Genomic DNA, 144,179 nt, shown 5'->3' on the forward strand with positions numbered 1-144,179 from the left:
CGAAGTCGGATGCTTAACTGACTGAGCCACCCAGGCTCCTCTAAACTTGGTTATTATAAAATTGAAACTATATAAATAAGAGGTTCATACCTATTTATCCTCCAATAATAAATAGTTTAAATTTATACTAGTATGTGGTTACAATAGAAAATCTGATTATAATTTCTCCTCTAAATGACATTATTGTGTTGCTGGGAAACTAAGATTTAAATTCCTAAAATAATCTGTAAATATGGTAAAGATTGGAGTCTACCCGTATGATTCATCAGCTGATAATCCTAAGAAATTTAGAAAGAAAGTGATCAATGTAGTCTCCTGCATTGGATGGGAAAGTAAGACTGGCCAAGGTAGAAAAGGGTGTCCTTGTTGGGCAGTAAACTGGGATGAGGTAAAATCAAGGAGATGCACCCTGAAATAATAGAATTGGGATAATGACACATTTGAATATTAAACCTATCAATGTGAGCAAAAAGACTAAAGACTAATTAGATACAAAAATTAACCTCACATCTGACTTTTTGAAGCAGCTCAATTTACTTTAAGGATGAAGTCTAAAATGAGTTCCAGTTCTTAAAAAAACATTAAAGACCATATTAGTATAAACCTATAGAAAATATTTCTTATGGCTTAAAATTTCTATTTTTTTCCTTTTTTTTTATTGAGAGTATTATAACTATTCTAAAATTGGTTTTAAATATAATTCTGGAAAAATAGCCTTGTCATACCTGATCTTTAGATTGATTGATTGATTTATAAATCAAAGGAAAATGCTTTGAATACTTGTAAGGCAAGTATCCTATTGGAAATGATAGAAGTTGATTTACTTCAGCAGTAAATGAGCACCTTTTGAGATCCCTGGAGTCTATGTATAGTGGAAGCTACTCTAAATAATTTCTTTTAAAAAAATTATCTGGTTTAAATTATACTCTCTATTGACTCTGAAATAAATGCTGACTCATGCTTATAGGATATTCACCACTTGTAGCAAATGGTTAATCTATAATGCCATGAATCAGTTGTTTATTTCTGAAACAATGCAAAAATTATTTATTTTTATAATAAAATTATGATGAAAATTATGTAAAGTGATACAGTATGAGAGAATACACTAGTTATTTGAATGAAAAATAACTTATGTATAAATATTTGCTAAAATTAAGTCACTAAAAAATTATTCTCTACATTTTTTAAAGACCATAAAGTATCAAAGTATGCTAATATTTGTGAGGGTCAAGGGCAAGACTCCCCAAGATGGGCCACTTTGGCATGAGAATTACTATGAGTTAAAAGTAATCCAAACCCAGCAGATTCAGGAAAACTCTTTACCTCCCCCCTCAACTTCCTGCTTATAGCAGGAATAGAGCTATTAACAGAGATTGCTCTTTATCTAAGAAACTTTTCTGGATAACATGACAACTTTTGTTTTCCAAACATTTCCTTTTACCTTCCTCCTAATTGTCCTTCTCTCGTTTATATCCTCAAACCCTCCTTTCTTCTTAGCTCATATAAGCATTATGTTGCCTCACTGTCTTTGAAATTTCCATGTGGATTCCCCAGATGTATGCTATTAAATTTTATTTTCTCCTGTTTTCTTTCTCATGTCAATTTGATTTTTGGTCTGGCTAGAAGGACCTTAAAAAGCAGAGGAAATTCTTCCATTCCAACATATTGAAAATCATTCTCACGGTTTGTGGGTTCAAGCCTTGCTTTGGGCTCTGTGCTGACAGCTCAGAGTCTGGAGCCTACTTCAGATTGTCTCTTCTTCTCTGTCTGTCCCTCCACTGCTTGAACTCTGTCTCTCTCTCTCTCAAAATAAATAAACATTGAAAAATTTTAAAAAATTGATTATGGACTAAAATGTAAAAAAAATGGAACTATATGGGAACTAGAAGAAAATTATTGTGAAGTTTTCAGTGGGCGAAAATTTGGGGAAAAACACCATAAGCTAAGCCAAAACTAAACAGAAAACTGAGAAATAATATTTCTTTTTTTTTTTTCAACGTTTTTTTAATTTTTTTAATTTTTTTTATTTTTGGGACAGAGAGAGACAGAGCATGAACGGGGGAGGGGCAGAGAGAGAGGGAGACACAGAATCGGAAACAGGCTCCAGGCTCCGAGCCATCAGCCCAGAGCCCGACGCGGGGCTCGAACTCACGGACCGCGAGATCGTGACCTGGCTGAAGTCGGACGCTTAACCGACTGCGCCACCCAGGCGCCCCGAGAAATAATATTTCTAATACGACAGAGAGTTTATATCCCTATCTCAAGAGTTCTCAAATTTCAAGGAATAAAAATCAGCGTAATTGGTAAATGATATATGCTATAAAAAATTGACCAGTCCTGATAGCATATTTTTGTGGTTAACCTGATTCCCCTCAGCATTCTTTTAGAAGGTATTTTAATCATTCCCATATATACTTCTATTTGGCTTAATGAATATTGAAAAAATCCCTTTCATGGAACTGCTTACCTCATAAAAATGAAAAGACCATGCATAAAAAGAATTAATGCACACTTTGTATAAGTTGTAATGATTTGTCACTCTTAAAATCTGCTGCCCCTTTTAAGGACCCTTTGTTGGTGCTTATACATTCTTTTTAGTCCATTGAAGACTACATGTGCTTAAAATGATGGTGCTTTCCATATAAGGAGAGTTTTCAGGTGATACTAATTAATGGATTCTTATTTTTTTTCCTGGGTCTCTATTTTAAAACAAAGCAGCCTTTTAAAACATGCAGCTGCTAGATACTGCATCCTTGAGGGTACAACTTAACAATAGGTAACATTTACAAAATTTACAGAGCATAAGAATAGTTTCTTTTGCTATCATTTGAAGTTTTCTAATTTATTTTTTATTAAATCTTCAAAAAAAGCTAAAAATAAAAAAATGTGAATTTTGCAAATTAACTTGTACTAAAGACAGCTTTAAATTCTTTGTATAAGACAGTGGTGCATTAGCACAGACTTTGAAGTGAATTAAGCAGTCTTAAGCAAAACCATTAAACAAATATTTATAGAACAATCTTAATTAGGGAAAGTTGAAGAGCACTGTAAAAAATGTTGAATAAGTTTTCTTCATTGTGGTCCAATATGTTATTTTAAATAAACCATAAGTGGAAAAAAATCTTTTGGAAAATTGTCTTTTCTTTTTTTCGTTCCAATGGGAAAAAGCACTTTTAAGTAGTTACTTAACATGGCATAGTTGTGACAATTTATTTAAGTAAAAACATATGGAGTAATCAATTTTAGAATGTGTCTTAAGGCAATGTATTTCCTTACAGAGATATTTCACAAGAAACCTTATGTATATAATTTGATTTTGTGATAGGAATGTGGTGATATATTATTTCTCTTTATACTTCTGAATCTATATAATAACAATGAAATACACCCGGGGTTTATGTTGTATTCTGACAAACATAATTTATGTTAGAAAATATCCTTTTCATTTTTATGAATTATAAGCAGGAAATAATATTACCTAAAAATGCTCATTTTCTGTATTCAGTGCGTGCACACACATACACTCAGATAAAAATGTGGCCACTTGAACACATGAATTTAATTATCTATCTTTATTACTACAGTAAGCTATCTAACACTAAATTCCCATATGTCATGGATACTTACCCCAGAAGGAAAGTGTTGCTCTTTCTAATTTGTGGCATTTTTAATTTATCTGATTAACATTTGCCTCCTTTGAATTATAAACAAGTTTTAATAATAACCTTTTGATTAGTGAATGACTTTTCATAACTCTAAATGGGGATGAAAAGAAATGTAGATGTCAAGTACATTAGAATGTGACCTCTAGCTAATTAAATTAAATTAAATTATCTAACATTTTTCAGCAAATTTACCAAGAACTTTCATATACTTTATTTCTTATGATAGTTGCAGAAATTCTATTTTCACCTCCATTTTACAGATGGGAAAAATGAATTTCAGAAAGTAAATGAATCACTCAACATCATTACTCAACAGTGGTAACTTGGATTCATACTCAGTCCAGCTTCCATTTCTAGTTTCTATCTGTCGTCTGACTATAGTTATTCATTATAGTAAATATTTTATTATTGGAAAAATATAAGCCTAATAATTTGTAGATAGCCCTATAAACTTAACACCTCTCTGTCAAATTTATACATGGTGTTTGTTGATAAGAAATTTCACTATGTAAAAGCTATTACTGAATTTTTTTATTTAAAAAAATATTTAGTGTGTGTGTGTGTGAGAGAGAGAGAGGGGGAGAGAGAGAGAGAGAGAGAGGGAGAGAGAGAGAGAGAGAGATCAAGTGAGAAAGAGAAAAGGAGAGGTGCAGGGAGGGAGAGAGAGAGAATCCCAAGCATGCTTTGCACTGTCAGCACAGAGCCTGACACATGACTCAATTCTCTGTAAGATCATGACCTGAGCTGAAATTAGGAGTCAGGGGAGCCCTGAACCGACTGAGTCACCCAGGCGTCCCTGTTATGGAATTTTTAAACAGAATATACATTCAGTTTTCTTGTACCATGCATCATTTATACTGTTTCCTCCAGTGTAATTCTGAATGTCTATAACTGCTGATATGTGTGTATATAATTTACATATATCAATATATACTATATATAATTTATTTATGAAACCTTTGAATTAGGATTTATTTTATGCAAACAAGGCACTGTAGAAGACCAGTGAATATTTCAAAACCAGAGGATTTTTATCATTTATGTGAATGAATAAAGCAAAGGAATTACCAAGAGTCAGTAATTAACTAATGCAGCTAGAGTGGAAATCACTAATATATGAGTTCCAGAGATAATTTAACTAGTAGTACCTCTCCTACATCCAAATATCATATAAGCAAAATAAAAAATACAGTGCTGGCGTCATAATCCAAAAGTTCCATGCCCTATACCCGGGAGAAGATCAACACAGATTGAAATGACTAGGAATATAACAACCACATAGAGATATCCTGAGGTAGGTCAACACTTCTGGCAGTAGCAAAGTTACATAAAAAAGTTGCGTTTTCTATAGATAAATCATAAAATAAACCAGAGTACAAATCATAAAATAAATTCCTGGGTAAGTTTGAAGTCCCATATGAAGCGTATATAGTCAAAACAAAGTTTTTCGACATTGGAATGATTTCTTGTTAATGTATAATTTGCTTTTTGGAGCTAAAGGGAAGATTTTTGGTCAAAGTAGCAATGATTGGCAATAAGGAGGAGCCATATTCTTTGGCAAACTGCACCTAACTTGTGATTTCTCTTTATATGAGTTTTGTAGAAAAGTTGTTCTTGAAACATATATTAATACCTACCATTAAAATTCAAAATAAATCATAGCTAGAGAGTCACTTTATATAGTTATAAAAATTATTAGAATAAAAAGAAAGGTATTTAATTCATTATAGTTAACACTGATATTTTTATTTATTCAATTCTATTTTATTATTTCCATTTTTGATGTGAAGATTGCAAATATGAAAGTCAAATGGTATAGAAAACATGCAAAAAAACCCCACAACAACATCATCTCATGTATTCATTTTTTAAAAAATTTTTTTTTAACGTTTATTTATTTTTGAGACAGAGAGAGACAGAGCGTGAACAGGGGAGGGGCAGAGAGAGAGGGAGACAGAGAATCCGAAACAGGCTCCAGGCTCTGAGCTGTCAGCACAGAGCCCGACGCGGGGCTGGAATTCACAGACTGCGAGATCATGACCTGAGCCGAAGTCGGACACTTAACCGACTGAGCCACCCAGGCGCCCCATGCATTCATTTCTTAATCACAATCCCATCAACCCTCTATGAAAGCAATGATTTTTAAATGTCTATATCTGGATCTCTTGCATGGGGTGGGGGCTTTTTTGTTTGGTTGGTTTTACAATACTAAGCAATTGTTTTTGCTAGCATTTCTTGAAATATGAACATAACAATTTTTGTTGTTACTCCGTTCTATGATAGATGAAATTAAGAACACATAGAATTCATTTCATGTCAATTCTTTCTCTTTAATTTTTGGGTAAATATGCGATCACTTTAGTCACTTTTATAAATAATATTCAGAAAATAAGTTCTTATTTCACAAATTTGTGCTTTTATTGACTATTATTAGAAAATTTTCAAACATTCAAAAAAGCAAAGATCAGAGCATAACAACCACACATATGCATACTCATCATATAGTCTTAGCTAATTATTTTGTATATATATATGATATATATAATATACATATTTAATATATTTTTCTATATATGCTGTATTTATTTACATAATTTGGGCTGAATTATTTAATTTGTCTACATTGTATTTCACCTTTGTATGTTCCTGTATGTTTTCCTTAACACATTTTCCTATATAACCATAACAAGGCTCCTATTTAAAAATGGCTTCTTTTTTCATATTTGTTTTATTTTTTATTTATTTTTATTTTAAAACTTTAAAAAATTTTAATGTTTATTTTTGAGAGAGAGAGAGAGAGAGAGAGAGAGAGCAAGCATGAGTGGGGGAGGGGCAGAGAGAAGGGAGACAGAATCCGAAGCTGTCAGCACAGAGCCTGAGTGAGGCTTGAACCCACAGACTACAAGATCATGACCTGAACCATAGTCAGATGCTCAACCGACGGAGCTACCCAGGTGCCCTATTTTTAAAACTTTTTAAGTATAATTTATTGTCAATTTAGCTAATATACAGTGTATACAGCGTGCTCTTGGCTTTAGGAGTAGATTTCCATGATTCATCGCATACATATAATACCTGTTGCTCCTCCAAATGAGTGCCCTCCTCAATGCCCATCACACATTTTCCTTTCTCTCCCCAACCCCTATACACCTTCAGTTTGTTCTCTGTATCTAAGAGTCTCTTATGGCTTGCTTCCTCTCTGTTTGAAACTATTTGTTTCCCTTTCCCTTCCCCCAAATTCCACATATGAGTGAAAACATATGGTATCTGTCTTTCTCTGACTTATTACACTTAGCATAATACCCTCCAATTCCATCCACGTATTTATTTTTGAGAGAGAGAGAGAGAGAGAGAGAGAGAGAGAGAGAGAGAGAGACAGCAAGGGAGGGGCACAGAAAGGGAGATAGAGAATCCCAAGCAGGCTCTGTGCTGTCATAACAGAGCCCAACGTAGGGTCAAACTCAGAGAACTTGAGATCAAGACCTGAGCCAGAATCCGGAGTCAGAGTTTGATGCTTAATTGACTAAGCCACAAAGGCACTCCAAAGAAAATGACTTCTTATATAATACCTAGTTCATATTTAAATGTGTTCAATTGGCATCAGTTTTAGATATCTCTATTTTTTTTTTTAATTAAGAAAGAAAGAGAGTGAGCAGGGCAGGACAGAGAGATAAAAAGAATCTTAAGCAGACTCTGTGCTGAGCAGAGACACAGAGCCTGACACAGGGCTCAATCTCATGACCATGAGATAATGATCTGAACCAAAATCAGATCAGATGTTTAACTGACTTCACCGCCCAAGCACCCTGGCTTCTCTTTAAGTCCATTCTATAACATAAAAAAGTTACATTTTTTTTCCCACTTTTTCCATCTTTCTCTCTCCTGACATCCACCTTTTAATTTTTTTTTAATGTTTATTTATTTTTGAGACAGAGAGAGACAGAGCATGAACAGGGGAGGGGCAGAGAGAGAGGGAGACACAGAATCTGAAGCAGGCTACAGGCTCCAAGCTGTCAGCAAAGAGCCCGATGCGGTGCTCGAACTCACGGACTGTGAGATCATGACCTGAGCTGAAGTCAAATGCTTAACCGACTGAGCCACCCAGGTGCCCCATGATATCCACCTTTTATACTTAGGCTCACCATAATTTATTTTTTGTTTTTGTTTTCTCATTTTGCTTTGTCTATTATTTGCCTATAAAATTAAAGCAAAATTAGGGAAAAGTAACAGTAGAGTTGGGAAAGTTGAAGGCCTTTAGCCAATTCTTTTCTTTGGTCCATTGAGAAACAGAGTGCGAGATTCAGCATGAGCAAGTGTCTCCTGGGGTACCTGTGGAAAAGTGAAGGTGGTTGGATGGGCTTAAGGAAGAGTTGAATAGCCAAGCACTTAGAATTGAAGGCCTCAGATGGACTTACAAGGAACTCTCATGCTAGGTTGACTCTTCAAAATTTCCCTTCAGTGTGTAGGGGTGTTAGGCTTTTTATCTCCATTTGCATCAGTGGCACACTTGCTACGTTGTGGATGGGGTGTAAGCTTGGGCCTTGGCAGCTTCCTTAAGCTATGGGAGATTTCTGGGAAGCAACTCAATTGAGAACTTTCAGAAGCTCCTGTAAGTTTGGGGGAATGCTTCGGTCCTGAAGGGATGTCTGTGTGGCACATCACAGCATCCACTATGTCAGGAGCTGAGCTGAACTGGAAAGAGCTGAGCTGCCAGGTGTGGCCAAGTGCTGCCACACTGCCAGATGTCACAGTGGTCAAGCTAAAATGAAACTAATGGTCAAGCTTTTAATGCCTTACTTACTGCAATAACATAAGCAAGAGAGTAAAAAGGAGAATGTGTTGGTTCACCCAATATTCCATTTTTCCCCATAGCACAACACTGGGTGAGAGTCAGGTGGATCAGTGCAGTCACAGAGATTGTTTTCTGCCAAAGGAAACCGAAACCCAAGACTCCTCTGGTTTTGGTGGGATGGAAGACCAAGATAAGGGAAAAAGACTGAGAGTGGAGCAAAGTGTGTTTGAGCCCTCAGCTTTTGGCAGAGGCACCTGGGAAAGGCCTCTGCTGAATTCCTCTTCACCCCACCCTCACAAGAAAGCTCCCAAATGGAAGAACCAAGAATAGGAATGAAGATAGGAGCTATAGCCTGGGCAGGGAAGGGGATTTGAGTCCTTGATTATAACTTCCTCAGCGAAACCAATGCACTGGCTAAGTCCCAAGCTTGGTGGAGAGGGTGATTTCTTCCTAATGGCCTGCCAGGTGAAGTCTCTGTCGTTGCCTGGGGTCAAGCCTGAAAGATAACAAAGCTGAAGCAGCCGGGAGGGTAAGAGTCAGCACTAACAGAATGCATGACCATTGCAGTAAAGATACTGAAGGATACTGAAAATTTGGACAGAAAAATTTAAGTAAAACAATTAAAGACACTTCAGTACTTCAGCACACATATACAAACCACCCACACACTCACACCCCCACATAGTTAAACAGAAAAGAATCTGAAAGAATTCAGGCAACAAAACATTTCCCAAATACAGTTAGAGAGTAGATTTGTCATTTAAGACCTAAATTAGTGGTCTGGAAGACAAATGGGAAGAAATACCTTGAAGTATATGTTAGTAGTATAAAATGAGGGAAAAGAATATGCCACAATAAATATAAGATAATTTGATTTAATTTTTTTTTAATTTTTAATGTTTATTTATTTATTTTGAGACAGAGCTTGAGCAAGGGAGAGGCAGAGAAAGAGGGAAAAAAATAATGCCAATAATCTGCTCTGATAGCGTAGAGCCCAATATGGGGCTCCATATCATGAACCATGAGATCATAACCTGAGCTGAAATCAAGAGTCAGATGCTTAACCAACTGAGCCTCCCAGGTACCCCTATAACTAGATTAATTTTAAATATGAAAAGGACATAGGATATAAGCAATGAGTAAATAAATAAAAATAAACCTGAGTATTCAGACTGAAAGAGCTCACCAAAATTCAGGCAGTCTTGAGTGGAAACGCAACTCGTTTCAGGCATTTATTTTTATTTGGGAATTGAAACATGTGTCTTAATATACTGAGAATATGATTATAAGAAGACACTGTAATAAGTATGATTATATACTTATTATAAACAGGCTATCAAGTTATTAATAATATAGCAAGAGGTACAGGTGAGTTATATGGGTTAGGATGAGAAGGAGAAGTAAAAGAACCAATGGAATAAGATAGAAAAAATGGAACTGCCATCAATAATCATGGAATCCTTCGTATATAGAAATAACATCGGTCTTTATTGTCTATTCAATTGTTTCAAATTAACACTGGTTGATTTTATTTTTTTATTTTTATTTTTTTAAAAAATTTTTTTTTCCACGTTTTAATTTATTTTTGGGACAGAGAGAGACAGAGCATGAACGGGGGAGGGACAGAGAGAGAGGGAGGCACAGAATCGGAAACAGGCTCCAGGCTCTGAGCCATCAGCCCAGAGCCTGACGCGGGGCTCGAACTCACGGACCGTGAGATCGTGACCTGGCTGAAGTCGGACGCTTAACCGACTGCGCCACCCAGGCGCCCCAACACTGGTTGATTTTAAAACAAAATGGCTGTGGAATTATATCTTTGGAAAAGATATAAAAACATAGTAATCAAATGCTCACATTATGGAGCAACCTATCTATATTAAAATCTCAGATCCAGCACTTACTAAAGTATGTAACTTTAGACAAATTACATAAACTCTTTCCTTTGGTTTCCAAATTTGTAAAACATGACATGGGATCAGCTTCATAGGACTGTATTGAGATTCACTACATGAAAAGATCATAGAACAATAACTGGTAAATAGTAAGTTTTCAATAAATGAATATTGCTTTTATTATCATTGCTATTGTTTTTACATATCCAATGTCGTGATGCTTGTGTAGGAGAATGTTCACAGCATGAAAATCATCTTGTTTTGCTCTATCACAATTTGCTTCAAAATAGTGTCTTGACTTATTCGCAATGTAAGTTGTCCATTTTATTTTAGAGCTTATAATTTCCTTATTTTATAATTTTGAAAAAAAGAAGAAAATGTTTTCTACATCATGACAAACTATATCTTCCTTATTCAGTTATCATATGATATCTTTTTTATTCAGTTATATATCATAAAGATAAAGATAAAAGATTATATATAACAAAGACAATGATATTATGCCATGGACATAGCATCTGTGTCCAAATACTCCCCTTTTTCTTCTATCACAGTAGAAATGGTTCCAATTTTTTACTTTGGTCAAACATTTAATTGTACACTGGATGGCATATTCTCATACTCATATAGAGATATTAATCAATTATCCCTTTATTTTTGCATTGTCTAGTTTTCTTTCTCTATTATTTTCATGAGGTTGTGAATACGCTGTTGGTTTCATCATTAAACAAAATGTAAAACAAAACAAGACAAAACCTTTCCTTGACCTAGCTACCTTCACATTTCTTTATGTGTGAAAGAGCAGTCTGTATTTGCTAACTTCACTTCTTGTCTTGCCATTTCATGAAAACCAATTTCTAGCAAGCTTTTTCAAGACTACTCCAATTGAACAGCTCTAGCCAAAAACTTCCTCCCATCTCGGCATGCATTCCTACACAATGTGACTTTAGTGTTCCCAACATCGATGTCTTTCCCAGCTCCTTGAGTCTGGTTTGCTCCCCAAAGCATCTGCTTTTGGCTTTGGGGCTATGTGATGGAGGAAACCTAGAAAGACAATAAGCTGACTGTTGGTGGACAATGAAGGAGCTGTGGAGAAATTTACATATAAAAAATATAAAGTGAACAATGTATTTATAAATATAGAAATTATTACCTTTCACTGATCTTGCTGCTTCTTTCAACTTCAGTTTATCTTAAACTGTGGCCCTCAAGAAGCTGGAGAACAGCTGTGTCTATTCTAGTACTTTCTTGCCATGTTCCATTTCTCTAGGTGCAGATTTCAGGATCTTGCTTCTAGACAGCTCCTCCTCTCTGGCCAGTTGTGTTTTCTTTTCAGATGGACTAGGTGGGAGGTCTATGTTTGTATCTAGTCACCTCCTTTTCCAGAAGAGAAGCTGAGCTTCAAAAAACTACATACAACTCCTGTTTGCTCAGTATTTTCTTTGGAGGATTGCTACTAATGGCATCAGGGGCTGTGCAGTAAAATGAAAGGAGGACTTGGGTGAGGATATTAGTAATAGGCAATGGGACAGTTGAGTCAGTGGAGAAAGAACCAAGGAAAAGCAAATGAAGCTATGAGTACTATCTGAATAACCATAGCACATCAACACTACCAGTAATTTTATAAATTGTAGTGACATGCAATGTTAGTAATTGAAATCCTTAAACCTGATGACTAGCCTTCAAAGATAGCCAGAGATTTCTCAGTAAATGTAGAAAGGACAAGGAGAATCTTACATACCATGATAGTAAACTCTGTGGGGGCAGACATTTTATTTATCTCTGTTCCCAACACCAGTCGAACTTCTTGCATATACTAGACTCAATAAATATTTGTTTAATATGGATAAATACATGTTAAAAGTCATCAAACTTTATTTAAAAATAGGTAGGAAAGCAGGAATATTTTGACATATTTAGTAAATAATGTAGCTTGTCTAGAGTCTGGGTATTATAAAGATCAAGGCACCAAGCTTGAAAGGGAGTAAAACACTTGTTATTGTATTACTATCTTATCACTGCATAAAACAATCAGTATAAGACAGGCATAATGCCAGAGCCTTTTGGAGATATTTTTTCAAGATGTAGGGATGTCAGTTGTGTATAGAGAGTGCATATTTAGGGAACTGATAGGCTTTTTAGCATGTCTTAGTTCACCCCATACCATGTAGGAAATTTTATTTTGAGACTCTGAATATGACCACATTTTCCTTGTATAAATAATTTTAAGATAGTGTTTTGAGAAACATTTTACTTTAATTAGTAGTCTTACATGCATGCATGGGATTAAAATGGGAAATTTATTTTCTGGGATCCTTGCTAATCAATATTTGGGGTATATACAAATAGATTATTTGATTTAACCAACATGCCTACGCACATGTAATATAGTTTCCCATTCTTGTTAGGAACAAATTGCTTAGTAAACTCAGAAGTTGCCTTCGTAAGTAGCCACTGCATATTGATCAAAAGAAAGCTCCTTTTTCATGGTGGCATGCCAGCACACTGAGGAAGAAAGGAATTTTGGAACTGCATGCCCCAGCTGCACAAGGCATTAATAGCAGCAACAACAGACTAGGGTGGCAGGTGCACCTGACTAGAAATTGAGAAAGACATGCTGTGCTATTTGCAGAAAAAGGTTCAAGCCTCACCCTTGTGCATTGTGGAGACAAACTAGATCTGCTGCAAATTAATAGGCAAAGGCTAGAAATTGGATATAGTTCAGAAAAGGTTGGAGAGACAGTGAGTTCAAAAATCAAAGCAAAGAACAGGAAGTTCCTAGGAAGCTGAGCTGAATTTCTATAGGCTTTGAGGGAAGAAGTGGGTACTTGTCTCTTTCTATGTTAAATCTCCTGTACGAAAGTTTCAGCTGTCTAAAGATTATTAAATAGATATTAAGAAAGATGTATTTGCTTTTCTTATGTACTGAACATCTAACTCTAAATCTGGGTTGGGGGCATAGTTAAAAAGAGGTATATTTAATTTCTGAAATATTATAAATAGAATATATTTTTTAATTGTAAAGCATTTATTTTTACTTTTTAATATAATTTATTGTCAAATTGGTTTCCATACAATAGAATATTAGAGCTCTTGGTGAGGAAAGAAAGAAGAGGAGGGAAGGAAGGAAGGAATGAATAATTTTTTTTCTTTAGAAGCTTAGGCCAGCATATTCTTCTCTGCTGATGACAAATAATAATACTGCTTTGACTCCTAAATTCTCCAATTTTCAATCTCTTCAAGTAAAGCAATTATTTTTATATAAATATGTGTTTGTGTATGAGAGTGAGGGAAAAGGATTACTACTTTTGAAACAGCATCTACTTTTAAGAATCAAAATGAAAACTGAAAAGAACTTTACTTTTTAATATTTTATTTCAGTGTTTGAAATCAATACTATTACACAGGTTGAATTACAGATTTGTATTTGAGGATATTTTGCTAAGTTTTATTTGCATCGTGATAACTTTAAATTTATTAGAAACTCTTTTATGCACTGGAGTAGTTTAAGAAGCATATTGATTACCTATTCCTGGCAGTTAAAGATCTATAAAAGATTTGACTATAGAGTCATCTAAAATTAACACTCAATGTATGAAATATTATTAGAAAGCTTTTTAGATATTATGCATTTTTATGTATATTTAACATATATAATATGTGATATACATAATATGTAATATTTATTGGTCTATCCTTCTCCCCCTCCCTAGTTATTCTTTCCCTCTCTCCCCATGTCTTCTTAGAGAATCTAATACTGTCTTTTCAGAACCTGTGCTCTGTTGGTCAAACCATATACCTTGGAATTAAGAATACACACCTTAGTTTCTTTTACTGAAGACTGTTTTGGAGGCAGAGTGTGTAACAGTAAATGTTCAGAATCTATGCTTAAAATAGTATAACTTGAAGGTAAACCTGAGTCACTGAATTTATATCCTTTTAAAATAGAAATTTAGCGCTATCTTCATGGGCAAACAGCGTCAATTCTAGTCCCTTCTCATGTAAAGATAGGAGTGACAGATGAGAGGGAGAAATTTATTTTCTGTGGTTTGACTTGGGTGGTTGGTTGGTTGTTCTTTTAACATTCATTTTAAAGCTATAGTTTAGTTGTTTCCTCTTTTCATAATTTTCTTTATTAGGGGAAGTCTAACTTCAACTTTTGAGGTAAAGGAAAAAAAAATAGAAGAAACTTACATTACTCCTCAGAGCCATAAGCATAGTTCTTTACTCAAAAGCTTTCTGTTAGAAGAAGAAGTTGAGGACTATCTCCTCAAAGCCTTTAAACAACAACTAGGATTACAACCTGGTATCCAGCTAGAGGAAAAGAAGGCAGTGTAGGGGTCGAGAGCAAGCCACCCCAAGGTGGGGCACTTTGGAAAGATGATTATTCTGAGTGGAAGGCAGTGAAGATGCTACAGGGCTCAAGAGAAACTTCTGACCCTCCTTAACCACATAGAAGAATTTAGAAGAGATAACTATTATCTGAGTAGCCCATTTGTATGTCAAGGTGAGCATCTAACTGCCCAACAATTCTTCTTATGGCCCTGTGAGTACATTTTTTTTTCTTTTTCTTTCTTTCTTTCTTTCTTTCTTTCTTTCTTTCTTTCTTTCTTTCTTTCTTTCTTTCTTTCTTTCTTTCTTCTTTCTTTCAAGTTTATTTATTCTTGAGAGAGACAGAGAGAGATTGAGAGCACTAGTTGGGGAGGGGCAGAAAGAGGGAGACAGAGAATCCCCAGCAGGATCTGCCTTGTCAGCACAGAACCCCACACGGGGCTTGAACTCAGGAACCGTGAGATCATGATCTGATGCAAAATCATTACCTGAGCCGAAATCAAGAGTCAGATGCTTAACCAACTGATCCATCCAGGCACCCCAAGTGCATTCCTTTCCTCTGAAGTCCCAGACCCTTATCCCCCTGCTCCTTAGTTCAGAATGACATGTATACCTCATTTTGCCTAACTGCCTTTGGAATTCCCATGTCCGTGTGGATTCCCCATACCTATGCTATTAAAGTTGGTTTTCTCCTATTAATGTGTCTCATGTCAGTTTGATTCTTAGTCTAGCTACAAGAACATCACAGGGTACAAGACATTCTTGCTCCTGACAGCAGCAAGTTTGGTAGAATGTGTTCAGTGCCTGCTTTAGTGGCAACAGTTTAATTTCTGTCCCTAGAAGACTGGTGTCTGTTGTGTCTTTCTCCAGTCCCTATGAAGGTACTCAAGGAATTTACACTTTCATACACTAAACTGAGATGGATAACTCAGATTATTAAGCTGGGAGAATCCTTAGGGATTCCTTAAAGCATAGCCTTGTACAATGCCACACAGCTACTGATTACTGGGAAACCTTAAACAGAGAAAACCAGATGTGCGACAAACACACATGGAGTAGATAATTTAGAATTGGGGCAAGGAATTCTAGTTGATGATTAACTTCATTTTATCCAAAACTCTTTGAATTTGTTTAAATTTCTGTCTCATACCCACTACTGCTTGATTTAAACTGTATTTTACACAATGAATGCTAAAGAACATTTTATTTGAAATGAGCATGTTGAGTAAATTTCTCAGGGAATATGTCTGTGGTGATAATGAGTGCTTGAAATTAGTCTTTTCTACCCACCATTACCTGACAATAATAGAGTACCAGTAATAAAGTTATTCGTTTTATGTTTGTCACCTGCTATTGTCAAAGCAAACAACATTGACATAATGCTTAATACTTATCCTAATCACTGTTTACCTTAAGCTGTCAAACAAGATTCGCTCCATTTCAACGTCACTTTCTAGTATATTGTATTGTTTAATGTTCACATTTAAACATTTTATTTACTTTCTATACCCAAAGTCTCAGCTCTTTTGGTTTCAGTATATAAATTATAAATTTGAGTCTTGCCCTTGATTTTTTCTTCTCTCTCACTCTCCGTTCCCAATCACTGTTCTTAAATTTATCTATTTTGCTCTACCTGTTTAATACTACTGGAGATAATTCTAGGATAAATCGCTTTCAAGTCAAATTTCTATTAATGCCAGAGTCGTCTGATTCCTTTTTCGCGCTTTTAGTTTTGTATTTTTCAAGTCTAGCTATCACACCTACACAAGAGCGATGGATGAATTTTAAAAATCCATTCAAGTGCTTTTTGTTTAGTCATTTGTAATTCAAGACAGGATCGTTGACCTGCTATTTTATAGTTTTTGGAAGTATAATTCATTTATCAGGGGGCGGGGAAGATGGGTAATTCGACAAACAAATCGGATTTGATTAAAGCTGTTGACAATATGAAATTCCATTGCATCAAATTGGTCCATATCTTTCTCTTTTTGATTTGGTCTTCGAGATCTCTCCCCAACTTGTCCACCAGTGCCACTCCCAACATACACACAACCACCACCCTGTCCCAGGAAACACACGCACTAGAATTACTGATCTGCTTTATTTCCCTGAGCGCATCTTGTCATTTTTACCCATCATATGTCTGTTCTTGCTGTTCCCTTCTCAGTCTGTAATTCTTTCACTATCCCTCACCTGACTAATGCTTCTTGACTTTTAAGGTTCAGATAGATAGTCTCTGATCCAGAAAGCTTTCCTTAACCACTAGAGAGTATCTATCATTAAGAATGAGATTAAAAGTCTTTTTTCGGGGTGCCTGGGTGGCTCAGTCGGTGGAACATCTGACTTTGGCTCAGGTCATGATCTCACGGCTCGTGGGTTCAAGCTCTGCATTGGGCTCTGTGCTGACAGTTTGGAGCCTGGAGCCTTGTTCGAATTCTGTGCCTCCTTCTCTCTCTGCCCCAGTCCACTCGCATTCTGTCACTGTCTCTCTCAAAAATAAACATTTAAAAAAAATTAAGTATTTTTTCAGTGTTCAAATAATTGTTAGGGCATTCTCTATCACTGCATTCACCATATATTATGAGTACAGTCCTCATGTGTCATTCCCACTAACTGCAAGCGTTTTGAAGATACAGATCATTATTATTCATCTTGTCTTCCCTGGCATTGGCACTGTGATTGGCACATGGCACATGATTAGGATTGAATAAACTTTCCCAATTAATATGTATATAATACGTATTGTATATATATACATGTTGTGTATATATACATATATATTGTATATATATGATGTATATAATATGTTATATATTCGTGTATAATCATGTATATGATTTACATAATGAAACAAAATGTATAAATTTCTGCAGTATTACTTTATTCCTAACACCTGGTGATAGGAAGACATTCCATACATTTTGAAGGCACTTCTTGACAGATGTATTTCTTTTTCTAAAAATGTTGGTTGATTAATCATCATTGCTTATTTAACAGTTAAAATACAACATAGAATATTTTAAAGGATTAGGGACAAGGAGAATGATTTCTCAAGTAAATTAATATTGTCTTTGGAATTCTTTCAGACTTGAATGGGTTCCACTTGTCTCCCCACATCTATTTACTAATTTCTAATCAAATGCCTGATTTCTGATTTGTTAAATTCTTTTTGACAGGATTTCACTTCCATTCCTCCCTGGTCATACGTTTGTTTGTTCTCAAAAATTAATGCATCTTGCAGCTCACAATAAAGAGTTTCACTCTTGGCAAATTGAGGAGTTTTTGTAACTAACACTCTGATACGTGTATAAATAATCATGATTTTTATATTATCATGATTTTTTTTTTCTGGTGTTCCATGGCAAATCAAGCTTTTCTAATTATTTTCACATCCCAACATTATAAAATTCAAGCTTATTTACAGTTATGGATGTGATTTGTGTTTGCTTTTTAGTTCTTCCATATTAGTCTGTATTTTAATTTTTAGTTGCTCTATCTTTTGAAAGCAGTGATCGTTTTGTTAAGCCTTTAGTTTACTTTAGTAAACTAGTTTACTAAAAAAATCAGGTTATTTACTGAGTTTACTTTGAAAAATCAGGTTATTACACATTCTTCAGCTTTGTTGCTGTATTTTAATGGTGTATACTCATTCTTTCTTGAACAATTATTTATTTCATCACTTTTCATATCATAATTTATATGATATTAAACAAATTCTTTTAAATTTCCCATGTTTAAATGAGTTGGACATCTTTAGACTATTAGGAAAAGTAGTTAAGAGTATCCTCTTTTGGTTTCTTTGTTTTTTTTTTTTTTTTCACGTGTACAATGTAATGCTTTCCTTTCTTACTGTGTGTATTAGAAAATGATTGTGGGGTGCCTGGGTGGCTTAGTCAGTTAAACATCCAGCTCTTGGTTTCAGCTCAGATCATGATCTCGTGCTTTGTAGGTTTGAGCTCGGTATCGGGCTCCACACTGACTGATTGGATCCTGCTTGGGATTCTCTCTCTCCCTCTCTCTCTCTGCCCCTCCCCTGCTTGCTCTCTCTGACTCTTAAAATGAATAATCTTAAAACAAAGTAAAAGAAAAAAAAGAAAGAAAAGACAAGAAAATGATTGCCACAATAAGCCCAGTAAATAAGCATCACTATGCATAGTTACAAACTTTTTTTCTTATGATGAGAGCTTTCAATATCCACTCTCCCAGCAATATTCAAATACACACTATAGCATTATTAATTTTAATTACTATGCTGTACATCACATTCTCATAATTCATTTTATAACTGGAAATCTGTACACTTTGACCCTTTCCACCTGTCACCCCTCACCCACCTCCAGCAACCTCTATTCTCTATATTTATGAGCTTAGGTTTTTTTTTTCTTTGTCGTATTTTTTTTTAATTTCACATTTAAGTGAGATCATATGGTATTTTAAGTGTTTGTTTCAATTCCAGTTAGTTAACACACAGTGTAATATTAGTTTCAAGAGTACATTGTAGTGATTCAGCATTTCCATACAGCATCCTGTGCTTATCATAAGTGGCCTTACTTCCCATCGCCTAGTCTACCCATCTTCTCACCCATATCCCTCTGGTAGCCATCAGTTTGTTCTCTGTAGTTAAGAGTGTTTCTTGGTTTGCATCTGTCTGTTTTTCCCCCTTTGTTTGTTTTGTTTCTTAACCACATAAGCATGAAATCGAATGATATTTGTCTTTTCTCTAACTCATTTACTTCACTTAGCATAATACTCTCTAGCTTGTTCCATGTCATTGTAAATGGCAAGATTTCATCCTTTTTTAATGCTGCATAATATCCCATTGTGTATACATATACCTTCCTTTCTTTATCCATTCATCAGTGGATGGACACTTAGGCTGTTTCCATGATTGGGATAAAGTATATATTGCTGCTATAAACATCAAGGTGTATGTATCCCTTTGAATCAGTATTTTTGTATCCTTTGGATAAATACCCAGTAGTACAATTGCTGGATCATAGGGTAGCTCCACTTTTAACTTTTTGAGGAGCCTCCATACTGTTCTCTGGAGTCATACAATATCCACCTTCTGTCTCTGCTTTAAGTGTGGAGTGTTTTCTTGTTTTCTTTCTGTGCAGACTTTCCTCTCTCTGTCAGAAATCTCTGCCTTCCACCCAGTGTTCCAGTGTGATGGCTCTACAGGATTTGTGTTTCAAGATGGCACTCTCAGTGTTACATAATTTTGCTGGTAAAATACTTTATGAAATTGCCTTCCTGTGGATGTTACTGTCTAATATCAAAATATTTTTATTTTATTTATTTTTTTTTTTTTGATTCCCAGTGTCCCTGCCCTGTTTATTTTTCTGTTTATGTGCAATGCCTTCAGGGTCATGCATCCTGGTCTGCAAGAATTCACATACCGTGTATTTCTGATGTTCTCAGAAGCTTACACTGTCAAAATTATACTTTATTTTCCCACAAAGCGTCTTCTTTTTTTCAGTTTAGGCAGCACTTGAAGCTCATCAGGATTTTACTAAGTCTCCACTCAGAATTTGCTTTGCTTTTGGAGTGTGTGTGTGTGTTTTGCTTTGTTCTGCTTGTTTTGTTTTTGGTTCCCCAGAGTATAGAGTACATTAGTAATTTCCTTTTACTCTTTATCTTGGTTCCATTAAAAATGTCTATTTTATAATGCTACGGCATTGTGCTTAACACCACCTGTACTATCAAAGGAATTCAAGGATGACATATTTAATTAGAACTACATTCCTTACACACTTAATTTTATGCCTTTAAAATTGCAACACAAGTAGCATAATGTCCTTGCCTTGATATCAGAACAGATTTATATGCATTTAATATATCTATTTGTTCCTTAAGTGAAAAGTGATGCGACATAAACATCATTAATATCAATAAGTACAGACTACATATTTATCCTCTGGTTAAAAAATGCTTTATAGTTTCTAAAAATTGTGAGGTGCAAAGAAATAACTAATGTTGTATTTTATTAGGGTAAAGCATTATTTTACAAAGTATGTTCTGTGAAACATCTATTCAGTGAATACCAGTGAAAATTTAAAGTATTTCTTCACATTCAGAGACTAGACAAGGTGTCTTCTATCACTGATTACATTCGACATCGTATGCTGGAGATACTAACCAGCAGTAGAAGAATTGTAAAGAATGGAAAGAAAGAAAGAACATTGCTTTTTGCAGAAGACAAGACATATACAGAAAATTTAAAAATCCAGACAGACAATGTGAGCTAACAGATTTATTTAACAAGTGTATTGGACCCAAAACCAATATACATATATCAATAGTTTTCCATTATATTAGTTATAAAAATTAGACATGTAATAATATTAGTATGAAATTTTCATTTTTGAGATTAGTAAAAAAACTATAGTGTACCTAAGAAAATCTTTAAAGTAAAATGATAGTAGATTCATGGGGAAACCTATTACTTCTTACTTAAGAAAACAAAATTAAGCATGCAAAGATACATACCATATAAAAGAAAAATGAAGTGTCATAAAAAGATCATTCCTTTTTATATTGATTTATAAATATAATGTAATTCAAGTTGTATAAAAATTATTTTTTATATTAATTGTCAAGTTATTCTTGAATTAGCAAGTTAATCAATAATATTTAAGACAATTTTGAAAACAAATTAAGGAAGACTAATCTGCCATACCAGATATTAAGGTTTACAGAACTATAGAACATAAAACTGTTATACACATTGACCACAGTGTTGAAATTTACAGTGGCCTTGTGACCCTGGTTAACGACCATGGTTAAAGAAATTCCCCTACCATTTTGTGTACCATGAAATAGCTTACTGGAAAGAAACAGACTGCCCTATATATGACTTAGGTCAGACTCATAGATGTCCTCATTGTTAACTCCAACTGGCCAGATCCTGAACCTCCAAATTTCCATTTGGGGCAGTATAAATGATTAATTGAACTGTATTGGCCCCAATCAGTTCAGACTAAATATTTGGTATCAAACTTTGGTTAAGTTACTATTCCTCCTAGACTTTCAACCAACGTGAACCAGTAGATACCTTATTAACAGCTTCTTCTAACAATAGGCTGGATCGCGGTAAAAGATTTTCTAATCTACTATCTGATTATACCGCTTCATTCATCTCACTTCCCTACCACTTGTTCTAGAAAGTCTTGTTTTATGCCTCATTATAAAAGCAAAACCTTTTTCTGCCTAATCTTTGAGATGCTTACAGAGCTTAAACTCAAAGTGTTCACTCTATTACAATCATCCTTATTTGTCTATTCTATTAGCTCCTTCTCTGCTCTTGCAATAACTCTTTCAAATAGAATCTCTCCCTATCTACATCTGGAACTGTTTATTATTTAACACTGACCAATAGAACAAAAAGGCAACCCAAAGACAGACTCAAGAATTTATAGATTTTTTTTATTATAAGGAAGAAGGGATTACAAGTCAATGGAGAAAATAAAAATTACTTAATAAATTATGATGGGAAAATGGACTAGTTACATGGAAAAAGTAAAATAGAAGCCTAGCTCATTATACATACAAATTATTACCAGATGTGTTGTAAGATGTAAACATGAAATGGAAAATTGTGAAGTCATGAGAAGAAAATACTGAATACATTTATAGCCACAGTTAAAGAAAAATTGCTTTAGACAAGTTCCAAAAAGTACAAATTATATGATAAAGGTATATATCTGACTTCATTAGAATGCATTTTTTTTTCTGGGAGACGGGGAAAGATATATTAAAGAAATTTAAAAAGCAAGAACCAGTCTAGGACAAAACATTTGTAATGTATAAAGCGAGAACAGATGGCATATTCAGAACATATGGAAAATCTACTTATTCTAGTCCTCTTGCCTTCTCCAAAATTTTCTAAACAATCCAGTCTAAAAGTCATTCAATCGTGGGGTGTCTGGATGGCTCAGTCAGTTGATTGTCTGATTCTTGATTTCAGCTGGAGTAATGATCCCAGGGTCATGGGATTGACCCAGTTGGGTTGCCTACTGGGCATGGAGCCTGCTTGGAATTTTCTTTCTATTCCTCCGCCCCACAGCCCACTTGCACTCTTTCTCTCTTTAAAAAAATAATAGTAATAGTAATAATTAATAATAATAGGGGGACCTGGGTGACTCAGTTGGCTAAGCACCCAACTCTTGATTTTGGTCGGCTCAGGTCATGATCTCACAGTTTGTGAAATCAAGCCCCATGTCAGGCTCTGTGCTGACATTGTAGAGCCTGCTTGACATTCTCTCTCTCTCTCTCTCTCTCTCTGCCCCTGTCTCTAAATAAATAAACTTAAAAAGATAAAAAAGGAAATAAATTTAAAAAATAATTAAATATATATATGTATATATATATGTATGTGTGTATACATATATGTGTGTATATATATATATGTATACACACATACATATATGTATTTTAAAGGCATTCAGTACATAATTAAGGAGGACAGAACCTTGGTGACACAAGTAGAGCATTGGAGCCTGAGCACAAGATGGAAGGAGAATGTCCATGGTGGGGATGGGTGGGGGGGTATATGGCAGTGGAAAGGAGCTGACAAAGTGGAAATGGGCTAGCAGAAGTCAGTCTGGGCATATTGAAGTATGACCCCCAAAAAAGTGAAACCCAAAAGATGGCCTTGGAGGGAAGAGACACATTTGTCATTGGGATAGAAGGAAATATGTCCAAAATAAGGTAACAATTTAATAATCATGTGTAACAAACCACTTTACAGAAGCTTGCAATAGTACACATTTATTTCTCAATGACAAGTATGTGGGAAGGTTGTGTCTATGCCTCTTCTTCTGGGATTGGCTGAGATTTATTCTAAGCTCTTTGCTGGGCTCAGGTCAAATCCAATCATCTCCTATTGGCTAGTGAAGACAATTTGTATCATGCTGAATGGAATGGCTGAAGAGCAAGAGGCAAAGCAAAACAAGGGAAATTATTTAAAACGCTGCTTAACATGGGTTTGCTATATCATATTGCCCAAAGCAAGTCAGTACCTGAGCCCAAAACAATGGCCTAGAGAATATTACTTCCTTGTACTCTACAGGGAGATACAGCAAACTGATACATGTATCAAATGGTGTGGATTTATTCTACTGAAATTTGTTCAGGAGAGAGAATTAGATCAGTAATACAGTCTACCAAAATTAGGTACACACTAAATTTTGACTTTTTAGGTAAGGGGCAAAAAGATGAGCCTTATTTTTTTTATAAAAGGTAAAGATACAAGACTTAGATGTATCTTTATAAAAGATACCTTTTATAAAAGGTAAAGATTACCTTTTATAAGAGGTAAAGATACAAGATTTGTCTGTATTCACTAGAAGTAGTGAGGTAGTGAGGTAAATTATTTGAGGAAAATAGTGAAAGCTTTAAATATATGATGAAAGGAATGAAGATGTGCACATAAAGATGCCCAAGCAATTTTGAGTCCCTGGTAGAGGTTGAAGACCCTGCATTTGATAATGCCACCAACTCAACGAGGTTGGGACCATGGCTGTAAGAGTGGTTGCTGAAGGAGAATACAGGTAATGATGACTGCACTTGGAAACAAAAGAGGTTGAAATTAGGGTACTGATGGTAGTGCCTACATAGCAAAACTGGTGACAGTATTTTCATGAGTAAATAGCTTATGACCCAAGTATAAACGTTATGTTGTGAAATGATAATATCAGTGGAAAAAGAAAGCTTGAGAGCTTCAAAATAATGGGTGAATCTTATGAAATTGCCTTTTGTATAGGAGAAGCACAGTTAAATATTTTCTATTTCATATGCTGCAACCTATAGTTAGCTTCTTCCAGACAGGGAGAAATAATGGTTTGGAGCTACAAGAATCCATTACACTTCCATCTCTACTCTTCCTTTCTGATCATGTTAAGTTTGTGGAAAGTGGTGGAGAATGAGAAATTTCCACTAAAGACAAATGGGAAAAAAAAGAAAAAGAAAAGGAAAGAAAAGGAAAGAAAAGAAAAGAAAAGAAAAGATAAGAAAAGCAAAGAAAAGAAAAGATAAGAAAAGAAAAGTGAAGGGAAGGGAAGGGAAGGGAAAGGAAAGGAAGAAAAGAATAAAGAAAAGAAAAGAAAAGAAAAGAAAAGAAAAGAAAAGAGAAGAAAAGAAAAGAACAAAGAAAAGAGAAGAAAAGAAAATAAAGAGAAAAGAAAAAAGAAAAGAAAAGAAAAGAAAAGAAAAAAGAAAAGAAAAGAAAAGAAAAGAAAAGAAAAGAAAAGAAAAGAAAAGAAAAAAGAAAAGAAAAAAGAAAGAAAAAGATCCTTTGGAGAATTACAGACCTCAAGTAAAGAAGCTGCCAGGTTCATCTTTGGGCAGTTTTAATTTTCCACCTAATAGGGGCACCTGGGTGGCTCAGTCTGTAAAGCATCCAACATCAACTCAGGTCATGATCTCACGGCTTGTGAGTTTGAGCCCCGCTTCAGGCTCTGCGCTGACAGCTCAGAGCCAGGATTCTACTTTGGATTCTGTGTCTCCCTCCTTCTCTGCCCCTCCCCTGCTCATGCTCTGTCTCTCTTAAAAATAAATAAACATTAGAAAAAATTTTAATTTTCCATACAGTAAAATCTAAAATTCTTGGTCTGATATGGAACTATATTCAAAAGGTGATATTTCCATAATCTGCATGCCAAGTCTCATGATACCACTTTAAGTGATTTGAAACTGTGCTTGGGCATTGGGAGTGGCAATCTTGTGCTGACTGTCTCTTCACCTACTCCAGAACTCACATTATCCACTAGTTACATGTATACTGAAGGAATCAATCACTGTATGAATATTTTTTTAATCTTTAATCTTTATTCATTTTTGAGAGTGAGAGGGAGTGAAAGTGAGGAAGGGTCAGGGAGAGAGAGACACGGAATCTGAAACAGGCACCTTGGGGCTCAAACCAATGATCCAAGAGATGGTGACCTGAGCTGCAGTTGGACGCTCAACCAACTCGGCCACACAGTTGCCCCACTGCATGAATATTTAATAAAACAAATTAGTTAGCATAACTCACTAATAGTGAGCATATTTAATGACATAAAATAATGAGCATAACTAATTGAGAGAATTACTCCAGAAAAGGTACTTTTACTGAAGTTCTTTTGAGGGATAAGTTTGACAATTATTTGAAAGAGATACATCTACATGGTCGTCAAATTGGAAGAATAGGCCTTAAGAAGAAACTCTTAGTCTCTGTTGTTTTGTTTTCCATTTGAAATGGTATAAGATACAGATTTATCTGGTGCAACTCTGAAAACTGTATCCATTAATTACTGTTTAGAATAAACATTCTTAATACTTCTTACCAAAATATTTGTAGGTGAGAAAAAATAATTTCCCTCTATCCTTCAAAATAGTGGGGCCCAGAGAGACAGATTAACAGGACACACACACACACACACACACGTTTATTAACATGTATGCCTCATGCATGAATGGGAAACACCCAGTGAAAAATGAATAAATCAAACTGAGGGTTTAGAACTCTGGTTTAGATAGCATTTTCAACAAAAAAGCAATACATTTTTTGGAAAAATGACGTAACAAAGGAAAGCAGTCTTAGGCTTCTAAGAGCAGGGAACTGCAGGAAGATAAATATGTGCAGAGAAACCAATGGGTGATAAAAGCTAGCTAGTGAAGTTTGTGATTTAGATTCCACGGTGCCTTCTGCAGGCTGACAAGGTCCACAGTTGACTTCGGTGAATGATTAGCTTTTGTCTTTCCTGGTGGAGAGGGGAAGCAGGGCACCTTTGGAAATTTATGTCCTGCTTTTGGGCAAATACTGGAGGGCAGGTTTGCATTTGTCTTCAGCTCAAAAATAATCCTTAGGCCAAAGTAGTATATTTTGGGGTGGCATATTTTACTACACTTCTTGCTGGAACATGAATTTTAAGAAAAAAAAAGAAAAGAAAAGAAAAGAAAAGAAAAGAAAAGAAAAGAAAAGAAAAGAAAAGAAAAGAAAAGAAAAGAAAAGAAAAGACTTAGCATAAAACACTCTAGTTCTGTACACGTTGTTGTAAATATCAAAACTTCCTTCTTTTTGATCACCACGTAGTATTCCATTGTATGTGTGTGTGTGTGTGTGTGTGTGTGTGTGTATACACCACACCTTCTCTATCCATCCATCAGTTAATGGACATTTGGGATCTAGACCGTGTGCTAGAGTGTATTATGCTAAGTGAAATATGTCAGTCAGAGAAAGACAAATATCATATGATTTCAGTCATATGTGGAATTTAAGAAACACAACAGATGAACATAGGGGAAGGGAAGCAAAAATAAGAAAAACACAGAGGAAGGCAAACCATAAGAGACTCTTAAATACAGAGAACAAACAGGGTTGCTGGAGGGGAGGTGGGTGGGACTATGGGTTAAATGGGTGATGGGCATTAAGGAGGGCACTTGGGATAAGCACTGGATGTTACATGTAAGTGATGAATCACTGGGTTCTACTTCTGAAACCAATACTATACTGTATGTTAATTAATGTGAAATTAATTTAATTAATGAAAAATAATAATAAAAATTTTAAAAAGAAAAAAACAAAACACTTAAAGTACTGTGATATTTGAAACACCATAAAGTGCCTTACCTCCTAAGATTTAAAAGCACTCCACTATTATATTCTTTTTTTTCTATTTGAAAATTAACTACAATGTTAATATAATAATTAGAAAAATACCATTAAAGAAATGATAAAAAATTATTCTGAGTTTGCTAATGTAAAATGAAATATTAATGAGTTCAAACCAGATTATGAACTGAAATGATATCCAACTGATTTTTTTTTATTATTTTGTGACTTTTAATGCATAACAATTCATTCAAAGGAATTATGTATTCACATTTATAAATCATTTTTAATAAAGCAAAAGCTATTTTAGTTTTTTAATTGAACATTTACAAAATAGACTTTGATGCTTCATGTGATATAATCCCAAATACAAAACGATTGCATGGCTTATACATATATTTGAATGCTAATTTCTTATATCTAATGCCTTTAGCTGGTTTAAAGTTTTGCAGTATCTTTTATCCTGTTAATATGTTTGGTTGATATCTTTAAAACTTCAAAGATGATATTTTGTCGATATTTGTAGAGCATCTCAAATTGTAGTATGATATTTAATGATAGATTTAGATTGATTCTTGACATATTTATGACTCCAATCAGCTTAAATTTTATCTGCTTTTCTGGGATAAAGTCATTTAGCTACAAAAGATTCAAGTGGTTTGAAGATTATCAAACAGTATGTGTTCTTTTAGTTATATAGCTTAAAGTATTCCTATTTAGGGGAAAAAATCCTTGAGATGTAACAAGTCATCAAACAAAATACATAAAGTGCCTTATGTTTCATTTATTTTGTTGCATTGGTTTGTATCCTTCTTTAAGTTTTTATTGTAGCCCTTAGCATAAAAAAGTTAATATTAAGAAGGAAGAGATTAAAAATAATTTTGGATCATGATCTTCTCAGTTTCATGATTTCTGAACATCCTTTAAAATTGATATGCTGTGTTATTCTCACGATTTCCATTAAATAAGATATGTAAAGAATAGAAGTAGGTTTTTCAGGTATTTGAGAGGAACTTTTTATATAAATCACTGTGAAAACAACCTGCATTTCACAGGCAAATCATATTCTTTAAAAACTTGTAATAAATATTAAGAAAATTGTGCTCTTTTTTCATACTGAAAATTTTATCACTTTCCAAACATCAGAATTTTACATTATGAAGGAGAGAGAGAAATGAATATCAAAGATGAGGTTGTGCATGCAAAAGTTTTGTCTGGTGGAACTTGATTCACGTTATTTGAAGTCTTTAAACTCATTGTAGACAGTGGATATAAAAAAAAAAGAGCAACATGAAAAGAAAGTCACCTTTGGAAATTCAAGTTTGAGAAAGTAAAATATTTGTAATATTGTAATGTATAAAATAAATTCTTTTTAGCAATCCATACACTTCTGGTGGCTTTTTTTTTTCCACTAAAGAATTAGCAAATTCATGAGTTAGGACTCTCCACATTATGCCACAGGGACATAACAAAAGCTTGCTTTTTTATTCTGCCACATGTCCATTGAAGACAGGCAAGAGGTTCTGCTCCCTCCATCCGCAATATGGGAAAGTAAGTGTGGCCAACCACATGCTGTTGTTTTCAAAGTGTCACTCCATAAGTGACACAAGCCTGTCTCGCTCACATTCCATTGCTCAAAATGAGTCACATGGACACATTCAACTTCAAATGCAATGAAAACACAGTGACATGGCAGACTAAATGTTAAATACTTGTGAAAGAACATGCATATGCTATTGAATATGAAACTGTGGAAATATATGACAGAATAAATATCAGTGATGTAAGTGATCCATGAAAAAGCTTTAAAAAAAGTAGATAAACAGCATAGAATCTCAAACAGGTAGTTCTTCCACCATAAAGATAGCTTCAAAAAAAAAGGAAATCTTTAAAATAAAATTCTATCTTAAATACATGGTTTGGATTGGGTTTCTAGTTTTTGGTCACGGGATGCACTCTATGAATACAACTGTCATGTGAAAATAGTTTCAACAAAGTTAAACACTAATATACAGCTAAGTTATCATTTAGACATGTACTCTCCTTTGCTAGAATGAGAAGGGAAATTTTGGTTTCTAGGCTTAATACTATAGGGTGTAGGCAGTGGAATCTCTTGTTTGTTAATGTAGATTATTTGAGTCAGCAAAATGAAGTCAGCAAAATACAATGAAGCCAGATATATTTTGACTTCTAAATAGACTGTAAAATTAAGTCTGGCATGAATTATTGCAAAAACTGTCTTCTCCCACATCAATAAAGGAAACAATCTCAATGTTTTAGTGAAGTCATTCTTATGCTTTCAGTATTTTTAGCATTGATAGAAAAATGCAGTTAATTGCTTTTAAATTATTCAGTTGTTGTCTTTTTAATACTTTATTTAAGAAAATTAAGTTTAGGGTACCTAGGTGGCTCAGTTAGTTAAGCTTGACTTTCAGTTTCGGCTCAGGTCATGATTTTGCAGTTTGTGATTTCCAGCCCCACAATGAGCTCTGCACTGACAGTGGGGAGCCTGATTGGGATTCATTCTCTCTCTCTCTCTCTCTCTCTCTCTCTCTCTCTCTCTCTCACTCTTTCTCTACCCCTCCCCTCCTCGTACTCTCTCTCCCTCTCTCCATTTCTCAAAATAAATAAATAAACTTAAAAAAAATGTATAAACAGTTCAACATAAAGCTGTTTTCTTAGAGTTCTTGAATGAAAATTATAAAAGAATGCAGAGCTGAAGAATGTTTGAAATTTGTTTTCAAATAAAGTCTTAAATACTTTTAGTTATCTCAAACTATCATTATGAGCATTATTTTTGTTTCCAAACATCAAATAAATAGGTTTCTCTCTTTTAAAAATATATATGGCTTGGAAATACCTTCACAGGCTTGGCAGGGGTAAATTATGTTATTTTCCCAAAAAAGTAAACTTTTCTTGGATGTCACTGTGTAGAATTCTGAGCACAGTTGTTCATGCTGGGTTTTCTAAGCTGAAAGATGTCACTGCCGGGTCTTAAACACATGGGGCACAGTGCCAATAAGAACAACTTGCCCAGTATCTGTCAAGCCAGGCCGAGTATGGGGCAGTGCCCAGAATCCATGAAGAATACTCTGAAGGTCAGGACATCAGCTAACTGAAAAGAGTTCAGAATGAACTTTTAAAGAGTATAAAATGCCTTTATGGTTTTTAACATGCAGAACAAGAATCAGGATTTCTTGGCTATCAGAAATCAAAATGAATATCAATGGCTTGGTTAGAAGTCATACCCTTTAGGTAGTATTATGGCTCAAAAATAATGCTACCCATAATTAAAGAAGTAATATAATCAATTGTTCCTTCAGAATGACTGGAAAATTCTTCCAGTATTTAAAATCTAGAAGAATATTATTATTTAAAAATGCAGAGTTAATGAATCTTAGCTTATTGAATACATGAGAGATTACTTATTTAGCATTATAATCAAAAGAGAACAGGTACACCATGATTCAGAACAAGAATTTAAGTAAGGGGAATTTAATTTCCAATCTCTAGAACGGGCAAAGACGTAGTCATCGTTTTTTTTTTCTTTTTTTCTCTGCGACATAAGCAAGGAATAAATGAGAGATATTTTTAAGCTGCATATTTAAAATGAAAGTAATAGACACGATTAAAGTGTTTCTTTTTGAGTAGGTTTTCTCAACTGGATACTAGCAAACAAGAAACAAGACAAGGAAGCAGCTAACATAAAAAATATATAAAGGACAAAGTAAGAAAAGTCAGTAAGGAAATCTCAAATAAATATATCAACTCAAACCAACTGAAATATACCGTCATGTAACACACATTGGGATTTTCTTCTGTTTCTTAATTTTCAATTGTTTTAAGTAACAACTTCTTTATAATAGATCGAGGACTTGGAACCATTTTTTAAATGATATTTCCCCTTTAACAAATTCTCCAACTACTATTATATTTTTAATGCCTGGCTAGCATTTGATTTATCTTCTATTCCCATGGGGACCAAGTTGCAATAAAATGTTGTCCACTGGATTTGCTAACATGTTTGACCTAGAGCATAAACTACTCATATTACACATTTGAAGGAATATACTGGATAACTATAAATACAGAATGACAAAATCAAGAGATTGTGTCCTTTGATTTAAAAAAGAACATATGTGGTTTATATGTTTTCTTATTTGAATTTCTAGAAGTTATTAAAAAGTACCTTTATCATGAGAGCAATGGAAGTTGTCAAAAATTAATATATAGCTGAAAAAAGTGTTAAGTGATTAGTGTTCAGATATCTTAAAAATGTTAGCAGTTGCACAACAACCTTATATATGTATTTTTTTCATTAAGAAAAAGGTATGCTCACGTCTAGAGTAGGTGTGAAACTACAACTCTATTCTTGGAGAGGTCTTTAGGTAATTTCTCTGTAAGCTTCTTGTTAATTAAAAATGGTTTCTAATAAATAAATCAGATTTTGTCATATCAGTCAGTAAACAAGATAACATCTTTATTGACTAAGTGACTTACATTTTGTAAATGTGGAGAGGAATTGGCTTCAAATTTTAGAACTAAATTTGAAAATTAAAATTTTATATTGGAAACTTTAAATAACATGACATTAAGATTTGTTCTAATAAAAGATTTCCGTTTTTTTAAGATTGCACCTTTTATTTTTTTAAGTTTATTTTTTATTTTTTTAAATTTACATCCAAATTAGTTAGCATATATTGCAACAATGATTTCAGGAGTAGATCCCTTAGTGCCCCTTACCCATTTAGCCCCCAACTCCACACAAGCCCTCCAGTAACCCTCAGTTTGTTCTCCATATTTATGAGTCTCTTCTGTTTTGTCCCTCTCCCTGTTTTTATATTATTTTTGCTTCCCTTCCCTTATGTTCATCTGTTTTGTCTCTTAAAATCCTCATATGAGTAAAGTCATATGATTTTTGTCTTTCTCTGACTGAATAATTTCACTTAGCATAATACCCTCCAGTTCATCCACGTAGTTGCAAATGACAAGATTTCATTCTTATTAATTGCCGAGTAATAATCCGTTGTATATAGATACCACAACGTCTTTATTCATTCATCCATCGATGGACATTTGGGCTTTTTCCATACTTTGGCTATTGTTGATAGTGCTGCTATAAACATGGGGGGGTGCACGTGTCCCTTCGAAACAGCACACCTGTATCCCGTGGATAAATGCCTAGTAGTGCAATTGCTGGGTCATAGGGTAGTTCTATTTTTAGTTTTTTGATGAACCTCCATACTGTTTTCCAGAGTGGCTGCACCAGCTTGCATTCCAGCAGCGATGCAAAAGAGATCCTCTTTCTCCGCATCCTCACCAACATCTCTTGTTGCCTGAGTTGTTCATGTTAGCCATTCTGACAGGTGTGAGGTGATATCTCACTGTGGTTTTGATTTGTATTTCCCTGATGATGAGTGATGTGGAACATTTTTTCATGTGTCGGTTGGCCATCTGGATGTCTTCTTTGGAGAAGTGTCTATTCATGTCTTTTGCCCAATTTTTCACTGGATTATTTGTTTTTTGGGTGTTGAGTTGGATAAGTTCTTTATAGATTTTGGATACTAACCCTTATCTGCTATGTCGTTTGCAAATATCTTCTCCCATTCTGTCGGCTGCCTTTTAGTTTTTCTGATTTTTTCCTTCGCTGTGCAGAAGCTTTTTATTTTGATGAGGTCCCAGGAGTTCATTTTTGCTTTTGTTTCCCATACCTCCGGAGACCTGTTGAGTAAGAAGTTGCTGTGGCCAATAACAAAGAGGTTTTGCGGGCTGTCTCCTCAAGGATTTTGATGGCTTTCTGTCTTATATTTAGGTCTTTCATCCATTTTGAGTTTATTTTTGTGCATGGTGTAAGAAAGTGGTCTAGGTTCATTCTTCTACATGTCACTGTCCAGTTTCCCCAGCACCACTTGCTGAAGAGACTGTCTTTATTCCATCGGATAGTCTTTCCTGGTTTGTCAAAGATTAGTTGACGATAGGTTTGTGGGTCCATTTCTGGGTTCTCTATTCTGTTCTATTGATCTGAGTGTCTGTTCTTGTGCCAGTACCATACTGTCTTGATGATTACAGCTTTGTAATATAGCTTGAAGTCCAGGATTGTGATGCCTCCTGCTTTGATTTTCTTTCTCAAGATTGCTTTGGATATTCTGGGTCTTTTCTCATTCCATACAAATTTTAGGATTTTTTGTTCTAGCTCTGTGAAGAATGCTGGTGTTATTTTGATAGGGATTGCATTGAATATGTAGATTGCTTTGGGCAGTATTGACATTTTAACAATATTTGTTCTTCCTATCCAGGAGCATGGAATCTTTTTCCATTGTGTGTGTGTGTGTGTGTGTGTGTGTGTGTGTGTGTGTGTGTTCTTCAATTCCTTTCATAAGCTTTCTATAGTTTTCAGTGTATAGATTTTTCACCTCTTTGGTTAGATTTATTCCTAGGTATTTTATGGGTTTTGGCACAACTGAAAATGGGATCAATTCCTTGATTTCTTTTTGTGTCACTTCATTGTTGGTATATAGCAATGCAACTGATTTCTGTGCATTGATTTTATATCCTGCAATATTGCTGAATTCATGAATCAATTCTAGCACTATTTTGGTCGAATTTTTTGGGTTTTCCATATAGAGTATCATGTCATCTGCGAAGAGTGAAAGTTAGACCTCCTCCTGGCCAATTTGGAGGCCTTTTATTTCCTTGTGTTGTCTGATGGCAGAGGCTAAAACTTCCAATACTATGCTGAATAACAGTGGCAAGATTGGACATCCCTGTCTTGTTCCTGACCTTAGGGAGAAAGCTCTCAGTTTTTCCCCATTGAGGAGATATTAGCATTGGGTTGCTTATATATGGCTTTTATGATCTCAACGTATGATAATTCTATCCCTACTTTCTTGAGGGTTTTTATCAAGAAAGATTCTGTATTTTGTCAAATGCTTTCTCTGCATCTATTGAGAGGATCATATGGTTCTTGTCCTTTCTTTTATTCATGTGATGAATCATGTTAATTGTTTTGCAGATATTGAACCAGCCCTGCATCCCAGGTATAAATCCCACTTGGTCATGGTGAATAATTTTTTTAATGTATTGTTGGATCCAGTTCACTAATATCTTGTTGAGGATTTTTGCATCCATGTTCATCAGGGAAATTGGTCTGTAGTTCTCCTTTTTAGTGGGGTCTCAGTCTGGTTTTGGAGTCCAGGTAATGCTGGCTTCATGGAAAGAATTTGGAATTTTTCCTTCCATTCCTATTTTTTGGAACAGCTTCAAGAGAATAGGTGTTCACTGTTAAATGTTTGGTAGAATTCCCCTGGAAAGCCATCTGGCCCTGGACTCTTGTTGTTTGTCAGGTTTTTGCTTACTAATTCGATTTCCTTACTGGTTATGGGTCCGTTCAAATTTTCTGTTTCTTCCTGTTTCAGTTTTGGTAGTGTATATGTATCTAGGAGTTTGTCTATTTCTTCTAGAGTGCCCATTTTATTGGCATATAATTGCTCAAAATATTCTCTTATCATTGTTTTTATCTCTGCTGTGTTGGTTGGGATCACTCCTCTTTCATTCTTGATTTTGTTTATTTGGGTCCTTTACTTTTTCTTCTTGATCAAACTGGCTGGTGGTTTATCAATTTTGTTAATTCTTTCAAAGAACCAGCTTCTGGTTTCATTGATCTGTTCTACTGTTTTTTGTTTTGTTTTGGTTTGGTTTGGTTTGGTTTCGATAGCATTAATTTCTGTTCTAATTTTTATTATTTCCTGTCTTCTTCTGGTTTTGGGTTTTATTTGCTGCTCTTTTTCCAGCTCCTTAAGGCTTATGGTGAAGTTGTGTATCTGAGGTCTTTCTTCCTTCTTTAGGAAGGCCTGGATTGCTATATACTTTCTTCTTATGACCGCCTTTGCTGCATCTCAGAGGTTTTGGGTTGTGGCATTATCATTTTTATCGGCTGCCATATACTTTTTAATTTCCTCTTTAACTTCTTGATTGGCCCATTCATTTTTTAGTAGGATGTTCTTCAGTCTCCAAGTATTTGTTACCTTTCCAAATTTTTTCTTGTGGTTGATTTCAACTTTCATTGCATTGTGGTCTGAAAATATGCATGGTATGATCTAGATTTTTTGTACTTACTTAGGGCTGATTTGTGTCCCAGTATATGGTCTTTTCTGGAGAATGTTCCATGTGCACTGGAGAAGAATTTATATTCCACTGCTTTAGATGAAATGTTCTGAATATATCTGTTAAGTCCATCTGGTCCAATGTGTCATTCAAAGCCATTGTTTCCTTGTTGATTTTTCTGATTAGATTATCTGTCCATTGCTGTGAGTGGGGTGTTGAAGACTCCTAATATTATGGTATTACTATCAATGAGTTTCTTTATGTTTCTGATTAATTGATTTATATATTTGTGTACTTTCACATTGGTTCATAAATGTTTATAATTGTTAGGTCTTCTTGATGGATAGACCCCTTGATTATGATATAATGCCCTTCTGCATCTCTTGATACAGTCTTTATTGTAAAGTCTAGATTGTCTGATAAAAATATGGTACTCTGACTTTCTTTTGTTGACCGTTAGCATGATAGATGGTTCTCTACCCCCTTATTTTGAATCTGAAAGTGTCTTAGGTCTAAAGTGGATTTCTTATATACAGAATAAAGATGGATCTTGTTTTCTTATCCATTCTGTTACCCTATGTTTTTTGATTGGAGCATTGAGTCCATTGACATTTAGAGTGAGTACTGAAAGATATGAATTTATTGCCATTATGATGCTTGTAGAATTGGAATATCTGGTGGTGTTCTCTGGACCTTTCTAATCTTTGTTTCTTTTTGTCTTTCTTTCTTTCTTTCTTTCTTTCTTTCTTTCTTTCTTTCTTTCTTTCATTTTCATCATTTCTCCCCTCAGAGAGTCCTCCTTAAAATTTCTTGCAGGGCTGGTTTAGTGGTCACAAACTCCTTTAGTTTTTCTTTGTCTGGGGAAACTTTTTTTTCTCCTATTTTGAATTACAGCCTTGCTGGATAAAGAATTCTTCACTGCATATTTTTCTGATTCAGCACACTGAATATATCCTGACACTCCTTTCTGGCCTGCCAAGTTTCTGTGGATAGGTCTGCTGCAAACCTGATATGTCTTCCCTTGTAGGTTAGGGATTTTTTTTTTTTCCCTTGCTGCTTTCATGATTCTCTCCTTGCCTGAGTATTTTGTGAATTTGACTATGATATGCCTTGTTGATGATTGGTTTTTGTTGAATCTACTGGGGGGTCCTCTGTGCTTTCTGGATTTTGATGTCTGTGTCTTTCCCCAGGGTAGGAAAGTTTTCTGCTATGATTTGCTCACATAACCCTTCTACCCCTCTTTCTCTCTCTTCCTCTTCTGGGACCCTTATGATTCTGGTGTTGTTCCTTTCTAATGAGTCACTGATTTCTCTAATTATTAAATCATATTCTTTTGCCTTCATCTCCCTCTTTTTTTCTGATTCATTATTCTCCATAAGTTTGTCCTCTATATTTTGTTGATTCTCTGTTCTGCCTCATCCATCCTTGCTGCTGCGGCACCCATCCATGATTGCAGCTCAGTTATAGCATTTTTTATTTCATCCTGACTAGTTTTTACTTCTTTTATCTCAACAGAAAAGGATTCTACTCTATTTTCGACTCCAGCTAGTATTCTTATTATCGTGATTCTAAATTCTGGTTCAGACATCTTGCTTATATCTCTGTTGGTTAAATCCTTGGCTGTTGTTTCTCCGTGCTCTTTCTTTTGGGGTGAATTCCTTCATTTCATCATTTTTAAGGAAGAAAAAGAATTAATGAGGTAGAAAGATTAAAAAAATAAAATTAAAAAATATTAAAATTAAAAAATTAAACACACACACACACACACACACACAATTGAATAAATGATGCTAGATCCTAGGTGTGTTTTGTTCTGGGTATTGAAAGTGGTTTGATAGATTAGAGAAAAAAAATGGGAAAGAAAAGGAAATCATTTGAAAAAATGAATACACTGAAGTAGACTAAAATGAAATGATGGGAGTAAAATAGAATTTGAAAAAATGTACATGAAAGTAAATAATATAGTAGAAAAAATTAAATAAAAATATTTTTAATAGAAATTGAAAGTAAAAATGAAGTCTTTCTCTTTCTGTATTCAAGAAAAAGAAAAGGAATGAAAAAGAGAAAACAGGAAAAAAAGGAAATCATTTGAAAATTTGAAAAAGTGAATACACTGAAGTAGACTGTAATAAAATGATGGACGTAAATTAGAACTTGAAGAAAATTACAAAAAATTAAAAAATAGTAAAAAAATTAAGAAAAATATTTTTAATAAAAATTTAAAATAAAAAGAATTTTTTCTTTCGGTATTCAAAAAAAGAAAAGAAGTGAAAAAGAGAAAAAAGGGAAAGAATGAAAATTGAATAGATGGACCTGCTAACAGATTTAAATAGGACTGAAATTACTTCATTTTCCCCTAGAAGTCAGACTATGATGCGATCTATAGTCCACAAACTAAGCAAAGGGTGAGACTTGTGTTCTTGAAGAGTGAGGTTGGTCCAGTTGGGTGGGACTCAGTGTAATGGCTCTGTTCTCCACTAGATGGCACTGATAGCCTACTGGGGTGAAGTGTTGTTGTGCTTGTAGGTGCGTGTGCACATCAGTGGGAGCTGTGAAAATGGCATCACCCAGCTACCCAGTCTCTAGTATCCAAACTCTGTTCTCCCCCATCAGCAATCACGCTGTCCTGTCCTCTGTCTTCAGCTTTCATCTACTCCCCACTTTTTCACTGTGACCAAGCCCCAGTACCTCTCTCCCAAGTTTTGTCTCAGATACGACTGTTTTCCCTGGCCCCTTACTTCTGAAGGACTGTGGCTTTGATCTGCTCTGCCCCTCTGTGGAAGGGTCTCCCTGAGCAATGGCCAAATGTTGGCTGCACCCTGGAACGCTTGCTGGACCCTGCTGCTGCCGGTGCCCCAAGACTGCGGCCAGGTGCCAGCCCAACCCAGAAAAAGTTCATGAGATAATGTAGCAGCAGCGTTTCAGGGATTACGGAAAATCACAACACACATCTGGCACCAAGCATCACCTTTAACGACCCTGTTCCAGCACCAGCAAATGTGCCCATTCTCTGGGTTCTGCTGGGACCAGGTGGCTTCAACAGTCCCTACCAAATATCCTTCCAGCAGTGGAACCACTTTTCCCCATGAAGCCCAAGAACCTCCTGGACCCCACTCTGCTCCTGGGATTCGCCTTTCCCACCAGAGCACCGCCAGGTATCAAGCTGTGGAGTTGCAGCCTTTACGCTCCCCTTGTTAACAGTCTTAATGGAATATAAACCCTCTCCTTTCTCCTTTCTCCTTTCTCCTTTCTCCCTTTTTAGTTCAGTCCCTGTGGCTGTTACCATTGTTCCACTTTCTCTCCAGCTGCTTTTGGAGAGGGGTGCTTTTCCCGTATTCTCCCTGCCCCCACTGTATCCATCCTCTCTCTGTCCGCAAAAATGGCTCCCTGCCCGCTGTGGCTTCTCACTCACCAAGTTCACCTCTCTGCACTGTGTGCCTCCTGAATTCTGTGATTCAGGTTGTGCAGATTGCTGTGTTAATCCTCCAATCAGTTTTCCAGGTGTGCAGGATTTAGTGTTGGTCTGGCTGTATTTCATGGATGCAAGACACACAAAAAACCTCCATGCTGTTCCACCATCTTGGCTCCTCCTGTTCTACTAAAAGATTTTTATGGGAGAGAAATGTGCCTGGATCAAACATTACTGCATTAGGCTTTTTTTTTTCCTAAACATATTTAAATGACTTTAAAATCACATTTGTTCATGTCTTCTGGTCATTATTTTCAATGTTAAAAAGAACAATTTCTACATTTAGAATTTCCCCAGAACAAGATTAATAAACTAAAAAGACAACACCACTTTGTAACATTCAAAGTAGCCTAGTAGTAATAATAGAAATTTACTGATTTCTAGGTTAAATTAGTTTAAGTTTTTAAAAATGCTTACAGTAATTATCCTAATTAATCTGACCATGTTTTCTTTTGGTGAATTTATAAGATTTTAAAACTCCATTTAACCCTAAAGAAAAGCCTTTTTTCTTAAAGCTCTTATTTCTTTTCAATTATACTTCCAATTATGTTAATAAATCAGACTTAGTTTCATAAATTAATACAGCTAAAGAAAATTTTCAGTAATGCATTGACATATTCTCAGTAATTTTAAATAAAAGTAACGTACTATTTAAGGATGATAGATTGAGCTTTGATGATGTAATGAATATACATATATATTAAAAAGAATCACACAAAAGCTTTTTTTTTTGTTCTTCTGTGGTTACATGTCAATATCAAAATGTTAGTCTGCATTTTTCTAACTACTTTTATTAGAAGTATCAAAATATTTGTGAGGGGTGACATAATCTAATTTCAGTCAGTTGAATGATGAAACTACTTACATGCTTTACATCTTCAGTAAAAAATTTTTTAAAAAAGTCAAAATTGGAAGAAATTGAAACAGGAACACTGCAAACTATAAAATATTCATTTCAGGTTTTACTCATCAAACTACTCATTGTGTATGCTTTTCATGACTTTTCAAAGTATTTGAATTTTTTTAAATTATTTTTAAGGAAAATTTGCATTTATGAACACTTTCAAAATGTACTAAAACAATCAACTTCCCCTCTCCTGCACAAATAGGTAATCACTGTATTATTCTGGGTATGCGGGAGGCTATCTGTAACATATCACTTAATTTCTCCCTTTTGAATGGTATTCTCTTTGCAGCTCTCTGGTCAAGGAGAATATCTGATTTTACACCATCAGTGTAACAAGAAATTTCCCCATCTCTACTTTTGCTGTTGACTGATGTACGATCACCGTAAATCAACTTGCTGCCTCTAATTGCAGATTGCTCTGTAGTAAAATAAGGAAGTCTGACTAAATCATCTTTAAGATCTATTCAGGAACTCATATTATATATAATCTCCATCCTCTGAAATGAAAACATGTCAGTTTCCATGCTCTTAGTGTCTCACCTTTCTTCCTCTTCATTTAGTTTTATTTATTTTGTTGTCAGTGTCTAGGTCTCTAGTGGAATAGGATACTATGGGTATTATATTTTGAATGTGGAAGCCTAGTTTTGGGGCTTTGTTAACCCATATGGTATTATAGTAAATATCTTCTTGTATCCCTATTTTTAGCTAATGTCTAAGATACCATTTGTCAAGTAGTATAAATATGTGGTTTGAAAAATCAAATAGTGCTGTAAATTTATAATAATACGAGCCTTGTCCTATCCTTTTCTTACCTTCCTGGTGTATACCTTCAACTCCTAAGTTGTGTCTTTTGGAATTTAACTCCTAAGTTAATTAATTAACTAATTAAGTAAATATTAACTGAAAAATAGTCATGTATTTATCTTTTCATCTTGGAAAATATCTACCAAATTCCTATTCTCAAAGATAAAAGAGTTTTACTTTCTTACTATTGACCCTTTTTTTTTTCCTACTGAAACATGATTCATGCTAAATTTCAAGTGAGAGGAAGGAATCGTTAACAAAATGCGTGTAATTAAACGAAACTACAAGTCATGTTAAGGCTCCGTCAATGTCCAGAATAGTGTAAAACTGGAATATGGTGTGCACTAACAACTTAACTGTAGTATGAAGTTTAAAAGACAAAAGCATTAAAATAGCTATAGGTTTAACATGAATATAAAACTGATGATGTTCTGATACTGTTAACAGCAGTCATTTGGCAAGATAAAATATCACCAAATAAGAACAGTAAAAGCCTACTTTAAGGGAATAAAAGACATGTGTAGTATTCTATGTAGCGGAATGAAAATAACAAGGAACATGGATGTAAGAAGTAGAGCACCATGACCATCATCGTAAGCCTGTTCTGAAAAATAGATATGAATTACGGGGGGAGATAGGAGATCGCTGTGCATTTAAGAGATAAGTTCACTGCTAAAGATAAGGTGAGTGCTGGGACTCCTGGGTGGCTCAGTCGGTTAAGTGGTCAACTTCAGCTCAGGTCATGAACTCTCATGGTTCATGAGTTCAAGCCCCGCGTTGGGCTCTGTGCTGACAGCTCGGAGCCTGGAGCCTGCGTCCGATTCTGTGTCTCCCTCTTTCTCTGCCCCTTCCCCATTCGCACTCTGTCTCTCTCTGCCTTTCAAAAAAAAAATGAATAAATGCTAAAAAAAAAAAAAGATAAGGTGAGTGCTGACTTCTGTCTTATGATCATTTATATCAGAAAAAAATGGTTATTTATAAATATTCCTTTACAAGCTCTAAAATCTGCTTTCATGCTGTTTTTTTAATGCCTACATAAGGTAGGTATGATTTTATTTTTAACACCACCCTGCAGTCTCAGAAAGTATTTATATGAAAACAATCACTACATGTTTGAGACAAATGCTCTTGAAAAGATGAAGTGTTTGGATTAATCAACTCCTTATTCCCTTTAATATTTGTATGGTTACTTTCATTAATTAGGCTGTTTCAAAATATCCCTTCTTTTTTCTTGGTGTAAAGAAATGATAACTATTGGGGCGCCTGGGTGGCGCAGTCGGTTAAGCGTCCGACTTCAGCCAGGTCACGATCTCGCGGTCTGTGAGTTCGAGCCCCGCGTCAGGCTCTGGGCTGATGGCTCGGAGCCTGGAGCCTGTTTCCGATTCCGTGTCTCCCTCTCTCTCTGCCCCTCCCCCGTTCATGCTCTGTCTCTCTCTGTCCCAAAAATAAATTAAAAAATGATGAAAAAAAAATTAAAAAAAAAAAAAAAAAAGAAATGATAACTATGACTGAAAGTTTCATGGGAATAGGTCTGCCTGAAACAGTACGCATATTACCCACAGTCCTTTCTGCAGTGAGCACATGTGGAGCTATTGCTCCCATTTGTGGCCACTGCAGTGTGGCCTCTGAGACGTTGCCTCTTAAATGTGTGGCTTTAATGAATTTTAAATTTAATCTTAGTAGAAAAAATCATACACAAAATAGAAAACAGAGTTCCAAGTAAGATCAACTTTGGTTTGAAAATTAGCTTATAAGTCAAGTTAAAAAATACGTGCAAATCTGATTTCCCTTTTAAATTTTTTTTTTAACGTTTATTTATTTTTGAGACAGGGAGAGACAGAGCATGAACAGGGGAGGGTCAGAGAGAGGGAGACACAGAATCTGAAACAGGGTCCAGGCTCTGAGCTGTCAGCACAGAGCCCGACACGGGGCTCGAACTCACGGACCGCGAGATCATGACCTGAGCCTAAGTTGGCCACTTAACCTACTGAGCCACCCAGGCACCCCTGATTTCCCTTTTAAATAATAATATGTATACATAGCTGTCTAATGGTTAGCATGGAATATGTTCATATGAAAGCAATCACATATATTTAAACATGAGAAGTCTTTGTTCTTTTAGCATTTGTTGCATAAAAGAACGTCATGTTTGAGATAATATGCTTTTTGCCCAAGTGCCTATTTTCTGACTTAGGGTTTTTCTAATTTAGGTTTTTCTCACTTAGGATTTGCATGTGAGTGTGTTGGAAAAGAAAATACAATAGTACACAGAGTGTGTGCATATGATTAATGCACTTTACTTTCATCCTTTAGTGTGTTTATTAATTCCAACCCTCTGTTATGAACACCTGTTACATACGGTTTGTCTTTGGTTAAAGCACTCCGTATATGTGTTGAAGACACAGAGATGATCAAATCTTCATCAAAACACTCAGAGGCTGACGTAGAGACTGACACTTATATGTGCTAATGAGGGAAACACAAGTGAAACAACACTTAACCTCAGGGATTGAGGTGCTGATTACAAATGAGTATACAAATGTTATGAAATCACAACAAAGGAGCAGCAGCTCCCTCGGCACCGTCTGTGACTGCTTCTGTCTCTGGTTCTTCGATCCATGGAAAAGCTGCAGTCGTCTAATCACTCCTAACCACTCTTCAGCTGGACCATTTCTTTCTGTTGCTTAACAGCAGTTCATATTTATATCAGTTAAAGGATAAAATAGAAGTCTGGACTTGAGGCACCTGGGCGGCTCTGTTGGTTACCCATCTGACTTTGGCTCAGGTCATGATCTCACGTTTTGTGAGTTCTAGCCCTGAATTGGTCTCTCTGCTGTCATCGCAGGGCCTACTTCAGATTCTCTCTCTTCCCCTCTCTGCCCCTCTCCCACTAGTGTTATCTCTCTCTCTCTCTCTCTCAAAAATAAATAAACTTAAAAAAAGAAGCATCAGTATGATTGATGGAAATAAAGCCCGTTTTTTAAATACACATATATGTTTGAACTCAAAGGCTCAAGGTATTTATGTATAGGAAATACTTAGTCTATCCCAATTTTGCCTGTTAAACTCATCACAGCAGACTTGTGCATGTACTAATTTTTTTTAAAGAATAGATAAAAATAAAAGCAAACTATGCAGGATTCTTGAAATACTTCTTATCTTTCTATTAAAATGCAAGATTAAAAAGCTACTCTTAATAGAGATTTTTATTCAAGAATACTTATGTTGTCAGATTTAAAATTACATTATTTTCTACAATTACTACTAATTAAAATATAAAGTTTTTTGGGGTAAAAATCACATATGCAAAGTTTATATTAATGTCCTAAAATTGTTAAATATAGGTCTATGTTTTGAATAAGATGTTTAAATATGTTTTTTAGCTAAGTAAAAGAGGTTTTGAATCTTTAAAACACACTTTAAATGTGCATGATTTAGGAATAAGGTTGGAGTTTGGAGCTTAGAAAATAAAAATATATGAGAAATCATGAGGTCAGTTAATTTAATTAAACTTAATTAATTTTCTGAAAACCCAAAATAAGTATTATAAACATGCTGAAGAAAGTGAATTAGAAGAGGATTAATAACAGGACTTTTAACAGTTGACATTTTCTTCTCATCTTTATTGCATGAAGTGACAAGGATTATGCTTTTGTCTCTGGCTTACATAGCTGGATGGGCAGTACTACCTTTTACTTAGATGTATAACTGGAGAGGGGCAAATTTGGGGGTATGAAATCATGAGTTCAGTTTGGTCAAGCAGAGCGTGAAGTGTTTTGAAGTTCTCAAGAAAGATGTAAAGCACACTGTTGTGGACAGTGGTCTGAATCTGAGAAGAGACATTTCCTATCTTTTTGATGAAGAATCTTATGCATCAGCTTAGCACTCACATCTATCTCCTTTAACCATACTTAATCCCCAGTGACGATAACAAAGCCATACTTCTGCCTAGCAGAAGACAACTATTCAGTGTACAAACAAAAATGCACAAACCCTCCCCCAGTGGAGGATACAAAGTCCTTGGGTGATGTTACTCTTTTTGATAGCCTGAAACTTAAATATTACGATGTAAAGTTCATAGGCTGTAAATATTATGATATAAAGTCAACATATCTTATATATCATGTAGGCAGAATTATGACCTTGTTATTATCTTTATTTAGGGATTAAATATAGCTTAAGGAGATGTGTATGGGTACCAAGTTGACAAAAGGGGAGGCTTGTGATAGTGAATTTTGTGAGTCAACTCGGTTAGGGTGTGGTACCCGCATATTTAGTCAAATATTTTTCTAGATGTTCTATGAAGGTGTTTTTTTAGATGAGATTAGCATTCAAATCAATAGACTTTGAGTAAAGAATATTACCCACTGTAATGTGGATAAACTTCATCCAATTACTCGAAGACCTTAAGAGAAAAAGTTAACTTCCTCCAAGGAAGAGAGAATTCTGTCTGCAAACTATCTTTGGACTTGAGCTACATTGTAAACTTTTCCCTAGGTTTCCAGCCTGCCAGTGTACCCTGAGGATTTTGGACTTACTAGCCTCCATAATTCTGTGAGCCAATTCCTTAAGATAAATACTGCTCCTCTCCTCTCTCTCTTTTATATTTTGTATTTCTGTGTGTGGGTATGCATGTGTGTGGGTATGCATGTGTGTGTGTGTGTGTGTGTACTTCTGTATATATACATACACATTCTATTTCCTATTTGTTCTTTTTCTCTAGGGAACCCTAATCCATCCTTTTCTCATTGATTTGCAACCCCACTTCCTCTATAGATCCTGTGGCATATGTGCTTGGAGGAGTATGAACTTTGAGTTCTATTTCATCTAGCCTAGTTTTAACTACTATGGCTTGATAATAGCCTTTTTTTTTTTTTTTCAAAAGTGTCCTCACTATTTTTGACTTTTACAGTCCTATTCGGATTATGGTATCAGCTTCTCAAGTTATGCTAAAATTCCTGGGGAGATTTTCATTAGAATGCCAATGGATTTTTTTTACTTGGAGAGGAAACTCTCCCATTTCGTCCATCTGTTAGCTTCTTCTTATTGCAGGTCTCCCCAATGTGGTTTGTAAGCATTGACTATGCCTTCATCCTCAGGGTAGTTTTCATGAGGGACCCACGTGTCTTGGGCTTGGGAAATATCTATAAAGGAAGGTTTTATGTTTTCCCCAGTATGGGACCTATAGTGCTCTCAGTTTTCAAAATCATAGGTTTGCATACTAATTTCTCAACTTATTCAACAAATATCACAGCGGCTTGAATTTAATACCCATATCTGTCTAAGGTTCCTGGCTTCTCAGGGGTCTTAAAATAGGGATACCTGGGTGGCTCAGTTGGTTGAGCGTCCGACTTCAGCTCAGGTCATGATCTCCAGGTTTGTGAGTTTGAGCCCTGCATCAGGCTCTGTGCTGACAGCTCGGAGCCTGGAGCCTGCTTCAGATTCTGTTTCCTTCTCTCTCTGTCCCTCCCCTGTTCACACTCTGTCTCTCAAAAATAAATAAGCATAAAAAAACTAAAGGGCCTTAAGTAAATAAGTAGGCAAATAAGTAAATAGTCTTTCTTATTTTAACCTAGCCCCATAAAGAAGTGCAAGATTCCTGTAGTTTCCTAAACCAGTGACCAGATTTATTTCAGATTCCTTTTAACACATTGCTCTCTGACTTCTGATTTTTTTGTAGGTAGGTCAGCTTCCAATTCCTTTTTATTTGGCTTCTGATTCTTAGAATCCTTGGTCTATGTATATACCAAAAACATAGCTTCTTGCCATTACATGGTTCTGATAGTCTCCAAATACATTTATGCTTAGCTCCCTATTTTTTCTTTGATTTCACTGATCATAATCACTAAAGATATACTTACCTTTTCAGTTTTGATTTTCCAAAATCAAGTTGGTTATTGGATTAATTATCAATTCCAAGGCTTTTGGAGCAGTTACTTGGCAGTGAAATGATCACGTGGACTACATAAAATGTCTGCACTCTAGTGAGGGAATATTATGCTATATCGTTGCCCTGCATTTTTTTCATTCATGAAACAAATAATGAAATAACAACAGTTATGAGCATTGTTTTAGATACCATTTGTGGTACCTTCCAACTATTTATAATACAAACTTAACAAACAGGAAGCATTATAATATTTTACTTAATTCAACTATGTATGCATGCAAAAGGGGAAGAGAACAGAAAAAAATAAAAATAATATAGAGTACAGGTAATTTTGCTGACGTTTCAATCATGGTGCTCATTCCCAAAATGCAGTTGAGATGACAGACATGAATCAAGTAAGCTCTTCTAAAGTAAACACACAGACATTCACACGCGCGCACACACACACACACACACACAGAAAATGGCAACTAAAAGCAAATCACAAGTTTTTTTTTTCTCATACTTAGCTGAGAATACTGATTTCTTACAATGCCAGAAGAAAAGAACAAAAAGAAAAGAGAAAAAAAGAAAACAACAGAGAAACTGTTGCGTCAGCACATGTCTATGGGAAGTTCAGATATATTTTAAACATGTCTGATATTCCCTTTATGTTATTCCACTTGGAAGAGGTTATTCCATTTTCAAAAACCCAAAAATGAGGTCCTACAGCTTTACCTATAAGCATTAATTCTTTCTTAAAATTTGAATAGTTCATTCTATTTGATAAGTTCATTCTAAATAAACACTGAGATGATTAGATTAGATACATACAAAATTTGGACTATTGTGTCAACTGTGCTTTATTTTCTTTGTGTGTGTGTTATTTAAATCAGTTTTCTCTCCATAAATTACTAAGAAGAGGATTCTATGAATCCAAGGATTTCTTTCTTCCCCTCTCCCTCTCTCTTGTTCTCTTTGACTTTTTCTCTCACTTCATTTTGAATATCAGATAGTATCAAATACAGGTATATCTATATCTCTTTTTTTATGTATGTTGGCACTTTATTCAGTTTATAGTTTTGTTTTTTTTTTTTACTTTTAAGTTTCTAACTTGATGAGTTTATTTATTTATTTATTTATTCATTTATTTATTTTTACATTTATTTATTTTTGAGAGACAGAGAAAGACACAGCACTAGTCGGAGAGGGATAGAGAGAGAGGGAGACACAGAATCTGAAGCTGGCTCCAGGCTCTGAGCCATCAGCTCAGAGCCCGACGTGAGGCTTGAACTCATGAACCGTGAAATCGTGACCTGAGCCGAAGCAGAAGCTTAACTGACTGAGCCACCCAGGCACCCCTCTAACTTGATGAGTTTAAATCTTACATCTTTTTTTTTTTTCTTTAAACAAATAGCCATGTAAAACTACTGAATACAAATTCATCTATATTATAAAGTTTGGAAATTTTGTGATTTTATGATTTTTATTTTGCTAATAGTTAATAAAATTCATTTCTTATTTTAATCACAAATTGTGTTTAAAACAATATTTTCTCTTGGTTTGGTTGTTGTCGTTGTTATTTCTTTATTTTTAATAATGATATCTTTTTATATTTTTATCAAGTACTTTGCTTCTTTTTCAATCTCAACTTGAGAAAATAACTGTCTCGTGTCTCTATGCCACCTTTTTAAAAACTAGCTTGTGAAGTGATCCATAAACTCATAAAATAATAAGATACATTCTCTCTTTGTAATGCTCAATTTTCAATATGTAGTAATAAAATCAGTCATATAATACCTTCTTATCAACTTTTCTATGTTCCTAACAGTAGGTTCATAGATCTAAGGTGGTTGTTAAAGGTGGAAATTACTGATCCCTCTTATATTCCTACTAAATTAAAATCCATAAATGCTAGTGTGCTGCTTGTTCAGCTATTTTGTTTTTTGAATTCCACATAAGTAAAATATATAGAACACATCTTTCTCTGTCTAACTTATTTTACTTATTATAGTACCCTGTAGGTCCATCCAAATTGTCACAAATGGCCAGATTTGATTCTTTTTGGTGGCCAAGGAACATTCCATTATATTGGAATGTGTGTGTGTGTGTGTGTGTGTGTGTGTGTGTATTCTCTATATATACCACATCTATTGGTGGACACTTAGGTTGTTTCCATATCTTGGGTATTATAATTAATGCTGAAATCAATGTAACGGTGCATATTATCTTTTCAAATTACTGTTTTCATTTTCCTTGGATAAATACCTCTAAGTAGAATTACTGGATCATATGGTAGTTCTATTTCTAACTTCTTGAGGAACTTCCACACTATTTTCCATAGTGACTGTACCATTTTGCATTCCCATCAACAGTGCATGAGGGCTTTCTTTTTTCTGTATTCTCACCAACACTTTGTATTTCCTGTCTTTTTGATGATAGCTATTCTGACAGGTATGAGGTGATGATAGTTCTCATTTTCCTGTCATTAGTGATTTTGAGCACCTTCTCATGCATCTGTTGGCCATCTGTGCATCTTCTTTGGATACATATCTATTCAGGTTCTCTGCCACTTTTAATTTCATTTTTTTTTTTTTTTTTGCTGAGTTCTGTGAGATTTTCTCTCTATTTTGGATATTATCCCCTTATTCGATATATCATTCGCAACTATCTTCTGTCATTCAGTGGGTTGACTTTTCATTTTGTTGGTCTTTTCCTTCACTGTAGAAAGCTTTTTAGTTTGAGGTAGTCCCATTTGCTTATTTTTTTGCTTTTGTTGCCCTTGACTGAGGTGACAGATTAAAATATATATATATATATATATATATATATATATATATATATATATTGTTAAAACCAAAGTCCAAGAATTTACCACCTACATGCCTATGTTTTCTTCTAGCTTTAGGGTTCTTACACTTATGTCTGATTTCCTTTTGAGTTTATTTTTGTACATGCTGTAAGAAAGTGGTCCAGTTTCATTCTTTTGTATGTAGTTGTTCAATTTCACAACACCGTTTATTGAAGAGATTGAAGAGACTGCCTTTTTCCCCATTGTATATTCTTGCCTCCTTTGTCAAAGATTAATTAGGGGCGCCTGGGTGGCTCAGTCGGCTAAGCGTCCGCCTTCAGCTCAGGTCATGATCTCGCGGTCCATGAGTTCGAGCCCCGCGTCGGGCTCTCTGCTGACCGCTCAGAGCCTGGAGCCTGTTTCAGATTCTGTGTCTCCCTCTCTCTCTGGCCCTCCCCCGTTCATGCTTTGTCTCTGTCTCAAAAATAAATAAACGTTAAAAAAATTAAAAAAAAAAGATTAATTCACCATATAAGTGCAGGTTTGTTTCTGGACTCTATTCTGTTCCATCGACTATGTGTCTACTTTTATGCTAGTACCATACTGTTTTGATTACTGTAGCTTTGTAGTATAGTTTGAAATCAGGACATGTGATACCTAGAGCTTTGTTATTCTTTCTCAAGATTGCTTTGGCTATTTGGGGTCTTTTGTGGTTCCATATAAATTTTAGGATTATTCGCCTTACTTTTGTGAAAAATGTCATCGGCATTTTGAAAAGGATTGCATTGAATTTGTGGATTGCTCTGGGTAGTATTAGCATGCAGCAATATTCATTTTTCCAATCCATGAGTATGATATATGTTTCCATATAATTTGTGTTATCTTCTGTTCCATTCATCAATAATTTCAGAATACATGTCTTTTACCTCCTTGGTTAAATTTAGTCCTAGACTAAAATTTTAGACAAAATTTAGTATTTATGATGCAATGGAATTGTTTACCTAATTTCTTTTTCTCATAGTTCATTATTGGCATATAAAATGATTATATTAGCATATAAAAACAGGATTATGCATATAAATCTTATATCTTACAAATATACTGAACTCATTTACTGAAAATTCTGGTTCTTTATATCTCTTTTATATTTTACAATCAATCAATCAATCTGTTATTTAAACCCTAATAATTAAACAAGACCAAGGCAGTAGTAGACACAGTAGATGTATTTTATTCAGTTTCCACAATAATCCTACTGTGGTATTGTTATTAAGGATTAGGGTGCTGAAGGGGCGCCTGAGTGTCTCAGTTGGTTAAGTGTCTAACTTCAGCTCAGGTCACCATCTTATGGTTCATGAGTTTGAGTCCTGCATCAGGCTCTGTGCTGATAGCTCATAGCCTGGAGCCTGTTGCAGATTCTGTGTCTCCTTCTCCCTCTGCCTCTCTCTCTCTCTCTCTCTCTCTCTCAAAAATAAATAAATATTAAAAAAAAACAAAACAAACAAACAAAAAGAATTAGGGTGCTGAAGCAATTTACATATGGTCATAATTTCAGTAAACTTAAGGTTCAGTTGAATCTCAGGTCATCCAGCTCCGGCGCCCTTGATCTTAACCACTATGTGTAAGACTCCCATTTGAATAGAGGCACATTAACCATGCCTCTAGTAAAATTGCATAGAGAGCTATGAATTTGTCCTATGAAGATGTTCCTAATTTTAAAACAGATACAGAAGCTCACGACTACAAAATATTCATTGTTAAGTGTGTGCTCAATTAAAATAACATAATCTCTTTTGCTCCATTTTATTCATTCCACACTATAGTGGGTATTTTATGTTACAATTTCTGCTATTTTGCCATTTGCTTTTGACTGATCTATATTCGCTCAAATTTCATTTGAGGATTTTGATTTCACTGTCTTGTAAAAAGAATATTTCAGTTTGGCTTCCTTTCCTGTGGTTTGCCAAAAAATGCATACTTTTAGGTATTTACATCTAGAGATTAGATTAGTGGAGAAAATAGAAAGTATCTTAGTTTCTTTCGTACAGAATTTTCCAGAGTTTTGCCTTCAAGATTGAAGTACAATTTGAACGTGTTCTATTGTATCCAAGAGATGATTAGTCAATAACTTTTGTTAACAATACTCTTGAAATTTTATCTCTTTATTGTTTGGGCTTTCATGAGTTTATTAACAGGAAAATGAGAGAGAATAAATCAGAAACACAAATAGTATTATTTAAAGTGGTCTTAATAGATAGCTGAAAGTTTAATTTTGTCTGTTTTTAGCATAAAAATCACAATAGAGATTTAGTATTGGAGGGAAATTTTACTAAGTAATAAATTTCCATCTCAAAATAAATTTAATTTTGAATGTAAGGGGGAGAGGGAATAGCTACTTCCAGTTCATAGGTAATGTAGAAACAATATGTAAATTGGGGAGTGAAGCAATAACAAGTTCGATTTTTAATTTTTTTTTTTTCAACGTTTATTTATTTTTGGGACAGAGAGAGACAGAGCATGAACGGGGGAGGGACAGAGAGAGAGGGAGACACAGAATCGGAAACAGGCTCCAGGCTCCGAGCCATCAGCCCAGAGCCTGACGCGGGGCTCGAACTCACAGACCGCGAGATCGTGACCTGGCTGAAGTCGGACGCTTAACCAACTGCGCCACCCAGGCGCCCCCGATTTTTAAATTATAGTATAAGGGGAAGCAGATCTCGCTTCTCTGATGTAACATTATTGTCACCATTTCGAAAAGTGAACCAAATTGACTGTGGAGGTTTCCTTTTTGTATGTATAGCCCTTTAGCTGATTAGGCAGATCCAGTACATTGTTAAAGTCTTTTAAGTAGAGATGTTTGCATTTTGGGAGCTTGTTCCTTTTTTTCATAAAAGCTTAGATAATATAAACAAGAAATTCTTCATGTATTGATTTTTTATCTATACCACAGAAGGTCATGTATACATTTTCTGTTTCCTGGCAGATTTAAATGACCTGGTTCCATTTGGTGTATGTAGCTTTCAAGTTACATCATGTGTCAACACAGAGCTGGATTTTAAATCCGAAATCAGAATTTTAAACAATTGATTCAAATCAACTCCAAAACCACGAGCCAATTATTTTACCTCTATCTGGCTCTTATTGACGGAATTCTTCCTGTTCAGTGTTTAAAGCCAGGTACTTCAGCCTCACCCATTTGATACCAGGAACACCAGCGTAAATACCATTCCATAACCTAGGTTTTAGAAAAGCCACTAAGATAATACACTCTGTTATTCCATTAGAAAGGCATTTATTTTTTTCAAACAAGTATATTTTGTTTATTAATTTTTATTTGAGAGAGAGAAAGAGTGTATACGTGAGCAGGGGAGGGGCGGAGAGAGACAGAGAGAGCCCCAGCACAGAGCCCAGTGAGGGGCTCCATTTCACAAACCATGAGATCATGACCTGAGCCGAGATCAAGAGCTGCTCAACCAACTGAGCCACCCAGGAGCCCCTAGAAATACATTTCTATCATCTTACTGCATTTTATTCATGAGGTAAGAAGTCAGTTCTGTCATTTAATAGACGCACACAAAATAATTTTATCCCATAACATCTCACCATTTCTTTAATTTTAATTTTAACCATCTTCCACACCTCTGTGAATTCTCAGACCACTAAATGAGACCAAAAAGAAAAAAAAAAGGTCCCAACCTTATAGTTGGTATTATTTTATACATAAAATAACATGTTTTCTTTAGTACAGCTGCAAACTAGTATTAATCTGCCATTTGCAAGCACAGTGAACTCTCTGAGTAACAACAAATGTAACAAGTTAGATTGGGTCCTAATCTTTTCACTCTGATGAAGTGAAGATCTATTAAAAATAATGACACTATGATAACACTAATTTGGCTGGTACTGCTGTCCCCAATCAGAGCTGTAGCTGGAGGCAGCTGGAGGTATTTTATTGAAAGCCAAAGTAAATTGGGGCAGTTCCCCTAGCAGTATAAATTAGTCAGAACCTTGGAGACATAGGTATATTTTCGGAGTGAAGTACTGAACTCTTTTTCTGAGAATTATGTCACCTTAATTCAGTAATTTGGTATGCCTCAGGGTTTGCATGTATTTTAGAGATACTGTAATGAAGCGTGTGAGTATTCATTTAAACACAGAAGTCCCCCAAGAATAAAAGGCATGCCTAATTCACTGGAAATGCTATCATTCTCAGAATGTTTCCAGGAGTAATGCAAACTTGTACTAGCTAGGTTAGATAAGTTATTAGGAGCATATGGGGATGAAATGGGTAAAATGTGCTAAAGAGATCATTGAAAATTAGGTCATCCTCAAATGAATTAATTAAAACTCAGAGTTTACAAACTGAAAGACTATTGAGGGGTTTGCCTCTTTTTCTTTTCTTTTTTTTCCCTTAATTTCTCCCCTATCTTTTTCCTTCTGGCCTCTGGTTTGGATGGACTTACATTCACCATTTCATTGACTTCAAACCTTTTGTTTTTAGGAACCCAACTTAAGTGCTATGCAGAAAAATGGAATTTTACAATTCAAAGTAATTTTTTGTCCTATATAGTGGATTTGAGAATTAGCAAAAATACTGTATGCTACAAAATTAAAACTGAATAAACAGAGAACTATTGGTATAGAACAAAATATTTTTTCTTTTTCTTTCTTTTTTTTTTTTGTAACTACATTTTACTGGAAAACAGTGCCAGATGGGTTTTAAAAACTCTATAAGTTGCTTGAGTTACCTTTGCTCATTCTAGGATATGCTTCTTTTTATCCTTCACGTGACCCTTACACCACTCCAAGTGTTAAAATAATTGCATATAACTTTGGATTTTTCTTCTGCTTATTAAAATTTAAAGTAACAAATAGAAATGTGATGTAACTGAAAATCTTAAGTTTGGGAATTAGATGGCTCTATATTGAAACCTTGGCTTGTCTTTTTGTGTTGTTGTTGTGTAGACCTGGATATTTTTCTTTTTTTTTAATTTTTTTAATATGTATTTATTTTTGAGAGAGAGAGAGAGAGACAGAGAGAGAGAGAGAGAAGCAGACAGAGCATGAGAGGGGAGGGGCAGAGCTCAGAGAGGGAGACACAGATTCTGAAGCAGGCTGTGAGCACAGAGCCCAATGGATATTTTTCTTAATCTTCATAAGCTTTATTTTTCTCCTTTCAGACATAAATATTACACATATTATTACTATATATTTTTTAAATTAAATCTGGAAAATAAAATCTCTTCTAATAATGTATACCAGCATATTTAATGACAGAAAAACATATTTTTGTCTCATTCTCATTATTTATATTTATGCTAAATACACATAGGTCCATCCTTTATAAACAATGTATACACTTTCGTCATCAGTCTTCTAAGTATGTTTTTATTAGAATCTAAACTGCATATTATCAAATGGATGTTAAATTGTGCTTTTGAAGCTCAGTTCAAAATGATTCCCGTTCTATGGTTTAGACAATAAAGATGAGGAAAAACATAATTTTGGGAAGAAAATCAATGACCATGTGTGTCACATTTACACATAGAAAACTGTCAACAGCAAGCGTTTGCATCAGTGCCAAAATGATCCCTGATAGTCTGATATTTATGCTGGAAAGAAATGTATAATGCTGCTGGTAGAGAAACTTCAGTCTACATCCATACAATATAAACATTTAAGTAGTTGAAGTGCAAGAATATAAGACTAGCATTTTGGTTTCCACTTAAATGACATGATAGTTGATTAATATACTTTCATTAATGTCATTGCTATTTGCATTATGTAGACACAGCATAAGCTAGGCGGGAAAAAATAATCAGAGGGTTTTACTAGAAGCTTTTTCCATCCATTTCAATATGTTAGTTGGTTATAGAATATTTTTCCTATGAGAATATATTATTAAACAGTACTAGAGTGAGATCAGAAAAAATTTACATTTCTTAGGAACTTCTCCAAATAATACAGTGGCCATGAATAAATTAATTAAGGTAGAGAGATGTTATTATGTTGGCCTCAAGTGACAAAATCAAGGTCATGGTTTTATTGTAGAAGGCAAATAGTAATCTGTGTTCATTGGAATACAGTGATCCATCAAAATCTTGATAGATTGGTGTGAGGAAGAATATCTCAAGTGTTTGAGTACAACTCTGTTTATCTAAATTGTTTAGTACATATTTCTACAATCTAAAATTATATTTTATAAACTAAAGTTTAGCCAGTTATTTGTATAAACCAAATGTTCTACAGTGACACTTTTTAAACTAAAAAGACACATGCATATGTTAATATGATAAAATATGATATTTTTCAACATTATTATTATTATTATTATTATTATTATCATTATCATTATTTCTTATTCTACCAGAGTTTCCTCTTGCTGTACATAGCAGGACATTTGTGATATGCTGATGTTATTATTCTTCAATGATGGGAACAAAAACATGAAAATAAAAATACACCACTGGAGAGAAAATTATTTTCAATCTCAGTGAATGACACAAAATATTAATAAATAATCCTTAAAAACCATTTCAGTTTTCTTTAATCATGTATATGTATTCAAAGGCAAATAAAGATTAGATTTATAAATATAATGCCATGTCCTCAGAGTAGGAAAATAATACATTCACATTTTTTTAGTTCATGTACATGAATCTTAATCAATTTATTTAGGAAATGATCTTTGAACAAATGAAGAGAATTTTAGTTACTTTTAACTGCATATGTAATTACATGAAATTATGAGGAATTTATTTGGAATAAAATCCAATTTGGAATATCCTTTGTTGCTGCAAATAGTTTCATAGACTGAACTATTAAAAATCATTATCACTAAAATGCAGGTATTTCAAAGGCATCACATTAAAACAAGCTCACTATATTCTATCAGTATGCTTTTAAACATGAGTTTAATTCTGATTGTTTCAAAAGTTCTGAATCATATCCTGTGTATGTTAGGAGTAAGATTACTAAAATAAAGTAAAGGGAAATAAAACTATATCTATGCCTATGATTGTTCATTTAAGCACATTTTTACTCCAATTCTTTGATAAACATTGCAACCAAGATGTCCCTCAGTTGGTTAGTGGATAGCAAAACTGATGCATCCATTCAATGCAAAATTCTTCAATTACAAAAACAAATGCACAACCAAGCCACAAAATGATATGGAGGGACCTTGGATCATATTGCTAAGTGAAATAAGCCAGTCTGAAGAAACTATATGATGTATGATTCTAATTTTCTGACATTCAGGAAAAGGCAAAACTATAACAACTGTATAAGGGTCAGTGGTTGCTGTGAGTAGTAGGGGGTGGTTGAATGGGTGAAGCACACAAGATTTGCTTAGAGCAATGAGACTATTCTGTATGATATCACAATGTTGGATACATGCCATCATGCATTTGTCAAAATTCGTAGTACTTTATAGCACAAAGTATGAACCTTAATATTTGCAAATTTTAGAAATATCACTTAGGAGGTCAGGGGATCCCAGGATGGAATGAAGAAAACTGGTAATACTATCTAACCTCGTGAAACAACCTCACTAAAGGGTGAGGGATAAAATACTGACCTACCTAATTTTGGAAATGAAGTCTGTATGACGAAAACAAAGGCACTGTACATAAACGCTGTACTCTAGTTGACAGAGTGGTTTCCTATAAGGGTATAGGTTAACAGTACTGATATTACTTTATATGTATAGTAGAATTGAACAATTAAGTAAATGGAAGATGGACGGGATGAGCCAGGTTTCCCACTGTTGGAGAGGGAGTCTGTAAAGAAACAAGGAAAGGAAGCTAGAATGATCCACATGATAATAATGGACTAGAGTTGGAGACATCAACAAGAACTCTTATTTAGTTCAAAATAGATACAGATTGTTAGACGTAGAAATATTTATGCATATGTGTACCTTATATGAATTAGTATACATACATATATTTCCTTGTTTAGTCAGCTGAGAAAACCTAGAAACAATGGTACTCCAGTAGTGATGAGCACATGTGGCATCAAGATCTAGATTTCTTTTTTTTTTAATATTTTTTCATTTATTTATGAGAGAGAGCAAAGACAGAGCGTGAGCAGGAGAGGGACCGAAAGAGAGGGTGACACAGAATCCGAACAGGCTCCAGGCTCTAGGCTGTCAGCACAGAGCCCAACACGGGGCTTGAACCTACAGACCGTGAGATCATGACCTGAGCTGAAGTCAGACACTTAACCAACTGAGCCACGCAGGCACCCCTAGATTTCTAACACCATTCTCCAATAGCATGGAAAAAGGCTTCTCAGAGAAATAGTTGATGTTAGGTTTGGAGCAGAGAGGATGCAAAATGAACCTGGAGCATCTAATAGTGCTAACACACACACACACACACACACACACACACACCGTGGGTCTATGTCAAAGGGACATTGCAGTCAACAGAAAAAGTTCCCAGTAGCCAAAGCTGGAAAAAAATTAAGCAACACGTTGAATAAAGAAATATTGCATTATAGCACAAAGTATAAAACAAATATCCATGTGCTCATACTAACCTAAATGAGTTTTTAATATATAAATGAGGGAGAATAGATAAATCTTCCATGCAGAATAATTCTAAATCATTTATATAAACATTAAGGAGTGAGAACATAAATTCCCTCTCCTTAAATATGGGCTACACATGTGAATTTCCTTGCAAAGAGTACACTGTAGAAGGGGCAAAGAGAGTAACTTTACAGTGGAGAAACCTGACAAACGCTACCTCAGCCAAATGATTGTGGTCAACATCAATAGTGTAGTTCATGTTGATAGTATGTGCTGTTGATAGTAGGTAATGATACTCATCAGAAAGTTCTACTGTGTCTCTGTCATCTACAGAAAAGCCCCAAAGCCCATATTTAACCCCGAGGAAAAGAAAAAGATCAGACAAATCCCAACGGAGGGGCATTCTACAAAAACCCTGACTAGTATTGCTCAAAACTGGCATGGTCATCCATAATGAGGAAAATCTGAGAAATTCTCACAGCCAAGAGAAGCCTAAGAGATATGGTGACTAAACATTGTGTGGATAGAATACTAGAACAGGAAAAAGGGGATAGATAAAATCTATGAAGATCCAAATAAATAATAGGCTTCAGTTAATGGTCTAGTATCGATATTGATTAATTGTAATACATATGCCATATTGTGTGAGATGTTGATAATAGGGGAGACAGGATCAGGAGTGTGTGGGAACTTTGTAATATCTGAAAGTTTTCTATAGATCTGAACTGTTTTAAAATAAAAAAGTTTATTTAAAAAACGTAGCCTATCCTTTCTGCTTAATTTGTGACAACAATGAAACAGACTGAACAGGTAAATGTTTGGATTCTTTCCTTAATAATATGATTAAATAAAAATTTAAAGTAATATGCACCCATTTCCTTTCCTTTCTTCTTCTTCTTCTTTTTTGTACAGGCATAACATGTTGCCAGTTGACCTAATTACTATTAGAAATTGAGCCAGCTTTTCTTTGGTGCTAAATTCATTTTCCTTCAAGGAAAGCTTTTAAGAGAAGCTCATTAACAATTTCATTTCACTAAGTTTGTAGCACATGTGTAAGTTTCTCTTGCTTGCATATGCAAGCTCACTGGAGCAATAAAAAAGAAGAAAATATCTGGACTTGTGCTGTTTATCACCTGTGATATGACAACAATCCACCCACCTGAGGAGATGCAGTGGTTAAAGCATAAACAAATGATTCCGATACAATGGGACTGAGTCACTATTTTGTCTGTCTGTCTATCTATCTATCTATCTATTTAACTTTATTTATTAATTTTGAGAGAGACAGAGACAACACGAGTGGGGGAGGGGAAGAGAGAGAGGGAGACAGAGAATCCCAAGTAGGGTCTGCCCTCTAAGTGTAGAGCCTGACACGAGGCTTGAACCCACAAAATGGTGAGATCATGCCCTGAGTTGAAACCAAGAGTCGCATGGCTTAACCAACTAAACCAGCCAGGTGCCCATGAAACAATGGAATTGAATAATTATTTTAATATATTTTATTAAGTACCTAAAAGATATCCAGGCATTCTTCTTTCTAGAAGAGTAACCTGGCTATAAATATAGGTTCCAAACATTGCCCATAAAAGTAGTATATGTATATTATGAATTTATTCAACACATTAGTTGAACACCTAATGTGTGTCAGACAATTCCAGTCCTAGAGATGTATCAGTGAGTAAAACTCATACATATCACCATCTTTGTACTCATAGCACTGTGTATTCTTTATTATGGACTATTTATATATGGGTCTTAAATTCTAGAAGTTAAGGAAAACAATAGCATTTTAAGTTCTTGTATAGCTCCACTTCTAGGCTTCCTTGAGTCCTACCAATAAAGGAAATAAGTAATCAAAACTCCTTCCTCTAAGAAGTAATGTGTTAAAATCTTAAACCAGAAGAATTTAAACACAAGAAAAAGTAGCTATAGGTTTGTTCGTGGTCTGTAGAGACTTAAAACTTTGAAAAAAAAATTTTTAAAAAGAATACTTTACCTCCACCTGCCCCATACCTCTGTTTTCCTCTCTCTCCAAAATTTGCAACATTTTTTTTTAAGTTCTTTCAAGGAGTATTTATTAAACACCAACATCAGTTCAGTTTTTGCAACAGAATCTGCAACTAACTCTAAAGATACTATTTCTACATGAGAAATTTTATGAACTAGATCATACCTATTTTATCCTATTGCAGACTTTAAAATGCAGTAAATTTTATTGGCTTTAAAGTCCATCCTAAATATTCTGAGGACCAAGAAAATAGGACAGACTGAGTCCCACATACCGCATGTCTAAAATTTGGAAGTTACAGTTGCATAAATTAGCAGACTTAAATTGCAAAGTTGCATTCCTTTACCTCTACAAATACAACGTCAAAACAAGAAGCTAAAAAATATGTTACTATAGGTTGAATTGTGTTTCTGTCCCCAAAATTGAGATGTTAATGTCCTAACCGCCAGTGCCTGTGGACCTTATTTGTAAATAGGGTCTTAGTCAAGATAAATTGAGGTCATAGGGTGGTCGTTAATCCAGATGACCGGCGTCCTCATAAGAAGAGGGGAATCTAACTGAGATACACAAGGAGAGCACCATGTGAAGACGCAGGTACATGCAGACCTAAAAGGAAGATAGCTATCTCAACAGGGAGCCATTCGAACACTGGAGAAATGCTGTCACAAGCCAAGGAGCACGTGGAGTTACTAGAAATTTAGAAGAGGCCAGGAAGGATCTTCCCCTAGAAGCTTTGGAGGAAGTAAGGCCCAGCTGACACTTTGATTTTGGTCTTCTAGCCTCTAGAACTGTGAAAACAAGTTTCTGTTGTTTTAAGCCATCTAGTTTGTGGTCCTTTGTAACGACAGCCTTAGGAAATTGATAAACATGTGAATAACTGTCATTTTTGTGAAATGAGAAAAATTTAGCCACTTATCAAAGATAATATAATTATTGTTGTACAAGTTCAGCTGTTATGTTGATAGATAGGCAAGGTTTATGTGAAAAAAATACTTTCATGATTCAACAACTACATATTTTTCCAGTTATGTATTATTAAAAATTATGTTTTTATCATACAATTTATATTTCTTGCCTTCATCTTGACAAAAATAGCTATTTTTCATGGTCAATATTTTACTTGATTTGTCTTCTGTTGGCAATAATTACTGGCATATACTTTTAAAATGATAACAATATCTTTAAAATATTTAGATGTAAAGAATTATAAACAATAAGTAAATTTATTTCCAGATTACAATATTTAAATATAGTTTCACAAACATGTAATTTAAATATATATATTAAAATATAATTACCAGGGGCACCTGGGTGGCTCAGTTGGTTAAGCGACTGATTTTGGCTCAGGTCGTGATCTCACAGCTTGTGGGTTCGAGCCACGCGTCGGGGTATGTGCTGACAGCTCAGAGCCTGGAGCCTGCTTCAGATTCTGTGTCTCCCTCTCTCTCTGCCCTTCCCCTGCTCGTGCTCTGTCTCTCTCTCAAAAATAAATAAACATTAATGTTTTTTTAAAAAGAAATAATTACATTTAAAGAAATATTTTTATGAAATTTGTTATTTTAAAATTATTTCTTAATGTTTATTTATTTTTGAGAGAGGGAGAGAGAGAAACACACAGAGAGTGTGAGTGGGGGAGGAGCAGAGAGAGAGAGAGAGAAGGAGACAGAGAATCCAAAGCAGGCTCCAGGTTCTGAGCTGTCAGCACAGAGCTTGATGTACGGATAGAACTTGCAAACTATGAAATCGTCACCTGAGCCAAATTCAGCATTTAACAAATTGAGCCACCCTGGCACCCCTTCTCATTTTTAATTCTAATGTTCAAGGTGAATCTAATGTGCTAATGCAAAGAATCAGATTCAAGATAATATTGTTCTGCATGAATAAAAAAAGAGAAGGTTCGGCACATTTAAATAGAAATGTGTCTTTTGTTTTGGACCAGGGTTAACAATGTTTGTGAAGCATTTAGATGGTGCCATTAAATAAAAGATTAACTTATGACTACTATCAGGTAAATGGTTGGACTCTGTGTTAAGTGATCTGATGCATGGATTTACAGGGGCTGTCAAGGAGCATTCACAAGTTTCTCTTTCCCTATCCCTGTTACACAGTCTGCTAAATTAACGATTACCTGGTTTTAAATCTTGTAATGTTCAATATTTCATGATCCAGAATATGCTGGAAATCATTAACAATTCACCAATTTTGATCCTCTAAACATTTTAAAGGTTTGTCTTAGAATTTAAAAATTTTTACATTTTCTTTATTTTTACCTTGGGAGGAATCGATAAATTTCCTTAATAACATAGCTCAAATCATACAAAGAAAGTCATTGTGGAATAGAATAAATATAGAAATCGACTTTATGTGAAACTTCAAATATTTCTTTACTTTAAGCAGCGGTTTCTAAACAATACCTATGATAAACCAAATGGAAGAAATACTCTTTAAAGCAAATTTTTAACTTATCAGAAGAAACTATTTGAAAGCAGGCTAAATTTGGGCATTCTATAAGGTACACAGTTTTACAATGCAGCATTGTTCTAAATCTATTTCACACATAAAAGGAAAAAAATACATGGTATTATCTGGAGAGAAAGGGAATGACTAAGAACTTTTTAAAATGCTGTCTATTCAACTTTTGTCACTTTCAGAGCAACGAATAGTGAGCAATGATGCCAAAATCTTTAATTCATGGGTCTCCATTGGCTCAGCTTACACAGTAGAAAATATATCCCACGTTCCTATAATATAGATATAATAATGGAAATGCATTTGTTATAAGTTCCTTGAAACTTCAATTGCCCTTATTTTTGCTTTCAAACTCATTCTGTGTCAGATATAAGAAAACAACAATAGTAACTACTGTATAGCCTGAAATGTGTTTACCTACGTTTACACAGATAGGTGGGTAAGTAAGTAGGTAGATAAAGATGTAGATAAATCTTTATAGGAAAACCCATTTTGGAGGGCTCATGAGCATTTTTCTCAAATACTTTAACATGCTGTTGATTTTGTTTAATAAAACAATTGACACTCTATCTATTTTTAACTGACACAATTAGAGATCACCCTGTGCAGGTAATGGCAGTGAGTCCTTAACTTAGGACAGTATGTTTAGACAATGGTTGAAGGTTATGGATGAGTACAAACATTTCCAATGTATTTACTACAGCTACATATGATGCCTGCCAAATACTACTTTAACTCTTATTCTTAAAATTATAATGATTCCAAGAATTTATTTTGTTGAATGGTTTGTTTATGGAAGTGGTACTGTCTGGCAAATGAAACCATTTCTAGGAAGAGTGCTCACTTATCTTTCTTGGATTTCAACCAAACACATTTCAGAGACAATGACATAATGTATCTACAGAAGTTTAACTTGGCTGGCATAAGGTTTAAGTAGAAATATTCCATCCAAATATCTATCTATATCTATTAGGCATGCTGCCCATTTTTAAAGACTCATGACTTACGATAGTGGATCTCAACTTTGCACATTGGAATCACTTGGGAGCTTAGAAGACACTGATATCTGGGTTCCATCACCAGAAGTTCAGCTTTAATTGGTCATGGGCATTGGTTCCTGGGCATTGAAATTTTTAAAATCTCTCCAGGTGATTCTAATGTCTAGTGAAATAGTAGAACCACTGTGGTCTTAGGATTTTAAGAAGGCTTGGGTGAGAAAGGTAATATTTTAGGTTTTATAAATGTTCCTTTGAAATGATCATGCCAAGCCCAAAGTACTGACTTCTTTGAATATATTTTAACTCATATGTGGAATTTAAGAAACAAAACAAATGAGCAAAGGAAAAGAGAGGGAGAGAGAAGCCAAGAAACAGACTCTTAACTACAGAGAACAAATTGATAATTACCAGAGGGGAGGTGGATGGGGGAAATGTATGAAATAGGTGATGGGGACTAAAGAGTGCAGTTGTCATGATGAGCACCGAGTGATATATAGTATTCTTAAATCACTACATTGTGTACCTGAAATTAATATACCACTGTATGTTGGGGCGCCTGGGTGGCTCAGTTGGTTAAATGACCGACTTCGGCTCAGGTCATGATCTTACAGTTTGTGGGATTGAGCCCCTCATTGTGCTCTGTGCTGACAGCTTGGAACATGGAGCCTGCTTCTGATTCTGTGTCTCCCTCTCCCTCTGTCTCTCCCCACTTATGTTCTGTCTCTTTCTCAAAAATAAACATTAAAAATATTAAAAATATATATGCCATTGTATGTTAACTATACTGGAATTAAAAATTTCACAAAAATGAATTAATTAAAAAATAGCAGTTTTGATGGCACAAGTAGGTTATTGCGAATACACGATTAAATAAAATATGATTTAAAACCATGTCCTTAATATTCTTTTGGTTCCCAATCCATGGGGTTTTTACTGTTAAATTTTCTATGTCTGCATAATGTACTCTTTGTAGTAGGGCTTTATTTATTTATTTATTTATGTTTATTTTTGACAGAAAGAGAGACGGAGACAGCATGAGTGGGGGAGGGGCAGAGAGAGACGGGGAGACACAGAATCTGAAAAATTCAGATCATGATCTGAGCCGGAAGTCAGATGCTTAACCAAATGAGCCACCCAGGCACCCCTAAGAGCATATTTATTAATGTAGATTGGAATTCAGTCATGTGCCAGTAAATGTTTAACTAGCGTATCTTTGAAGACAAATGGCCCTGATTTGTAGTATTTTCTGCTCTCCATGATATATTCACTTGTACGGTGGCCACTCTCAACTTACAACAGCTGACAAAGTTTCTGAAAATTTACTAGGTGTTGCACATTTAGAGCTGGGTGCAATATCCCATTGCAACTCACCACCTGCACATGTTGAGCCTTTTGTATAACACTGGACACTCTTACGTAAAATGTCAGTTAATCCTCAAATCTACACAGTAATAGACTAACAGTGCAGTTTGTTCCAAATCAAAAGAAGGAAATAAGAGGCTTAAAGAAGATTTAAGTTGCTCAAATCAAGTCAGGCTGCAGCCATCAACATAAAATTTTGAACATCTGCCATGAATCAGGTGCTATACTTCCATCTGTAGATTCATGACAATATCCCTACCCTCAAAGGGCCTATATTCTACTCTGAAAAGACAGAAAAATCAATAAATCAATATTTAGGATAATCTTACTAGTTGATAAGAGCTAAGAGGAAAATGAGATTGATGCCGAGGGTGAGAATGACTGTTTTAGGATTTTTTTAGGTTGGACCACAGATAAATTTTCTTAGGAATTGCCACTTGAATTAAGTTTTATATGAAAACTTATATAGGTAGTACAGCTCTGGGGGAAGTGCTATATGGAAAAGGAACAAATGAAAAATGTGCTAAAACTAAGATAAGCCAGAAGTTTCTAAGGCACAACTAAAGATGGAGCAGGTACCTAGAAAAGGTAGTAGAGATAAGAAGCTGGGAAGGGTTATGACTAGTCTTATAGTTTGGATTCTATTCTGTGATGGAAAACCACTTAGGAGTTTTAGGCCCGGGAATGATGAGATCTAAAGCATGATGTATATGGTAACCCCACCTGCTCTGACCAGGGGATGAGTGGGGGCTGGGAGACCAACTCAAGGTTCTTGATGTAGTTCAGACTTTGAATAATGGTGACGTAGAATAGAGCAGAGTTTCCCAAGTTACGTGCAGAATATCAGCTTCTAAGATCTGAAAGTGCAGTTTTGTGGATCTAAGCATACTTGTCTTGATTGACCTATGACTTCAGCTCTGAGCCAGTGATGATACAACATCAATGTCCCTCTGCCATGGCATATCAGAGAAAGCACTGGAAAGTGGTTAGAAGTGAATATGGTAAGATCAATTCAGATTATGGATAATTTGAAGGTAGGGATGTCTACATTTGCTGATCACTTCACTGTGGGACTTAGAAGGAAAAATCAAAGACTATTAATCTGTCAGATAGGAAACGGATGGAACACTCAAAAGAGTAGACAAAACAAACTTTAATAAATGGACTCTTTACAAGGCAAAGGACAATTAAGGTGATACCAAAAGGAATGATGAATTACCCTGGGGCTCTCAGAAGCAGGAAGGTGTTTCAAACCTTAGCCCTAAAAGTGCAATGGAATGGTTGTTTTCACGTTAAAATACTACTTAGAAAAGTTACAGAAACTTCTACATGGAAATACAGAAAACCAAAAATGCTTTGGATCTTATTGACAGTGAGGGAAAAAGTAATCTTATCACTAGTAACACAGCTTTTTTTCCTGTTTTCCTCATCCTCTTCCTAGGATTAACTAGGGTATGGAATATTTGGCACAATAATACATTGATGTCTTTATAGTAAAAGTAATCCATAATAGTAAGAGAAAGTTTTCTTGTAGATTATTCACCCGAAGTATCTTAGAACCCTAAGTATACTTCTAGAACCCTAGAAGCAACCCTACTTCTAGAAAGTACCATAAGTATCTACTTTTTCTCTCCCTGATATGGAAGTTTAAGATTTCAACATCTTAAAAATCCTCAGTCAACTTTTTTTTTTATTCTGTGAATTAATTTTTGTTGTTATTGTTGCTTTATTATTATTATTATTATTATTATTATTATTTAATTTACATCCAAATTAGTTAGCATATACTGCAACAATGATTTCAGGAGTAGTCAACTCCTTTTAATGTAGTATTTGAATTTCAATTGTTAATTACCCAAATCATGATCTTTCATTCTACATCTGGCATTTGTGTTCTGTTCATTTCCTTGCTCATTAGTGTAACTGTTTCTTTCCCAATGCCTCTCTCTTAAATAGAGGTTTAGGTAAAGGAGCTATCAGCTAATCTGAAATTACAGCCTGGTTAGAGATCAGTGGATTCTTCAGTGTAATGATGATTATCATGATGTTTTCAGTCCAAGAGTTACAGTAGGAAGACTTTGAGAATCATTTTTTTCCCCGATTCTCACCTTCTTATAGGTTTATATGTATTTCTTATCTTCCAATTTTTAATTGAACTTTCAGTGAACTAAATTTAGTTGTGAACATATCAATACATCATATCAAATATCTCAAACATAAAGTATTCAAAAGTTCCTTGTGTTTTTTGTCTTAATGTTAAGAAGATAGATTAATATATATATACTAATATATAACATATACATATATATAAAAGCAGTATATATAACTAAACAAAAGGAATTCACATTATGTCAGGCATTAAGAAAAATAAAAATGTGAGAATTACAACCTTGCAAATTTAAGCATGGGGCTAGACAGGTTTCACAGATGGTTGAGAGAGAAAGAGACAGAGGAAAGATAGAGCGAGAGGGAGAGAGAGAGAAATCCTTTGAATTAATATTACTATCTTCAAAATAGAATGGTGAAAATAATGCAGACATTAATGGGTATGCTATTAGTGAAGCTTCCAGGTTCATATCATGGCCAGAATACCTAAATCTTACTTTTCCTTAGGTATTAAGGGTAATTGACTGTGGAGTCAAGGTTTATTGTAGCTTGACTATCATGTATGTTATATAGATATTTCTGAGTTTAGGGTATTAATATTGTCGTGCATGAGATTAGCACACATATATGATAGCCTTGGGCTTTTACTATAAAATGAATAGATGATTGGCTAATTACAAAATAATCTTTCTTGGGGCACCTGGGTGGCTCAGTTGGTGAAGCGTCTGACTTTGGCTCAGGTCGTGATCTCCCGGTTTGTGGGTTCGAGTGCCGTGTCACGCTCTGTGCTGACAGCTTGCTCAGATCCTGGAGCCTGCTTCGGATTCTGTCTCCCTTTCTCTCTGCCCCTGTCCCGCTCACACTCTGTCTCTGTCTCTCTCAAAATAAATAAACATTAAAAAATTTTTTTAAATAAAAAAAACAAAATAATCTTTCTTTTAAAATAGTAATTTTGAGGGGTGCCTGGGTGGTTCAGTCAGTTAAGCATCCGACTTCGGCTCAGGTCATGATCTCACGGCTGTGAGTTCGAGCCCCACGTAGGGCTCTGTGCTGACAGTTCAGAGCCTGGAGCCTGTTTCAGATTCTGTGTCTCCCTCTCTCTCTGACCCTCCCCCACTCATGCTCTGGCTCTCTCTGTCTCAAAAATAAATAAATTTAAAAAAAAATTAAAATAGTAATTTTGAAATTGCTGGCTTAATTTAATTTATTCTTCTTAGGCTCTATTATGTGTTAACTATTTATATGTTATATCCGCTTTTCTTAGTTTTCTGATAAAAATATGACCACAACAGACATATAAGTTGGTAGTTAAATTACTTAGAAATTAAAATAAAGATTTTAATGTCTATTATTAATTATTTGTAATGATAAACCCATTGCAAAGAGCCTCAGGGAACTTGTCAATTAAGTATTTCTAAGCCATAACAATAAAAATAGCCGTGGCATGAGAATTTTAATTATCAACCAATATCTCTTGGCCTAAAAAGTTAAGGGCTACAATATGCCCTCAAAGTCAAAACTAGCATTTCTGGAAAATAAGTACACAGGTAATCAACAGCACTTACTGATTTCTCCTTCTGGGTGGAAGCTGAAGCCATGAACCTAGTGAGCTTTGATTCCTGAAAATGAGATTTTTGGTTCCTAAATCTTTCATGGAATGGATATTGGAAACTCATAGAGGAGAAATGCCACATATCATTGTGAAATGTGGCATGTATCTGTACAGACAGGCATAGTTTTCATTCCTATTGAATCCTATGTTTTTGTTTTTTTTTTTTCATTGCTTGGATGGTATCTGGTACCACTAAAAACATACATCTCCACAATTCTTACTAATTTATTTAGTAGTTATTTGCAAAAATGACTAGTTGATCACAGTTGCTGAAACAGTATAACTAACTACAAATGTATGTCTAATGTCTTATATTTTCCTTGGACAGCTTTAGCTAGGGGGATTCAAAATGGGGTTTTAGTTTCTTCACATAGGAGCAAAAAATCCAAATCTAACTAAGTTAAGCAAAAATCAGTTTAAAAAAAAAGAATTGAAATATATAATTAGAGAGCTACCACTCACCAAATCAAAGAAATGCCTAAAAACTAGGCTTTGAGGAGGACAGAAAACCAAGTGAGCTCATCAATCTCAGCAGGAGAACTCAGTACTTCTTTTTCAGGGCACTGACATCATAATTAACCAGAATTAGCTGTTCATAACATTCTTTCCTTGTATTTTTCCATGTAAGATTTTTATGCCTAGGGATATAGTTTGATTACCATGGTTGGTGCACATGCCAAACATTTAATTGGGGCATGACATTGGAACAGGTCTGCTGATACTGTTCCCACAAGAACCATGTCTAAGTGGCAAATTTGCAATGCAAACTTCACCAAGCAAAGTCAAAGACAAGTGCTTCTACTAAAGAATAATAGAAGAAAAAATTTAGATATCCTCAGAATATATTATTTTTTTATCAGTATCATTTTCTTTCCACCAAAAACTGGAGTGACATAATATTTCTCTCAAGAGAAAAAATTTGCCATTTACTATGAATAGGCTGCCCGTGTTGAACATATTGTCAGTGTGGTTTATAGGATTAGAAAAACTAAAAGCAATGAATCAATTCATCATTGTTTCTGTATAAATATGGATCATCCTTATTTATATTATTTTAAATAATATATTTGTGTATTTATTAGTTTCAGTTTAACCTCATGAAGCAGAGACTTAATTTTCTCTTCTTAATAGGCCTAGAGCTGGACTATATTTCCCAGCCTCCCTTGCAGTTAGGTGGGCCAAGTGATTGTATTTCAGTCAAGGGAACTTGAGTACAAGTGTTTGGAGCCACTGTCCGATTGACCTGTTTAAACCCTCCATATCTCCTCCATCTATACTCTTTCTTCTGCTAATGGACGAAATGAAGAGCTCACAGAGCAATTATGGAAAAACTACATATTGAAGATGGCATAGCTGCCAATCACCAGGATCCATTAAACACTGTGTGGAAGGGATGCCCCGGTTGGCTTAGTAGGGTGAGCATCCAGCTCTTGGTTTTGGCTCAGGTCATGATCTTGCAGCTTTGTGGGTTCGAGCCCCACATGGGGCTCTGTGCTGGCAGCGTGAAGCCTGCTTGGTATTCTCTCTCTCTCTCTCTCTCTCTCTCCCTCTCCCTCCCCCACTCATGCTGTCTGTTTCTCTCACAATAAATAAATTAAAAACAAAAAGACTACGTTGAACAACAAACTACCCTCCCACCACCACCTCCTTGGATTACTGTGTGAATAAGAAATTCCTAATACTTTTGTGCCTTTGTTTGTAGGAATATTCATTTCAACAACTATAGTTAATCTACTTAATAGTCTCCATAGGATTTACTTTATACTGTAAATTTAGCCTTTTCCTAAATACTTAGTTTTTAGTATTTAAAATCAGAACCTAAAAATCAGAACCTTGTGAGTTATGGATTAAATCCAGTGAAACCAACTGATGCCCACACTGTAGTGCCCAGCGAGTACTTCTTGCAGGTTTCCTGAATGATCCTCATACTAATGAGAAGGATGTATTACACATGAGTGAACAGATAAAATTTCTTATGAGCAGCTTTCAGTTAACAAATTTCCAGAACCCCTCTATAGTCAACAGAATCTCTTCAGTAATGTTAGATTCAATTATATCTCACAACTAGAATTCATTCATAAGGCAGAGTAAGAGAGTGAGAGGGAGAGATACTCACACTGTATCTTGCAAACAAATGATTAGTTCTCTTACCCCTCTGTCCCTTCTACCCTGTAACACTTCCCCAATGGAAATAAGAAAATGCCCCCTTAGAATTACTACCTAGCTACATTGCAGTATAATATTATAAAGGCTAAGTACACCATTTCTTATATTTCTTCTTCCTTCCTGTCCTACCTTCATCCCAATTGGTGTTAACAAAATGAGTAGGCCAAACATAAAATCTAGTAGGATAAAAGAGTTTGCACATATATTTTTTTAACTGACTGGAATATTATTTATTTGACTATCTAAGGACACACAATGTTTATAAATAATCATATTTCATTACCTTATTTGAGTAGTAAGGTTTACTGGTGAGAGACTCTGGGCAAAACATAAATCCTTAAAAACCATATCCTTTCCTTCTATATCTTGGCTTCCTCTTTGGGATAAGACAATAGCATTCTTAATACAAAAACTAGAGAGGGCATTTGAGGAACATGGCTCTTTCCAGATCCCCTAAAGCACAGGACTTCTTTGTGCTGAGCCAAGGAACAAAACAGGATAATCTAATAACCAGTGATGGCTCAGCATTGAGATACTCAAGGATCCATACCAGCCTGCTCACATTCACTCTTGAGAAGACATGCTTGGTCTTTCTGGATTTGGCAAGGAGTTACCAAATTGAGGTAGCTGAGACTAGGAGAGGCCTAACAAATGTAGCTGGTGAGACTTGGAAGCAAAAAATCATTTTACTCTGGCCTCAGGAAACAATTGGCAGTTAAGAGATGGTCTTCTGGTTTATCACATGCATAGAAAGAGCTGTGCCTTCTGGTGATCATTCCTTTGCCCAATCTGCTCTAATGACAATCTGATCACTAAGCATATGGAAGGAAAAAAAAAAATCATACTATCCTTAAAAGCACATGGAACCAAATGAGAGACTAACAAACACAACCCAGAGATTGAGGTGCTCACTTTGAAATATAGTCATTGAAATCATCAGCAGACAACAACCTTAACAAAATGACAGTATGAGCCCTTGAGGAGCACAATTGAGTTATTAAAATCATGATATTAGCATTGCGAAACTCATTTAAACATTCGGAAGACTAGGTCATCAGTATTCAGCACCAAGTTAGTGGCTTGGCAGATCATGTGAAATTAATAGCTCAGAACTCACAGGAAAAAGAAAAAAGAAAAAAAAAATAAAGATGACATGTAATGGAAATAATTACGAGGTTTTTAGGATAGTTGCCAGAGATATAATATGAAAATAATATGTGTTTTAGAAAGGGAAAAAGAATATATGATATAGAAGAAATGATTACATAAATCAAAGGGGACAATTCATCTGATCCAAAGAATTAAAAATCTCATCAAGTCCCAGACAGAATTAATCAAGAAATCCCTTTACCATCAGAGTGAATACCTTGAATTCCAAGGATAAAGATAATAATCCACAGACTCCAGTAAATTATAGTAAATTATTTCTGAAAGAAAATGAAAACATACTAACATCAGTTTCTCCCTGGTAGTAATATGTGGTAGAAGTCAATGGGATAGAGAAAAATAGTTAATCTGGCAATAATATACTTGCATAAGATATAATTTTTCTTTTAGGCCAAAAGGAAAATATCTAAACAAAGGAATTTGTGTGTGTGTGTGAATGTTTATTTATTTACTTTGAGAGAGAGAGACAGTGCAAGTAGGGGAGGAGCAGAGAGAGAGAGGCACACCCAGCACAGAGCCCATTGATGGACATGGGGTTCAATCTCACAACCGGGAGATTACAATCTAAGCATCAATCAAGAGTCAGATGCTTAACTGACTGAACCACCTAGGTGCCCAGAAAAGGAAATTATTTTAGAGAGTATGTTAATGGCATATACCATCAGAGGAAAATAGTTGAAAACTAATTTGACCACTGGCAATGGAACAAAACCAGAAATACAGAGTAGGGAAAAGAGGGAGACAAAATAATTATGACCAATCAATTTCCACACATGTTCATCCTAGTATATGTTAATGAAAGTACAATTAGGCATTTAAAAACATATTCAGTGCTATGACTGTATACTAAAGGAAAAACCTAATAATGACTTACACCAATTATTAAGCAAGATAACAACACCTAGAAGCTGGGTTGGGGTTTGAGGTGAGGAAATAAAAACTCTCTATAGGTCCTTTGTGAAAAGTGGGCTAAAGAGTGGGTCAGAGACAAAAGGCAAATAGAGTATTTAGTGGAGATAAATAAATAACAGAAAGTTGCCACTTTTTGCCATGAAGAGCAGTAAATATTAAATGGAGAGCAACAATTCATGTTAGAAAGGATCTTGGAGAGGCTGTCATTACCATTGGAAATAGGAATTGTCCAATTTATTGACAAGTGGTCTAGCAATAGCAATCACATTTAACAATGCCCAGTTTTTAGATTCACTAACATTCATTTTGTGGTTATCTATTCTTTAAAAAAATAAAAGATTAAGAAGAAAAATATAAGAGTGCAGAGTTTTTTCAGCTGTGTTCATAGGAATAAATAATACCTGGAAATAAGCTAAATGCCCAGGAAGAAGGAAATGGCTAAAATCATTGTGAAATCACCAAATTTTATTTTCATGTGAAGTTCCTAAAATGATTAAATTATTTACCTGATGATATGTACCAGATACACGTTTTCATGGAGGTAAATCAAATATCAGAAGAAGGTATGAACAAGATTAAACAGGAACTGGGACTCCCAGATGTTTAAGTCAGTTAAGCGTCCAACTCTTGGTTTCTGCTCTGTCCTGATCTCATGGTTCGTAAGTTTGAGCCACACATTGGACTTTGTGCTGACAGTGCAGAGCCTGCTTGGGATTCTCTCTTTCTCCCTCTCTCTGCTCCTCCCTGACTCATGCTGTCTCTGTCTCTCTCAAAATAACTAAACTTAAAAAAAAAGGCTATTAAAAAAAAGATTAAACAGGACCCAAAATGTGTAAAACACGCTTTCATATACTGTGTGTTTTGCTATCAAGGTATCTGAGTTCTATAAAAGGAAACTGATTCTGGAATGATTTTCTGGCTTGCATACTTCTGGAATTTTCTGAAACATTATTCTGCTGTATTCCTACACAAATTTAGCACTAATAATGTGAAAAAAAGATTTTCAGATGGTTTTATGTTATCTGATTTTCAACTAAATTCTTAGTTATTGATTTCTTATTGTTTTGTTAAATGTGTATTTTTTTTTAATCCACACACAACCAGGTTGTACAATTGATTTGGAATAGGTAAATTTATTTATCAGTATTCAGCAGGGTAAAGAGTATGTTTAATGTATGTGTATATATACATGTATGTATGTTTATATGTTTGTATGTTTGTATAAAATAACAAAAACAACTAAAATTACGGTTGTACTAATAGTAATACAAGATTGGATTAGACTCAAAGTCTTGGATAGCCCATTAAAATGACCAAGAATTCGTTAAATTAGCAGGTAATTAATTACTATTGTGATTTTTTTCTTTCACATTTACATTTTTCAGCTGCTAAAAATTTTCAATAGACTTAATTACACTAATATTATTTGAGGTTAACCAAATGATCTGGAGCTGTTCTTAGGTTTCCAGGTGAAGGATTAATTAAAGTCTGTATTTCAATTGATAAAGTGTAATCTACACAATTCCACTTTCCATGTATAAGAGTAGCCCAAAGTAACCATTTCTAAATTTCAGTAACAATGACACATGCTTTAGCATATTGAATCAAATTGATTGGGCATGCAATTCAATTTTATGAAATACTATGCATTGAATTCAGTAGAATTAGTTGTTATAAAATTTTCTGACAGGAAGTATTAGCTTTCTTAAACTCTTTATTTTATTGTCTCAAAATTAATTCATATTTTCCCACAAATCTTTTACAGCCTTTCTGTCTTCCTCCCTTTCATTCTGGAAGCATTTCATTAGATTTTTGCAAATGAGTGAGCCTGTGAACAGTGAACTGAAATAAATGTGGTTTGATTCACTACTTCCCTTTCATTAAGCTAACATGTATTAGATTACTTCTGTTAATCCAAGTGTATAGAATTTAAAAAAGAAAAGGCTTCTTTTTAAAAAGGTGGTAAAATTAAACATAGATTTGAGCCAAATATCCATTATTATTTTTAAAAAATTAATGCAAGTATATAAAAGTGGTCTTTTCCAAAAATGTTTAGTAACATATATTATGAGATCAAATATTTAAACTCCACTTGTTGGTTTAATGTTTGGTTGCATATTAATAAAAGACAGCTAAATCAAATCTCTCTTATTAGCAGAAACAATTTTTACATGTTAACTTAATTGCGGCAATAAATGACTATTTTAAGGCACATGTGAACATATATAATGTTTAGATATAATTGGGAGCAAATAAACCTTTGAAAGGGCAAAAGTGATTTTGCAATTTTTGAAAATGATTTAGCAATTGTGTTCAAGATAGAATATAAATCTATTCACAATATTGTGAATCACTATTCACAATAGTGATCTCAAAGTTAACTGAAGAAAGTTGAGTTTAGTCAATTTAGTATTTTTTTCCTGTTTACCTGGTATTTCCCTCAATATTTTAGTGTTTAGGAATCATACCAGAAGGGTAGATGATTGGTTTCTAGAACTCTCTAGTTTGAGATAAATTGAGATATTTGTTGGTTATTTATTTTACTTTGAAAGTCCTTCATGAATGTTAGCACATAATTTTATGTAAATTTATAGTGATACATATATTTAAGTTCAGTATCTTTTGTTTTTAGTTCATTATATTTCCCAATATTGGCAATATAATATTTAGAATTATGTAATTTTTTATAATGTTTATTTATTTATTTTGGGGGGGGGGCACACAGAGAGAGAAGGAGAGCAAGAGGATCCCAAGTAGGCTCACGCTGTTAGCACAAAACCCGATGCAGGGCTCAAACCCACCAAGCTGAGCTAAATCAAGAATCTGGCGCTTAACCAACTGAGCCACACAGGTGTCCCTAGAATTATGTAATTTTTTAATTCCATGTAATTTATAAAAACATTTATACTATAATTGACATTTACACTATTATATCACGTTCACTTATTCTGAATATATGGCTTATTATTTTTACATTACAAAAATGCTACCTCACTATCTATATTTGTACATTTCAACTTTCTTTTATAAAATGGACATTTATTAAAGAAAACTAGTATATCTATCGGACATTTTTTATATGGCTACATGGTGTTTCATGGCATAGATATACTTTTATTTTCCCATGATTACATACATGTTTGTCTTTGTTCTCTGCCAAAAACACTGCTATTGTAAACATCATTGCATATATGTCCTTGCACACTACATTTTTTCCTGAGTAAAAGGCTTTTAATTTTTTAGTTACATGTATAAAATTATAGTATTTTTAATTTCATATTGCCAGATTACATGTAAAGTAGCTATAACACATTGCATTACCTATATTAAGTGAGAGTATTCCCTTCTTCAGTCTCTGACAGTAAGAGATGTTATAGCTCATTTTAACTTTTACCTTTCTGTTGAAGGTTAAGTTATATGTCATCACCCTGTAAGTGGTATGTCATTATCAAATAGTCATTCTCTGACTAGTTGTGAGTTTAGTCTTTTGTGCATTTATAGGAACCCTTACTTTTGTCAGAAATGTAAAATGGTACTAGTTTTGGAAAACATTTTGACAGTTTCTTTAAAAACGAGCTGCAAACCCACCATATGTTTCAGCCATTTCTTTCCTATGTATTTACCACCCCCCCCCCAATGAAAGTATACCTCTAACGAACACTTGAACAGGAATGTTCAGTGCAGCTTTATATTTAATACTCCAAAACCTGAAATAACACCAAACTCCCTCATAAGTGAATGGATATGGGGCGCCTGGGTGGCTCAGTCGGTTGAGCATCCGACTTCAGCTCAGATCACGATCTCGCGGTCCGAGAGTTCGAGCCCCGCGTCAGGCTCTGGGCTGATGGCTCAGAGCCTGGAGCCTGCTTCCGATTCTGTGTCTCCCTCTCTCTCTGCCCCTCCTCCGTTCATGCTCTGTCTCTCTCTGTCCCAAAAATAAATAAACGTTAAAAAATATATATATATATACGTGAATGGATATATTTTTGTATACTCATACAATGAAACACTGCCCAGAAATAACAAGAATGAACTACTGACACACACACAATATGAATGAATCCCAGACTCACTGTATTGAGTGAAAGAAGCCAGACAATTAAAAAAAAAAAAAAAATCACATACTAAGTGATTCCATTCATATAAAATTCTAGAAAATGTAAACAAATCTATAATAACATAAAGTGGACTAGAGTTTGCCTGAGAACTGTGCAAGAGTCAGGGCCAGTGTAAATGGATTACAGTGAGGCAGCAGTTAATCTTTTGGGAGTGAGGAATATGCTTATCATCATGATTTTGGTGATATGTCAAAATTATCAGATTACACAACTTAAACAACACAATTACAATTACACCATTACAATTATACAATTATTATAGCTCAATAAATCTGTTTTTAAGAACTTAAAAAAATATAGGGGCATCTGGGTAGCTCAGTCAGTTGAGTGTCAACTCTTGATCTCAGTTCAGGTCATGATCTCAAAGCTCATGAGACCAAGCCCCACCTTGGGCTCTGCAATGACAGCACTGAGTCTGCTCGGGGTTTTCTCTCTCTCTCCCTCTTTCTCTATCCCTACCCTGTCACATTCTATCTGTCCCTCAAAATAAATAAATAAGCTTAAAAAAATAAAAATAAAAGCAAAAAAAAAGAAAAACTACCTCTTTCAGTTTGTATGCTCAGTGTTGTAATATTCAATCATTATGAAATAGTTTATATTTGAAAAATACAAGTTTATATATTTACATACAAAAATGTGCAGGCTTTGAGCTTGAATGGATTAAACATTCAAAAAATATGTAAAATTTCAAATTATCTAAATTCAAAGTAAATTCATAAAACAATAAATGTATTAAGTACAATAAATTCATTACTATTTGAGTTATCTTGGCTTTGCAATCAAAGTCTTAGGACTAAAATCTCAGCTGCATCATTTCTTACTAGTTAAACATATATAGTCATTTAATTTTTCTGTGGCTCTTTGTAAAATGGGAATAACAAAAATATATACCTTATATAATTATTGTAAAGATTAAATGAACAAATATATGTAAATATTATTAGTCATTCCAATAAACAATAAATCAGTGTAATAAATATATAATTATTATTTTATTAGAACCTTCGATGGAAGCGTATCAAGGTAAAGAACTGCTTTGTTCTTTACCTTACTTGTTTTAAATGATTCTCTAACTTGAGAAGTTGGCTTTGGTCACCTCAAATTGTGTCTTATTGTGTACCTTGAGAGGAAAGTAAAATGAAGATATGTAACTTTAATGATAGGTTTATATATTGTCTCCTTTTGTTGTCCCAGCACAGTACAATGCAACATCTAGTAGAAAAAGGGAATATAGTTTTTATGTATAATTTAATGTACTTAATTGTCCTTAAGTACCTTAAATCAACTGAAAAGCTATATAAAACATTTAATTTAAATACTTTGTTAATTAAACTGCACAAACTATTAACTGTTATATGAAGAGATGCTTTTTTCTAACAACAACAAGAAAAAAGAATGGTGATTCAGGAAATGTAATTTTTCCAAATCATGAATGACAAGGAGCAGAAATCAAGACAAAGTATAGAATATTTGTAAGAATAAAAAAAAAAAACACACGTATATAGATCTTTTCAAGGATGATGGAGTTAACAACTCAGGAAACAGCAGACATTGGCGAGGATGCAGAGAAAGGGAAAACACTCTTGCACTGCTGGTGGGAATGCTAACTGGTGCAGCTACCCTGGAAAATAGTATGGAAGTTACTCAAAAAATTAAAAATAGAACTACCCTACCACCCAGAAATTGCACTACTAGGTATTCAAAGGATACAAAAATGTTGATTCAATGGGGCACATTCACCCCAATATTTATAGCAGCACTATCAACAATAGTCAAATTATGGAAAGAGCCCAAATGTCCATCAACTGATAAATGGATAAAGAAGATACACACACACACACACACACACACACACACACACACACACACACACATTTACAGTAGAATAGTACTCAGCAACCAAAAAGAATGAAATCTTGCCATTTAACAACATGGATGGGACTGGAGGGTGTTATGCTAAGTGAAATTAGTCAGTCAGAGAAAGATAAATATCATATGATTTCACTAATATGTGGAATTTAAGGAGCAAAACATATGAACATAGGGGAAGGGAAGAAAAAATAAGATAAAACAAGATAGGGAGTCAAATCATAAGAGACTAAAATATAGAGAATAAACTGAGGGTTGTGGAGGGGTGTTGGTGGGGCATGGATAGGCTAAATGGATGATGGGCATAAAGGAGGACACTTGTTGAGATGAACACTGGGCATTATATTTAAGTGATTAAAAACTAAATTCTACTCCTGAAATCATTATTAAACTGTATATTAACTAACTTGGATTTAAATAATATTAAAAATTAAATAAATAAATAAATAAAGGATGATGGAGACCATCAAAAGAGAATTAATGTATTTTCTTATTCCATGCATGTGGCCATAACTTTCGTTTGGAAATATCAGCAGTATCTTCAAATGAGACAACATCAATTTATCAAAATATTCATGAATTTATTAAGCTATATTTATAAAATATTAAATATAATGATATTACTTTCACCTTTCTCAAATTCTCTATAATAGTCAAATCATTCCAAGAGGCCAAAAGAGTTACTTGGGAAACTTTTTTAACTTTAAAAATTTCCGTTTGTACTTTGAAGACAGTTAAGGCTAGTTTTACTTATGGAAATGGTTTATTATGAAGACACTCTAAAGTATAGCCCTATATGAATATCTATGAAATTACCCAGAAAACAATTCCATCAATTAAATTTACAACAAAACTACTTTTAAATATTTTATTTTAGTTTCTTTCCAGATTCAAGAAACTTATGCAATCATTTAAAATATATACTGTTATTATTTAAAAAATTTTAAGTAGGGAGCCTGGGTGGCTCAGTCGATTAAGTGTCTGACTATTGGTTCTGGTTCAGGTCATGATCTCACAGTTTGTGAGGTGGGATCTCACAGTTTGTGAGGTGGAACCTCACGTCGTGCTCTGCGTTGACAGTACAGAGCCTGCTCGGGATTCTCTTTCTTCCTCTCTCTCTGCCCTTCCCTCACTTGTGTTCTCTCTCTCTCTCAAAATAAATGAATAAATATAAAAAATAATAAATTTTATGGGCCAAGCCAAATAGATACATTATAGGATAAATACTCTGATAAATTTAATTATCATGTTGGGAGATGATGAAACAACGTGTCCAATTTTAAATATCATAGTAATTAAACTTTCCATTTATAGCTTTCAAATTTTAAAAATGTTGAGCCTATTATAATTATAATGAAATATTGAACACAATTATATGAACTTCAATAATTGATATCAGTGTATCTTCCATGTGACTTTATGGAATGTTGAAAAGAAGTAATTACAGGAAAGAAAGAGTTTATTTGGGAGGTTGGTACATTTAAAACTATATAGAAGGCAAAATTTCAGGGCAGTTGTTCTTTGACCTTGAACATTAACAACGAAAACATTATTTTATGCTGATTTTAGTTAGTGGAAACAAAAGCTTTGTTTCTTTGGAAGATGATGTTTGTTCATTTTAGTAGCTTCCGGTGACAATAGAGCTTGAGTCTTACAAGAAAACTGTGTGCAATTTTAAGCATCATTTTACAGATCAACCTGCAAAATAAGAAATATCATTTAATAACAAGAGGTATTTGAAAAGAATATTGACTAAGTTCCTTAGTTTTTCTAGATAATATATATAATGATTTCTCTAACACAAAAGGCACAGTCCAAGTGAATAGCAACAAGACGTGGTATCCATGCAGCAAACTCTCTAGAGACATTCATATTATTGTTCTTTTTTTCATGATTCTGGTCAAACAAAACATTCTTCAGGTTTGATTAAGGTTGAATAAATCATAATTATTTTTTTATATATACAAAAAAAGCCCCAATGGTCAGTGTATGACATTTTCAATTAAATTTTATAATTGGGATATGGGGTTGCTGTTAGCAATGGCATCATTGTGCACATGAATATAATTAATAGGAAATAGGCATGATCATAATTGTTTTCTTAAATTTATTTCTAGTAAAACATAAATTAATAGCCAATATCCTTCTATTACATATCTTGAATATATTATTTAGCAATATGATTTTTTGACACAAGTGTCTTTAACACCTTCTCTATGCCCATATCATTCCCTTTTAGGTGCAATTCACTTGTTTTAATAGATGGTAGTATTTTGTTCAATGGATATAGCACCATAATTTGACTGCTTCAGCTTTCTCTCCTCTCTCTCTCTCTCTCTCTCTCTTTTGCTATTGCAAATAAGGTAAACATGGATTGTTTTGTACACATGTCTGTGAACAACTACCCAACAAATAGTGTAGGACACAATAATAAGGCATAATGATGACAGTGTGTTGCATCTACTGGCATTGACAATTTGTTGTAATTGCAAAGCTAGGTTCTTATGTAAAATCTGGTTAGGAGAAACTATAATCTGTCCCTCTAGTTTTTATAAATGCCATTATATTCCTTTGTTTATAAAGACTAAAGAAGGCAACGAAGATATAGCCAGGCCCAGTAACTGAGAAATAATATCTTTTCTTCATAAAAAAAATCATTCTATAAGAGCAGAATAAAAACTGACATATAAAAAAAACCCTTTAATTAAAGAATTTATTTTTAAAAACCCTACTAATTAAAAGGACTGTGTTTCATTTAATTATATTGGATGAGGTAACCATGAACTAATAGCGCAGGGCTACAAGTGATCAATAAGGATTATGAAAGGTGTAACCTCCAAATTGGTGGGCAAAAGGGATCGGTGAACAATGTATTAGATAATAATTTAAGTTCTTTTTTAAAAATTTTTTTTAACATTTATTCATTTTTGAGACAGAGAGAGACAGAGCATGAATGGGGAAGGGTCAGAGTGAGAGGGAGACACAGAATCTGAACAGGCTCCAGGCTCTGAGCTGTCAGCATAGAGCCCAACGCGGGGCTCGAACTCACGGACCACTAGATCGTGACCTGAGCCGAAGTCGGATGCCCAACCGACTGAGCCACCCAGGCGCCCCAAGTTCTATAGAATTTTAAATTTAAACAAGGATGTGATTAGAGGTTTTGTTGCCAAAGATATCTGGGTGCTTAGTTCCCAAGAGAATTAGAGGTTAATATTATTATGACGACCTACCAAGATTCAAGGGTGTTTTGTTTGCCTGAGAATTTCATTTTGTGTACAGACAGAAGAATGAACTTTCTCAGGGAAAGGGCATATTAACCATATCCTTTAATAAATACAATCAGAATTCCAGTTTACTGTTGTACCTGGGTAAATAAAACTGTGGACCAGAACACTAATGGTCACACACATAACTAGTTTCTTTCTTTCTTTTTCTTTCTTTCTTTCTTTCTTTCTTTCTTTCTTTCTTTCTTTCTTTCTTTTTTTCTTTTCTTTTTTTCTTTCTTTCTTTCTTTCTTTCTTTTTTCTTTCTTTCATCTATCTATCATCTATTTCTCTATCTTTTATCATCTATATATCTATCTACAGGCATATATATGTATATATATATACATATATATACACATATGTGCATATACATGTATGTATGTATACATACATGTGTATGTATACATGCATGTATACACACATATATGTATATGTGTATATATACATGTAAATATATGATAATTATTTTAAAATTAGAAGATTACTTACTGAGCATTGAATCAGAGAAGAGGAGTAAAGTAGATAAGTAAATTATTTTAATGACATCAGGCCACAACATACCCCTTTCTAAAAGAGGGGTTGAGATACTCAAATTCTGTTGATTTATACTAATTTATTCTGGATAGTATTTGTGTGGGTGGTAAGATTTTTTTCAGTATCTGTACAACTATTTCTGCAAGGTTGACTAATCTTTGTGCATAATACATTTCTTCCCAATATGTTAACACATTCTATTGGGTTAAATTAGATGCCGTCTTCTTATCAAGGAACTTCTCCTATGTCAACTTTTGTTTATAATGCTCATTTATATTTATTTATAGCTCATATAATGAAATCTTTATCTAATGTTAGGTCCCATTGAAAACCCAAAGTACCGAAACAGATGAACACTCATTCAAAGATGAAATCAGAATGAAAATTTATTTTACAGATAGACTTAATAGATATATTTCTGCTTGCTTAGGATATCTGGATATGTAAGGAAGATGAGAAATAGCAGAATATCTTATGTTAGATTTTCTTGTTCATGATTTGTAATATTTTGGAATTTAAACAATGGGTTGGCCATGACTTTATTAGAGAGCAATATGTATAGTGTATCCATTTATTAAGATATGGACACTTATTTCATTGAATATTTGGTTCCTTAATATTAAGATGTAGGATATGTATGTTAATGAAATTTCACTAAACTGGGAAGTATGAACCACTTTGCAGATTCACTCCTTCACTGGGAGCCTAAGACATTGGAGAAATAAATCATCATGTGCTCAGAATGACCTATGGAATTTAGTGGATCACAATATAAATAGAATTTGCTCAAAATATAGATGTCACAACAAGATTAAATGATAGACAGCAGAATTACGGGTTACAAAGGAAACATCTACATTTTTTCTTTAGACTAGAGGTGACCACAAATGCCCATTATGAAGTTAGCTCCCACTGCCATTTTATCCATAAGCTTTAGCTTTACTAAACAATTTTCTATTCCTCAACACAATATGATCACATTTCATACCTTTTAGTTAAGTGATCTATGCTTGAATGTTTTACAAACTCTCATCTACTTCTCCTTTGTTAAGCTAAAGTTAAGCTGTTATCTATCTTGTCTCTGGACTCTATTCTTGGATGCTCCTTCCCATTACAGGATGCTTTGCATATATGCACTGTATTGTAATTAGTTTGAAATGATTAAGAACAATTTAGGTACAAAGATGATCTTCCCCTTTATTGTTTCCTAGAAAACATCACCATGCCTAATATATATTTTTCACTCATTAAACCAAAGATTTAAATAAATAAACTAAATGAATGGACATTATTACTGGCTCCCAACTTTTCAATTTTCAAGACTTTGGTTTGATATACATGGCTATTAGTATGGAATCCCTTTCTTCTTTATTTATACATGTAATTACACTCTTCTTTGTCAGATCAAATGAGGCATTACAGGAGATTAAAACAGATTCATGCAAGATCACAATTCGATGTCAGAATTGTGAGCTCTATTTTAGTACACTTTAAGTATATTGTCGTATAACTTCCTTTATTGCTAGTTTAGTAACAATTTTGAAACTATACAGAATTATACAGAGTAAAAATTTTCTTTTACTAATATGCATTATATTTAACATAGGTTTTGTTAGCTGTTATAAACGAAACATTATCCAAAATCATAAGTTTAAAGTAAAATATATTGCATGACTTAATTTTTCTCTGTAAAATTTGCAGAGTAAATTGTATAGCTTCAGATGAAGTTTCTAGGAGATCATGAACAACTTCTAAGAATATTATGAATAATATTTCCATCATAGGAAACCTTTGGAACTCATGAACTACAGTATACAGTTGCCTAATACAATATGTATGCATAGTGTGTGTGTGTGTGTGTGTGTGTGTGTGTGTGTGTGTGTGTGTAATGGAGGTTTTCTTTATCTATTGTAGCTGACTTCCATTTAATATTTCAGGAACTAGACTCATTTCTTCTTCATTTCTTCTAGTGGTCCTTTAAATACCTAATATTTTTATTTGTTATTTCGCAAGAGAGACAAACAATATTCAATAACAGATACTGCCCATTGCTTTTATTTCAAACTTAACTAATTTTTTTCTTCTGCAATATTGAATTTGTCTTTAATCCCATCTGGTATATTTTTCACCTCAGATATTATGGTTTTTATGTCAAGAATTTGAATTTGGATCTTTTTTGACAACTTATGTGGCTCTACTTAAGTTTTGAATAAATGAAATTCAATCTAATGCCTGTTTCAATGTGCATGCCTGATAATTCTAATATTTGTGTCAGTTATGGGTCAGTTTTTATTGTTTAATGTTTACTTATTTTTGAGAGAGAGAGAGCATGAGCAGGGGGGGAGGGAAGGGGCAGAGAAAGAGAGGGCAGACACAGAATCTGAAAGAGGCTTCAGGCTCTTAGCAGTCAGCACAGAGCCCAACCCAGGGCTCAAACTCAAAGACTACGAGATCATGACCTGAGTCTAAGTCAGACACTTAACCAACTGAGCCACCCAGTGCCCCAGTTATGGGTCAGTTTCAATTGTCCAACTTTTCTCCTCATTATGGATCCTATTTTCCTATACCTTTAGGTGTCTTATAATTTTTTATTGGTTCCTAGTCACTATATATTTTGCTTTGTTTTTGCTGGATATTTTTGTAGCCCTATATTCTGAAGCTTTGTCCTGATATGCAGTTAAGCTACTTGCAAACAGTTTGACCATTTCAGGTCTTGCCTTTAAAGAAATGTTAGGCAAGGCAATAACAATGTTTAACATAGGGCTAATTGTTCCTGCTACTGAAATAAGACTCTTCTATGTGCTCTACCCACGCCCCCTTGAATTATGAGGTTTTCCAACTTGGTGAGTGGGAATAGGCAGAGTTCCTGGACCTGTGTGAGTGATATATATCTATCCTTTAATGCTTTTGGATGGTTCTTTCTCCAGCCACAGATAATTTCCCCAAAGAGGAGTGATTTTTCTTCTCTAGTCTTTATCTTTCTCACATGTCAATATAGAAGGTTGAATTTTATGATCTGAGATTCCATATCAGTTTTAAATATTCTACTAATTCTGACAATTTCCCAAAGCTTGTGGTTGCAATATCTAAAACAATTCTGTTTAGAAATTGTGACAGTTTTTTAATTGCCTTCAAATACTTTGACACAGCTTTCACTGAAAGGCAGTGTCTATGTCTCCTGCCTTTGTGCATGCATGGACTTGTAACTGTCAAGCAGTAGGGTATGACAGAAGTTTTACTGTGTGACTTGTGAGGCTATGTCATAAGAAACTATGCAAATTCCATTTAATTGTGGTAACATTCCGGCTGTAGTCCCTTAGCTGCCATGTAAGATATTTGACTGTCTATAAGCTGACATTCTGTGAGGGGTCCAGGACACGTGGCAAAGTCTTGGATAGATACTCTTGTTGAGAATTATAGCTGAGCTGCATCTCTGTGTTATTCCAACCTGGGCACTAAATATGTGAATGAATCAGACTCCAGATGATTTTGGATTTCATATATTCCCAGCTGAGGATTCCAATTTAATGGAGAGGAAACAGGTATTTCTTTGGTTCCCTGTACCAGTTTCAGACACATAGAAATGAGCATGATAAAATGGTCGTTTTATGCTAGAAATTGTTAGATGTTTTGCTATGTGGCAAGAGTAAGCAGATGAACAGTTATGAAAGTAATTTGTATTATTACTTTACTAAATTGAGATGACATTCTATAGAATTAAATTTTAAAGTTTCTTGTTTCAACTGAAACCTGCATATTTTACGTTCAATGAAGATAACCTCCCTCATACTCTTTAGTTGCAAAATGTAAATGTTTATTTTTAAAGTTATACTAAAAACAACCGTATAATGAAAGGGAAATAGCTTACTTACTTTATAGGGAATTTTTGGCATAAATCTATAAGATGTGATAGTACCAGTAAATATGATATTGTGTTCAGCAGGAAAGTGCAGGATATACTACAGCTATCATGAAAGTTTGGAAGAGCTTTAGCTGGAAACTCTTAGGAAGAAAAGATTAAATTGTATATTATTACAGATATTATCATGATATGATAAACAACTGGTGCTTCATTGAAAAACACACACACACATTGTATAAAATAGAACCACATCAAGGCAACAGGAAAACATGGAACACAATTACTATAACATAGTCAATAGAAGATGCATTGATTATGCATTGGCAATTTTTTATTTAATTCTTAGATTTTTTTTCATTTGAAATTTGTATAATGTTTCACAATAATTTTTTCTAGTAAGTGCACATGGGAATTTAAAATAAGTCATTTAATTCGATGAGTTTCTTTTAAAATTAGAACTCACAAAATTTGTAAGTTTATAGTGACTTAAAAACTCTATATGGTGATATATAAAGAGTTGAAAATAAATAGCAACTGGGGCGCTGGGGTGGCTTATTCAGTTAAGCCTCTGACTTGTGATTTTGGCTCAGGTCATGATCTCACAGTTATCGGTTCAAGCCCCATGTCGAGCTCTGTGCTAATGGAGTTCAGAGTCTGCTTGGGATTCTTTCTTTCTCTTCCTCTCTCTCTGCCCCTCCCCTGCTCTCTCTCTCTCTCTCTCTCTCTCTCTAAAACTAATTTAAAAAAATATTAAAAAAAAAAAAGAAAAATAGCAATGTTTCACAAAATGATTTTATTAGATTTCATGGACTTTGGTCAAATTATGACAGGTCTTAAAATTATCAATACCAGAGAACATTTTTGAAGCCCTAGTGAGCTATTTACTTGTATGTGTTTTCTCTTGCCAAGTTTTAGCTTTTTACTAGACTGGATTTATTACAGGATATGAGATCTTAACTAGCTTATTTTATTTCTAGTGCAATATGTCAATATAATACTACAATATATTAAGTGGTATACAGTTTGTATCAATTCTGCCTATGCATAATGCATCTAAATATTAATCTAAAGTGTTTCCTTAGATTTTGAGCCATTCAGAGGCACAGTTTGTCTCATGCATATTTTGAATTCCAGAAAATTTTTAAAAATTGTGTTTTCCACATTTAAGCAGCTCAGGTAGTTTCACTCAGTTTTCCTGGGTATCTCCCCTGTATACATGAGGTATATATGTAATTAAACTTGTTTGTTTTCTCCTGTTAACCTATCTTTTATTATAGGGGAGTCAGCCTTGAAACTGAAAGTGTGGAAGGAAAATTATTTTTCCCCTGTGGCAATATACGATTTTTAACTAAAGTAAAGGACCTTATAAATTATCTGCATAGAAAAGAGATATATATATGAACATACTACAGTCTTATATATTGTTACTTTAGGAGGATATTTTCTATTAAAAATCTCTGTAGTTGGTCAAACAACATAAAAAAAAGTTCACTAAGGAAATTAAGAATTTGAATTAGATTTTATTACTGTTAGGCTTTGGTCTACTGCAGAGGCAATGTGATAACAAAATGATAGTGGAGAGATACTTCACAAATATTTTACTTAACGCACTTAAATATACCTTATACATAGAGCAAGTTGTCTTAATACTTTTAAGTGTATACCATTTTGTAGAGAATGAGAGTTTAATTTTCAAGAGGATAAAACCAGTTTTGCAAAAGGACATTTCAGGGAAGCATACTGTTTGAACTGGTCTGTTTAGTTGTGGCAAAAGGAAGTCTCCAACCGATCCCTCTGATTTCCCTAGCTGGTTTGTTTGATTACCCTCCTATGGATAATTCAAAAACCATATAGGGGGGAATTTACTCTTTTAGTATTTGCAACTAAAGCCTTTTGGGATACTTAGATCTTACAGCTTACAAGCAAACAAGGGGGAAAGTCATATCATTTTTATTTCAGGACAAGGAATGAACTTTACAAAATTAAAAATGAAAAACAAAACAGCTTTTAGAGAACCTATAATGTAACTCAAAGATATTTTACTTTTCTAGTTTGATTTCTGTCAGTTTCGGTTCTTTGTTAGTTGGTTTACAAAATATCTCATTTATCTTCCTTCACTTGATAACAGTTCTCCACAAGAATCTTTATAAGACTCTTATAAACAAATGTTTGCTTTTTGATATATTAATTATATCCTATATGACCAGTGATATAAGAAATATCAATATAGTAGTCCAGTCCAAGATTTATTTGTTTATTCATTTATACATTTTATTGCATGGCTAATATTTGCAAAATGAACAAAATGGAAATGTCACTTGTCATAATGCATCTGTGGGAGACAAGTTACTTTTCCTATAATTTTAGGCATAGTGCTGTAGAGAACACAGAAAAGATTAAAAGGAATGTACAATAAATAGGTCTGTGATTCTCTGACTCCCAACTAGCTGTCCATTGGTTTAATAAATTCTGATGGTAACTATCCTGAGCTATGCAGACCCCACAGGTTGAGGGCTCGGTACCACAGACTGCCCCTGCTTCAAATGCCAGTCATAAGTCGTAGGTCACCTGTACTTTTGACCAACTACCTATATATCAGGGGTTCTCACGATCCCCTCCTTGGGTTCAATTATTTGCTAGAACAACTTACAGAACTCAGAAAATACACTTTACTTACATTTACTGACTTACCATAAAAAATATAACTCAGGGCAGCCAAATGCAGGAGCAGCGCAGGGCAAAGTTTGGATGGTGGCAATTTGCCCAGAACTCCCATGCTCTCTGTGGGCTCAGCACCTTCCCAGCACATTCGATGTGTTCATCAGCACAAGAACTCTCAGAACCCTGATGTTTTGGGGTTTATATGAAGGTTTCATTACATAGCATGATTGATTGAATCAGCGGCCATTAGTATTGAGCTCAATCTCTGTTCCCCAATACTCTCAGGAGGTTCTGTTGAGGCTGAAAGTTCCAACCCTCTAATTATGGCTCAGTCTTTCTGGAGACCAGCCCCCAGCCTGAAGCTCTCCAGGGGTTTCCACCATCTCTTCAGCATATTGAAGATCATCTTTTCACTCAGGAGCTTCCAAGGGTTTTAGGAGCACTGGGCCAGGAACTGGGGCCAAGAGCAAATATTTATTCATTTAATTAAATCATAATACATTAAGAAATGCTGTTTTTCATAGGGTGATCAGGAAAAGTCCTTTCTCACAAGATTGCTGTCTAGAGAAGAGATTAACTGAAGGAAAACTGGAAGGAGATCAGATGTGACTCCAGACTTTTCAAGCAAAAGAATGGCTTGCTTTGAGTGATGCTTTGAAAGATCACTCTGGCTCCTCTGTAGAACTGTACTGTGGGGACAAAAGAATAGAAATTGTGAAATTATTCTTTTTATTATGATTATTAAACTTTTGGACATATAGATTTAGCACTTTGGGAGGTTTGAATAATGAAAACCAAACTTTTAGCTGAAATGATAGTTCCTCTGGGAAGTCTTCCTTGAATTATTATGCAGAGTTAAGTGCTTCCTTCTCCAGGTCCACAGAACATCATTTTCAAATGTCTACTAAAAATAGAACATACTGCATTTTTATGGTTATTTGATTATACATCTACAGCCACCATTAGTAGATTATAAGCCCCTGGAGAACTGATTCTGAGTTTGTACATCTTTCTGCCTGGTGGTTACTATATTGTAGGTAATCAATAAATTCTACTGAATGCGTGAATGGACCCAAGCTCTTAAATATTTCTCTTTTGAGACTTAAATATTTAGCTTGCCACACTACTTAGTTTATTATGATTCTTTTGCATAAAGAAGGCATCTTTTAAAAATATTTTAAATCTATTTTATTTAACACACATATTGAAATGTATATCATTATATTGATGAGATGACTTAGGCAGTAACAACTTCTTTTTCAGTGTGGTACATTCCAGCAATTTTATGACCTTTATATTAAAGTTTTCTTACCTTATGGTTTTAATACAACATATTGTAACACACTGGAATGAAATCTTTATTTTACACCATATGGTAGTCTTCCAATAGCAGTCAACAACTAGTAAAAATTTGAGGAAGGAAAAAAAAAACTAACATATTCCATTTCACATAGTATTATTCTGTTAGCTCTTGCTGAGAAATAAACAAACTTAAATAAAAGATCTTGCATAGTCAATAGAGAATACAGAAAACATATTCTGTTCTTGTGTTTTAGAATTCCATAAAACTACAGAATTTTTTATATACATACTAAAACACGCAGTACTATTTAACCTTATAGAAAAGTAGTAAAAAAATGTACTTGGGCGTCTGGGTGGCTGAGTCGGTTGAGTGTCTGACTTCGATTCAGGACATGATCTCGCTGTCCGTAGGTTAGAGCCCCAAATCAGGATCTGAGCTTTCAGCACAGTTCTATGACTTCCTTTCTCTCTGCTCCTCTCCCACTCATGCTCTCTCTCTCTCTCAAAAAAAAAAAAAAATTAAATTTTTTAAAAAAAATTTACTAAGTGAAAACATGAAATAGGTAATTATAAATTTCAATAGTCATGTCATAATTGTTCATTTAAATATTAATTTATATACATATACTCTTGTAATTTATTTTATTTTATTATTATTATTTTTTGAGAGACAGAGACAGAGTGTGAGCAGGGCAGGAGCAGAGAGAGACACACAGAATCCGAAGCAAGCTCCAGGCTCTGAGCTGTCAGCAGAGAGCCTGATAGGGGGCTTGAACTCAGGAACCCTGAGATCATGACCTGAGCTGAAGTTGGAAGCTTATCCAACTGAGCCACCCAGGTGCCCCTCTTGTAATTTATTTTAATCTTTTCCATTGATATGTTTCATTTGTCAGTAATCACTTAAAACAAGAAGAAAATAAACCCTACAAATTGCTCTAAAATTATCTGTTTCAGGGGCACCTGGGCATCTCAATTGGTTAAGCTTCCAACTTTTGATTTCCGCTCAGGGTGGTAAGATTGAGTCCAGTGTTGGGCTCTGTGCTTGGTATTCTCTCTCTCTCTCTCTCTCTCTCTCTCTCTCTCTGTCTCTGTCTCCCCCCAACTCACACTCTCTCTCTTAAAAAAAAAAAAAGTTATCTGTTTCAGTATTTTCCTGAAGTCTGTATTTTTTTTTAAATGTTCATTTATTTTTGAGAGAGAAACAGTGCACAAGCAAGGGAGGGGCACAGAAAGAGGGAGACACAGCATCCAAAGCAGGCCCCAGGCTCTGAGCTGTCAACATAGAGCCCTACCCGGGGCTCGAACTCATGGGAGGCAAGATCATGACCTAAGCTGAAGTTGGATGCTTAACTGACTGAGCCACCCAAGGGCCCAATAAAGTCTGTATTTGTAATATGTATGAATATGATATTATATCTTAAGGTTTAATTAGAAGCAATTTCTATTTTAAGACTATTACTTTGTAAAATGTAAAACAAAAGCCCTTGCAACAAACTTTTTTTTTATTTTTAAAGACAAGACTGATATAACATTCTCAATGTCCCTAACAATAATAATTATGTTTAATTTTTTTCAAAATCAGCAATGGCATACAATTATCATGTCTGTGATGAATTTTTAATAAATGGAGAAAAAAACTTAAATAGCATTTAAAATATTGTTGAATAAAGGTGTTTATACAAATGAACATTCTTGTATTAGACCAGTCTGACTCTTGTTATTGCACTTAAATAACAGGTATAATCCCTGTTAGTACCTGAGTTTGGAAGAAAACAACATTTAGGTATATCTTTTTAAATAAAGATCTAGGTCAGAATGGAAACTATCGCTAATAATGGAAATTTAGACCATAAAATCTATTTACATAAATGCTTCTCCCTAGTTTTTAATTCATTGCTAGCAGTAAGTTAAATGTGCCTTTCTTTCCAAGCATCAGAATGCAACTGGGTGACAAATTTTATGTTTCCCAATAGCTTTGAGAAAGTAAATACCATTGTATGCTTTCAAAATATGTAATCACTACTGGTCAGTTATTACATTTGTTTGATGTTATTTTAAATGAAACAGAAAACATTAGATCTAGTTTATTTGATTATTTTTAGCAGAGAAACCTTTAGGCAGAATTATAAATTAAACTATTGCTTTCTTTAGAAGGACATTCATTTCTTGAGGCTTATCGACATTGGTCTAATTTAGTTTTAATGCAATGGGGTCACTCAGTTGAAATCACATGGTTTGTTTTTGCATCATGTTCTGCAGGGGTTTACCTCATGAGATTAAGAAATCAATGCTTAGACTGGGTATTCAGTTTATTCTCTCCCTGGAGTCTGTGAGAGTTTATACATTTCTACATAGTGAAGCCTGTCGAGATGGCCAGAGTAGTTACTTTTTCTTCAAAGCAATGGTAAGTATCCCTCTGAAACAGTTCTTCCCCAGGGCACAATTAGGATGATTCTTTCCCTCTGCCCAGAACTGCTTTTAATCACTTTGAAGTGGCTGTAATTATTCCTTTCTGACCGCTGTGGGGCCTGTATGCACAAAGGTTACCGGGGGTGCGTCAGTGCTCTGTCTTCAAACCTATGTTACATAATGAGACTCACAGCATCATGTCCTCTATCCCAATGGGGGGTAACACGGAAAGCAGAGAAGATAAACATGGGCTCCTAGACAATAAAGAGATCAAGTTGAACACTCAGGATGTATGATTGTATGATTCCCTTTCTTAAACTTATGTGAAGTTTAGCAAATATCATTAAAAAACAAAACAAAACAAAAACGGCCTAAATAATCCACCAATCTCTCTTTCAGAGAAATTAAAGCCTATTAATAAATACACACCAATGATTTACCTTGAATATCAAATGTTAGTATAAACTGTTTATATTGCCCCAGAAGATTATTTTTAATACATAAAAGTATTAGTGTAACTAATAGATCAAAGTGACTAAAGAATGTTTCTATGCCCTTAGAAGTACATTGTTATTCAAATGTCTCCCACATTTTGTTTGGAATGCTGTTTACATGCTGGTGTGCAACCTTACCTCTCACTGTCATTTGGTTTAATGAAAGGCATGTGCAATGTAAGTTGCATATATAATGGTTTATACAGCAAGAACAATGCTTGAATTTTATTGTTTTATTTATTTTTGCATGTATGAAGGGTAACAAACGTTTAAGGTTTTAACATTTTATAATAGGATTATACATTTGGTTTTACTGGAAAACATACATATTCAGCCCAAATGAGACTATCTAGAATTTCAAAATTTTACAATTTATAATTAAATTCATACAGTAGTTTTCAGTGCCTTCATAAAATTCACCTCGTTCTCATCCTATCAACGTGGTCAAGGAAGCATCTTTGAAATCAGAACAACTTGGGGCACCTGGGTGGCTCAGTCGGTTGTACGTCCAACCTTGGCTCAGGTCATGATCTCACGGTTCATGAGTTTGAGCCTGGCGTCAGGCTTTGTGCTGACAGCTTGGAGCTCAGAGCCTGGAGCCTGCTTCGGATTCTGCTCCCTCACTCTCTCTGCCCCTCCCCAGCTTGCACTCTGTCTCTCCCTCTCTCAAAAATAAAATAAACATTAAAAAAAGTTTTTTAAAAAGAAATTAGGACAACAATATTCTCTACATTACTAAATCCAATGGTCAGCTTCCACATCTTACTTGAGTTACAGTATTTGACAGAATTGATAATTCTGTTTCTTTTGAAATACTTTTTTCCAGTTTGAGTGATACCATGAATACCTGGATTTTTTCCAACCCCGCTGGCTGCTCTCTTAGTTTTCTTTGTTTGGTTCCTTTTCATTCCTAATCCCTTAACAATTAGACTGCCCTTAGGATTCCTTCCTTGATTTTTGTAATTATTATGGAATAATAAGCTACCCCAAAACTCAGTAGTGTAAAAGAGTAAATATGTGTTGTTGCTCAGGATTCCATATGCCTACCGAATGGTTCTGGGACAGGTTCTGTTGAATTGAACACTTACTTTTACACTGGTGTTCAGCTGGTATGTTATTTGATGGACGAGGGCCTCACTTAGGTTTCTGGAGGCTGGTGAGCTCATTGGCCTGGATGATAGAGGTGACTGAGCCATGTGACCCAGTCTAGAGGGCTGGCTCTATACTTCCGTTACAATCTATTGGCCAAGTCACATCACAAGGCTGTCCTAGAATCACAAAGGTATGGATAGATGTCACTTCTTGTTGGAAGGCACTATAAAGTCACATTAGAAAGGGCATAGTTTGAAGGAGGGTAAAGAACTAGACACATTTGAAGATAATATTCCCAACCACTTCTTATTTCTGTTTTATTTCCTTGGTGATCTTACCCAGTTGCAGAGTTAGAGTTAAAGACTATGCCGAGAACTTCTAAATAATATCTATAATTAGTACATCTCGTTGAAATTTCTGACTTAAATAACCGATTTCTTATTTGATATTCTTAAATGGATGTCAAATAATCTTACCGCCCACCATACCAATGTGCTTATGTAACATTTTTCCCTGTCTCAAGTATTGACACATGCCTCCTTAAGTTTATGAAGTCAAAAACTTAAAATAATGTTAAAGCCCCTTTTCTCCCATACCCTAAATTCAATCCAGCAATAAATTACCTCTCTATCTGAAAAGTGTGGGGAGGAAAAATGTTTCCTCTACCCACCTTAGGTTATTGGCACGCGCTCCGTAACAAAACAAACAAAAAATAAACAGAAAAAACAAATATAAGTTTGCTAACATGTGTATCTCATATTTAAGTGGAAAAATTCAGGGATGAGTAACTCGAGAGGTGGCTTAGAACTAATGCTTTAACAACAACAACAAAATACATTCGTAAAGAAATGAAGGGAAAAAGAAGGCAGTTTTAGGCTTCCAAGGGTTGCAAACTAAGAACGTAAATGTGTTGGGGGAAACTATTGGTAGATAAAGGCTAGTTAGTAAAGTTTGTGATATAGATTCCTCTGGTGCATCTTTGGGCTGATAAGGGTCTAAAATTGTCTCTGGTGATTAACTTGTCGTTTCTGGTACAGGGAAGAGAAGAGGAACACATTTGTGAACTTATGTTCTGCTTTTAGGCTAATAGGAGGAGGGCAGAAAACTTTTCCTATATCTGCTTCTCAATTGCTTCCGAATGAAATAATACTTATAAGAAAGTGGTGTGTTTTGAATAGCAAATTCTGCTATGCTTTAAAAGCATGTCCTATATCTGACTGCTTCTCTCCAGTCTAGTACCTCCATGTCCAAACCACCATTATCTCCCAACTGTATTATTAAAACACCTTCTGTTTTCCTCTTTCTGCCCTAGCTCACCTAAAACCTATTCTGTTACAATTTAAATAAAATAATATCAGTATTCTACTCAAATCCTTTCTACAGCTCTCAGACCTTCTTAGACTAAAAGCCAGGATCTCTCCAATGAGTCCTTCCCCACATCTTGTTCTATTCTTCACATTACTCCGCTTGGGCAGAGTGGAAACCTGGCTCTATGTCAAAGGTGCCTGGCATATTGGTGCTGCAGGACCTTGGCACAGTTGTAATTCTATCTGCGATTCTCTTCTTCAGTAAAATACATGACTCCTTCCTTCACCTCTTTCAGGCTTTGCTCACATTTCACATTTTAAATGATGCCTTCCCTGTTCACTGCATTGTAAATTAACACTAGATTAACACTATCCATCTTGCTACAGTTCCACTTATATCACCACTCTCCCTCTCCCTACCTTACCTGCTTTATCATTTAACACAATTCACCATCAAACACAGACACAGACGCAGACACACACACACACACACACACACACACACACACATACACACACTTTGGTCTATCTCACTCCTCAAATTAACAAACTATTTGAATGGAAGGGTCTTTGATCTTTCATTGACTGATGTTCCCTGCATAACTATAAGTAGGACTCTGCATACTGGCTGGTGAAAAATAAGGCCAAAGAAAGTAAAATATTCCAGGTGTGTTTTACAATTAAGCCAGTTGAAGCACAAAGATAAAAAAAAAAAAAAATCAAATGGGCAAATAACTGAACAATATCTATGGAATGCTATTTAGTGGACAACAAAGTTTTTTGGATACATAGTTAACTATATTAGTGACAAAGAAAAAAAATCTAAAAATGTGTATACGAAATTGTTAAAAGCTATAATAATCTCCTCATTGGGATGGGTGTGGTAGGATAATTGGGATTTGAGAGGAGTGTGTGAGAAGAGTAGATTCCATGTTTTACTCAGATTATTTATATATTTTAAAGTTTCTCAAGATATATAATCAATTTAATCAATATCTCTAAACGTTTTTAGTTTCTTTGATATAATTATTCATAATTATATATTATAGAATAAACTAATATCATTATTATAATATAATTGAAACTAAGAATGTAACATTGACCATGATGGCCAATGGATGCAAATACAGGTCATGTGCTGATAAATACCATTCTGTAAACTGAGTGAATTACAATTACCTGAATTTTCTTGAGTGTACTAGATGTTTGTGATATTGCTAACCTGTTTTGACCATAATATTTCTAAGTAATGTGTTAGTTTTAATTTTTAAGCATTATTGTAGTTACTTTAAATAATTCATTAATTAGGTTTCTACTAAGTAGACTTCAGTCTAAAAATAAGATTGTAAAATTGCCTGTCATTTATAAAAGCCAAAGAAATAACTGGCATATTCCATCAGGTTTATTTGTGGTCTGTCAATAGAAAAGTGGGATATCAGCAAAGCTTTTGAGAGTTGCTGGTCTCAAGAGAGGATTCTATTCCTTTGTAACTATATTCTCTTTTCTTTTTGAAGCACACAATCAGCTTTAATTAAGATAAATTTAGAAGCTTCTATGTGTTAAACTGGTAAAAGAAAAGGAAATATAAAAATAATTATAGCTTAAAATAATAATTTTAATAACCATTGTCAGTTCAGATGTTATTGCAGTTATTTTGGTTTTGCTTTTGTTTTTTCTTAAGTTTCACACAGGGTTAGTTTTATTTGAGTGTTGGTGTTTTTATAACTTTTTGCTATTCATCACTTGAAACGGCCATAACACAGGTTCTTTTAATGAATACTATAATAATACCATTTGTTTTTTTCCTATAAAAAGTCAATTTTAACTCAGAGGATGAATTAGAGCCTGAATGTTGTGTTATCTCTGATTCAAGTAATCAAACCCTACCCTACTAAGTTCAGACTTGTTCCACAGTCTATTTGAATTTAAAGAAAACACTCCATTCTTTCATTAGATTTATTATTGTTAGTTTACAATGTTGGGAAGTAAACTCACATCATCCAGAACCTCAAATTATCTCCAAGATTGTTCATATGCAATTTCTAGAACTTACTTAAAATGATTAGTCACTGAAGACAAAACTTGATCAAAAAACAAGAGATAAAGCAACCAAAAGAAACAGACTCATAGGAATCCAGATAAGGGACTTATCAGCCATGAACATTAAAATAATTGGTTAACAATCAATGAAGTAAAAGATAAGATTGCAGAATTTTTCAAAGAACGAGAAACTATAAAAAGAACTACAAGCAAAGTCTAGTACTAAAAAATAAAATAGGTAAAATATAGAACTCAGTAGCTATTTTTGACAACAAAAAGAAAAGATGAAATTTTCAGTGGACCGAGAGGTAGGCCAGAAGAAAACACACAGAATGAAATAAAGAGAGACAAAAAAAGGTATAATGCAATAAAATTATATATATATATATATATTGCTATATATATATATATATATATATAGCAATATATATATATTGCTAGAAACAGGGGAGAGAAGTGATATCTAAAGAGTAATGGTTGATTTTTTTTTCCCTAAAGCTAATGAAAAGCTCCAAGTCACAGATTCAAGAAATCTGATAAATGCCAAATAAGAAAGATAAAAGAAGACCACACCTAGGCACATCATGGTAGCATTCTTGCAAATCAATAACACAGTTTTATAACCCATTTGGTGAAAAAGACCATTACCTTTAAATGAGCAAGAAGATACACAGGAAGTTGTCAACAATAGTAAGAAGTAATGAAGAACAAAAGAGAAAGAAATGGTATTTTCAAAGTGCTAAAAAAATGCCAACCAAGAAGCCTCTATGCATTAAGTATATCCTGTAAAAATAAGAGTGAAATAAAAGCTATTCAGAAGAAATCAAGCTGGAAGGAAGGAAGGAAAGAAGGAAGGAAAGGAAAGGAAAGGAAAGGAAAGGAAAGGAAAGGAAAGGAAAGGAAAGGAAAGGAAAGAAAGAAGGAAGGAGGGAGGGAGGAGGGAAGGGAGGAAAAAAGGAGAAAAAAAAAGAAATAGGACTCGTTAACTATACACCAATACTACAAGAAATTTAGAGTTTTTCTGATGAACACGAAAATAAGAGGGTGGTTATCAACCTAAATAATGTAGTTGAAACATTTATCAAAACTGCCATAAAAAATATCTAAATAGTTATGCAGTCATATATACATAGAGAACCATCTCATTCATGAACATAGATGAAGAAATTCTACTTAAAATATTTGCAAATACATTGAAGCAATATATAAAAAGAAAAATATATTACAAGGTATTTGAGTTTATTCCAGAAATACAAGATTGGTGTAACAACGTAACTCACCATTTAAAAAATGAAGAAATATAAAAGCCTGTGTTCATCTCAATATAGGAGAAAGCAGTGAATACGATTCAACATCAGTTCATGTTGAAAGAACCTCACATTTCTTATCAAATAGAAGTCAAATGGAAAATTCCTTTAAGGTGATTTTTTTTCTCTGAAAAACTATAGAGCATATCAAGGTACCATACACATGACAGTAAAATATTGAAATAGTTTTTTCTGATAGATGCCTGCCATCACCACTCTTATGCAGCTTTTTAAAGAGAAACCTCACCATTTGTAATATTAACAACCGTAACAATTATAAAAAAATGTGTAAAAAACTGAAAGAAAGAAATAAAACCGTCATCTGTAGCCACATCATGATACCAAGAAAACTCCAAAGAATCTACAGATAAACTACTATAATTAATAAGCAAATTTAATTTCACAACATCCCCAAACACTATGTAAATACATGTACTTACAGGATATCATATAACATAAGTTTCCACAAAATATATAATCTACCATAGTTTTGGGATATTAAGGTATATTGCTATAGAATTGAGAGGTTAAATTTTTGTATTTTCTTTGCTGAGTATGTCAACACTAAAATCATATATGGTTCTAAAAACCACTGACTACGTTTGTTCTTCCTTATCACTGCTATACTGCAACGCTCCAGTGATTATGCAGATGCTTTATTCAATAATGCGCTTTTTTCTTTTTCTATGTCTGATATGGACAGTGTAAGTTGTACTACTGATGAAGAAACTAGATGAGAAAAGCAAATATAGTCTGGGAAGGAGTACTATATATCAAATAAAGACATTGATTTTCCTTTGTTCTTTCTGTTTCGAGAGCAAATTTACCGAACTCCCCAAGTTATTGTTGCTGTTTCCCGTCAAGTCTCTTTTCTTTCCAACCACACACTTAGACTGGCCCCCTCATGTCCCCTCTACATATTTGAGTTGACAAAAAGTATACTGGTTGGCAAAACTAGCTTGTGTATTGTATTTTGGGGCTGTCATATACTAATTATATGCTTGATTAATAAAAGAGTGCTTTCTTTGTCTGAATTTGGTTTGGGGGGACATTCAGTATTAAATTCCCATAAAGTTTGTTGTAAATATTGCATTATTTCCTTATTTTTTGAGTGACTATGCTAGTTCCACCAGATACATGTAGTAACTGTGAACTACATGGATGGAAGGTACACGCAACAAATATAATGAAATATGTCTTAGAAGACAAATTCTTTTGTAATTTCAATGGAAAGTACAAGACCTTATAGGTGTCCTTTTTACATCTATATATTAGTCATTAGTATCAAGATCAGATTATTTTATGCAGGTTTCTTATTTTACATGTTTCCTTTTTGGACAGAATTATGATAACCTTTACCAATAGAATATGATTTCAAATTATATAGTCATAAAATGTTTATGAGACTGTAATGAAGAGTTCGCTTTATTTTACCCCACTTCAAGTATGCCTTGCTTTTTAATTTAAACAGCCTGTTTACATAATCATGCCTATATTTTACCACTAATTGTTATGCAGATAATTTTAAAAATGGACACAAAAGAACCTCAAGAAATTTGTTTGTTTGTTTGTTTGTTTTTCTTCTCTCTTCCTCCCTCCCCCAGTTCCCTGTCAGTATTATCTCTAAATCTTAGAGGGGGAACTAGGGATTTCAGTCTTTACTTCTATTCCTCTAAACGGGAACAAATGACAACCTCAAAGAGCCGTATACTTATGATTACTGCCAAAGGTCTTCATTTTAGTTTCAGGTATTCTAAATTCCTTTTTTCTGCAATTTCGGGATGTGAGTTTTATTTTTTTTAAGCTTGGGACAGGAAAAGGTAAGCAGCAGAAACACACCACATGTAGTGCCAAGTCTAAGGGAGAAAAAAAGAGAGAGGCAGTGGGTTGAGAGGGGAGAGCTCTTTCTTTGTGTCCTTTTTAAGTAAGTAGTTGTAAAAGCATCACTACTTCTTTTTGGCTCTTTTAATCTACTGAGATTTCATTTAATTGGTTAAACGATACCTTGTGACCTTAACTACCTAATTCCAGTACACCACAGCAAGGATATTTTTACAGTGGAAATTAACACATTACTATAGGAAATTGAATGCAAATTAGGTATTACAAAGTGATAAGTTGCATCTTCAGTTTTAGTTTTAAAGTATACATAAAGGTGTTATCATAATGTAGTGAATATGAAAGCAAGCTTTGTTAGCCTCACTATTTGGTAGAAAAGCTAACATGAGGAATGTAGGAACTATTCACACTGATCTTTCTGATGGTGGTGTTGCCAGTATATCAGCAATTTTCTATTACTAGATACAGCAGCTGAGCCTGTACTGGGTGGGTGCTTTTTTTCTTTTTCTTTTTCTTTCTTTCTTTCTTTCTTTCTTTCTTTCTTTCTTTCTTTCTTTCTTTCTTTCTTTCTTCTTTCTTTCTTTTTTGACATGTAAACAACTTTCTGGAGCCTTTAAGGACTGGAATATATTAACATATGTGTGCTGCTGAACTGTTTGGGCCTTTCCCTTTAACCCTCCTTCTGTATGTGAAACAAGTGTCCTATCTCTTTGATTTCCCCAGGTATTGAATTTAGCTAGGAGATTTTTATCACAAGCTCTGTTTTCAACCAGCACAGCAGAGTTCAGCAGATTGGAACTCAGGAGGACATTTCTCCAGAACATTTTTTTTTTATTGAATGCAAAGTTCTATGCTGAAACTACTCCAATTTTTAATTGTTATTGGACAGATAGGGACTATCTTAACTTCATGTCCTTATTCTTACTCAGGTTTATAGAAATTATCCCTCCTAAGCAAAGACAAAACAGACTTTAAGTATTTACGTGTTTGCTTGTATAATAACTTCAGAAGTGTTAATGCAGCAACTATGACACTATTTAGCTACTTAGTTGAGAATTCTACGCATTTGTACATTTTTATAGACCCACTGAAGACAATTCCTTTATAAAATACAGCTAATTTTGGCCTATTTTAGGATGTAATTATGTTTTGTCATATAATTTCTCACTTTTATGTTTAATAATTCTATCTCCATAATTAGACTGTAATGACAAACACAATGCGAATGTTTTGTATGCTTAAGGTCTCCAGCAGTTTACCAAACTGTGCTTGTTAATATTTTCAGGTTAGAAATTTAATAAATACTGACCAATTTGCCCATTGAATGATGTAGCTTACCTATCTTGGATGATGGTGGAAGAGTTTTGTGGTTTTTGTTTGTTTTTGTTTTTGTTTGTTTTTAAGGCATTTACTATCACCAATAAATCACCCACCATCCACCCCAACAACGCACTGAGTTATCCAGAGATATATTTGTAATGCTAGAATGTTTGTCAAGTTAAATTTGAATTGGATGAAAGTTGGGTGAATTTGAAATGTGTAAATCACCACCTATAAATCTCTATTCCTGCAGAAAAGGTCATCACTGGTAAGAGATGGAAGATTTTTGAGTATGAACTTGGATAACTAACAACCTGCACATTTAAAATATCAGAATCTTGCAAGAGTCATACTTACATATGCGCAGCTCTGAAGAATTGAAGTAAAAAATCACTATGGTAAACAATTCTGAGTAGATAACTTTAAACCCACCAGTATTTCTCTAACTAAAATAATATTTTTTGAATGCTTCATTATGTCATAAGGGATCAGGTTGTTGTTTCTTTCTTTTAAAGGAATTATAGACAAAAGTAGTTGAGCTTTCCTTAAGTCTACCTTATCTGTCAAGGTATGAAGTAGTCTCAATCTATGAGAGAGATGGCATTTGAGTTTTGTTGTCCAAAACTGACCTCTGTGCTCTGGAGCCAAAATTAAACACGGACACAGAGTTTTGGGATAAAGAAGAATGATCATTTTATTACTTTGCTTTGCAAAGAAGGCTGCAGCAGACTAATGCCTTCAAAACTGCAGACTCAACTGAGGGTAAAGGCTGAGAGGTTTTATAGGAAAATACAAGATATGGGTGGTTTCTGTAAGAATCTGAAGCAGCACGTGCTGCCAGCCGTGTTCCTCCGGTCTTCAAGGTGGTCTCATGACTAGTGCTGCCACCTGCCATTCTAGCCTACTTACTACTAAGTATGGATACTGAGTCTCTGGAACAAAGGATTCTACCGAGAAACAAATGAAAGGGAGGAGGTGGCTTCCAGAAAAAATTAGTTGTTTGAAGTCAAGCCTTGCTGAAGCATCAGTGTGTCTATCTTAATTTTCATCCATCTCTACATTTCCATATAAGCCAATTTTGAACGGGTAGATCAAAGGGAAAAGAACATTTACCAAGTTTGAAGCAGAAACACTGTTCTGCTGCTTCTGCTTCTGCTTCTGCTTCTCCTTCTCCTTCTCCTTCTCCTTCTCCTTCTCCTTCTCCTTCTCCTTCTTCTTTCTTCTTCTTCTTCTTCTTCTTCTTCTTCTTCTTCTTCTTCTTCTTCTCCTTCTTCTGCTTCTGCTTCTTCAGTATGTGATGGCTTGCTGAATAGCTATTAAAGAAAAGAATTTTTGGACGCCTGGGTGGCTCAGTCGGTTAAGCATGGGACTCTTGGTTTCAGCTCAAGTCATGATCTCCCGGCTTTATGGGTTTGAGCCCCGCGACGAGCTCTGCCCTGACAGCGCTGAGTCTCCTTGGGATTCTCTCTCTCCCGCTCTCTCTGCCCCTCCCCCACTCTAGTTGTCTCTGTCTCTCAAAAAATAAATAAACTTAAAAAAAGAAGAATTTCTATTTCTTTACTTCTTACATTTCCAACACTAAGTGTATGGATTTTTCCCCTCACATTAAGCAATTCTGACACTACTCACATTAAGCAATTTCTGACACAAATTAAGGCTCAATTCCACAAAACTGCTCCCTACCTCAGACTCCAATCACAGGTACAGGATCTCCACATTACCCACACTTGTGTGTAACTTGGCTGAAAATCAAGGGATTCCCAAGACCCTTTCTTCAAGTTTACTCATTTGCTGTACTGCCTCACAGAACTCAGGGAAATGCTTTGTTTACTATAACCGGTTTATTTTAAAGGCTATATTAATGAATCACTAGGCTCTTATCCCAGATGCAACAAAGAATTAGAGGCCCAAGACCAGAACGGGGAGATAGTTTATTGAGTGGATAAGTATAGTACATGGTTAAGGGCCACTGCAGGCCTAAGAGTGGCAATGATACACAGAAGCTCTAGCTGCATCCTTTTAAGCCTGTGCTCTGCATATGTAAATATAATTTTGATTGACATTTTTGAATGACAGCTGGTGGTTATATCGCATTTTGGCTTCTGCACACGTACCTGCCCGTGATGCATTTTGTTACACTTTATTTATGTATATTTATGAATGTCTAATGAGCTTTTGCTGTGACCTTAAAGGTACTTAAGGGCAAGATGCATCCCTTGTGGGAATGTTCAGCTGTTAGAAGTCCCTTTGTGGCTCTTGAGCCAGCTCTGTGGCTAAGTCCTTCCTATTCTGTGAGTCCTTAGAGGTGGCTCTGAAGCTGTGGCTGTTAACCCTTTGGAGTACATCCAAGGGTGTGGCCAGCATCTTCTTTCTCTTGCTTTGTCCTTGCTGATGCCTAACTGCCCAACGGCTACAATTCAGGAACAGCAACATGGGAGAGCTACACAGATCAATGTATGGGCAAAGGGTGCAGATCAGTGTTAAAAACTCAGTGTGTTCACCAACTGAGCTCTTCAACCCCATCATTTAAGAGTTTTGTGGAGCCTTCACTGTATATACATGAATGATGAAATCATTGGACATTGCTATTTAAGTAAACCTCCAGGCCCTCTTGCCTCCTGGTGGTTGGAGGAGGGCTTGAAAATTCCAGCCCTCCACTCATTCCTGGGTCTTTCTGATATCAAAGAGTCACCTTAGCATAAACTCAGATGTGGTTGAAAGGGGCATATTATGAATAACCCGAAACCTTCCTTTCACTCTATCAACTCCTAGAAGCTTTAGCAGCTCTGTACCAGGAAATGGGGGAAATGTATTAAAAAAATACATAAGTATATTTTTAAATTATCATTATAACACAATATCACAGTTATATAGAAGAATTTTTATTCTTGATTTCTATAATTATATATAAATAATAGTTATAATAATAATTACATGCTAAAAAGAAATCATTGTTAAAATAATTAGATATTCAAATACTTCTATAGGTGAAATTCAGGTTTTATGGTCAAATTTTCCTTTCATATTTCGCATTTTCACCATGAAACATTTATCCAATGTATAAATAACTATGGTGCTAATCTTTGGAGAAACCTCTGAAGTTATCCAATAAGAATTAAAAATTATGGAATTGATAAGTTTTTCCCTTAAACTCACATAAATCAATCTATTGATTCCCCTCAAATGGAACCTCAATGTCTTAGCGTTTTCTATACATTGATAATTGTGAGACATGGATTTTATTTGTATTGCACAAATTATCATACTTATCTTTGAAACCTCAGTTAAGTCATTTAAAAATTAGACCTCATTTTAACATATTATTCTTTTAGATGTTTATTTGAGAGAGAAAAAGAGAGCACATGGGAGAAGGCAGAGAGAGAAGGAGAGAGAAAGGATCTCAAGTAGGCTTTGAGCTGTCAGCATGGAGCCAGACATGGGGCTCAGTCTCAAGAAACTTGAGATCATCACCTGGGCCAAAATCCAGAGGTGGATGCTTACCTTACTGAACAACCCAGGCACCCCTGCAGCACATTATTTTGAAAGAAATATTTGATTATGTGAAAGGCAGATGCATTTAGATCATTATAGTAATATATAGTAATATCATTGTGAAAATATACCTCTGCCTTGTTCCTTTATTTTTTTAATAAAAATAATGGCGTAAATCTATTCTAATTCAATATTAAAGTATACCAAAATGTGTTTAACTTTAATAATAGTGAGACAATCTCATACCTCATATATCTTAAATGATATATTAAAAATGTTACTTAGACCTAAGTCATTCAGGACACTGGTTCAATTCCAGTAGTCATTGATTATTAGTTTTGCCAACAATATCTAGAGATTTCTATTGAAATTATATGCTTTTGAATTGATGATGGGGTGTCATTTTCTAATCTTCTGCCTAAATTATGCTCTTGGATCAAATTTATGAACTGATGATTCATAAAATGAGTATTATGCTACTTTTAGTGGATTAAGCTATATTTGTATACAAATTGGTTGTCTGTATGATTGCCAAGATAGTTATATGTCCATTGATGTACTTGCAGAGGCTTTTATCTGTAACATTTGATTGACAGGTCCATATGGACAGCTCTAGGCAATTAGTAGCTCATCATTTTTTATCAAAAAACTGCTATAGACATGGCTGCTTGTCAAACCATCCATACAACAGTGCTGATTGCTACACTGCTATATGTGATAAATCTCCATCTGTAGTAAGGCCTTCTTTTAATATACAGGTTAATGTTTTTTTCAAATTTGTTAATACTATGATTGATTTGCTAGGTGGGGGTTGCTATAGCCTGACAGAAAAAAAGAGATTTACTTTCTAGAATTTGATTCATTGGCCAAGATTCGTTCTTTACAACTCTGGGTATTAGTTAGGTTGGGCAAAACATCACCTGGGACTTAGGAGTTATCATGGGTGGATTTGTATCTTGAAAATGATATGTCAAAGTCCTAACCCCTGGTAGATGGAGATTAGAGAGATGTAGCTGAAAGATAAGGAATGACAAGAATTGGCGGCCACCGTCAAAAGCTAAGAAGAGGCAAAGAAGGATTCTACCTAGAGTCTCAGAGGGAGCATGGCTCTCCTGACACCTTGATTTTAGATTTCTAGCCTCCAGGACTGTGCAATAGCAGTCACAGGAAATTAATTCAGGAGCTAAATGTAGTGGCACCATTAGCTTCAAATCAATGACATGATAAATTTACACTAACTGGAAACAATGAAATCCAAGGCATACATTCCTCAAAGTATGCACCAAATTAACTTTCAAAATAAACTGCAGTTAGCAAATACTTATTCTATATTTACTGTGTGTATAGCTTTATTCTCATTTCTAGGGTCATAAGGAGATCAAGAGTAGTTTAAAGAAAAAGATTTAATCATTCCTTTAATGAACTAAGAACTTAGAAGGGAACTTGTTAAATATTGTACAATTCAGAATTATGTAATTGCTAAATAATACTCAACTGATGAGTTCAATTTAAAATGAGTGGGAGTTTAAGAAAGATTTGGAAGGGCAAAATAATGGGCATAGAGTTGTGTGAATTAGTGGAAAACTTAAGCACAAGTGAAAGAAACATATTTTGTAAGTATATGGCATTATTAGGAATGCTGAGATACTAGGGTATTTCATACGTACAAACTTATTTGTATATGTGTGGGACTTTTTTCTGTAAAAAATTAGGTGTCTAATAAAATATGTAATGTCTAATAACATATGTAATGTCTGATAACATAAACATGCTGTAAATGACAAACATGTATGCCAAATCTGTTAATACCAATGCATAAGAAACAAATGTCATTGGTATATATCCATGAATATTGCTCTGTGTGAAGACCTCTTCGTTAATACAGTCCAAATGTATTGGTAGAGCCCCTGGAGTATTGAGAATGTTGCAAGAACATGTGCTCAGAAACCTGCCTGTGGTGGATGGAGTCCTTAGGATAGCTTAATCCAGGTTGTTGAATACTGTATCAGTTAACTATTGACACATCTGCGCTGCTCAGTGGCATAAAACAGTTTATGGCTCTTGTGTCTAAAAGTCTATTAGATATTGACTGGGCTCTTGTCTAGACTTGCTCACATGTCTTGAGATAGTGCTCTGTTGGCTGATCTAGGCTGACTTCACATTCTGCTCTACATCACTCATCTTCTAGCAGGCTAGCCCACCCTACTATCATGGTGAAGGTGGAGGCACAAGAATGCAAATGGTAACCTCTTGAATGTTTCTTGAAGACTGCACTTGGAACTGGCATACCATCATTGTTGCCTCATTTGCTTAACTAAGACATATTGAAGGGGCATCACAAACACACAGCTTAGGGAAAGAAACTCTTTCCCTTTATCATGAGAAACTACAGCATGATATGACAAAGGTCATGCCTAAAGGTAGGCATAAAGAAATGGGTTATCGTTGCAATCTACCACAAATATTCAGTTAACTTCTACCATTCCTCCCAAGAGTCCCTATCACAACCTTGTTTTCTTTCCATGTAATTTACGTATAATTTTAGTAGTCTGAAACCTAGGACAATAATTCCTAGATATAACTAATGTCAGTTAAGTTGTATAAATCCATTTTATAAGCTGCATTAATATGGATCTTCTCCTAAGAGACAGATTCTATATTTGGATGTTGAAAACAAAAATTGGTTGTCTATTCCCGAAAGAATGAAGAAAGAAACTAAACTCAAGGCAAACTCAAGGTGATCAGTGCGATTCTGGGAGGCACTTAGGACTGGGCTAGCTAGTGTTTCAGGCAGGCCCAGTCTGCTCTACTCAGGCTTTGGAATGGGACATAAATTTACCTTGATATTTAAATTTCTGCAGCATGTTGCAATTTTAACATTATTTTGACTACAGAATATTTTCTGTGAAAAATTCGGCACTATGATATATTAGTCTTGGCTATAAAGTGACAATCACAGCTCAAAAAGAAAGGAAATTAGCTATGGCAATCTGCAATTCTAGGCAGTCTGCTTTTACCCTTGATCTCTGATTTGATTCATCATCCTTGCCTGATGTCTTTACCAATGTGTCTTTTCTTTAACTCATGCTTATTTTTCAAATGGCTCATTAAACAGATGTTTCTAAGTGTACAGTGACATTTTTCTAAATAATATCTGTTTGATAGAAATTATTTCTATTGATTCAAGTTTTATTACCACAGGTGTTCTTAAGTCCATTTTTTTAAAAAAAGAAATGTACATATTATACACTACTTTATATCAAATTTGGTTAACTTAGAATTAAGATTTCTAATAATTCTAAAACTAGTAATTGAGAATGAACATTGAGAAGGAAATAACATTTCCCCCCCCAAAAAAGAAAATCCGAAATGAAGATTGAAAAAATAATTTTCCCAATCTATATCTCTTTCACCTCCAGCTCCTTAGAAATAATTGTTTATGACATCATTTGTTCACTTATTCAAACAATATTATTGAGGTCTCCCTAGATGCCATGCACATCCCAGATGATCAATAATTGTAAGCACACACAAATAGCTTCCTATTTTCTTTCTATGTTTGCATACAGATAGTTTCACAAATGACCAACCCACTTTTTTTTTTAACTTGTTGCTTGTGATCTTTGAATTACCTGTTTTCCTTTTCTGAAAGCTTTCTATTCATTGTGTGTAAAGTTTTCCAGAACATTTAGTTGTTCCTATTATCTCACCAGTTCACACTGTAGTGTCTGAAACATAGTGGGTCCCAAATAAACAATAAATAAGCAGGCACTTGAACTGTGTTCACTAATAATTGTTTACATGTTGATCTTCTCCGTTATACTAGAGTGGAAAGCAGGAGTTTGTCTTCCATTTTTGTACAGAGTTTTCAGATTTTGTGCAGTGTTGGTGGTATAGTGTTAAGTAGAGCTGCCTTCCGAAGTTTTTAGTCTTTAGCCGTGTCTCACACATTGGCAACATTCGCTAAATGCTTGTTAATAAATGAATAGGTATAATAACTTAACGCAAGTGGAAAAATAAAACACACTAGTTTAGTTGTGGAAATTTTCTAATTTCAAAAGCTGTTACTTCATCTAAAAAGAAATTAAAACAAAAAGAAGACAACTGTACTTTGTGTTGAAGTCCACAACATGATGTGGGTGAATCACAGACTCTGGAATCAAACTGCATAGATTTTCAATAGTGGTTTTTTTTTTTTTTTACTTTATTCATTCACTTTATAAAAATAATTATTGAGTCCTGACTCACTGTATATACTTTTAGGCACTAGGATGCACCCATGAACAAAATGCCAAAAAAAAAAAAAATAATATATATATATATATATATATATATATATATATATATAAATATATATGTGTGTGTGTGTGTGTGTATCCTTCTAAAGATTCAATTGGGGTAGAAAACACTAATATCTATCTCACGATTTTTTTTTGCTAGTATTAGGTTTAATAATGCATATAAAAGATTTACTTATTATCATTATTATTATCATCTGGAAATTGTACATATATTTTTCTAACTCATTAAATTTTTCAATTCCCTGGTAGGTATAATTTACAATATTATTAATTAGGCAATAGGTTTAAAGAAATTAAACTTTCATCTAAGGTAACATGCTATATTACAGATCTGGAATTTATTTTTAATTGTTTTATTTACTTTTTTTTTTAATTTGAGAGGAGCATGAGAGGGGGAGAGGGACAGATGGAGGGAGAGAGAGAGAGAGAGAGAGACAGAGAGAGAGGGAGAGAGAGAATCCTAAGCAGGCTCCATGAGCAGCATGGAACTGACATGGGGCTTGACCCCACGACCATGAGATCATGCCCTGAGCTGAAACTGAGTTGGATGCTCAACCAGCTGAGCCACCCAGGTGTCCCCAACATATCTGGAATTTAAAGCCTGACCTTATCATTCCAAAACTTCTCTCAGATAACATCCCTCATTGGTTGTTACACATTTTCTATCCTGCTGCCTTCTCTCTCATGCTCAAATTTGTTTAAAGCTCTGAGAATGAAAGAAACATGTTTACTTTTAATGAACTCAGAACTTCCTAAATATATCTGACCTTTTATTCATTTATAACTCCTCACATAATATGGAGCACTTGAAGATATCTGTCTGCACAGATTTTCTCATTATAGTGTGCTGAAAATTTCCATCCAAGCATTCAGAATCCTTCTTCTGCCTTTCCTGGAGCATGACCTCATCGGTATTATTTGTGCAAAGCAATGGAAAGACTGAGAAAAGAATCTTTTAAAACCGTATTTCTTGCATTTTCCTTAAATGATATTTTATTTGTCCCTAGATATCTTAAATATATATATATATATATATATATATATATATATATATATATGAGAGAGAGAGAGAAAACAACATGCTATCACCAAAGTAACATGGAGGGAGATAAAATAATAAAATTGAATCCATGTTTTGATGTTGACTTTTTCCTTCCTTTCCCTTCCCTTCCCTTCCCTTCCCTTCCCTTCCCTTCCCTTCCCTTCCCTTCCCCTTTCCTCTCCTTTTTTCCCCCTTACCGTCCTCCCTCTTTTTTATTTTTATTTATTTATTTATTTTTAGTTGTGGAGTACCAACTGCATCTGGTTTGTGACGATGAAGTTAACACCCATTACATGATGAGTAGATACATATAGTAACAGCTTCCTTACTAACAAATGTATACTAAGTGATTCCCTGGAAGGATGTACAATAATACTTGATATTTAGGAATAAATTTCAGATATATCTCCTTCTTAACATTATTTTGTGTTTTGGTTAGCTTTCCTTTCTTCATCTATATGAGCCATTTTCATTTGAAATCAGAAAATTAGAATTAGGAAAGTACAAAAGGCTTACATTTTCCCACTCATTCTGAAGTGTAGATATCACAAGTTCCTTTCTCATCATAGACAAAAGACTGGTGGAAATTAAAATTCCATTGAAAATATCAAATTTTATATTTTAGATGATAGCTTAATAAACCTACTGCTCGATGTCAACAAATAAAATAGGTATACATACGGATTGACATATTCTATAATCTGCTTTTGTGTCTGGAAGTCAATTCTCTAACAGAAACCTGCCAAATATTGTCCCATTATGAAGATAAATTTGAAAGGTAAGAGAATGACAGCCACCATTAATCAAGTAATTCTGTATGAAGAAAACTATAGACAGTTCATTATCTCAGCAAGAAGTTCAGGCAATGCATATTATTACCTATGAAAATTCATTTCTTCCAGTAGGAAGCTAGAGACAGTTGGAGATCCACAGTTATATTGGTAGGCAACAATAAGGACTAGAATCTACGGTAGAAGATACCTGAGTTTACTGATGATAGATGAGTTGGAATAGTTGAGATAGATTGGTTGAAATTAAATTTAACTCTTGTGGTCATCTCAAATGCTCAGATTCATAAAATATACAAAAATTCAGCATCTGCGGACAATTTCCACTGGTTATGCTGAGTCCAAAATGCTGGAGTGGCTCTAAGACATGGCAAGATAATTTGCCATGGATATGCGTGTTTTATAACTATCCCCATTTTTTTCGTAGATTCTTATTTAAATTCCAGTCTAATATTAGTTTCAAGTGTACAATATAGTGATTCAACACCTCCACACAACACCCAGTGCATACTTAATCCCCATCATCTATTTAACCTATGCTCCCACCCATCTCCTCTTGGGTAACCATCACATTGTTCTCTATAATTAAAAGTCTGTTTCTTGGTTTGCCTCTCTTTTCTTCCCCATATGTTTATCTGCTTTCTTTCTTAACTTCCACACATGAGTGAAATCATATGTTATTTGTCTTTCTCTGGCTGACTTATTTTACTCAATATTATACTCTCTAGCTCTATCCATGTTGATGGCAAAATTTCGTTTTCTATAACTAATATTCCATAGTGTATATATCCCATATCTTCTCTATCCACTCATCTATTGATGGATACTTGGACTGTTTCCATATATTGGCTATTATAGATAGATAATTCTGCTATAAATACCAGGGTACATGTGCCCATTCATATCACTATTTTCATATCCTTCAGGTAAATACTTAGTAGTGCAATTGCTGGTTCATAGGGTAGTTCTATTTTTAACTTTTAAGGAACTTCTACACTGTTTTCTGGAGTAGCTGCTCCAGTTTGCATTCTGACCGATAACGTAGGAGGGTTCCCCTTTCTCTGCATTCTCTCCAATATCTTTTGTTTCCTGTGTTGTTAATTTTAGCCACTCTGACAGGTGTGAGGTTGTATTGCATCATGGTTTTGATTTGTATTTGCTTGATGATGAGTGCTATTGAGCACTTATCATGTGTATGTTGGCTATCTGGCAGTCTTCTGCCCATTTCTTAATTGGAAAAATGTCTATTCATGTCTTCTGCCCATTTCTTAATTGGATTATTTGTTTTTTGGGTGTTGAGTTTGGTAAGTTATTTATAGTTTGGGGATGATGACCTTTTATCAGATATGTTATTTGCAAATATCTTCTCCCATTCCATAGGCTGCCTTTTACTTTTGTTGATTGTTTCCTTTGGTGTGCAGGAAATTTTATCTTGATAAGGTCCCAGTAGTTCCTGTTTGTTTTTCTTCCCTTGCCTCAGGTGACCTTCTAGTAAGAAGTTGCTATGGCCAATGACAAAAAGATTATATCCTGTGTTCTCCTCTAGGATTTTGATGTTTTTTTTGTCTCACATTTGGCTCTTTCATCCATTTTGAATTTATTTTTGTGTATGGGGTAAGAAAGTGGTCCAGTTTCATTCTTTTTCATGATGCTGTCCAGTTTTCCCTACACCATTTATTGAAGAAACTATCTTTTCCCCATTGGATATTCGTTGGTGAAGATGAGTTGACCATAGAGTGGTGGGTCCATTTCTGAGTTTTCTATTGTGTTCCACTGATCTATGTGTCTACTTTTATGACAGTACCATACTGTCTTGATGATTACAGCTTTGTAATATAGCTTGAGGTCTGGAATTGCGATGCCTTCAGCTTTGCTTTTCTTTTTCAGGAGTGCTTTGTCTATTTGGAGTCTTTTGTTGTTCCATACAAATTTTAGGATTTTTGTTCTAGCTCTGTAAAAAATGTTGGTGGTATTTTGATAAGGATTGCATTAAATATTTAGATTGCTTTGGGTAGTATAGACATTTAATAATATTTGTTCTTCTAATCCACGATTGTGGAATGTTTTTCCAATTCTTTGTGTCGTCTTCAATTTCTTTCATAAGTGTTCTGCAGTTTTTAGAGTATAGATCTTTTACCTCTTTGGTTAGGTTTATTCCTAGGTATCTTATGCTTTTTTGGGCCAATTCTAAATAGGATTCATTCTTTGATGTTTCTTTCTGCAGCTTCATTATTGATGCATAGAAACACAACAGATTTCTATACATTGATTTTAATTTTTTTAATTTTTAAAATTTTATTTATTTATTTTGAGAGAGAGCAAGAGCAGGGAAGGGGGACAGAGAGAGGAAAAGAGAGAATCCCAAGCAGCCTCTGCACTGACAGAGCAGATCATGACCTAAGCTGAAATCAAGAGTCAGTTGCTTAACCAGTTGAACTACCCAAGTGCCCCATGTACAACGATTTTATTTCCTGTGACTTTGCTGAATTTGTGTATCCATTCTAACAATTTTTGGGTGAAGTATTTCAGATTTTGTACATGAGTATCATGCCATCTGCAAACAGTGAAAGTGTGACTTCTTCCTTGTCAATTGGGATGTCTTTTTATTTCTTTTGGTAGTCTGATTGCTGAGGCTAGGCTATCCAGTACTATGTTAAATAACATTGGTGAGAGTGGATATCCCTGTGTAGATTTGTAATTTAAGATGGATTTAGGATGCTAAGAATTTAGGATGTAAATATCACCAATATTTTCCTTTTATAGGTATTGGTTTTATGTTTATTCGGTTTGCAATGAAAGGTCAATAGTGCATTATATTATTTAATTTAGTTCAGCAAAATTCTGTTTGGGATAACAAACAAATCCCTTTGTTATCTTTGTCCTAAGTGGCACTATGATGTAAGCTTATATTTTATACAATCTAGAAATTCTTCATCCTTACCAACTTTGTGGAAGCAGGGATATGGTTATTTTTCATGACACAGGTAAAAGATCTGAAGACAATAAATTCCTACTGTCAGTTTTAGTCTTTTGGTTCTTTCCACACACTTCATAAGGCCTCTTCTGAATAAATTGTGGCTATGGCTTTATATACTATGAAGTTTGTTATGATTTATTCACTTTTAATGTTCTGACAGTTTAATAACTAGGTGGCATTTCTTTTTGGTTACATAATGTTGAACAATAACTACTGCTGAACGTTTGCATTTGAGATATGCTATTAAAAGGAAAGATATGCCTCAGGGCAATTTGTAATGATGCCAGAGTCAAAAGCAGAAATCAAAGAGGAAGAATTGATCTGACATCTTTTCATTTCAGGTGAAAAACTAAGTATATTCATGTTACTTCAGTGATAAAGTAGATCCAATTTGGAATCAAACTGTGTAGTGTATATAATGTGGATTTTTAATAATTGGAGAGCTTGTGGGGAAAACATAGAGATACACTTTGTGAAAGTTGAAGAAAGGCTTCTAGAGACAGTGCTATTTTGGGAAATACAACACCTCCAATCACTGTGGAGATGTGCTGTGCATGTTACTTTTGTTAGGTTTCCTGAAACTGACTAAAGTCTGAGTGAGCTGACTAGAAACTGTATTTTACCAAACTGGTATGTTTTTGTTTTGTTTTGAAAAAAAAATATATGAAATGCTCTTTTCTTCTCCCTGTCTTCCTTTCATTAACTCATTTATTTATTTATAAGAAAACATTGGCATAACATCTCACTGCTTATAAGTAAAAGTTAAAAAAAAAAAAAAAAAAAAACAATTCCAGAAGAAGGAAGTTCTTGGGTAAGCTGCATGAAAATACTTGCTAATTTTCAGTAGGTTTGGCTTCCATATTCCTTTTGTATTACTTTAAAAAAATGTTTATTTATTTTTTTTTGAGAGAATGAGAGGTTGGCGGAAGAGGGAGGAAGAGATAAAAGGAGCCAGGGAGAGGCAAAGAGAGAGGTAGAGAATCCCAAGCAGGGGATTCCAATGTCAGCTCAGAGCCCCACATGGGACTTGAACACACAAACCGTGAGATCATGACCTAAGCCAAAACCAAGAGTCAGACACTTATCCTACTAGCCACTCAGACACCCCCTGTATTACTTTTAGGGCTTTAATTTTACCCCAGAATAACAGAACCTGCACAATTATTTAGCATGAATCATGTAGTTGGATGCAAGTCCCACAGAACAAGTGTTTTCCCTATCAACATATTCAGTGGATACATTAAATCCTTTTTATCCCCTATTAAACATTTAAAATAATTTCTATGTAAATGTTACATATGATCTTTCAAATAGCATTTTTCTTACATGCTACCAATACACTGTCTTCTCTGCCTTGGAAATGTACACATTTTCGGATTTCCCATGGTTAATTTAATCAAGCAGTTGTCTGTCATGCTTACTGATAAGAATAAAAACTAGACCCATAATAATCCTAACTTTAAGCCTTTAATATAAAATTTTAAGTTTTAAATATTACATGTTTTTTTTAAAACTATCGGACTCACTCTGTTGCACTCGACTTTCTCTTTTTAAGGTAAATTGGTTAGAAAAAGCATTCCATGCAAAATATATCTATAGTAAACTACATTTCATATAAAAAAGGAAGAGATATAAGAAAATGTTGAATATATCATATTAATATAATATGCAATAAGGAAAATATCCTAAAAGGAAGATATATAATAAAGTATTGAATAAGCTATATTACAATATAATATTAAATATATTATAATTGAAATCTATGAAAGAAAAAAATATTTGTCCACAAGTTTTGCCCTCTAGTAAATTTGGTTTTTTTTTTTTTTTTTTTTTTTTTTTTTTTAAATTTGGTTTTTTATGCAGGTTAGTATAGCAATTCGGAAATTGCCTTGGTGGTATTTTAGAGCTGAGAAAATTAGTAAATATATAGTAGACAATGAAATCCAGTTTCTCACTGTCAGAAAAGCTATCAGAAAAAGGAATTACAGATAAAAAAGGGAGGATGGCTTCAATGAACCCTGTGCTGTTAGACGTATCAGTGTGAACTCATGGGTTTGATTAACACATAGATTTATATTTAAATAGATATGGATGTATTTATGTACATGCCCACATAAACTTCATATATTTCTTAGCTCTGTACATGGAGAAGACCTCAGTGCAATGACATCCCAGTGTCAGTAAGCAGCATACCTTTGCTTGGTTTCTGTAATTATTCTCTAGTAAAAGGAACCAGGGGTCCTTAGGGAAATAACTGATTGCACAATTATTATTGTGCTTGGTCAACTGGTTCTAATACACATATGGAAACTGAATGAACCATAGATCACCACAAGGTTTCTGCAAAGTGAGAACAGTTTAGATATTAAGACATTATAAATTGCAGTAATTAAGATAATCTGTACTTTGATTATGGATAAACAGATGAGGGGTTGCTGAGTGGCTCAGTCAGTTAAGCTTCTGATTCTTGGTTTCAGCTCAGGTCATGATCTCAGGGTTCGTGGGTTCAAGCCCCATGTAGGCCTTTGTGCTGACAGTGTGGAGCCTGCTTGGGATTCACTCTCTCCTTCTCTCTCTATCCCTCTCCTGCTCTCTCTCTTTAAAAATAAGTAAATACACTTACAAAAAGGGTAAACAGATGAATAAAATAGAGAATCAGCAAAGACACTATATACACACATGCACATATACATTCATATACATATGAAGTCGCAAGTATCTGTATATATTATATAGGTGTGCATGTGTGTGTATGTGTGTTTATGTTTGTGGTATATGTATACATACACATTTGGCTGGTACTATATACCAGTAGGGAAGAACTAATATAATGTATGTAATCTTTATGTGTAAGCATATACCATATAATTCATTTCAAAATTTAACTGATTTTTTCAACAAATAGTTATTGAAAAATACACACATACATACACACACAGTGTGTACTGTAATGAAATAGAGTAATAAAGCTAATTTTTATTGAAGACGTACTATGGGCCCAACATTGATCTAAGACTTTTTTGCAGTGTGGCATTCTAGCAGAAGATGCATGTATGGTTTGTGAGCAGACTTAGCAAAGTATATGAAAAGGAAATATATTATTGCCTTCAGACTGTCACAATCAAAAGAATTCCAGGCACCCATTTTAGTGAACAAACGAAACTTGTGGAGTATGAAACAAAAAACATTTCATGTTTTAAAGCACCTTCTTGATTCAACCGTCCTGAACTGGAGATATATCAAACCAACTGCAAAGCATATTCATGTCATTCAATAGTCTAATTTTTGATAGATTCTTTTTTTTTTTTTTTTAATTTTTAAAATGTTTATTTATCTTTGAGAGAGAGAGAGGTGGCGGGGGGAGGTTGGGAGAGAGACTGGAGACACAGAACCCGAAGCACGCTCCAGGCTCCAAGCTGTCAACAGAGCCTGACGTGGGACTCAAACTCACGGAACCGTGAGATCATGACCTGAGTCAAAGTCGGACACTTAACTGACTGAGCCACCTGGGCTCCCGTAATTTTTTCCAGCTTTTTAAAAAACAACGTTATATTGGTCAAATCTAAAGAAACCTGTGCTGTCTGATGCAAAGCAGAACTTCTACCTTTTTTTTTTTTTTCTATAATCTCTAAAGCCTGAAATGAGAAAGATAGGGGAGTGGTAGATATATCAAAATGTTTTTTTGTTGTGTTGGTTGACTGATTTTGGTATTCATTTTACTCTTCTTTCTTGATCCTGTTCTCTTCCCCTTTACTAGCCATTTTGTATACGTCTTTTCTGGGGTTTTGATAATGGAAGAGAAGATGGTATTTGATGAAGTTAGACAGGTTTTACATAGTTGGTGATGGGAATTACTTCATTTACATTCAGTTATTTCATTTTTGAGTGGTCGGTAAGTGATGAAGTTTTGGGGTATGGGTGGTTCATGGGGTCTGGAGCCAATGGCCAAGAAAAAATTCTTGAAGACATCTTTGGTGCAAAAAAAGGTGATTTTAGGGGCGCCTGGGTGGCGCAGTCGGTTAAGCGTCCGACTTCAGCCAGGTCACGATCTCGCGGTCCGTGAGTTCGAGCCCCGCGTCAGGCTCTGGGCTGATGGCTCGGAGCCTGGAGCCTGTTTCCGATTCTGTGTCTCCCTCTCTCTCTGCCCCTCCCCCGTTCATGCTCTGTCTCTCTCTGTCCCAAAAATAAATTAAAAACGTTGAAAAAAAAATTAAAAAAAAAAAAAAAAAGGTGATTTTATTAAAGCACAAGGACAGGGCCTGTGGGCCGAAAGAGTTGCCCTGCAAGTATGGGGGTGACTGTTTTATAGAGTCTGGGGAGATAAAGTCAAGAGGGAGTTTCCAAGGAGACTTCCACATGCTAAAGACTTACTGGAGGCCTACCTATTGTCAAGCTAAGGTTGTTTTTCCCCCTAGCAAAACATTAATACTAAGACAGTAGGTAGTTCCTGGACTTTAGGCTATTGATGGAATTGCCTTTTTATTGTAAACGTGTGGAGACTGTTACTTATTTTTTGTCCTTTCCTGTTTTTGAGTAGCTAGGAGTATCCAAGGAATATCATACATGACCCACCTGGATGGTGGTGGGGGCAGTTAGCCTGCACTTTGCCCTCAGCTTGCCTTATGCGCCCTTGTCTGTAAGGACTTCACCATCTTCTTACATTTTCCAATTTTGGATCATGTGTCCACTAACTGGCAACTTATAACTCCCCTTGTCAGCCTTGACTTTGAGTGGTACACCCATGGTAAATCTCTATCTGTGTAACTTCGACTATCCAATCTGGACTCTTGACCACAGTTCTTTTTCAGAGGACTTAAATCCTCGCTTCTTTTTATGAGATTCACATGGGACCAACAGGACCAAACATCTTTGTGCCACCATCTTTGAGGGCAGCTGGATTCTCTGTGGTTTTGTCTTCATTCAGCCCTCAGACCCAACCAAAACCATTGTTTTGCCTTGGGATTTTCACAAGAAAGCCAGGCTTTTCCATGTGTCTTCTTCATCCCTCCAAACTCTGGGATACACAAACCAAGATCTGTCAGTGATATCTTGTACTTCTTTCCTCTGGAAGCAGAGTCAGCCAAATAATGCAGGGCAAATAAAACCTAACAAAGATTGAGAGGTCGATTTCACCTCTCCGTAAGCACCTCCATGCCCTACACATAGTTTTCTTGGGATTAAACCACATAAAATAATACAATCTAACGTTTAAGTCACATTACTTATACAAAAGGGTTTGACTATTTTTATGTCAGTGACAAGAATTTTAAGGTTTTGAACAGAAGGGTGACATAAAGAAAGGAATGATTGAAAGAACAATATTAAACAATGAAAATGCTTAAACTTTAAACTTTTTCTGAATTAATAAACTCATTGTTTTTGGTTGAAGAGTAGCAGTTTGCAATTTTTCATTGGTACTTGGGCTATTCTGAATTGGGATTATAAAAATAGCAGAAGCAGTGCAGCACAGGAGAGAATTCTGTAATGATCATCTCGTGTTCCAAAGAGGACCCAAATATTTTATATTTTCATATATATTTTAATTTCTGGTGTAATACAGTTGAATTTATCTAATTGACCTGACTTGCTACATATTTTCTTTTTATGGATCCACTGGATTTTTCAAGTAGGTATTTATCTGTCAGAGGTTAGACTTTTAACATTTTAATTATATTTTCTAAAATATTATAATGCATATGAACATGATTGAATTGACTAGTTTTCTGAGGTTATTAGCTTTGTTTGTAATCCTACATTAAAGCCTTTTGATTTTAATCTCCATAAGGCTTGGAAAATAATCAATAAAAGCAAGAACCCTGATGGCTTGAGTTTAAATCCTTTTTACTATAATTGAATTAGTTCCCCTCTCATGGCCCAGACAAGCCTTTGTAATTTTCTGTTAAGCTTTCAGAAGTGGCTTGCATTATGTAATCAGAAAGATAAATAAAATAGGCCCTTTATTTAACACTATTATTTTTTAAACACCACTGATTTATTCCATAAAACACTGTGGACAAAAATAAACTAATAACAATACAAAATTCTGGTTTGAAAGGAGTGATTGCTGAGCTTTCATTTACATTTAAATTTAGACAAAATTAGCGTTGTAATATTGCTTAAAATTACCTTCTTTAAAGCCTTCCCATTAGAAAGAATGACAGGGGCGCCTGGGTGGCGCAGTCGGTTAAGCGTCCGACTTCAGCCAGGTCACGATCTCGCGGTCCGTGAGTTCGAGCCCCGCGTCAGGCTCTGGGCTGATGGCTCGGAGCCTGGAGCCTGTTTCCGATTCTGTGTCTCCCTCTCTCTCTGCCCCTCCCCCGTTCATGCTCTGTCTCTCTCTGTCCCAAAAATAAATTAAAAACATTAAAAAAAAAAAAAAAAAGAAAGAATGATATTTGCGATTTAAACAGATGAGATTACAGCTGACATAGCTGAGTACTCTTTAAAAAGTGCTCATTATTACAAGACGGTACTCTATTTAAACATGGCAATGGAACTCCACTTTTCGTTCTGTTCTGTACTTGATAGAGGAGATTGCACTATTGTATGCTTCTCTAGACTTCAAGAATTCATAGGATAGCTAAATCATCCTGAGGAAAATCAGGTTAAAAGTGGTATTTGGGGTGGGGGGTGTGGCATGGCTTAATCAATTAAGCATCAAGACACTCAGTTTCAGCTTAAATCATTATCTCCGGATTCCTGAGTTTGAGTTTGAGCCCTGCATGGAGCTCCGCACTTATGGTGTGGAAGCTGCTTGGGATTCTCTCTCCCCGTCTCTGTCTCTGTCTCTGTCTCTCTCTCTCTCTCTCTCTCTGTCCCTCACTGTCCCTCCCCACTCATGCTCACCCTGTTTCAAAATAAATAAACTTTAAATAAATAAATAAATAAATAAATAAATAATAAATACAAGTGCTATTTTTTGGTTCCATAATTTTCCCATCAACTGCATAGTCAGGGATTTGGGCTAGGCTACTACACAGCCTTGGAAGAATTTCTACTCGCAAGATGCAGAGATGTAAATATTTTGCACAAATGTAAATATTTTATGACCCTGTCAAAGAATTAACATGTGGAGGATACGTGGACACATACAATTATCACATGTGTTCACAGATATTTTACTGGGAAAAAAAATGTCATCATTTGCTATACACATTTGATAAGAAAAAAAAATGTCTTGGCAAAATTATTTTATTTAAGGTGATGCAGTTTTCTAACAATCTTGGATGGACCATATTCCTATAATTATTTAAAAATCCAAAGGCAATTAATTAAGTCTTGATACACGCCAAGTATCAAAATGTGTTGAAATGGTGAGATATGCTTATTTCAATAAAATAGAACTGAGCTGGGCATTGAAAGAGAGAAAGATAAGGGATAAGAGGGAAAAGTCAGACTAAAAATAGTGCAGCTGACTCCTGTGTGGCTGGCTCACTCTCTTTATTCAGCCATCAGAGGTAGCTAAACCCCCCAGAGGTACGTGCAAGCACACTTACATGGAAATCAGATGACATGTTAAGGGAGGAATGAAGAAATTACATTTGAGGGAAAAGTTTATAAATCAGAGACATGTGAAAACTGTGGTTAAACAGATGAAGTGGGGTAAGACCTTACAAGTTTCTAAAGTCATGAGTAGTACCAGTACCAAATATTGAGAATCAACACATGATGAGTTTCTGCAATGGGTCAAACACTACACTAAAAACTGAATGTGAATTTTCTCACTTAAATTTCATACCTGCCTAATAAAATAAGTATTATTTTTATCCCTGCTATTAGTGAAGAAAACATCTTAGGCATGGTTAAATATTTTCCAAAGATATAAGGTTAATTAGTGTTTATCTATGAGTTCAAAGTCTTATCTAACTCACTACTTAAGATTACTTTGGATCATCTTTGGCACATGGTAGGTATTCAAAACATTAGTTTTATTGTTATAATTAGTTCTCCTATTACTATTACACTATTGTTGATTAGTGATGTTTAGTAATAAAACCAGAAACAGAATTTTCTTTTGTTTAATTTTTTTAATATGAAATTTATTGTCAGATTGGTTTCCATACAACACCCAGTGCTCCTCCCAACAGGTGCCCCCCTCAATACCCATCACCCACCCTCCCCTCCCTCCCACCCCCCATCAACCCTCAGTTTGTTCTCAGTTTTTAAGAGTCTTTTATGGCTTGTCTCTCTCCCTCTCTCAGATATCCTCGTTAATGAATGAGCTTCTACTTAATAAAAATGGCTCTCTATAAAAAAGACTGCTTATACAATAGAAACTATAATAATTTTTATGTCTTTTTCACTTATTATTGGTAAAATAAATTACATAGAGAATATTATAAAAAATCTATTAGAGCAACTCTGTTAGGGTATTACCTCCATTAAAAAGGGAGAAAAGTGGCTCCTATGTGGCTCAGTCTGACATTGAGATTCATACTCTCTTTTTAAGTTTATTTATTTATTTTGAGAGAGAGCAAGTGTGCATGTGAGTGGGGAAGGAGCAGACAAAGAGAGAGAAAGAGACAAAGAGAGAGAGAGAGAGAGAGAGAGAGAGAGAGAGAGAGAGAAATAATCCCAAGCAGGCTCTGCACTGTCAGCACAGAGCCCAATGTGGAGCTCGATCTCACAAACTATGAGATCATGACCTGACCAAGAATCAGAAACTTAACCAACTGAGCCACCCAGGTGCCCCAAGCTTCACCCTCTTGATTTTAGGTCAGGTCATCATCTCAAGGTTCATGGATTCAAGCCTGTGTTGGGTTCTGCACTGACCGCATGAAGCCTGGTTGGGATTTTCTCCCCCTCTCTCTCTCACTCACTCTCCCCACTCACACACATGCTCTCTCTCTCTAAAAATAAATAAATAAACTTTTAAAAAAGATAAAAAATAAAAACGTAATCTTTATTGAATACTTATCAAGTATAAGACACAATGGTAAGAACTTCGTATGCATTGTTTTATCCTGCAAATGAAAGTAATGCTATTCTTATTACAACGAAGACTAGGAAAATTTTAAATTCTACCTAATGTTACATTGCTAATAAAGGAGTAAATTGAGGCTTCGCAAACTCATGCACATGGTATAAAGTAACATAGCTATTAAGAGAATTAGGAAACTCAAATACAGAGATGGAATAACTTCCCAAGGTGAAAAGTACAAACAGAAAATAGAGGTAGGATTCAAATCACCAATTAACTAAGGCTAGAGCTGAGACATTTACTGAGGAGAATAAAACTAACAAAAATGATCAAGTTAATGGCCTTGTAGTCATGGAACTTACAGGTAAGTTGAATGGACAGCTTTGAATATAAGAGTCCTAAGTGTATCTTTCTACATCTCAGTAGTAGAAAGAAGACATCACTAGCTCTGTGAAATGTTTCAGTGGTGGTGCATTCCTAATCAGGAGGTCAGTGAAGGAAGTCTTCCCTGATGAAAGGATGATTGAGTTAGTTTTGAGGGAAAGAGTAGAATAGGCCCAGAGTGAGAGGAGTACTTGATGTTTAAAGTTCTTGCTTTAAGGAAAGAATTTTTTTAATGCTTATTTATGTTTAGGAGAAAGAGAGAGAGACAGTGTGAGTAGGGGAGAAGAAGAGAAAGATCATAACCTGAGCCAAAGTGCCCCTAAGGAGAGAATTTGAAGAACTGAGATAATGCATATCTGTTTTGTCTCATCATAACACTGCCATTATTCTGAGTTAGAAAAAGAACTCGTGTTGTTCTAAAAATGGGCTAAGTGGGTGGGAGTTGAATCTCAGGGTAGGCAGGGGCATTTCTTCTTTCAGTGTGATCTAGTACATTGTTGTCCCTGGGCGAGCTTCCACTCAACAGGAAACAAATTTGTCAGATGATGATTTAACCAAAATATATATTCAGAAAGCTGTGTGCAGAAAGCCTATCTCTACCTTCAGGGCTTGACAGTAAAGCTTCGTCAGACTGATTTTTAGGGGTTATTTAACAGAGTTTCAGTCAGGAATTGTCAGGGCGAACCCTATAAACTGACTTTTGACATTTCACGCACAGAAATTTAACGTAATCGGTTGGGAGACAAAATGGTCAGAAGAGACAGAGGGGCTTAAAACGGGGCCTGGGGTGGTCTTATCCAAAGTCCATAAAGTACAGGAAAGAAGGTTTCACTACTGTTTTAGGAGACCATGGCCATCTGTGTTTAAGATGCTTTTGGCTGCCGCAATAGCATCATGGTTTCTCTTGCTGTCCCTGCAGGGAGTGAGCCAAGGCATTCCAGAAGCCTCGTACTGCGCTCAGTGAAGGATTTACTAGTAGAATGGGGTTGCCCTTGCTTCAACCCTCAGACACTGCACTAGCGGCTCCCACTGGCAGAGTGAATAGGGATACTGCTGGCAAAAGACTGCTCTTTTCCATTTCCCATATTCCATGGTATTTAAATTAGCAATAGTACTGATCACCAACCATTTTCAGTGAGCACACCAGTAGCCCAAAGGTAGAATTATTCTTTAGGAACAGAACTTGCCAGTCATAAGAAATCTTAGCTACAAAGATTTTTTGTGTGAGATAATGATATTTAAGCCAGCTTTGTATGCATTTATCTACTCATGGTACTCTAATTTGGACCTGGCTTAGTTTTTCGTTTGTTTGTTTTGTTTGGTTTTGTTTGTTTGTTTGTTTTTGTTTTTCTCATCTTGTTTGCAGCTGCAGTCATCAGACGAATTGACTGGTGCTGCATGAGCTAAGGTAGCACATTCACATGTCTGGCAGTGAATTGGGTCAGTTGGCTGGGATGCTTAAATAGTTCTCCATGTGGTTTCTATAGCAGGAGAGCCCTGGAAACTTCATACATTGCAGGTGGGAATATAAAATGAAATAGCCATTTTGGAAGAGAGTTTGACAGTTTCTTAAAAAGAAATGCATAAATTGACCATACAACCAAGCAATTCGTTCTTTGGATCCACCTAAAATAAAATATAATAAAATAAAATAATAAAATAAAATAAAATAAAATAAATACCCACACCGATATTTTTATGGAAATTTTTACAGCAACATTATTAAGAAAACCCCAATAAAACTAGAAATAACTCATAAAAACTAAGAAAACTAGAAATAACTCGTAAATGTCCATCTATTGAACTATGGATAAACAAATGTGGTATATCCAGACCATGAAATACTATTCAGTAGTAAAGAGAACCAAAGCACATTTTACAACACTTAAAAATGTTACATTTATTGGGGAAACAACACAAAACACCATACTGTGTGATTCCATTTGTATAAAAAGGCAGATCTCTAGATACAAAAAATAGGTTTGTACTTTTCTGTAGCTGAGGTGGGAACAAGAAATAACTGCAGACAGGCACAAAGGATCTATTTAGATGATTAAAATATTTAAAATTACATTGCAGTTCTGGCTGCACGACACTAAAGTCTATTAAAAGTCACTGGATTATATATAAAAAATTAATTTTATTGGACGTAATTTAATACCTCAATAAAGCCTTTTAAAGTGTTTTTTTAAGTTAAAAGATTAGAAATTCATGATTAGAAGATTTAAAGACATTAATTAAGCATCTAATAGGATTTAGTTATTTTCTTTAGTCTGGCTTACCTGAGGCTAATTTCCTTTATAATCCAAGAGTTAATACTTTTAATCCAAGAGTTAATCCAAGAGTTAATACTAATAATCCAAGAGTTACATACTTTTATGTAAGGTAGTTTGAGTTATATATACATATTATATTAGGTTATATATTTATAATACATTATGAATTACAATATTAAAAATAAACAGATACATATTAGAGACGTAATACTGTTTTTTTTCTATATTACGTATTTAGTAAATGGACATTACTTTCATACAGTGCAAAAAATAATTTTGGGGACACCTGGGTAGCTTGGTCAGTTAAGCATTTGACTCTTGATGTCAGCTCAGGTCATGATCTCATGGTTCTCAAGATGGAATCTGCACCTGACTGGCCTGCATTGGGCTCTATGCTGTCAGCTCTGAGCCTGCTGGGGATTTTCTCTTCTGCCTCTGCCTGCCCCTCTCCTCCTTGTGGTCCCTCTCTCTCTCTCAAAATAAATAAATGAACATTAAATACATATACATAATTTTTAAATTAATTTTTATCTCAATCATGTTATCAGCATAAAAGTACATTCAGTAGGTCACATTATATTTTATCAAAAGCTTTAATTCAAAGGAAAATCATATTTCAAAATTAAAGACTCACGATATCATCTTTTTTTCTTATATTCTGAACGAATACTATATTTATTATATTTATTATATTTTCTTATATTTTTTATATTATTTCTTATGTTTCATAGTAAGTAAAACTGGTATTCTTGTTTTCTCATTTTTAACTAGAATATTTATTGCTATTAACTAAAGACCTTTTAAATTGTGTGGAATGTGAAACAAATTAACTTTAGTGTTTTTTTTTGTTTTTTTTTTACTATTATTTAGGTGAGGGCATGTATAAAACTTGGTATTATAATGTCCAGATTTGCTCAATCTTATAGCTCAGGACGCGGTGCTGCAAGGGTCTACTTAATGGCATTTCATAGGATATGTCAATGTTCCTGTGGTATGTGAACGGTCAGAAAGCTTTTTCTCTACTTGGATTTAAAGCAGTTCTTCCTACCACAATGTAATCAGAGTCTTAGTATTGTGAGAGAAAGCAGCCATCCAGGAACTATGATGAGAGTGTGAATGCCATTAACTGGACTATTTCACTGGCCAAAAATAGAGCAACCATCTATGATGGAAGCCCAAAACATATATGTGAGATAAAAAAACAGAATGGGATTCTGAAAGGAGGATTTAGGCTGGCCTGGAACAATTATCTTAAGCTACATACATTAAGGAATGTACCACACACAAACACATACACATTCATACATACGCATGCAGGCAGTATGTATCAAATTAGAAAGAAATTATCTTAATATTTTTATAAAGGACTAATTCAAAGAAGGTGTTTGAAGATCTTGCATACTCTCCTGGACAAGGTAAACTATTTGTGGTGTCAAGATTCCACTGCCTAAAGCAAGAAAATTGAAGAAGGCAGCGCCATGATCCAATTCTGACTCAGAGTAATATTTCTTAGCAGATGCTTTATTATGCTACCAAAGAGCAAAATACACAGAGGTTGCACTGTAAATGGTAACGTGTTATGTTTGTGTCTATGCTGTGCCAAACGTCAAGATGATACAGTCAGTATACCCAATGCTTTTCTTCTTTTATTACCAAGATGTTTATAGCAAAAATATCTATTTCTTATATTTTTCAACTGAACTGACCGATCACTAGCTTGTCACTTTAGTGGAAAAGTCACACTAATAATTCATGCTGTTATAGCTGAGTATTGAAATTATAATATGATTATCTCAATAACGTTTTTGTAGGACTACCCAAAGATATCAGTTATAGGTTACACAGGGCATAGCATGTATATATCCCATCAAATACTCAATAGAAATTTTTGAAAAAAGGAGACCTAGTTTTCTTTATAGAAATACACATTTCTAAAACAAAGTATTTTATAAAAGTTGATACCACCAAATATCACCTTTAAATGTAGGTTCTCTTTCATTTTAAGAACGCTTTTTCTTTTTAATTTTTCATTTGCTATTTGGCCTCATTGTGAGTGAAAACAAAGGAGGTCCATTTTAGAACATTTGATAGAAAATAATACTATGTCAAATGTGAAATTCAAAGAGAAGGAAGTTATAGAAAGTTAGAATTAAAAGGTTCTTTTAGAAATAGAGCTGGAGGGTTGCCTGGGTTGCTCAGTTGGGTAAGCATCCTTTCTTGATTTCTGCTTAGATCATGATCTCCCAGTTCCTGGGATTGAGCCCCACCTCAGGCTCTGTGCTGACAATGCAAAGCCTGCTTGGGATTCTCGCCTTCTGTCTCTCTCTGCCCATACCTCCACCCCACCCCCAGACCCCGACTCTTTTTATTATTTTATTTATTTTTATTTATTTATTTTATTTATTTGTTTGTTTATTTATTTTTTTTTATTTTTTATTTTTATTTATTTTTTATTTTTATTTATTTTATTTATTTGTTATATTTATTTATTTATTATTATTATTTTATTTTATTATTATTATTATTATTTATTCTTTTAAAATAAACTTTAAAAGAAAGAAAGAGCTGAAAATGCAATACAGTTTTGGGAGCATTGTTAGAATCCTTTTGGGGAGCTTTTGGAATGTACTGAGCCTCAGTTCATATCCTAGTCCAACTAAATAAGGGTTTCTAAAAATGTAGCCTATGTGTCAATATTATAAATAGTCTCAGAAGAATTATAATATGCTAGTTGGGTTCAAACTCACTTCTGACTTTAATTTAGATCACACTGTATTTACCAATTTAGAATGATATAGCAAAATAGATTTACTATATTTTGGGTGCATTTTATCTTGTAAATCTTAATCTTTTTTGTTAACATTTCTGCAAATTTTATTGCAGAATATTGCCTTTTATATGTAACTGTTACCTATTTTCTTGATGGCGATTCTGTAATATCACTGTACCTAATCTTTAAATGAGATGATGCGAGACTGAGATATATTTATGTCTTTATTTTTTTTATTTTTTTAATGTTTACTTATTTTTTGAAAAATAGAGAGAGCATAAGCCAGGGAGTGTCAGAGAGAGAAGGAGACACATAATCTGAAGCAGGCTCCAGGCTCTGAGCTGTCATAGCCTTATGTGGTTGAACCCACGAACCGTGACATCATGACCAGAGCCAAAGTCAGATGCTCAACTGACTGAGCCACTCAGGCGCCGGTTTAGTTGTGTTTTTAATGTAAGTTTAAATGAGATGACATTAACAATAGTATTTCCATTTTGGGACAGAGAATTAAAATATAATTTGGGAAATATTCCTTATTTCACTTGAAAATATTTACAGAATACGGGTTTATTATTAAAGATATAGAGAATAATGGGACATGTTTCCGCATGGACTTTTCAATCTTGATTGACAATACACAATAAACAAATACATAAATATTTCAGGTTATAATAAATATTGCAAAAAAATTGAAGTGTAAGAAGTGGCAGGCACACTTAAATACATTAAAAGATAAACTAAGGCATATTAAAATTTTTAATAGTTTATTGGATGAAAATCTGACTTCAGTTGGGCAGGACCAAACTGGAAATGGCAAGGAGTACTACCCCTGAAAGAAGCTAAGGGAAAGACTTTTATAGCAAAGAGGTAGAAAGCAGAGCAAGGCGATTATTTGATTGGCTATAGCTTAAGCTGTGGAAGTCTTGGAGAAATTCTACTTGGCTGTTTGTGCCTGTTGTCCTTTGGTGTTGGTTTCTTAATTGCGAGGCATTGCAGGCTTAGGTTTTGTTTTGCTTATGTAGGTCGCAAAGGCATTCAAGGCACCTCAGTTTAATGGTCTCCTAGTTTGCTTAACAGGTAGTATGGTTAAGAAAGATCCATCTGAGCAGGTCACATTTGATCAGACTGGGTTAACTGTTCTGGTTCAAAAAGCTATTATTCAAAATAACCCTCTTAAGCAAATTCTGAGTCACTCTTCTGTATGGCTTCAAAGCCCAATTGACCTGTCAACTATATTCACATGCGCCATTAAAGGCCATAATACATTTCCTTTTATTTCCATTGTTTTAGCCAAAATAATAGCAGTCTCTTAGAAAATGGATTTCACTAGGATTTTAAAACCTATTTTGGAAATGAAGACAAAGCTATTTTGATGGATTCCAAGCAACATGATCAGATGAATTTAGAGACTTCTGTGTTGACTTGAAACTCTCATAGCTCTTGTAAGCTTCAATTTGGCTTCTAAGCTCTTCAATCCTACTGTAAGCTTAATGGCTTCAGCCCAATTTCCTGCTGATTTTTCCATGGGCAGTTTTTCAGGAAATGATAGGAAACAATAAAGAATACTCAAGAAGGGATGGAGTAAAACCTGAAGTATATCCATTAATATTTAAATAGTATTATATTCCTTGACAATGTCATCCTGAATATATGTAGCCTACTGTACTCTTGGTCAAGTAATATAATTTGTGCTAAAAAATAAAATGGAAAATAATTATGTTACTTTCATAATATGTCATTACATTATTACTACAAGAATAATTGTATTAACTTAGTTAACACATACAAATCTGTTCTAATTTGCATAATATAAGGAATACATGATCAGTCTAATTCAAATATGTAGATTATGTTTTTTCTCTATTTTCCAAATGATTCACTTTCATAGAGTTTGTTGGTATCTTTTTGTAAATTATAGAGATAAATCAGACAACTTTGAAAATCCAGCATAATTCATTTAACATTTCAATTTAGGGTCAATTGTAATAATTTATGCTTTGAGCAAGTAATGTTTCAAATACAAATGTAAATTTTATAGAATAATTTAATATGAGATGAGAAAAAGGAAGGAGATAATAATTTTTTTCACTAAATATACTTGAAGGTGAACATTTTGAATTTAAGTTTAGTAAAAATAGAATTGGTAATAAACTGGGATGGCATTGAAAAATTTAAGTATAGATGAATGGTTATAAAATGTTTATATCAAGACACCTTTTAAGAAATCGTATAAAAGGAAATTGCCAGTATGAAAGCAGCTGATTTGGAAGATGGGAGGGGCAAAGCAAATTAGTTTCACATTTGGGCCTGTTCCATGATTTGGATGATGCCAGCTTCCAGGAGCAAGTGACCAAGACAGAGGAAAATCTATACTAAAATTTGAGGAAGAGGGGACATTTTGTGATTTAATGTATGAGTAGTTATTCCTAGAGACAAAAAGTGAAGTAGGCAGTGCATAAGAGCAGAGGAGTAAGACACTGAAGATGTTGTGCCTCCCACAATCAGAAGACAGAAGAAAAAGAGAAGTCCTTGAATAAAACAGAAAATAGTCATAGGAATAGTGGAGAACCAGGATAATGTGATGCTAGGAAAAACAAAGAGAAAAGGATTTCAGGAATGGCCTGGCAAATAGCTTCTAATGTACCAAATTGCCTAAGGGGAAGAGCAATTGAAAAAATGTCAATGTCTTAGAATTTCTGAAATAGTTATCGTTTTTATGCATTTTCATTTTTCTGTAATTTTTTTGAGAAAAGGAAAATCAATTTTTTGCACTAAATTTAGCCTGCCTTGTTATCCTCAATATTTTGCTTCAAATAATTATAAAGTTATAAATAAGATCATCCATTACCCATTTTACCTAAAAAAATTTATAAAATTAATCAACAAAATATTTCCAAGAAATGAAAAGCACTCAAGTAAGGTAGAAGGGGAGAGAACAAATAAATTCGCAACTTTTTGTATTTTTATGTCCTCTTATCTAAAACACTGTGGACTACATGAACTATAATTTTGCAAATTAAGTCAGTTATCAAGATTTGTACAATCTCCATTATTGCATATAAGTAACCAATAATTTTTACATAGTGTAGAAAATTATTAATTACAGGTAAATTGTTAACAATTACGTCAATATCTTATAAAATTTTTAATCTAATTAAAGAAAGTTGCTCTAGAATTTGGAAAAATTTCCTGTGTCTAAAAACTGGGAAAATGGAACCTTGGCAGAGGTATGAACATTAATTGCCAAGGATAAAACACCTATTTTAATTTTATTTGCTAAATCAATTATTGATGCCACAATATAATGCTGAATGGATTTCTTCCCTCCTCCCAACTCTTTCTTTGATTTGGTTATAAATATGAACTATCTATAAACTACAGTAAAGGCACCACTGAAATTTTAGTAGTCATAAGCTTCTTCCCAAATAACTTCCAATTATAACAAAATTATCAGTTTATACGCTGGTAAACCACTGAATAGTTCTATTTACAATTTCAATTTAATCGCAATAGCGACAGCTATAGCTAGCAAAGAGTTTCAGTAGTTTATTTTATTTCCAAAAGGATTTCAGCTGTGATAATTCACTGTCATTCTTTCGTGACAAATGTAAAAACCAAGGATTAATTTACTTTCAAAAGTTAAGAGTCAAGCTTTGAAAAAGAAAACCAAGGCTGGACTCTCTTAACTTTTAAAAATAAATTAGGGAGTGCCTGGAAGGCTCAGTCAGTTAAGCATCCAACTTTGGCTCAGGTCAATGAATTTGCTCCCCACATCGGTCTCTGTGCTGACAGCTCAGAGCCTGGAGCCTGCCCCGGATTCTGTGTCTCCCTCTCTGTCTCTGCCCCTCCCCTGTTCTCACTCTGTCTCTCTCTCTCTCAAAAATAAATAAACATTAAAGAAATAAAAATTGAGTAAATTAGACCTTGGATTTTCTATTTGTCACTGAAAGAATGACAGTGAATTACCTCAGTAGAAATCCTTTTGGTAATAAAATAATGAAATTGAAACTGGACCACTTTCTTACACCATACAAAAATAAATAAATAAATAAATAAAAAATGGATGAAAGACCTAAATGTGAGACAGGAAACCATTAAAATCCAAGGAGAAAACAAGCAACACCTCTTTGACCTTGGCCTCAGTAACTTCTTACTTGACAAGTCTCCAGAGGCAAGGGAAATAAAAGCAAAAATGAACTATTGGGACCTCACCAAGATAAAAAGCTTCTGCACAGCAAAGGAAACAACCAACAAAACTAAAAGCCAACCAATGGAATGGGAGAAGTTATTTGCCAATGACATATTGGTAAAGAGTTAGTATCCAAAATCTATAAAGAACTTATCAAACTCAACACCAAAAAACAAATAATCCAGTGAAGAAATGGGCAGAAGACATGAATAGATACTTTTCCAAAGAAGTCATTCTTTGGCTAACAGACACATGGCTAACAGACACTTTGGCTAACAGACACATGAAAAGATGATCAATGTCACTCATCAGTAGGGAAATATATAAATCAAAACTGCAATGAGTTACCACCTTGAATCTGTCAGAATGGTTAAAATGAATAACTGAGGAAACAACAAATGTTGGCCATGATGCAGAGAAAGGGGAACACTTTTGCACTGTTGGTGGGAATGCAAACTGGTGCAACCACTCTGGAAAACAGTATGGAGGTTCCTCAAAACCTTAAAAATAGAACTACCCTATGACCCAATAATTGCACTACTAGGTATTTAACAAAAGGATACAAAAATGCTTATTTGAAGGAGCACATACACCCCAATGTTTATAGCAGCACTATCAACAAGAGCCAAACTGTGGGAAGTCCCCAATTTTTCATCGACTGATGAATGGATAAAGAAGATGTGGTACACACACACACACACACACACACTGGAATACTACTCGGCAATGACAAAGAATGAAATCTTGCTATTTGCAACAATGTGGATGGAAGTAGAGTGTGTTTTGTTAAGCAAAATATGTTAGTCAGAGAAAGACAGATGTCATATGATTTCACTCATCTGTGGAATTTGAGAAACACAACAGATGAGCATAGGGGAAGGGAAGAAAAAAAATAAGGTAAAAACAGAGAGGGAGGTAAACCATAGAGATTCTTAAATACAGAGAACAAAGTGAGGGTTGCTGTAGGGGAGGTGAGTGGGAGGATGGTTTAGTGACTGATGAGCATTAAGGAGGATGCTTGTTGGGATAAGTATGTAAGAGATGAGTCATTGTTTCTACTTGTGAAGCCAAGACTACACTGAATGTTAACTAACTTGAATTTAAATAAAAAATATTAAAGTAAAAAATAAAAGCTTAATATGCTCCATCAAAAAAAAAAAAAGGGAGTTCACAGTAATATTTGATTGAAACATGATCTGAGGGGCTCTTGGGTGGCTCCGTCGGTTACGAGGTCTTGAATTCAGCTTAGGTCATAGTCTCATAGTTTGTGAGTTCGAGCCTCACATCAGGCTCTGCACTGACAGTGTGAAGCCTGTTTGGATTCTCTCTCTCTTTCTCTGCTCCTTCCTGCCCTTCTCTCTCAAAATAAACAAATAGACTTAAAAAATTAAATAAAAGAAACATTATCTGAAAAAGCTCACTTATTTAACAAATATTTATTAATAGTTTGCTATATTTCATGAACTGTGTAGTCTTTCAAGATAGACCAGTCCAGAAATGGAAAAAACAAACAAACAAACAAACAACTATTCAGAACCTTTGTTTTCAACAAGCCTGATATCTAGTGTACCCTCAAATGCAGCTATACTCAAAGAACGTGAAGGAAGGCCCCTTGAGTTTCTAAGGAAGGCAAATTTTTACCTCTACCTTATTAGGGATTTTTTTTTCCTGCTGGGCTTAGAAAAGACAGATCAACAGGAGAGATGCACACCAGTTTATTTAGTGCAAGTTTTATGTGACATGAGAGCCTTCATGAGGAATGACGACTCAAAGAGAAGGTGAGATCTGGTTCTGTAGGTTGGACAAAGAGGATTGATTGTGGAAAAGTAAGTAAACTAGTGGGGAAGCAAAAGGAAGAATAGAATAATTTTTAATAAAGTGTTTGGTTAGAATTCTCTTGGTCTCAGCATCTCGTCCTTGATAGTAATGTTACACTTCTTTGATCCAGGGAAGACGTCTTTTATAGGGGGTTTTATCTCCTACTTTCAAGAGGCAAAAGAGGAGGGTCAGAGTGCTTTTCTTGGAACCGTTGTTTGTTTTTTTAAAGGTGCCTTTTGCTCACAATAATTTTTATGTCAAAGAGGCATAGTTTAGGGAGACATTCTGATTTCCTTCAAGTTCCAGCCATCATATCTTTGTTCTATCTCATAGAAAGTAGAAAGGAAGGAAAAAAAAAAAAAAAGATTGTGCCCACTTTAAGGGCTTTTATTTTTTTAAGTTGCAGTGACATATCTTCTTATAGCCATTTGGGCAATATTTAGTCCTAAGGCTTTACCAGTACACTGGTGTTGGGAAGTGGTGTCTTTATTCAGAACAACCCAAGCCAAAATGAATTCCTGAGTTACGTTCCTAAGGAAGGGTATCGGGGACACTAAGGAACAATGAACAGTTTTTACCTTGTCATCCAATATAAACTGCATTTGAGGACTATGTGGCCCAAGAGAAAAAAGCTTGATGTGGTAAAAGAATGAGAAAGAGGAAAGGAATTGCTTTATTAGAATTTTTAAAAAATCTTTTTGACACTCGATTTGACTTCCTCGCTGATATGTAATATCGTTAGAAGACATAGACATTAAATTTTCTTTCCTGAGAATTTATTCACCTAAGTGAACAGGTTGACAACACCTACCAGAGTCTTTCTCAAAGTCAAAGTCTACAGATCTCTGGTGGAATAAGAATCACTTGAGGTGCCCGATAAAAAATTCACATACCTATCCTCAACTTTGGAACTACTGAATCAAAATCACTCAGGACATGGCAAGCTCTCAAGAACAAAAGAACTAAGGGCTTCTCTGGGCAAGCTGGGCTTGAAAAGCCTGGATTCCAGAATTTTGCTAATTATATTACAAATATGAATCACTATATTTCACTTACTATTTCATAAGCTAGTTTTATAGATCTGTTATGTCAAGAAAATAAGCATATAAATACCCATGGTGTATATCTAAGACAATCCATATGTCTATCTGGTTCAAAAGGAAAACACTGAATAATTTCAGGTCCTTAAATACTAAGAGATATTTACTTTTTAAAATAAAGATATGTTAAGAATCACTTATTTATATGGCATGGGTGTGGCTCAGTGTTTGCTTTTTAAAATAAGGATATGTTAAGCATAGTTTATGTATGGGGAATAGCAGTGGCTCAGTGCACAATACAAAACATAAATTTGTCAGTTTTGCATATGCTTTTACTAAAATCTAAGGTCTGGGTAATTCTGAACCTATATAACACCGCTCACTGTGAGTTTATAATAGGAATTGAGCAACGTAAAGGTTACACCTAAAGGGTTCCTAGAATACTGGATAATTGGATTGTTAGTTATCAAGCCCTTCACCTCCGTATTAGTATGGCTTAGAAAGGTGCCATTTCACAGAAACCTGGGTGAGACCATTTGTCTTGAAATGCTGCACTGCTGGAGCCTGACTGCCTTTTAAGATAAGGCCAACTGGACACCTTGAAGCTGTTGGTGCTAGCAACATGAACATTCTAATTAAGTGCCTTTGTTCCTTTTCTCCATTGAAACATGCAAGGTTTTGTTCATTTACACATGCACATAAAGCTATTTAGTCTCATTTATAGCGATTGTTAGAGGCAGGTATTTGTGAAATACTGTTGATAATATTTAAATATAATCTATCTCTTGCCACAGATGACCACAATCCTGGTGAAACCCTTTTATTCTTTATATTATGATTTAGCTTTTTTTTTTTTTTTCATTTTCATTCTTCTTCCTAGACTAGATTTCTTGACAGTCATTTCAAATTCCATTTAGGGAATAGCACCAAGGGGCATGACCAAGATGAATAAGACTTCCCATCTGTACTCTGAACAGCCTGTATTCAGATGTGGCTTTGAATGAAAGAACACATTTCCAGAAAGTTAATAAGTCATGGGGTACATTTATAATGAAAGTACACTATAAAGTTCTTGAGAAAAGTAAAACAAGATATTTAAAATTTTTAAAACCATTACTAAGTTTAACTTACTTTTTTTTTTCTTTCAAGGGAATATGGTCCCCTTTCCACAGGGAAGACCTCACATTTTTCCTATACAACTCTTCTCTTGCCTTGTATCTGAATTATGAGAATAAGTGATAATGTAATTGAAAATTATTTCTAACACTACCAACATACTAAGTCTTATGTATGTGCTAGGGAAGATTCAAAAGCCAACAATATCATCAGGTGAACAGTGATTAAATAAGTTGAGTTTCACCATGTTGTATCTGCTATTGATATGTTATCCACACATTTTAATGTCAAATAAAGAGATGGTTCTTTAGATCTCCTTCCCTCTCAAGAATGTTCTGAGAGCACATACCTCACTTTTTTTTTTTCTTTTGGAGATATGCATATCAAAATATCTGAGGATATACGATGGTCAGAAAAGGGGGAATGAGGCACCTCAGTGGCTTAAACGGTTGAGCGTCCAACCTTGGCTCAGGTCATGATCACACTGTTGATGAGTTCAAGCCCCACCTTAGGCTTGCTGCTGTCAATGCAGAGCCCATTTAGGATCCTCTGTCCCCTTCTCTCTCTGCCCCTCCCTTTCTCATGCTCTCTCAAAAGTAATTAAATATTAAAAGAAAAGGAGGAATAACGGACTACATAATAAATGTCTAATAATGAAATAAATATTTAATAATAAAAAGCATTTAATTTGCTTTTCTTAGTTCATGTTAATCCATTTTCTGAACTAATTCAAGTTAGGTATCACATTAAATATTTTTTTTTATGTAAACATGACAATTACTAGTGTTTAAACAAAGTCAGATATAAAATTTTTGTAATTAAGCTATAGTATTTCCCAAGGAAGTAATTGTCTATCACTTGAAACAAGAGTACTCAATATAGTTCAGATGTTTAGTTGTTTTTGGACTATCCAGGCCCCCCAGTTTCTTGTACTTCTGCTTTGACTAATGCTTAATAGTTGTGTGAACTGAATGGGTGACCACATCCTTGTTATTTCTTTTGTTTACTTTTGATTACCTATTTAAGATTTAGCTTTTCCTTGTTTTTCAGAAGGTTGATTTCTGCTCCCTTTGTCAAAATGTTTATTTATTTATTTGGAAGGTGAGGAGGGGCATAGAAAGACAGGGGCTCAATCCTATGAATGGTGAAATAGTGACCTGAGCCAAATCAAGAGCTGGATGCTTAACCACTACGCCACCCAGACGCACCCTCTCTTCGTTTGTACTTCCATAATACATGGTATAAGGCTGTGCACTCTGTACTTGAATTCTTTGAATTTAGACCTGATTTACTTAGATGTGTCATTCTCTTATTTCTCAATGCAAAGCACACTACCCACAATAGAATAATTATCTGAGGAAAATATGTTGAATGAATAGATGAATGAGTCAGGTAGAAATTAAAATAGATTTTAAAAGTCATTGGAATGTAACATGCATCAAAAATATACATATTACAGTGTATACCTCAGTGAATTTCCACGACCTGAACATAGTCTTTTAACCAGTACCTCAGAAAGACCCTCATTGTCTGAACCAATCACTAACTCCACAAAGTATCCCTATATGGACTTCTAACATCACAGATTTATTTTGCCTTTTGTACTTTGAGTAAATGAAACCACTCAATATATTCTCTCTTCTGAGTGGCTGCTTTTGTTCATCTTTATATTTGGGATATTCATCCATATTGTTGCATACAATTATAATTTGTTGTCATTGTGGCATTTTATTCCATTTTTTGAATACACTACAATTTATTCAACAAGAATGGATTTTGTTAATGAACATTGAATAGTTTCTAGATTGGGGCTATCAGAACAGTGCTGCAATAAAACATTCTAGAACATATTTTTTGGCAAATGTAAGCTAGATTTTAAGGGAAGATAATGATTTAATTATAGCAGGAAGTTTAGTAGTAGGTTTTATGAATGGTTTAAGATTAAGAGGCAAGAATGAGTTTGCCTGGGTCTAGTAATCTTACTTATAATTATCAACATATGTAAGACTTACTTAGAAAAATATTGTAAAAGAATGTGAAGTTTAAAATAGGGTTAAAATTATGAATGCCTTATATGACAGCGTGAAATGTTTTGCATTGTTTCCTTAAGCAATGGTGAATATTTGACGATTTTATGCAGGTTGCTATTCCTTAATTCAACATTTAAGGACTATGAATGCATTCAAGATAAAGGTTGTATCTTATTTATTTTAGTAAACTTAGTCCTTAGAATAATGCACAGTGCTCTGCTACATGATAGGTGCTTAATAAGAAGATATTTGATTACATTTGCTGAATGATTTAAAATCCATACTTGACTGGAAAAATTACAGAATAAAAAGAAATTAAAAGCATAGAAATTTGCTAGATATCTGTTGCAAAAGTCTTAATATATTCAATTCCCACAGTATGTTTTAGTTACAATAACTCTCAGAAACTATCCCAAGAAAGATAATTATACACAAAGATATCTATGATGATAGTTTCAATACGAGCCCAATATTAGAAATAGTAAGTGTCAGGGGTGCCTGGGTGGCTCAGTCGATTAAGAGGCCAACTTCGGCTCAGGTCATGATCTCGCGGTCCGTGAGTTCGAGCCCCGCGTCGGGCTCTGTGCTGACAGTTCAGAGCCTGGAGCCTGTTTTGGGTTCTGTGTCTCCCTCTCTCTGACCCTCCCCCGTTCATGCTCTGTCTCTCTGTGTCTCAAAAATAAAATAAATGTTAAAAAAAAGAAAAAAAAGAAATAGTAAGTGTCAAATGATTAAAAAAATAAACTGTATTAAACAAATAAGATAGAACATTCAACCAATAAACCTTAAGAAACTGCTAATTATATAAATACAAATTTAAAAAGCAGGCAAATAGGGGCGCCTGGGTGGCGCAGTCGGTTAAGCGTCCGACTTCAGCCAGGTCACGATCTTGCGGTCTGTGAGTTCGAGCCCCGCGTCAGGCTCTGGGCTGATGGCTTGGAGCCTGGAGCCTGTTTCCGATTCTGTGTCTCCCTCTCTCTCTGCCCCTCCCCTGTTCATGCTCTGTCTCTCTCTGTCCCAAAAATAAAAAAAATAAAAAAATAAAAAAAAAAGTTGAAAAAAATGAAAAAAAAAATTTTAAAAAGCATGCAAATAAATTACTTGGCATACCTGGTAACCCTAATATTCTTAAAATGTGTATGTATATGTGTGCATTATATATTATTTTTAAATTTTTTTTAATGTTTATTTTTGAGAGACAGAGTGTGAGCGGGGGAGGGGCAGAGAGAGAGAGAGAAAGACACAGAATCCGAAGAGGCTCCAGGCTCTGAGCTGTCAGCACAGAGCCTGACACAGGGCTCAAACTCACAAGCCGAAGCTTGAACTCACTCACAAGCCGTGAGATCATGACCTGAGCTGAAGTCAGATGCTTAACTTAACCGACTGAGCCACCCAGGCTCCCCTATATATATTAGTTTTGAGACTATGTTGAGCCTCTGGTGCTTTTTGCTCCCTAAACACTTCAGTATGTATTTCTTAACAAGGGCGTTTTCTAATGTAAGTACACTACAATGATCAACATTAAGACTTTAACATTTTGATTCATTACTATTAATTTATTAATGTAATGATAATTACAAATTTATTAATTTACTCATCATTAATTATAAATTAATAATAATTTTATAAAATAATAAATTATTACTAATTTATTAATTTACTTATCATACACACAAACACACACACAGAGTCCTATTCCTGAAAACTTTTTATGTTTGAAATAATCTCAAAATAGAAAACAAAAGGAGAACAAATCCATTTACAAATACAAAAATCTGAAAAGAATGAGTGAATATCTATATTTTAGGATGATTGGTGATTTGTTTTCCTTTCTATCCTTTATCTATGTTTCACTTTTTGATATTTTTCCTCAAAGTGCTCAGAGCTAAACAAAGATGTCAAATTTGTAAATGTATACTCATTAAGTTTCCTTGGTGGAGGCAAAGGATAAAATGATGGAGAGTGCATTGTAAAACACTAAACCAGGGTCAGCAAGCATTCTGCACATATTTTCTAATACTTGCCCACTGTGACATTTACTTAAACCCAGTGCATTTGTCTTTATGTCATAACTCTAAATTTCTGGGCCCTATTTTATTTTAAAATATTGTTTAACACCATTCTCCAACCATTTGATCCCATTTGGCAAAAGAGATGATTTGCTGTCTCAGAGGGGAAATGTTTGGAAAATGCTGTAGAACAGCTTATAAAAGAAACAGTTTTTTGAAATATAACTTCTTCAAATGACTATACAATATAAGAAGACACAAATATGAATTATATTGAACACTAGTTAGTTTAAAATCGCTAATACTTCTTTTATCTATTTTTCTTCTCTTGATCAAACATATTTATTACAAAGAGTAGATGAATGTGTTAAGTATCTTTTAAATTTTGATTCTGTTTTATTTTCTTATTTAAGTTTTTTTAATGTTTGTTTATTTTTGAGAGAGACAGAGACAGAGCATGAGTAGAAGAGGGACAGAGAGAGGGAGACACAGTATCCGAAGCAGGCTTTAGGCTCTGAACTGTCCACACAGCTAGAACTCAGGAACCGGAAGATTATGACCTGAGCTGAAGTCACAGGCTCAACCGACTGAGCCACCTAGGAGCCCCTAAACTTTGTTTTTATTTTAAACATTGACAAATTTTAGTGATTTGCTTTCATATCCTTGAATTTATTTATGGTTATAGTTTAAAAAGTAAAGGTCCACCTCTGGTAGAAATGATCATTAAAAAAAATTAAGTGTGGGGCGCCTGGGTGGTGCAGTCGGTTAAGCGTCCGACTTCAGCCAGGTCACGATCTCGCGGTCTGTGAGTTTGAGCCCGCGTCAGGCTCTGGGCTGATGGCTCGGAGCCTGGAGCCTGTTTCCCATTCTGTGTCTCCCTCTCTCTCTGCCCCTCCCCCGTTCATGCTCTGTCTCTCTCTGTCCCAAAAATAAATAAAAAACGTTGAAAAAAAATTAAAAAAAAATTAAGTGAGTTATTATACAAATAGGATAATTAAAAATGATTTTGTGTGGCTCAGTTGGTTGAGTGCCCAGCTCTTGATTTCTGCTCACGTTATGATCACAGCATCCTCGGATCAAGCCTTGCATTTAGGTTCTGCATTGAGCATGGAGCCTGTTTAATATTCTCTCTCCCTCTCTTTCTCTCTTTCCCCCTATGTTTCTCTCCCCAGGTTGCACCCTCTCCAAATAAATAAATAAAAAGAAAAAAAAAAGATTGTTCATCATAATCTTTTAATAGATGTAGTACCATAGTTGCATATTTTTGGCTAGTTGAAAGATATATCCCGAAATCTTTACATGCAGCATGAAAAGGCATTTTCACCACTGAAGGAAAGATAGGCCAAAACATCTCACATACAAAGTGCCAGGATAAAATGTGAACTTATAAATGATCTATAAATAATTAGGTTTACCTTAACTCCAAAATCTACTCCACTCAGCATAAAAGATGCGTATTCTTTGTGTTTAAAAATTAAAAGTCAGAAAATATGTAGGTATTTGTACAGATTAATAAATTCCTCAACAGTCATTTATTTTCCATTTAAAAAAGCATACTATAGCTCTGTAAAAGGAAGATATAACTTAGTTATATAGAAGATATAACTTAGATATAACACAGTTCAGAAGAAACTGTGATGCTTCAGAATATGAATGACGATATCTATTACAGAAATAAAATTAAAACAAAAAGTAAATACAGCTGAAAATTTTTTTAAAGTGCTTTAAATATATTCGGGTACCTTTGCTTATTTTTTGCAATTAGGAGACAAACCTTTACTATGCTCTGTTTAACTATTATTTTCTTCTATCTTTTGCAATGCCTGGAAGTTTTCTTCCTTCTTGGTGATAACCTTTTTTTTTTTTTTTTTTTTTTTTTTTTCTGGTGAGAAATGAAGCAATGACACTAATGTGTGAAATTTGATTCTGTTTCACTGTTATAGTAGAAATATATTTGGAAACTTCTTAGTCAATAGGAAGATTGAGTACATAAGTAGCTATTTTATGTTTGTGTGTGAGTGTATATATTAAACACACTTATAATAGAAACACATATATCATTGCAGAAACAAAGGAAGGCTGAGAACAATCTTACCTTTATGAAAATGAGTTCTCATGGTTCCAATTGGCTTCCTGGGTTTAGGCCTCTCTTCAGCCGTAATCAAAAACAGAGTAAGTATCATAGTTGCATCATATTTGTGTTCAAGAATTAAAATTGTGATAAGCACATAAGTGAAGAGTCCAGAGCCAGGCTACCAAATTAGGGTCAGATTTAAACCCAACACCTGGCAAGATTGTGCAGAGGCAATTTTATAATCTCTATATCAAAGAATACATAAAGAAGAACATCTCCTGGAAAAAAAAAGACTTCTAAAATAGCATATTTATAGCCCATAAAGAAGTCCACATTGACGAATAAATTTCAACAAATTTAACAAGCCATACAAAAGAGAGCTCCAAGGAAAGAAACCACACATTTCAGTATAGTATAAAATTGCATTAAAATATGTGAAGAAAAGTTGAACTGGTCGACAAGTGGTGTCAGGACAGTTTGTATTCTAAATGAGATAAAAAGAATAATATGAGGACACATCATCATACACTACACAATAAAAAATTCTAGATGGTTTAATGGCTTAACTGTGAAAATGCAAGCTTGAAAACTACCAGGGGAGGGGCACCTGGGTGGCTCAGTTGATTAAGCATCTGACTCTTGATTTGGCTCAGGTCATGGTTTCACGGTTTGTGGGTTTCAGTCCAGTGTTGGGCTCCATGCTGACACCATAGAGACTGCTTGGGATTCTCTCTCTTCCTCTCTCTGCCCCTCCCCCACCTTCTCTCTCTCAATATAAATAAATTAACTTGAAAAGAAAAAAAAAATTACCAGCGGATGGGAAGGGAATAATTTCTATGATCTTGCTCTGAAAAGACTTTTAAATAAGAAAGAATTAATATATACCAGAAACAGAGAGATCGATAAATTTAATAATAACAAATATCAGTATAAAACGTCTGCTGCTCCTTTCATATCTGCCTAATAGAAGAAAGGAGA

General features: G+C 34.6%; 1 long non-coding RNA gene across 1 annotated transcript; it reads right to left on the reverse strand.

The window, feature by feature from the left end:
- Positions 1 to 38,848: 38,848 nt before the first annotated feature.
- Positions 38,849 to 68,844, reverse strand: LOC131506133 (uncharacterized). The gene is made up of 3 exons (XR_009258747.1): positions 68,773 to 68,844; positions 68,264 to 68,317; positions 38,849 to 38,977 (listed from the first exon to the last, which is right to left on the reverse strand). It is a non-coding gene; the product is annotated as an uncharacterized LOC131506133 (long non-coding RNA).
- Between the last annotated feature and the right edge of the window lie 75,335 nt (positions 68,845 to 144,179).

This window comes from Neofelis nebulosa, chromosome 3, assembly GCF_028018385.1.
Source record: "Neofelis nebulosa isolate mNeoNeb1 chromosome 3, mNeoNeb1.pri, whole genome shotgun sequence".
In the NCBI taxonomy this organism is placed as follows: Eukaryota; Metazoa; Chordata; class Mammalia; order Carnivora; family Felidae; genus Neofelis; species Neofelis nebulosa.